A 144,179-nucleotide genomic window follows, 5' to 3' on the forward strand; every position below is an offset into this window, starting at 1 on the left:
CCAAATTTGTCGCCAAGTTGGCGACAAAACTTGGCGACCAAAAGACGGGCGATATATTGCCAAGTGTCCGACAAATTATAACACAACTTGAGTTTACATCGAAATTAACAATGATTTCCCCCGAAAAAGGAGCAAAAGACCCCCTTAGGAACATCAGAATGCAACCAAAAGAGAAGGTGCACAACTAGACCCCACTAGAAGTCTACGTACCAAATTTCAACTTTCTAGGACATACCGTTTTTGAGTTATGCGAGATACATACACACATACACACATACATACGTACATACAGACGTCACGAGAAAATTCGTTGTAATTAACTCGGGGGTCGTCAAAATGGATATTTCGGGTGTCTGTACGTTCCTAGGCATATATCCACGTGTGATCGGGTCGAAAAAAAAAACTCAACATTCATTCGGGGGTGAGAAAAATGGAAATTAAGGCCGATTTTTGAGTGAAAATTTTTTCTCGAATGCAATACTTCCTTTTTTGTAAAAGGAAGTAAAAAACAAGCAAACCATATTCTTACAAATTCACACAAAACAATAAAAACAAATTTACGTGGTAAAACGTTATCCTCTTTCAAAAAAAAAAAAAAAACTTAATTTGAATTCTGAAATTTTGAATTCATATATCATGTGTTTCGCAATCACGAGTTGCGACAGGACCCTACCCTTTAGAGTTATTGTTTCTAGAAACGGCTCGTGCCCCCCCAAACCTGCCCATTCTCCTGGGCGGTCACGTGTGTATAGTTGGATGTGTGCATACCTGATGGTGTATACGCTCGTAGGCGGGTGTGTATATGTGTGAAGGCGTGTGCGAGCGTGCGTATGTGTAGGACATGAAGCCACCGCTCAAGAGAAGTGGGGTTCTGTCGGGGTACAATGCTCAGGACGGGAGGAGTCGCGCCTGCAGAGGACGGCGGGCGGTGGTGCTGCTGAGGTTCCTGGTTCAAGCTGAAAAAGGAACCACAACATCAAGGACGGTCAAGTGAAAACAATAAGCAAATCGTGATTGCTCAAAAAAAGAAAGAAAAAAGCATCGAACAGACGAGAATTTTATGCTAATGCGAAGTTTGTTAATTTGCAACTCCAATAACTATATGGGACGCTGCAGCCACTTATGGCGGATGAAAAAGGTAAAACAAACAGATGCCGTAACTTATAACTTGCTTTGAAGCTTAATGAATGACTAATTTTTTATCGTGTTTGTGGGAAACTTTCTTTTCTATTCCTCTGAAATTACATTGCACCATAAACTGTCTGAAACCTGTAATTTTCCCCAAGAAAACACGTGGAACGGAATGTTTTACCCTTTTCTTTAGTATTATTAATTACCGCAAAGGTAGCGTATTCGAGCTCTGGAGTTGCGAATCCAGAGTTTTCTTGTGTTTACACTTTCATCATTTACTGCATTCATCTCACTTTTCAGAAGGAAATAATGAAAACTAACATTACATGATATATTTTTTAAGGATAAGGAAGAGGAGGAGCCAAAAGATCTTACCTCTCATTCTTTTTGAAGTTTGCGCCCAATCTCTCCACCAATGGAGTGTAATGTAATGTAATAGAACGGCTCCAAGTGTTGAAAATACGCTTTGTTTTAATTCTATGATGTAAAATAAAACATATGAAAGATGTTACACCGAGTAAGAATAATTTTGATTTTTTCTTCAAAACATTTTCTACTTTTGCTGTCATTTAGTTGCTGAGTAATATTTATATCAGATTTGTGTTTTCAATCTGACAAGTTAGTTTGGAATTGCATAGTTCACGATTGTATTCTTTTTATAGTCAATCCTTATTGTTGTTGTTTACTTTATGAAGCAATATTGTTCTCTTATTCCATTTGACAAGTTCTTTCAATTAGCGTAGAGCATATTTGTTGCTTTTTTTACACAGTGGTGGGCCATTTCACATTATTTGAATATAGCAGTTTACATTCCACTAGGTTTGAACATTAAAAAATTTAAATTCTTTTTTCCCCAGTGTAAAAGTCCTACAAACAAACAAACTCAAAATAAAATAACGTGCTGAGGGCCATTCCACGAAAAAGTGGACAATGAGGGTTGAAGTTAAAAGATTGTTTTATTGCTACAAGCGATGTATCAAATTAAAGGGGATATTATGAAGTTTATGAAATTAAAATGGAAATTTTCTATTAAGTTATCTTTCCATCATTCTTTTCAATTAAAGAAACTGTATAATAACAAATTTTGATTTGGGAAAACATGGTATTTTCATTCATTCAGGATAAGCATTTACGATTAGTACACAATTATGAAGATCAAAAGAAAATTAATTATTGAATATTCATGAAAATATTAATGCAGAGTAAAGGTGCGTGTCCAAGATTTCATAAAGGGAAGGGTTTGGGCTTCTAGTACCATATCTTGTCCCTAAACAGATGAGGGGTTCACCATCCATTTGAATTGGTTATCTCCAGATTTTTAATTTTCGCACTTAAACATCCCTTTGCTTCTTACTGCCTCTCACGTCACTTTTATGCACAGTTGCATCAATATTTGCATGGGAAAAAAAAGCTTCCCCCCCTCCCTATCATTGCATTGCACGAAACAATTCCAAAAAGAAAAGTATCCTGTATAACTGATACTATGATTTCAAAGGAAAGTATAAAATTGATATATTTCGCTAGTATATCTTTGTGTTCTAAAATTGTTTTATTTTGTTTCTATGTATAATGCTTGTTTGGAAAAAATTAGGCTTAATACAGGAACTTTTTTGTAACACTAGCTGCTCGCGGCACCTACGGGGCTTGGGCAATCTGTCTCTGGTGGGTTGGTGTTGGTGCACAATTCTGTTGTTCTGACGAAAGTACAGTGCCTATTGGAGCTGTACTTCCTTTGACTTCGCTTAGTGAAAGAAATATAAATGACATTATAACATGTATAACATATTTTATTCTTTGAAAAGAATTGCCTGCGAAAAATTTAGAAGAATATTTGAAAATATAAATTGTAAGAAAGTGCAGGTATGAAATTAAAGTTTTGGTAAAATTAGTTTAGTATAATTTTTGCTAAATATAAAATGTACCTTTTTTTTTTCTCCCTAAGTTTTTATTCTAAACAGGTATAACATGAAATGAATGTACAACACTTAGAACGTTGTTAAAATTGTTGAGAGTTAAGAGAAAAACAAAGTTTCGAGAAAACTTAGGGTAGGGTGGTGCAGTCCAACGAGCCCCACAAAAAGTTGACCAACGTACCCCACGTTTTTAGTCTGAAAAAATGATGTCACAAAATTTTTCTTTGAAAAAAATTAAAAGACTGTAAATCTTCTTTCTGCAATCTTGATGAAACCCATTAAAAAAAGTTTGAGTTTTGTGAAAATTACTCAGCACTACTGTATTAACACTTTCTTGAATAAAATTTGGTCAATATAACTGTACCAACCGATTTTAGTATAGGATTTTGAGGACCATAGATGCTGTTTGTTAGTTATAAATTAAAATAAAATTCATTAATAGTAGGTATTAAAGTAATTCAGACTAGTTTAATGTGCCTATCCCCCCCTGCATCATGTTTAGCTTCATTTTTTGTTAAATGTAAATATATATTCACTAGTGCCAAGTTAATTATCTGTACTGAACACCATTCTTTTAAAAATTGCTCATCCAATTTGTAGACTCTTTGCAATGTCACAGCCGTCACAGTTATGTCATACCTGTCAGATCACGGACGAAATTCCTGTTTGGTAAAAAGTTTTATTCATCATAAATATCCTGTATTAAGTTTCATTTCAATGTCCTTTAATGGAAAAAAAAATGCTATAATCATGAAATATTAAAAGAAACACAAGAATTTCTAGAAGTATGAGAGGAGATGAAAATAATGTCTCAAAAGAGTCATACCCATCTCAAGATTAAAAAAATTTCTTTTAAAGGAACTGAAAAATCAGTTTTGTTTCTGCTCAATTATTCAAGCAAATACTTAGTAAAACATGTTAAAATACTTTGCTTGTTTGTAATGTTAACTGATTTAGTGCTGAAAATGTTTGTTTAACCACTAAAAATACACTGATGTAAGAAATTAAGAGAATTTTCAGATTTGGGCTATTATCTCCAGACGTACTGGACCGATTTTAATGAAATTTGGTATATACATACATTGAAACAATACAAAACAAATAACCATCTAAAATTTAAAATACACAAGCATGATCATACATAACACTCGTTAGAGTCGGATGGTATGAAACATCAATTGTGCAAAATTGAAAAAAAAGGTGGGTTGGGTTAGTAGGGGGTACAGTCCTCGCTAACAGACATGTAGGCTTTGCACTATGACTCCATACCTGAAAGAAGCAGTTCATGGGATCCTTAAGCAATTATTTCCACTCGTTCCACTACGCCGTTCTCAGGCTATGGATGGTCCCTGGAGGTATGTTGTGAGTTGCTATTGCCCTCCCGAGAGTGTTCCAGACCTGTTCTACAGGATTAAATTCTAGAGATCTGCTTGGCCAATCCATCAAGTGAATATCCTCCCCTTTCAGAAATTTGTCAACCAGAAGAGCTGTATGTGGTCTTGTGTTAACATCCCTTAAAACTAACTCGGGGCTAACAGCGCCCCTCAAGAGGGGATCTTAGGGCTCCAAGACCACATCCCTATGTCTCACAACTGTCACAGAGTCTCTCTCAAAGACATGGAGGGGTGTGCGGCCATCCAACGTGTTGTCAGCCCAAACTGTCAAACCACCACCGCCAAAATGGTCGATTTCGCGGATATTGGAAGGCAAATAGCAAGTCCCAATTCAGCTTAAACGATTATTTTTGTCCTTCGTTTACATGGATAGAAGCAGGAACCTGCAACCTACCCTCCAATATCGGCGAAATCGACCATTATGGCGGCGGTGGTTTGAAGGTCTGGGCAGGCATCATGTTGGATGGCCGCAAACCCCTCCATGTCTTTGAGAGAGGCTCTGTGACAGTTGCGAGACATAGGCAGGGACTGGGCTAAGCATTCGCCAATGCGCCAAATGCGATAAAATCGTAAATTCGCCGTAAAAAATTCGAATTTGGCGAATTTATTGGCAAACAGAAAAATTTCTAAAATATACACAGAAGAAGAAAAATCGCACTTCAGATGTCAATCTAGATAAAAAATTTGGTCCGTTCACAAAATTCGGATCCCTAAAAACGGACCCTTCGCAAAATTCCGACCCCTAAAAACAAACCTTTCGTCACAAAACTCCCAGACTAGCAATCACTTAAAGTTGTTTTATCCTCAGACCACTCCGAGCAGAAGGAGGTGCGCGCACGCGCGTTAGCATCGGATCAGAGCGTTACCGTCCATCTGATCAGTGGAAGGATGACGTTTGCCTCTTGCCTCTTTGCGCCACTGTACTTGCGCCTCTCGCTGATTGGATATGGAGTGCGCAGTGTGGCTACCAAGTAGAAATTGCTGGCGGATGCCTTATTGAATGGCGTGTTTGTTTCATTGTGTTCGATGTCTGAAACATCGGAGTAAGATAGGAATGCAGTTCTTACTTTAGTAAAAGCTTTTATTTTCTACTCTCAAATATTTTTAAGAATGATAAATATCACTTTATGTTGTTTTTAGCCATTTTTCCTTTGAAAAATTACATATGATTTGTGGAAAAACTGTACTTAATTTGCATTTTTTTTCCTCACAAAATTCCTAAAAACGGACAAAAATTCCTGGATATACCCCTGTCCTTATCCTCAAAAAAATTGTCAAAAATTAAGTTATACTTCTCTCTGATTAAATTTTTCTGCAGACAAAAATACATTAAAATGAGTAAAAGTAAATCTTTGACTAAGAATTTGAAATTTGGCTAACACTTTAAAAATTTGGCTAATTTACTGGCGAACATTTCGAAATCCTTAGCGCGATCCATGCATGGGGATGTGGTCTTGGAGCCTTAAGATCCCCTCTTGTTAACCCCGAGTTAGTTTTAATGGATATTAACACAAGACCACTTACAGCTCTTCTGGTCGATGAATTTCTGGAAAGGGAGGATATTCACTCAATGGATTGGCCAAGTAGATCTCTAGAATCCAATCCTGAAGAATATCTGGAACGCTCTCAGTAGGGCAATAGCAACTCGCAACACCCCTCTGGGGACCATCCGTAGCCTGAGAACGGCGTTGTGGAACGAGTGGAAATAATTGCTTAAGGATCCCATGAACTACTTTATTTCAGGTATGGAGTCACACTGCGAGGCCTACTTGTCTGTTAGAGAGGACCATACCCCCTACTAACCCCCTTTTTTTTCCCATTTTGCAATTGCTCTTTCATACCATCCGACTCTAACGAGTGTTATTTATGATCATGCTTGTGTATTTTAAATTTTAGATAGTTATTTGTTTTGTATTGTTTCAATGGTGTGTACATACCATATTTCATTAAAATCGGTCCAGTAGTTCTGGAGATAATTGACCAAATCTGAAAATTCTCTTAATTTCTTAAAAAATGTAGCATGTGAAAAATTACAATGTGAAAATATTTTTGGACATGAGCTCAAAGGAGTGAGTTCTATACTATGATTTTATGCTAAAAAGTGGGCAAAAAAAATGTTTTAACAGACTTAGAAAAATGGATTGGTTTTGATGATTTAAAAAATGTTCCATGCTTTTGATTTTAGCATCTCTCTAGCTCTTTAGAAAAGTTAATGGCTAATATAATGCTCCCTTCCCCTTCTAATAAAAATAATGGCAATGAAACTGTCCCAACTTCAAAAAAAAAAAAAAAAAAAAAAGGGAAGGGTTGCACTATTTTCAAAAAGTGGGAACATGTAGAGGGAAAATGACGGTGATATTTAGATTCAGGCAGTCAGAAAACATAATAAAAAGCAGGAATCATGTTAGAAGCATTTTAAAGGGGAGTTTCTGCTGCACAATATAACTTGTGTTAAATCTTACTTAATTTTTCTTTGTTTTTGCTTCAAAACTAAAACTAAAAATAAGTTGAAACTCGATTGCACCTTTTTTTATACACACTAAAACTGCAGTCAAAAATAACTATTATTTTGAGCTGTGTAAGTAAATATATAAAATTAATAGTACTATCTTACTAAAAGTATAGGGTTTTACAAAGAATATAAGTGATCATTAAAACATATGGAAAAATAATATTTCATCCACTCAGAAGCTGGCACTCACCAGCAGTTTGCTTAAATTCCAGAGCAACTCATTAGTCGCTTCGAACTCAACCACAAGGATGTCAGCCGCAGAGTTTGACGAAACGTCTGGATTTCTTTTTAATTTCAATCATTGCCAATAAGCCTAGATATGTTATTTCTTTTTAATGATGCGGGCTGTGAAAGCCTTAAGCAGTTTTTGATCATTAAAACCTTATTGAGTTTTTAATTTTAAAAGATGTTTTCCCTTGTTTACAGCTTTTGTTTGTTATTATCATTGCTTTTATCAGTTCTATTTTTAGAATGCTTGTGTATTTTTTATTTCTCATATTTATAATTAATTATAAATTTAGCAATAGTTAAAAATATCATTGTTTGCAAATCATAATGCCTAATTTTAGATTTTTAGAACATTTAAGAAAATGTAGCTTTTGATAGTGAATTCAATGTTGTATTTAAATCACTTATTTCTTTCAGTGCTGTCTCTAAATATTGTAATTAAAAGATGGAGAGCAAAGATGTTACTTTGATGAACGGCGTTGCAGAGCCAGGGAAAAACACAAATACAGAGGGGAGTCTGAAAGTTCCAAAAGCAGAAGGAAATCCGAAGGCCTCAAAAGCAGAAGGAAATCATAAAGCCTCAAAAGATTCTGATGATAACCTATCCGAAGGCAAGTAAAATTGAATCACTTTTTGCTATACTACTGCACATTTAGTGAATTGAGCTATACAAAATGAGAGTGTTCCCAAAGTTCCTCAAAGCATTTTTAGGCACCCAAAATCTAGGTATTTAGAATAAAAGTTTCTTCAATATATTTAACTCTTTTAATAACAATTTATAATACTACTGCAGTTGTTGCACTAGAATAAGCAAACCAACACTTATAGCACAATAGCAAAAATGTTGTTTTTTGGGTTACATGAAACTCTTCATCACTGCATAAACTGGTGAGTGTCAGAACTGACGTCTCAAACTCGCATCGGGTAAAAATTACTGTTTGGTGTATTTCTGATTTATTTTTTATCTTATGTTAATTTCGATTCTTTAATTTTTGTTTTTATGAGCAATTTATTTTAAATTTCAGATACTGATCCTGATCCTTTGGTTGAGTTCCAGTTGAACAACTTTCTGCATAAATCTCAAATTTCAGGTAATATTTTTCATGAAAGGAAGAATGTAGTATTTTTCAGGGTGAAACATTGTTGGAGACGTAATCTGATTTTTTTTAATGATACGTGCATCATATAATTTATTATTGATCAATCTTCTCTAGTTTCTATTTAGAATGCTCCTTTTTCAGACAAAGTGTAGCATGAATTTTTTTTCTACATAAGTATCAGATGCAGAATATGAATGACGTCAAAAAGTTCCAATCTTTGAAGGGAAGGAGAACTACCTTTTTTGACTTTTCATGTGTTCTGTTCTAATTCTGTATGCATCAGCAATTTTTAATGTTTTGGGGCATAGGTCGATTTTATCTCCAGTATTCATTAACCGTTCGGTACGGCAGTTCGCAGAAGATAGTGTTCCCTCAGGACGGCAACTGTTACACGTGGACTGTGCACTCAGGCCGAGCCAATTTCTCCTGCTAAGCCTAATATGCAATTTCGGAAAGTACGTATACACAATAATGGATAAAATGTATACTTTAAGCAGAAATGAAACTGTTTTTAAAATATAATAAAATATATCAAAATTTCAATCATAACAAAAAATTGGATGAAAATAATTGATATTTAACAATAAATGCAAAATATATTGTTTTTTACAATAACTAAAAGTACCAAAATTAAACAATATATTTTCTACAAAACAGGAAAAATATTTGCGCTTAATATAATGAAATACTTGAAGAATATTGTAACAATTAATATTTTAAAGCCGCATGAAAAATTTCAAAGCACAGATAAATGCGCATTGAGCATTTTACACTCATACATAGTGTTACGTCTTTTATTCTGCTTTGAGCAAATTACACATCTCCGTCTAAGTTCTTTGCCTTCTTTTTCAGCGTATGATTTTCGAAAGTAACTACTGTATGAAGAACTCCAAAAAAAAAAATATATAGTTGTTTCAATGTGACCCAAAAGATCCATAAATGGATCAGTCATAAATTGAGATATTTCCTCCTCGGAAAGATAACGTGTTCACTATGGCTACCAAATGAGCATAAAAGTAAAACCCCTTGCTAGAATATTTCCCCTCCAATCCCATTATAAATGGAATCGAAACTAGAAAGAGCCACTTCAAAATGAGTATATGTTTCCCTTCTCACTTGCGAACACATGTTTATATTTTCTTTCACGAAATCCAATAACTCACAGACACTTGACAGACCCCATTCTGACGTCAGAGAGAGAAATACTAATGCAGGAGAGCAATCATTTGAACGGAACATGAATAAGTAACGTAACACCATCTAATAGTAAACATTTCCTTCCAAATCCAAAATGCAGATAAGCGTCGTTAGGCCCGCTGCGTACTACTTACTGTAACGCACGGATTCGTTTTTCATCTCTGAAGAACCACCTAGCGCTGACGCACAGACGCGGCGTCGTTCATTCCGAACAGGTAAAATTGGTGCCCTGTAGGACTGCTTGTTTGTTTGTTTCTGTCTTATTCAGGTATAGTTGTGCCACATAGAGGTGGAAGATAAACTGGAAGTGGAAATAGACCACAGCATTTTGTAATAGGTAGGATCAGTCAGAATGCGTAAGCACAGCAGTTAAGTTTTTTTATTATAAATATGAATAATGAAATGTTCTATAGAGTATTAAGTGAAGTTTTTTATTTCTGCTTCCACTTCATCCGCTATTTCTCTGATTCGCAACCATACCAAAAGTTCAAATACAACTTTTAATATCTGACTATGCTAAGTATGTGTTCATGTTAGGCCTTGAATTGCTACAGGCTTGTATTATTGATTTCTGTCTTTTGAATTTGATTTTCATACTCCAAAAATTTTAAATAAAGTTCAGCCCTTTAAACTTTCTACCTAGTGTTTTTTAAAGAGTAATGCTACCCTCTAATTAGAAATGGTTAATTTAATTAAGTTCAATTTACTAGAACTGTCTATTCATTCTAATGACAGGGGTCCACACTGAATATTGGTTTATGAAAGGGATTCATTGGTTATAAAGTTTGGGAAGCGCTATGGTAGACTAGACTTGACGCAAGACATTAACACTTACTCACGCCACACTATTGGCGTCAGAGAAACTGAGATGGCAAATGTGGGCAAGGGTCAAATTCTAAGAGTTGCAGCCAGAGTTGGTCATTTTCTCTCTGGCTCCGCAGTGCTAATTATGACATCATTTTTATTTTAAGGAGAGGATGCCATTGATTATTTGAGTAATGAATAACTCCATGTGTGTGTGTTAATTAAATAGTAATATTAATTTTTTTTTAATTTCCTTGGAATAATTCCTACACTAAAGTATTTTAAAACTTGGGCAGATTGAGTAATGAGCAAAATTTTCTGCATTAAAAATTCTTAGGGTCATTTGTCTTATAGATTTCGACATTCGAAATCACTTGGTTAGATGCTCTGCCTGTGGCAAACAGATAAACCATCATGAAGTGGCCAATTTTAGAAGACATCGGCGCTTGGGAGTCATCACATGTTGTGTGAGTAGTGTTTCTTTTTTCTTTTTTTTGAAATTTATTTTAAAAATAATTTACATTAATGAAAAAGGTAACCGACATTTAGTTTTCAAGATAAGTAGTAGTTTCAATCATCTATATTGCCAATACAATGTAAGTTCATATTGTATGAATTAGAAAAGCATTCATCATAAGATAGTAATAAAAAAGGCAAAAATGCATGAAAATAATTAGCATTGCAAATAATATAAAATTTAAAAAAAGCTAAAAATTACAGTCAATTTGCAATAACTCGAATCTAAGGGACCAAGGTTAGGGTGGCCCAAAATTTTTTTTTTTTTTTCAGTTATTGTTCTGGGCACTCTTTAATCTTTTTAGAATGGTGATTAATTAGCTACACCCAAAATTTCAACTCTGTATTCCCATTATAAGTTGATGCCCAAGAAACATGAAAAATATAAAATTTGAAGATTCTTCAATAAAAGGTTCAAATAAAAGTTAAGGCAATTGATTATTTTTTACTTTTTAAAATTATACTTTGATTTAGTAATACCTTTATAAATGTAGACTTTTATGAGTAACACAATATAACTGTAACAGCTAATCATTAACTTTAATTGCAACAACTAATCATTACCTGTAACCTCATATTTGCAATGTTTGTAAACATTAGTTTGTCAACATTTTGTGCATCATTCTTATGACAGTCTGGACCAAAGCTGCAATTCCCACGAGATTGAAAAAACATGCAATTAATAAGCTAGAAAAAATTCATAATCAAAGGTTACAGCTTAAAAAACATTCAAATCGTTCTTCACAAACTCAGCGAGAACAAGAATTTACTGTTCATGTAGATTTTCTCTTTGACATTGCACATTTAAATGCAATGAACATGATTAAAATACTAGAGGATAAAAAAATTCTTGAAGATCAACGCAGTGAAAGAAAAATGATTATTTCAGTGTTTGATAAAGAAATATTTTTGAAGAATGAAAGAGCTTTAAAACAAAAGAAAGAACACTCAGAAAGACAAGAAAGGGCTGCAACAGCTTCAACATCACCAGATTATTTTACAGAGGAAAGTTTTTCTACATCGTCGTCTAGTTGTGACGATGACACAGAAGATAAAGAATACAAGGTTAGTAGCAAAACAGTTAGCACTGCTACACCAAAAACAAAAGTTTTAATCAATACCCAAGTTATAAGTGCCTTAGATCGTGATAAAATTTCTGATTCTGAAGCAATGAGAATTATAGTGCCAATAGCAGCTGCTCTTGAAGAAGACCTTACATCGCTTTCATTTTCTCGTAGTAGTCTGCAAAGAAACAGGAAAAATGTCCGTCAAGAGATTGCTGAAGAACTAACGATAAATTTTAACCCAATATATCTCATCTTTGTTCATTGGGAGGGTAAAATTTTACCTGAAATTAAAGGTGAAGGAACTGTAGATCGTTTAGCTGTTACTGTGACTGGAAATGGTGACGAAAAACTACTTGGAGTACCAAAATTAACATCTGGTACCGGAGAAAATATTGCAATAGCTGTTTACAGCTTATTAGACCAATGGAACATTGTTGACAAAGTTCAAGCTATGAGCTTTGATACAACTTCAACAAACAATGGTCACATTAATGGAGCATGTACTATTTTAGAACAGAAAGTGGGGCAACAACTGATGTGGTTAGCTTGTTGCCATAATATGTTTGAACTAATATTAGCAAAAGTATATACTTTATGTTTAGGGCCATCCAATTCTTCAGAAATTCCTCTATTTAAAAGATTTAAACCTATATGGAATGGAATTGAAAGAGATAAATTTGAAATTTTGGAACTCGCAACCAATAGATATTTTTAGAGTATCGACGCTTAAAATTTATCGGCAGTAAAATTCTGGCCTAGAGATGATTACAAGGAATTGGTAGAACTCACAATGATTGTTCCAGGAAACACACTATCAAAAATACAATGGCGGGCAGCCGGCGCTATTTATCACGCAAGGTGGATGGTTAAACTTATCTATGGTATCAAGATATATCTTTTCCGTAATCAGAAAGATGTTTTTAAGCTTACTAAAAAAGAACAATATTACCTTGAACGTTTTGTAAAGTTTGGTGCCCTTTTGTACACAAAAGCCTGGGTTGAAGCCCCTTTAAGTACAGAAGCTCTTGCAAATGACTTGCAGCTTTGGAAGAATTTGAAAAAATATCAGTCAATTGATTTTAAAATAAGTAAAGCAGCCAGTGAAGTCTTAGAAAGACACTTGTGGTATTTATCAGATGAACTGGTTGGTCTGGCTTGATTTTCAGATAATGTCATTTCTTCTGAGAAAAAACAAATCATAAACAAGTTAGCTATCAAATCTGAAGAATCGAGGAAAGTACGTGCAAGTTCTGATGTTTTCAGCAACAAAAATACAGAAGAAATTACTGTAAAAGATTTTGCAACAGAACACACTGCTGTAATTTTTGAATGATTAGAAATTAATCAATCTTTTCTCAATTTACTACATGAAGAATGAAATGAAAACAAAGAGTATGTCAAAGGAAATAAGCATATAGGTGAGATTAATGTTGTAAATGATACTGCCAAAAGAGGAGTCAAGCTTTTCAAAGATTATAATAAATTCCTTAGATGAGGAAGAAAAGCAGTTTCTTCTGTAAGTAATAGAAAGAAATAGAAGGTATGTTCCATCAACTTCCACGAAAAAGGAACTTTTGAACTCAATTTTGAAATAATTCAAATCATTTTATGATAAAAATATATTTTCAAGTTTGCATGTGCCAGATTGTTACTTGATTTTTACTATTTGTAAGTTCAGTTGATCTAATCATTAAAAAGTAATAGTAAGAAGAATTTTCTTTTTATTTATTTTAAATATTGCACTGTCTTGTGAAGCCACAAATTTCGTAGGTTTTTCTTTAGTTAAGGTCCTTTGGGCACCACCTTCTACTTTAAGTACAGTAACAAAAATTCACTGAAAGTCTATTCTATAAGTCTAACATAATTAGGGGGTGCCCCGGTATTTTTATGACACTTCAATTTTTACCATAGTAACATGGGCCACCCTGACCAAGGAGGAACTTCGACTTATCGGAAGTTCGACTTACCGCTAGTTTCGGTTTCCGACATTTTAATATGAAAAACCATCGAATATTTTAATATGTATAATAATAACAGACAAAATTACAGAACTTAAAAGTTTTTAAGCACATTATGCGCAGTTTAATCAAAAATATTGAAAGAAAAAAATCAAAAGCATGGTTTTGATTTTGATACTGCTGGAACCACTTGAATAGAGCTGATTCTACTTCAGGAAAGGTGCACATCTTCATTTGTTTCAAATTCGGATTCATGGGTTCTACCACTTTTAAAGTTTCTCTTTTTCTTTTAATATCATTGACAGAGTACTTGCTTAGACATTTTTAATAGTAAAAAAAAGCTCACTTTATCTCTCAGGAACTTATCAGCAAATGGTCAAACTAAAGAATGAAGGAGAACACATCTTAACTTAGTCAGCCTTTGAATAAAGGTACAATCCGTTGACTTGACAACTTGGTAGCTTAAAAGCAAATTCATAGTTCAGCAACATGTCAAAGTGTAAACAGTACAGTACAACAAAAGAAAACAAGCTAACTCATTTCCAGGCCTGTAGCTCCTTTATCGCACATTGGCTCAACGGGTGATCTTGCTTTAGAGGTCTAATGTGCAGGAATTTCACCTCAAGGTGAATTAATTTTTTTCGCATAGTCACTTGGTTTCCTTTTTTTTTCATTCTTTCAAAATAAATTCCGAGTCATCTTGGAAAAAATTTCGAGTTAAAGGAAGTTAACTTCAAGATATTGAGAATAATTAGCATGGAATTAAAGACAAAGGGGACGGGACTTGATGAAAACTTCGAGTTATAGTAATATTTGAGTTATCAGACTTTGAGTTATCGCGAATTGATTGTATATAAATAATTAAAATATTTATGTACAAAATCAAAATTTAATAGTAACGACCAATGAACAAAATTGATTTTTTCCCCTCATTCTTAAAGGAAAAAAAAAATCCTCTTTTAAGTCTAGAAATAAAATTTTTTATTTCATGAAAAACGCAAAAAAATAAGAGTTTTGAACATAATTTTCTGTTTCTTCATGAAATAGACAAAAGTAAAGCGATTACGTATTAAAGAGTGAATTAGTGCCAGAACACACTGGAATGTCCCTTCCGCTAATGCTGCTCTAAAAAAATTAGTTCTGTTTTCCAAAAAAACTAGCTACCAGGGTGGCTAGATTAGTCTCCTTCGGTGACTTGTTCAACCTGTCTTCAACAGTGTACTTGGGGGGCTTCCCCTCTTCTTGCTGCCTGATGTTCTTCTTTACCTTTTATCTTACTGAAACCCAGTTTTGTTACTTTTTTTAGATAAATGTTTCTCAAGAAGGAAAGAAATGATGACTTACTGTTATTATTTTTATACTAAAATGCGATTTTTGCGGCATGCAGATTGAAACAAGATCAAATGTAAACATTACATCACTAGATGACATCAATTGGACGACTTGTTCAAAGAAACTGGTTTGAGTTAAAGTGTTCCTTGTTTTTTTTTTCTTAACCATGTGTATTTCTTCAATGTTTTCATGTTTAGCAACAGCTGTAAATTGGTTTGCATAAATGGTACGATTCTTTCCTTCTGCACGTGGGAAGAATACTTTGTAATGTCTCGCGTTTGTGAATTCGTTCTCTCTCTCTCTCTCTCTTTTTTTTTGTATGTGCAGTTCAGTTTGTGTCGTCATGGTTTTGGGTATAGTAGTATGAAGCACTGAAAAAAAAAAAAAAGCTCTGGCCTAAATTCTTTTTGAAATGCGTTGTCGTTTGTCGACATCGTAATGTAAAAATTTTAACTTAGTGGCTCGCTATCTGGGTGATGTGATGGATGTGAAGAATATTTAGTGTAAATTTATTTATTTTCTTTTGAACTGGTGCATTAATTTTTTAAAAACTTACACATGTTTGAAACTAGAAAGGATATTTTTTTTCTTTGGAACTTTTTCTCAAGTGCTCAATTTACAACTATGTAACTCTGCTGTAATTTCTGTCAAGGTATAACCTTCACTCAGTAATACAAAGAACGTCGCCCAGTCTTGCTGCCTGTGGCAATACATTAATTTTCAGAGCAATGCACCTGTAATTTTACCTGAAATTATTTCAAGAGCAACTTATTCCTCCCAACTACTAAGTCACTTAAGTCACATCTGCTTTAAGTAGAGGAAAAAAAATATTGGCAGCTTGCCAGTAGCGGAATATGAGATTGCTCGGCAAACTTTGGAAAAAGAATTGCTGATGGGAAAAAAAATCTGAAATTTTGAAGCGAATGAAATATTTTTGAAAATTGAAATTTTAACTAATATCCCCACTGGTTAAAGTCACAGAAAAAGAAAATCAACCTAAACATGACACCAGAAAAATTAAAAATCTATCAATGCCTATTTTGATCATTAATTGTCTGGTGTTTTCAAAAAGTTCAGTGGGCATACAGGGATTGATCCACACTCGAAGTGTGTGTGTACACTTTGCCGCACTTTCACAAACTTCCGCATCCTAAAAGCAGCCCTTTCATAAAATCCCACATCATAAAAACGGCCCATTTACAAAAATTTGCATCATAAAAGTGCTCTTTTACAAAATTCCTTTATCACAAATTATTACCCAAGTGTCAAATTATTACCACCAGGGTTTCTTAATTTGTTTCACAATCGGAATCCTTTTGAATGTCGACTTTTTTTTTTATGGAATCCCTGTTTTCTCATCAATGACATAGTTTGCATACATATTCTAGTAATGGTTTATTTTCAATAAAAGTATTTTTTTGTTTGAAAAAAATATTTTTCTTCTTGAAAAAAAGTAACTACAAAATTAACACCAATTTCTCTAAACATCTACAATTTGTTTTAAACGTATTTTTTGAAGTTTTAACTTTAATGATATGAGTGGCACCTATTTTTGCTATGACACATCCTTAATATTTGGCTTTATGAATGAAAGTTGCATTCTCAGATCAGTTCAGTTTAAATTTTGTGGTGATAATTAAATTTTGCTGACAGATAAATTGAGAACATAAATTTAGTTACCAATCAAAAAAGTGCACAATCAATTTTGTGCCGATTGAGAACATTTATCTTTTAAATTGCACCAGAATTTCACAGAATGTCATTGGTTTAAGTTTCTGGCTCAATGAACGATCAACTGCCATTTCAATTACTAAGTTGTATTCTAGAGCTGACATAATTGAAGGCCATACATTGAGAATAAATGGCTATCTACTATATCAATTGTAAAAAAAATATCCACTATTGATATTTTTTCAGCCCTTCATTCCAAAATTATGAATTAAACACTTCAGTCGAACCTTTGAACGTTTTTGGAAAAAAAAAAAAGCAAGTATCATGGAACCCTTGAGTGATCTCAGTGGAACTCTAGGGTTCTGGGGAACACAATTTGAGAGATGCCGGTCTACGCTGAAACTTCTGTCGCGTATCTTACTCCCTGTTGCGGAGAAATATGAAGGGGGGGGGGGAGGCAGAGCCACCTGTCTGGCGGTGATTGGTGACTAGAAAACTTTGGGTGTCCTTCCTTACCGTTTCATGGAGAGCGCTAAATGTTTAAACTTTAGGACTCGTTTCACACCAAGGCACAACTATTTCCAAATATTTCTAAATGAATATATATTTTACAGAGTAGAAAAGTGCGCCTAGAAAGTCACATTTCAACCATGATCGAATGTGGCCATAGAACAGTAGAATTTTCTGCCAAAAATGCTCAAAAATCAAGCGAATTGACACTCAGTCATAGATTTCGAGTTCTAAAATATATATCTATACATATAATAAAAAAAGATGTTTGTGTGTGTGTGTGGTGTGTGTGTGTGTGGCGCGCATCCCGGGAAAACGGTAACGCCTAGAAAGATGAAATTTGGTATACAGGTGCAGTTTTTGCTGAAGATGTGCACCTTGGGCTTCGATTTTTGATATTTTGATTAGAAAAAAAGTTATTTAATGTTTTATGTGATTTTTAGCACTTTTTCGTACTTTTTATCTCACAGACCCCAAACCAATCGCACCACACAAATATTTTTTGTACTGTAGGGTAGGAAATTTAATTTTAAATATGATTAATGAAAAAAAATTTGAAAACAGAGCAATTTTTGTATTTTTTACACATTTTTGGAAAAACCTTTAATTTGCAGCTTTTCCTGGGTTTTATTTTTTTCTAATATCATCCTGCGAGAAGTATCAAAGCCTCATTTCTAAAATTTAAGTTGGTAATAGTAAAAACATTTCACCCTCTACAGAAGAAAAAAGTTCTTAAAAATACGCAATAGTTTTTTTTTTACAATTTTTTTTAATGCTGAATACATCATGTCTCCTCACGCATCGGTCGAAAAAAGCGATCTTCAATCTCTTATGCTTGTGACGTCACTACTTGGATTTCGATTCGATATTTACGATGGAATCTTAATCGCAAGCAATGTTAATCTTTTTTTTTTGCTATATAGCTTACTTCTACATTTTATGACGTAATGATCACGTGTTTTTTCCAGCAGCGCTTGCTTTTTTTTCTTTCCTTTTTTTGTTTTATTTAGGAATTGCATTTATTTCTTTTTCCATCCCCCCCCCCCCAAACTGGACCTTTTGCTGTATCTATATTATATTACATTTCATAGTTGTGTGCATTTAATTCAATAAAAACAGCGAGATTTTTTCATCTTTGTCAAACGCTACTTTTTGTACACTACGGGGATTTTTTTTTTTTTTTGTTCTACTTAAATAAAAAAAAAAAAAAAATCAGTTTTTTGAGTGATGTTTGTTTTTATTAGGAAATGACCGGGAGGTTAAAATAAGTAGAGATGGATAAGAAAAATTAGAGATAGATCGTAATGGTAGATAGCCGCCGAAGGCGGCAATCTAGGCGTAAAAATGTGAATGGCACAAAAAAAAAGAGATAGAGATGGATTGATTAATACTGCTGCTTAATTTATTTAACCAGCCGCCGAAGGCGGCAAACTTGAAGTAAAAAGGTAAATGACAAGTTAGCCAAACAGCCGCCGTAGGTGGCTGCTTGCACAGAAAGGCGAATGGCGTAAGAAGGTGAACCAGCTGGTCGCCGCAGGCGGCTAGTGTTAAATAAAATTTTACGGATAAATGTTAAAATGTAGTAAATTTAGCTATTTTTTATGTATTAGCTTCCATTCTTAACGCATATCAAAAATCTGATTGCATCTGCTTTCAAAAAACTGGCTGGTTTTTTTATTATGTGATTTTATCACTTGGAAATTAATAATTCCCTTTTTTTACTTCATATTGTGTAGTTGAAAGGTTGCACACACATCATTTTGTAGCGCTAACTCAAAAGTTTTACTCCATTTATATCCGAGTCGATTCAAGCGAATATCACTTGTATAAATTACGATTATTAACAGGGTTCATACAGGTCATGGAAATCCTGGAAAGTCATGGAAAAAAATAAGCAAATTTCAGACCTGGAAAAGTCATAGAAAATTTAAATTTTCATTCAAAGTCATGGAAATTTATTTCAGATCATGGAAAAATGTCTTGGGCAAAGAGAAAGTAAAAATAGCTAAAAGAGCATTAAAAATCTTGAGTGATTTAAAAGTGTTGCACATAAAAACTATTTAAACTGGAAAATTGAACAATCCCGAAAACAAATCTGAATTTTGAAATCTCATTGCATCCTCTTCTGTAACAGCCAGTCTTTTTTTGCAATGTGATTTTAGTGCTTGGACATTGCTCATTTTAAATTTACCATTATTTTCAACACTGTTGATGTTGTAGATTCTGTAATAGCGAACTTGCACGTTCGTGATTTCTCCCACTCAAAAAACGCAATTCCATTGCATCCGAGTTTGTTTCCATCACTTCAAAAACTTTATTATTAACTTTAGCAAAGTTTATCTTAATTTGTTGAAGGTTTTAGAAAATGAAGATCTGTAGTCAGGCGATAGAATCCGGAAATAGGGGAATTCTAATACTTAAAACAGTAATGCCAAATGTACGGCCCACTTAATTAATCCATGCAACCCACTGCTACTTTCAATGTCAGGAATTAAACACTATGTTCTAGAATTTCTGAACCCATTAATTTATATACACTTGAAAATTTGCAAATGAAGTAAACGAGTACATTTGAATCAGAAGATTTATTCACTGCTGATTTTTTTTTTCTTCATATCTGATGTAGAAACATGAATTTACTAAAGAATGTGGCTTTACTTTGAAGAATCAAACTACTGCCAAATTATGTAGGTGATTAAATGTGCTGTTAACACTTAGGCAACTTTTGAAGCAAATTTATTAAAACTTAGTTCAATCATTCAGTTTATCTCATTCAATCTTTGTCGCATTCATTATCATTCTGCCTGTTGGACATTTAATTATCATTATATTCTATTCACTGTATTTTTACTTTATTTAAATTTATATGATAGAGACCAGAAATATTGTGTGTTTGTTGGTATATTGCATGTAGTTTTGCCTTAGTCCTTGCTTAGAAGCGGTATCTTATCTCTAAGAGTAGTTTAGTCTTTGTATGTGTACACTGATGTTTTTTCAATCACAAGTAAGTGCTTTGATGAGATAGTGGCATTCACATAGAAGTTTTGCAAATGCTTATTTCCAAAACTTGGCAAGTTTGATATTAAATCCTACTATTCTTTTCATGCAAGAAAGTCATGAAAATTTTATTGAAGTCATGAAAAGGTCTTGGAAAAGTCATGGAATTTTTTCATCCAAATAGAGTATGAACCCTGTATTAAGATTTTCACCAGTGTTTATCTTAACTGTATAAAGTTGGTCTAAACAGTTTATTAAGGACATCTAGAATAGCGATAAGATATGGGTGTATTTTTGAAAAAAAAAAAAAAAAAAAAAAAACACCATCAAATTGTAATTTAAATGTTTGCAATAAGCATTTGTTTCCAAAAAAATATGTACTTTTACTGACTTTATTCAGTATTTACAGTGGTAATAAGCCACTTTAAAAGGCTTTAAAAATTAACAAGATGCCTCCATTTCTACTCACATTTTGAGTTTTATTAAAGCTATTTATTTTTGAACTGATAGACAACACGTTAATCAATCTAAGCTGTCAAATGATATTTTATTGTCTGGTAGAGTAAAACTGAGTGGGAGTAAAAACCTCCCGCTTTAATTTGCCAAGTAAATCTCATTTTTCTCCTTCAAAACTCCTCCACAGCTCCTTCCTTTTTATTTCTGAAATAGAGTATGAACCCTAATAGTTTTTGACAGGAGATCCTTTAGTTCTACTTTCTCATAACAGTCCCTGCATTTCTGTGCAACATACCAAATTTTTATGCCTGTTTCTGGATTAACAATGTTATAAAAACTGCCAGTTCTTTCATAGCTTTGAAGAAATCATATTTTTTTCAAAATTTCATCATGTTGAAATGAATTAATGTGCTTATAACAAAAGTTTTGTCTCTCTTTCCATGAATTGCGTGCTTAAGCTGAGCAGAGCCCTTTTACTGGCTTGGTGTAGTCACGATACAGAATCGTAATCAGCCTGTTTATGGTAAATGTGAAAAATAGTAATAATGAATAAGAAAAAAAAAAATAATAATAACATCTATTAAGATTTTTGAATATTGAAAATAGAAGTATGTTACTTGCAGGTTAGTAAAATTTTTAAAACTGCTGATTGTTAGTGAATTATGTTATGTATTGAAATTTCCCACAGCAGCATATGGTCGCCTCAGAGCAACAGTAGGATGTGTGTGTTATTTCTGGGAATAGATGTCTTAGTGTTGCTCTGAGGTGATGATATAAACGTAGCATCACTATCAGTGGCGCTCACAGGTAGAGGGTCCAAGGGGTCCGCCCGTCCCATCGCCCTTGAGGGTTTTTTTTTTATTGACAATAATCCTATTTATGTAATACGTAAAATAATTCCAAGCAAAGATAACAATAATTTCAGATTTAATAAGTGCAAAATGAAATATATTTTCTCTCTTCCTTTCTCTGCAAAATTGAACTGTATATGAACATAATTTGTTCTATATTGATGGTTTAAATATAGCTGTTTTTATTTTTACTTATGAGAAAGTAAATACATCCATTCTTGTGCTTTCTGGTATAATAATTAAGTATTAGCTATTAATAAATTTATTTCATTAACTAATGCTAAGTAATTATTCAATAATTTTTTAAAATTGTTTTTTGTTCCCGATAATTAATAATATCGTAAGAATATGTTTAAATGTGTGTTGGAGTGGATATGAGAATGGTGTCTTTCATATCCACTCCATGGAGCTTGGTGCTGAACTTTCCATCTTGGACCCCCCCCCCCCCCCCCTCCTCCGAAAAATTCCTGCATGCGCCACTGATCACTATTATATATTTATTCTTTTAAGAGTGAAACACTGTACTTTTAAAATGACTGACTCAGTTGCATTCAAAAATATTTTCAGGAATGCCATGAGTTTTATGGAAGTAGTGAATTTTCTCAGGATGAGTCTGGAGTCTATAACTACTGCAGGTGGTGTGGACAAGGAGGCAAGCTGATTGTTTGTGATTTCTGCCCGAATGGCTTTTGCAGCACAATGCATTCGGCGTAACTTTGGACGTGCCGAGGTTTCTATTACAGAACAGGAAGGATGGAAATGTTACTGCTGTGACCCTGAACGCCTCAAGCCCAAGCAAAGATATTTCCGACTCCTCAAGCAATTTGGGAAACGTACAAAGAGCAAGAAGGAGAAGAAAGTGTCTTCTATTTTACCCAGTAATGTTAAAGATACAGAGTCTCCAGCTTGGATGCAGCATGCCTTTCAGCAAATTGACACAACCTGTATCTCCCTCCAAAAGAAGATGAGCAAGCTAAAAGAAATAGAATCCACTAGGTCAAAGAGCTTGTACCATGTTCTGAAAAAAATGGACGATATAATGAGCCAGCATAAGAAAGAATTGAAATCTGTAATGAAGGCAGTGACAGACCACTACTCCAAGTACCTATCAAAACAGAAACAGAAAGCAGAAGGTACACAAAATGGTTTTGACTCTTCCTCAGATGTTGTTGAGATCCCCATTTCTAGGGGAGGCTCAGAAAAGGTCAAGAAATCTGTTTCAGAAAAGAAGGATCTCAAAACAGAACTCTCCTGCAGTTTGGAGGAAGTTAACCAAAATGAACATGATGTGAGTGTTACAATTGATGACCCGGTGGTAATTGATGATAAAGTATCTGATGACACTACGGTATCTAATATCTTGACTAGTACTATAGAAAAGGTCACCAGAATGATAGACAGTAATAATGAGCAGGCTAAAAGGATGATTTTCGAAAGCTCTTCTTCTGAGAATGAGTCAGAACCAGTGAAATCAGTGGGTGCAGCCCGCCCTGGACCAGCCAGTCGTCGGCGTCTGCATTTCTCCCCTTCAGAAAAAAGCATTTTTTCACCTGACATTTCTGATTCTGAGGGGGAGGGTGTAGTGTTCGGTCAACCGAAATCCTCCAAAAACTCTGGTAAAAATCTTTTTAAAAGCCGTGTGGTTCAGGAATTGGACTATGATGATCCAAAATTAATGATGAAAACACAAGTGGTTTTGGAACGTTATGAGGAGCTCGGTTCTTTTGCTTTGGACCACTCGGTTGTTCAAACAACTGGTTCTAAAGCAGAGTCTCTCGTAAAATCAGAAGAAGAAAGAAATTTGGAACGACTGGAGCGAGTGATTGCTAACCTGGAGAAGTTTCCTGAAATAAAGAAGAAGGAGAAGAAAGATGACATGCCAGGTGGAGCAGCAAAAATCTCTAAGTGTAAACCAAAAGGTATGTTTTCCAAGGGAAATTTCTCAAATGGTGGTTTTTATTGAGTGATATGTTGCTTAAAAATAGAAAATGTAATTCAAATCTGCATATTCTTTCAATTCTGCCAACCTGAAATCCACAATTGTTTAAAATGCACTCAGATTTAAACTTTGACATTTATAAGAAATAAAATTTGTACTGCAATACATACAAAGTAGAAAACAAAGGTGGGAAAAACATTATAAATGTTAAATGTATAAAAGAAGGAATTCCTTCTATATTAGCTTTTATTTTAAGGTTTAATATGCATAAGTATAATTGAAATTGAAATGTAATATAATTATTATTCTGCTATATGCTATACTTTGCTATTACTGGCTTCTATGCTAACTTTTTGGAAAACCTCTTATTGATCTATTATTTTAAAGACTCAGTTCACCATTCACATTTTGTAAAATTGTTTTTGCTTAATATGCCTAGAATTATTTTATCTAGTTTTACAGTGGCCCTAAAAGATAAGAATATGAGTCATTGACCAAAACCAGTCTAAATCTCATACAAATTGACAAAAGTATGAACTAAATCATATTTGCAAACCTTGATTTTTGGAATAGTTTCATTAGGTATTATAATATATTTTTTTATTTTCACACGTAAGTAATGTTTTTTTTTTTTTTTTTGAAAGTTATGTTGATAGTTTTGCAATATGAATGTGTTAACAAATCAATCACCTAAAATCAACAAAATCCTAAAAATCTACAAATTTGCTTGATTCCAAGTTGTGTGGAGTTGAGAGAGTTGACTGCACTTACATGGACACTCAATTCATAAAATATTTAGGGAAAACTGGGAGTTAATAACACATATAATGCATTTTATACTCTAAAATGGCTAAATCTTATGTTCTTTAAATCTATTCGTTTTTTTTTTTTAAGATAGTACAAATGTGTCTATTCAGTGAAAAGAACTTGAAATCATCGCTATTTTTTTTTAACAAGAATTAGATTTATTTTGATATAATACATTCTTTCCCAATAGGTCTTGACTCTGGAGTCGAATGGGACTTGCCAAGGGTCTAATCAGACAAATAAATTAAACTATTGTTTATGAAATCAATGACACATTTATTGCTTCACAAAAAGAACTAAATACACAAACCACTATTGGTAAGGTTCACTTGGTTAATTCATAGTGAACTGTATGTTTAAAAAGGTAAATTGATTAAACGTAGGTAGAACACTTTTTATTAAGTAACTAAAACATAATGTGTAACCAAATCTTGATGCACATGCACCGGTTCTTTAGGTAATGACTGCCGAAGCAGAATGTGCAAGCCTTTTAACAACTGCGATGGCGCCACATGTGCATCACTTCTAGAATTGAGATGTAACAACTATTTTGTAATGTGTTTTAAATGGTTTCTCAAAAAGCTAATCCAAAATGTACCTCGCAGTGTGACATGGTCAATAATAGATGGTGTTAACAGTTTTAACATCATTCGCTTCATAAATTCGTTCTTGTCTAGTCCAGTTTGGCAGTTTTTATTCCATTCATTAGGCATGCGTATTTCTAAGGCTCTTGCTCATTGATTTGTCAATTTTCTATATTCAACAGCTGTTAACCCATGATGCATTTTAGAGGCAATAATCAAATGAAGCAGTGAGAAGCAAAGGGATGTAAGTGCCAAATTTTAAAATTTCGAGATAACCTGTATTCATGATAGAATAACCTCTCCTGTGTTTTGGGAACAAGAGATAGTAGTTTTGATTGGTGCTGATGCACAGCATGATTTAAAAAAAATCAATGGAGCCTACCTGGTCCAGGTTTGTACAGGTCATGTAAATCCTGGAAAGTCATGGAAAAAAAAATAACAGAATTTCAGACCTGGAAAAGTCATGGAAAATTGAAATTTTCATTGACAGTCATGGAAATTTATTTCAAGTCATAGAAAAATGTCCTGGACAAAGAGAAAGGAACAGTAACTAAAGGAGCATTAGAAATCTTGAGTGATTAAACAGTATAGCACATAAAAGCTATTAAAAGTGGAAAATTGAACGATTCAAAAATCAAATCTGAATTTTGAAATCTCATTGCATTCACTTCTGTCGCAGCCGCTTGCCATTTTTTGCGATGTGATTTTATTGCCTGGACTTATTTTGAATTTTCTTATATTTTCAACACTTTTTATGTTTCATATTCTGTAGTAGCAAAATTTCACGTTCTTAGTTTTGCCACGCCCACTCAAAAAAAGCAATTCAATTGCATGCGAGTTCGATTCCATCACTCGTAAAAACTTTATTATTAAATTTATCAGAGATTATCTTAATTTGTTGAATGTTTTAGAAAATAAAGATCTTAAGTCAGGCGATAGAATACAGAAAAAGAGGAATTCTAATGCTCTAAAACAGTAGTGCCCAACATACGGCACGCAAAACTAATCCATGCGACCCACTGCTACGTTCAATGTTGGGAAATAAAAGTGTTCTGAAATTTCTGTACCTATTAATTAATATGCATTTGAAAATATGCAAATTTGTAAGCAAAACAAATATACTTTTGAATCAGAACATTGATTCATTACTGAATGGTATTTTCAAAAAAGATCTGATTTGGAAACATAAAGAACTAAACTATGTGGCTTTATTTTAAAGAACCAAAATACTGTCAAGTTACGTGGATGATTAAAGGCACTGTTGACACTAAAATGTAACTTTTGAAGCAAATTTATTGAAACTTAGTGATGACTCGTTCAACCTTTGCCCCATTCAATATCATTCTGCCTGTTTTTGAAAAAATATCAGACATTTAAGCATCATCATATTTGCTTCACTGCATTTTTACTTTACTTAAATTTATATGATGAAGACAAATAAGAATAGTTTAGTTTTTTAAATGTGCACTTATATTTTTCCCATAACGAGTAAGTGCTTCAATGAGGCTGTGGCATTCATATAGACGTTTTGCTAATGCTCATTTCTAAATATTACCAAGTTTGAGATTAAATAGTGCTATTCTCTTCGTGTAACGAGGTCATGAAAATTTTCATTGAAGTCATGAAAAAGTCTTGGAGAAGTCATGGAATTTTTTCATCCAAATAGAGTATGAACCCTGCTGGTCTGATTCAAATTGTTTTTCTTAAAACTTTTAAAAAGTCCACTTACATCTCTTTGCTTCTCACTGCCGCATATGTTTTTTACTGTATTATAGTGAAATCCCGTTACAACGAAATTTAAGGGACCGCATATATTGTCCGTTGTAACTGGAATTTTATTTTAGTGGAATTCAAGCACTTAAATCAGGACTTGAAATTTGTTTTGGGGCAAAATATAGGACAGTAAAATCCCTCTAATGCGGACTAGACAATTTTTTTTTTGTCCACAATAGAGGGATGTTTGCAGGACGGGTTTAATAATGTTATTGCCTTGGAACCGGGGAATTAAAAATTGTCCCCATAAGAAGGGTGTCCGTCAGGAGGGGTTTTACTGTACTAGTATCCCTGGTAGGTACTGCTTTACAACTGAATTTAGGAAAAAAATCAATGAAAGCGTACCTAGGATCAGAACTTCAAATGCGTTTTTCTCAAAACTAAAAAGTCCACTTACATCCCTCTTTGCTTCTCAATGCCTTAAATATTCTTTCAAAGATGCTTTATGTACAGATGTAAATACCTGATTTAAAAAGCATCTAGGGTTCAAAAGAGTTTTCCTTTCATCAGTAGTTTTCTTAACAATAGCTAAGTGTCTAAACTATGTCATCTTTTTTTGCCATGTTTTTCAGCAACAAATCTTATGGGAAAATTGTCCTTCAGCATTTTTTATTGCTTCTTTCATTACTTCATCAGACATCACTTTCCTATCAGTTTTCTTTTCTTTTACTCAAGGCTAGAGATGTAAAATTTCCGGAAATTTTGAAATGGTGGAAAAAAACAGATTTTTTACCGGTTTTTTTCGGGGAAAATTGGAAGAAATGGAAAATTTGATTTTTTTATGAATAAAATTAGGGTTTCTTAATAGCTCTGTGTTTCTTGGAACATATAAAGGGTTAAGCATTAAGAAATATATGCTATCCACAACTCTGCTATACAGAAATACACAAAAAGGTAAGATTAATTAGAACAAAAAAAAAAAAAACTTTTTGTTTTATAACTGAGAGCTTTCATGATCAAACACCAGAAATAAGTCAAGTCGTCATTCAGCCAATAATATTGGGTAATGTGTGTCTAATCATAACGATTACATTTTCTATTTTAGATTGCCTTTGAAACTTGAAGTATTAATTGAAATTTTCGACTTTCAAACATGATTTTTTTTTAAAGAAAAATAATAAAATGTAACATTACTGTCTGAAAATGAAAGCTATTGAGTTTTGATTTTTTCTAATCCAGTCTCAGGCCAAATCAAAACTAAATTGGTGTTTCTTAAGCTGAACCAAAACTTAAACTACAGTTTCAGGTTATTCATACGGCTGTGCTAAGCTCAGTAGTAAAAGTAGTCATACCAGCACTTTTGAACAAATTTGAGTTATTATAACCAAGTTGTTCTCTGATTCATATTTTACTTAATAAATAAGATGTTTTAGGATCATTTGATCAAGAACTATTGTTTTGAAATTTTTTTTTAAAAAAAAAGACATCTGAATCAAATATATGGAAGAGCCAAACTTTAAAATACAACATCTCAGCTTGAGCACAGCTGCAAAATCCCCTTTTTTGCTTAGCACGGCAGTATACAAGGTGCGGCAAAAAAATTATCGGACAAAAATTGTATCATCAAATGGAAGAAAGGTAATTTCATTTTAATGAGTACCTAATTAATTTTTGTTTCTAACTTTATTAGGAAATGATATACAATATATTACCTAGTTTATGTATTATTTTTCAGTTTTCTTACAATTTTAAGCAAACTACCTGCTATTTTAAGTTGTTTAACCAAGTAGAACGACAGTTCGTTTGCTTGTTGTTCCTCGACAAACAGTATTCGAAACGGCATGCCGTTTTAAGTGGCTTGGAAATGATAGTCAGGAATGTGTACAAAAACAAACAGTGAACATTTCAGTTAATATCGTCAGGTCATCCAAAAGTGAGTTCAATGAAATCCTTGGATTTCCACGAGAGAAGTTGTTCGTAAGATGGAAATTCGTGACCGATAAGTGGGACTAAGGGAAAAACAGCTCAAACAGAAATTTTACGAGTTCAAAAAAGTTCAGGCATTTGTATGACTCCAAAGATGCCAGAAACATTTGAGACGGGCCGCATGTCCACGCTGGAAAAGATACCCTTTCACTGATTTACCGTTCAACCGGCTCACATCCCCCAGAACCATAGGATTTGGTCTGTAGACACTCCAAGCACCTAAGAAAGTGTTAGATATTCCCAAAATCCGAAGTCAGGCTTAGTCTGAGATGGAATCAGCACAAGCGACAAAAAATCTCTAGTTTTTTGTGAATGAGGGCCGTAAAATGAATCAAAAAGTGAACCAGAAGGACATTTTAGAAGTTATCGTACTTCTGTGGGCCTAAGAGCACTTCAGCATTGTAGAGACTGGACATTTTCCTTTAACTCCACACTGATTCATATGGCCTAAAAGACAAGAGTGGTGCAAGGCGCATTGTTTTTGACATGATATCTCTAGAGTGAACGCTCTACTCGCTCAACCTCAATCCCATTTATTACACTGTATGGCCTATTTTGGAGTCAAAGGTCTACCCTAAACACACATCAAATTGAACTCTCTAAACCAACTGCTTTATAGGGAATAGGATTGTTTAAAGGACTTGCTGCCCTTGAATGAAAATTTCAATAAGCAGTTGCATCTCTGTATTACTGCAAAAGGCTGCTAGTTTGAAACCTATTAAATTTATTGATTGCTAAAGGTCTTCTCATACTATTATTTTTTGTGTTTTGTTAATTTATTTGTTTTTAATAGAGTTTCATGGAAATTGCTTGCCCGTTTTTTTTTTTTTTGCCGCACCCTGTACATTTGGTTCGCACAGTCAGCAGAAACATAGTTTGAGATTAAAGTTATGCTTGTTTGTTTTATGAAGAAGGAAAATAAATTCTTCACTAAGGTTATTTGTTTAAGCTTTTTTGTAAAAGGTATTATTAAACATTTTTTGATCTATATGCAAATTATATTGTCATACAACAACTTGCCAACTTGCATTAATGTTAGACAGTATTTTAACATAAAACGGGGGGGGGGGGGGAATTATATCAGAATTTAAGCATGAGAAATTTCTAATCACGTTTTGCTGAAAATTTCAATTAAAACCCTGAAAAGTTGAAAAAATTTATTTATTTATTTATTTTTTTCAAAACGTTTTTTTTCCCGTTTTTTTCGGAAATTTTCCGGTTTTTTTCCAACTGTTTTCATCTCTACTCCAGGCATTTAAAAAAATGTCCATGTAAATAAGTTAATCATAATACCAAATTATGAAAAGCATTAATAAAATCATTTCACATCAGTGATGCCAAAAACTCAGTTTTTTGTCTCTAATTTAGTCACTGATATGGGTAAAATCTGCCTTTCATCCATTCAGTGAGTCGTTAAAATGAGTATCAAACATGCTTTGGGAACTAAACACTGTAGGTTCTGCATTGAGCTGACCACCTAACTGGACTGCCTTTGCACTCCAGAACCATTGGTCATGAAAACTGAGGTGGGCACTTGGCCCCCATGGGCTGTTGCTGAGGGGGAGAGGGGGGGGGGCACTTCGTTTAGTTTTTGATATGTTTAAAAAAGGAATACAAATTCAACATAACCTTCAAGTTACACAATGCAAGCCACAAAACATATAAGTTAAATTAATTTTTAGATTGAATATTTCCTCTTATTTTAGCTGGGGATCTAATGGTAACATGTCCCATTAGCCGCCATGCCACTTTGCCCAAGTATTAGGCCACATTTTGATTAACTATTTAAAAATAGCACAAAAAGAGAATTGTAACAAAAGGACATATAATGAAGCTCCAAGATAGCTGGTGCCAATGTCGTGGAAATATAGATTAAAGTTGACAGATAAAACTATTTAAAACAAATGATGAAAACATTATCTTAATGCTTGAACAAGGTTTTTCCTTTGCTGTCCAAACAGCTAATGAAAACGAAACCACTCGTATATAGACATTTGCGTGTTCTAGTACCATGTAGTAACAAATTTTCAAACTATAAACTGAATTATTTCTTGATAAAATTCACTTGTCTCATTAATCTCCAGTCTCCCTCATCTAATTAATTGTTATAAAAAAAGCGTATTTAAAGTGTTTCAAATATTTTCTTTCGCATTTAAAATAGTAAGCTATTTTTAACTGTGTGATATTATTTTTTTTCTTAGTGACAAAGAAAGAAAGTAAAGGAGATTCTTCTAGCTCCATCTGTTTGTCCTCTGATGAAGCTGAGCTTGAGAATCCTGAAAAAGTAAAGATTTTCCCCTGTTGCTCTTAATTCTTTCCACTTGAATTTCTTTTTTCTCTCTTCTAATTACTTACTTGGGTGGCTGGATAATGTTGAGAAGGACCTAGAAATTTTGGGAGTGAACAGGTGGAGAAACCTGGCAATGTGTCGTACCGCCTGGAGGAAGCAGACGGAGAAAGCCTTGGCCTGCAACAGGCTGTTGTGCTGATGAAGAAGAAGAATTACTTACTTGAACTAAGACATTGAACTTTCATTCATTATATCGCTTGCGGATCAATGTCAAAACTCATCAGCAACAAGAAATACAGTTGTGGAGCCCCATCACATGAGTTAGAATCAGGGTTTGCGATATATATATCACAATATATATCCGATATTTATTTTGAAAATATCGTGATATTTTTGATGCCAATTATTTGTTTAAAAGAAACGAAGTGCGATTATACACTGCCGCATATTTGTGCATCTTTTTTTCCCCAACGTCAAAGTATTGAATCAAAACTTATTAACCACAGGATAAACTTCCTAAGGTTGCTTCTGTGTCTGTAAAGTTGTTTATTTTATGTAGCTCGAATTTTGCATGCATGTGCCCCATGCTACGTAAAATAAACAACCCTACAGATAACAGGGGTCTGACCAGAGGATATTTGAGTTCATTAACGGACCCTTCACAAAAATCCGATCAATCAAAACGGACCTTTCACAAAATTCTCATAAACAAGAACGGAACTTTCACAAATTGTTTATTGAAAGAGCAAATCTGAAAGCAAAATAAGGCATATTTCCCTGTATAAAACCGATAATTTTTGGAACCTTTTTTAAAGTCAAATTAGAGGAATCAGCTTATACAAAATCTGCTAGTTTTGTAAAGAAAAAAAAATCGGCACTCTTGTCATGCTCCTGCAAGTGATAAATAATTGCTACTACCTAATAAATATAATGCTTGTTGTTTGTTTCTCGGAAAGAAATTAGCAGCTGAAAATAAGTTTGGTTTTAAATAATTTTATTTGTTTGTTTTATCACAGCTAATTAGTAGCGGTGTTGTTGTTGGAAACTTTTCTGAAAAGGTGTTTGTAAGCACTTTTCTCTTCCCCCCGCCCCCCACTCATGATTATATAAACAATAATAATATATATCAGCAAAATGAACTTAGAACTGCAAAGGGATAGTAAGGGAGGGGAAAAAATATGATCGTTTAAAATTACCGCTGGGGGCCCTGGCTAAGGGCTAAGTGGCCACTTAGTGTCTGGCATTAAACCTTTATAATGACTTGTTTAGAAAAGATTCATCATTTTACCAGCTTGCCAATATTTGCGCTTTTAGAATGTGGTTTGATTTTTCGATACTAACGAGGATGATTAACTTTAAATAAACTCTTTTACTTACCTTTTTTTACTTTAGATGTCTACATTTTGAAAAATGCAACATCCAATGTGAGAATCATATTTTGTCCTTTTTTCAAGCTAACTTCGCTTTATTAGGATTTAAATAAATGGAAAGTCTCTTTATTTTTGTTAGAACACTCATTTCAAGTTTTTAAAGCAAAATTCCATTTTCTTTTATGGGTCAAAAATTAAAATGCTTGAATCGATGGTTTAATTTTTTTTCTTTTTGCTTCAACTGTGTCCACAGATAGTAATGATACGTTTAGGACTCTAAAATGCAATTTTAAGATAATTTTATCAAAAATATTTCTTTTACAAACCGTTTTTATACTTTTGATGCCTTCACTTTGAGAATTACGATCTCTTTGCGTCCGCTATGTTAATCTGCATTTTCGCATTTTGATGTTAAGTACGCTTTGTTAAGAGGTAAGCAAATAAAATCTCTTTTCATTTTTGTTAAAATCACGGAATTTATAAGTTTTAAAAGAAATTCTGTGTTTTTTAATAGTGTCTTGGGTCAAAAAGTTAAATGCTGAACCCCCTTGTCTGAGTTTTATTTCTTTTGTTACAATTATTTTAAATACTGTACAGAAATATTTCTAGCATAATTTTAACATAATGTAGAATGGTAGATAAATATTGATACTTGAGAGAACGATGCCCCCCCCCCCTCCTCAAATGCTAGAAAAACACCCCAGAATGCTATTCTCAACATAGAAGAGGAAAACACTCACACTAAGTTTAAATGATGCAGTTTGTGCCACTTCTAAATTCTAAAATTTCATTTAATTTTTTTTTTTGCAGAATTATGACTTTTCATAAAATTAATTCATTTTTCACAAAATTATTTAATTGTTCACAAAAAACGGACCCTGTGAAAAATCCTGGACAAAGAGGTAGCCGTATAATTGCCTTAGCTCCCTTGCCTTTACTCCATTAGCGCCCATATAGGGGGGCAAGTGGGGATTCAGCTCCCCCCCCCCTAAAAATTAGAACTTTCTTGCTTTTAGTACGTTTTCCTTTGCAATTATGTAAAAACATTTCTTCTCCAGCCATTAATGAGTAAGTTATTAAAAAATGTCAAATTTTAATAACTAATTTGTACTGAAATCGGTTTCCATAGGTAAAATATCCTGCTAAACCATGGGGAAAATGTCTGAGCCCCCCTTAAAATTTTTCATATGGGCACCCATGCTTTACTCATTGTCTTGAATTAATTGTCGCAAAGTAATTAAAGCATACTGTAATCATGATTTCAAGAAAAAAATCTTTGTTTTTAAATTAATACTGATAAAAGCTTAAAAGTTATTACTTTGAATTTTTAATTAAATTGCTAAAATTGAATGTTAAATGAAAGTCAACTTTGTTTTTTACCATCCTATGATTCGGTGTTGCCTCAGATTATACAAAGACTTTTTTTTCAGACTTTAAAACTCTTTTATTTTAAAACCAAAGTATATACATTTATTTTGAAATTATTTGATTGCTTTTTGCATTTCAATGTTGTTTGTTATTTAAGTAATCTAAGAATTTTTCTGACAAATAATAAAATCATTTAAAATTGAGTTACCTTGTGTACATAAGTAAATACTTTTATCATTTTTTAATAGTTAAAACGCTGTATTCATTCATTAAAACCTAAGTTCTTGATTAGAGAATGCTCTAGCTACTATTAGAATAATAGCTCAATATGACTGGTTGTTAAAAGGTTTCAATTTGTTTTACATAAATATTATTATTTACGTAATTATTATTTACGTCTTATATATTACGTCTTATTATTTACGTAAGTAAAACTGCATTACTTTTATACTTTCACTATTACTTGTTATTCTTAATAATTATACTACTTGAAAATTTAGTTCAAAATTATTTCCGTATGGACTTCTTAGTTTATCACGATTAGATATTTCTTTATGAGAGGTTGCAATCATTTCTTAGAATTCTTATGTACACTGGTTAATGGAAGTAAAGTAATTGTTTTAGATTTCCTATATTTTCCTGTAGATAATTTAATATACCTTTTTTACTAAAGAAGGAGCATTTATTCAAAATTTAATTAACAGCTAAAAACGCTTTAAACACTGCATTTCATTGATATGCAATGGTTTTCAAGTGGAGCAAAGAAAGAAACCATTATCATTGGTAACATAAATGAAGGAAAAGTCAGGAAAATGTTTTTCACAGTTCCTGTTGCCACCCTGCAGTGCTTTTGCTTCTCAGTGGTACAACGCACCTACAGCTGGGGTGACTTTATGCCGTGCTTCTTATATGAAACACGGTCATCTCTAATATTGATACACATCAACATAACAGCATAAATATTATGTTTGTGTCATGCTTCAATCAAATGTGTTGACACTCATGGTGGCTCTAAGGATCCATTTTTTAGCAGGACAATGCTCTGTCACACACTGCAGGTTGTCGGAGACTTCCCCTTCCACATTATCACTTTTTCTGGCCTGCTGCCCTGATTTGTCACAAATTGAGCATATCTGTAATGACTTGAGAGGGAAAATTGGACGGCCTACGAGTTTAATTGACTTAGTTGCACGTTCACGTAGCGAGATGACATCTTACAAGACCAGTGGCGGATACAAAGAGGAAGGAAAGTCGTGAGCCCCCCCCCCCTCCAAACCATCTACAACAGTATCTGTCCACATTGTGTTCAACCACTTTATGCATAAAAGTCTCTTTTCAATTCATTAATTATTTTTGAAAGAATATATTCGAACTATTTTGGTTCATTCCTTATGAAATTAATTTGCAACGTTTATCCCCAATTAGGTGCCTTATTCATGGGCAATTTGGTGCTTTTTATCGACCCACAAGCAGTTTCAGAAATTTTTTGTTCCTAAAACCATGGTTCATTCATGCAGAGGTCATTCTCCAGCATGACCCCCACCCCCCAAAAGAATAATAATTTTCTGTATCCGCTCTTGTACAAGACTGCTAAGCCTCAGTGCTTGACTGTATCAGCTCATACATTCATGCTCAAGGTAGCTTAACACAGTACTTAAACTTCCATTCATTTGGGATTTTTCCAGTTATAAATAATCCTTTTGCTTTCATTTTGTAATCTCTTTCTAATATCAATATTGCCATCAAGTCTTTTTTTTTTTTTTTTTTTTTTCTCATTTCGACTACTTCTTGGTGTTACATTTTGTATGTCCAGTAGGAAAATTAAAAAGAATTTGACGGACATGTTGTGATGCATGTGGTAAATGCTGTATTTTGGATAAAATGTTGAATGTATACAACTATTTTTTTTTTGTTAATTTTGGATATAAAAGGAAGCCATTAGAAAAATGCTGCTTATATGTATTGAGATAAATTGTTAGTAAAAATTTTGTTTCCTGTTTTACAGAAAATTGTAAATTCAAAGCCTGTGAATCCCAATTCTTTGGCACGTAGTGAGTTGATGGAATCTGATGTCAGCAGTACTAGTTCTGGTGAGTTCTTACATAGTTGTTAACGGTGGTCAGAAAGAGAACATTTGTTTCCAACAAACTGCAACTACTTTGCTGCAAATGTAGTTAACTACAACTATTTTATTTAAATGTAGCAACTACAAATTGCTATTGAAATGTAGTCACTACTTTGGTAGGTTTTAAAAAATAATTAAATAAAAAGTATACACATACACCGCTTGAGGATTGAATTTAAAAAAAAATATTTAGATTTATAAATTAGCTCATTTGAAAATGGAACATTACTAAGCATTATCTTTTTTTCCCCTGCCTTTATGAGTAAATTTGTCATTCTAAAACATTAAATATTTCTTTTAGGAATATTCGCTGCTAAAAAGGATCCACAAGTTAAAGGATGAAACAATTCAACTTCCAAATATTTATTATTTTCTTAAGTATTAAAAGATCTTTAATTTCCTCCAAGTAGTGTACATCAGAGTTACAGATCTAAATATGTTCCTCTGAATTACAATTGCATGCACTTATTTTATTAACTTGGATCTTGAGTTAGCACTCACATTTGAGGATATGATTAATAATTAGCTATCGCTTGTAATTGCTAGATTGAGTATTAGTCATTATACTAGTCATAAACTTGAATTTTCAATTCAGAAATTTAATTTTGAGCTTCAAGAATGGGGACCAGACCTGGACACCACCCCTTTTCCTATGCCACTGATAAAATGAATTTTATTCAGACAATTATATTAAGATTTATTTGTGAGTCAAAAACAAGTTTTCTGAATTGTTTTTCAAGAGCAAAATATGTATGTTTTACTTTTTTAAAAAAAAACTTTAAGCCTGATTGTTAAACATGCATCACTTGACACAAAATTTATTTTTGAGGTAGAACAAGCACCACAGCTAGTCAGTACTATATGTAAAAAATACTATTAACTATGACCATTAAATTTAAAAACCTTTGTTTCAAGCGAACAAAAATGTTTAGTTATTTATAACCCGCATGAATATTTTAAACACAATCAACAGAATAAATATGCTTAACACCTAATTTTATTTGCTTATCAGGGACAAGCTTGAAGCATTTTTGACAAATGAGCTGTAATGGTAAAAAATGTTACAGTTAAGCATTTTTTAAATTGCAAGGTCACTCAAGGTTCTGCCTAACTTGCGTGCCAATTTTTTATGCAAATTACTCACTTAAAAAATCAGTAAAAATAAGAGTTGAGTGAAATATCCGCATAAGTATTATCCGCATAAACAGCAGAGGTGAGGTTGTACCGTTTTATTTTGCATCCATGAGGATAGAATTCATCCATTGAATTATCTAAAAGATATATGGTCCTAATAAGCACCTGGGCAATGCTGGGTAGTAAGATAGTAAATTCATGAAATTTTTTTCTGCACTTTTTTAGAATTGGATGTTGAAACAGTGTCTAAAAAGAAGAAGGCGAAGAAAGAAAATAAATCGAATTCATCAAGTGATGATTTCAAACCTAGCAAGAAGAAAAAAAAGAAGTATGACAAGCTATTGTCAGCTCGTATAAAAATATTGGATGATAGCGACGAAGCAAGAGAGAAGATGAGTCGAGGGTAATTACTTTTCCTTCCAATTTTTTCATTTGAGAATAAAGTGCAGCTCTCCCAACATACAGGGTGCAGCAAAAAAACTCGGACTAGAAATTTTTCATGTAACTTTATTGAAAATGAAACAAACTATCACAACACAACAAACAATAATAAGAGTATCTTCAGCAATAAATAAATTTAACTGACTTCAAAGGGTCCGCCTTTTGTAACAATGCATAGACACCACCTGTTATTGAAAATTTCAGCCATATTCGTGAGTCTTTTACCTTCAATGTATCCTTTTCACACCGAAGAAATTGCTTTAAAGCCTACAAACTTGTGTGGTTTAGGGTAGACCTGTTGGATATAATTTGAGGTTAATGGCCTACAGCTAAGCTGAAAATTAGGCAACTCATTTCCAACTAAAAATTTGAGGTAGTGGTCTGCCCGAAGAAAATAAAACATGAATCATTCTTTACACTGAAAAACATTTATTTAACATATATTGAGAAAATGATTACAACACAATGATTTGTTCTCCGAAGAAAAATTAAAAAAAGAGATCTTACAATAAGTCCATACATGGATCAAAAGTCCTGTCGATGTTCCATGGTGACACCTCACCGGTAGATGGACGGCATAGCAATTTCCACCAGAATTGCAGGCTGGTCAGTTCGTACCACGTGAGCAACAGTTCACCACATCAGGAGAAAAAAAACATATCGAAGATGGACACGATCCTCTTTCACCGGAGAACAAACAACCCACATCAGGGAAAATTATAACTTTTCACTTTGATAGACGTTATCACAACACGCGCTTTCCAGACTGGAGACATCAACAGTGCATTATTCAGGAAAGAGCAGACCTCACCTGAGAGGCCAGTAGCGAAAAATTTATGATGACATTGACAAACACATTCACAGCACACCAACAACACAAGACGAGGAGACGAGTAAAAGAAAAGTAGCGGTGCCAAGCGATCGAGCTACGGCCGGTCTGCGTATTTATAGCCAGATTCGGCCTTTCTCGAAACAATGTGACGTTACATTATTTGCATATTGCCAGAACAACACAACCCGGTAAACACACAGCTTGCAGGCTGCACAACTCTTATTTAATTTGGCATTCAGCACCAAACACCTCAACATGGTTTCCTCATGTGATCGACATGTGCTTTGTCGGAAGTTTACCGACGTCTGCCGAATGGCGGCAACCAATCATAGCGTGCCACATGTTTTTCCGAACACTTCCGATTCAAACTCGGACATTTGAGTGTCGGTGGCAGGTGGATGGGATTTCCCGCGCAAGGTTTTCTCCTGGAATGGCAAAAGGTAAGTCACAAAATATTTTTTTTTAAACAATATTGGTGAAATCCTTCAAGAACCAAAAATAAAGGCATTTAGCCCAACAAGACCCAAGACTCTAAAATAGACTATACTCTGCCATCCATGGGATTGAGGTGTAGCGAGTAAAGTGTCTACTCTACAGATGATATTATGCCAGGAGAATGCTCCTTGCACCTCTCTTATTATTTTGGCCATGTGAGCTGGTGCAGAGTCTTGTTTAAGTGTCCAGTCTACAAATTAAAGAAGTGCTTATTAGTCCATGGAGGTACAACAGCTTCTAAAATGTCCTGCTGGTACACTTTTTGATTCATTCTCATTTTTGATTCGCCCTTGCCCTCAAAACCCAGAGATTTTTTGAAGCTCGGGCAAATTGTGCCACAGACCAATTTAGTGATGTTCAACGTTCACTAAGGTGCTTGGAGTATCTACAGAACAAATCCTACCATTCTAGGATTTATGAGCTTGGTCAATGGTAAAGCGCTGCTCATCAGTGAAAGGACTCTCTCCCAGCTCTGACTTGCGACCCATCTCAAAGGTTTTTGGCAGCTTTGGAGCCGACAAAGTTTGTTTTCTTCAGTGAAAGGCGAAATTTTTTGGAAGTTGCAAAGTTTTTGCCCAAGCTCTGTTTTTGCCATAAGATGCCCTGATCTATCACACATTTTCATTTAAAGTGCGATTTACCTCATGTAATTCCGAGATTTTCATTGAACTCGCTTTTTGATGACCCTGGATTAACATAAGCATTGGCTGTACATTTTTGTACATCTACTGGAAGTCAACTGTCATTTCCAAGCTCTTTGAAATGGCTGATTGCATCAGACACAGCTTGCCAAGGCACATCAAGCAAGCAAACTGTTGTTCTCCTTGCTAAAACAACTTGAAAATAGCAGATCTTTTGCTTGACATTGTGAAAAAGCCAAATACAATACATAAATTAGGATATACATTATAAATTATATTATCCAATTAAAGTGAGAAACAAAAAGAGAAAATACACTCATTGAAAATATATTAGTTTAATTCTATACGATGATGCAAACTTTTTCCGAGTTTTTTTGCTTCACCCTGTGGTGAAAAGCGTAAGCATGCTGAAATTCACAAGTGAATTAATTGTTGCATCTTACTTAGTGGTATTATAATTAAGGCATTAGTGGTTCTTGTTTACCATTAAAAATTTGGAACTGTTTAACATGGTATCAAGGGTTGATCGAGACCCAAATTGGGTTTGCTTTTTGTGCTTGTCACAAAATTCTAAATTGTAAATGTGGCCACTTCTAAAAGTTTTGTGTCAAATTATTCCTTTCAATGTGCTTTCTAACAACTTGCCTGAAAATTTAACACAAATGAAAATATATAAAAAAAAAAAACCCTTCTAAATCATTTCCTGTGAAAACCTTTGAGCCAAAGGGTTTACCGATTAAAGTTGTGATAGCTGAAAATGCTTTTTATGAGATGAAAAGATTTTTGTTGCAAAAAAAAAAAAAAAAAATTAAAGTGGGAAACATCCCAAAACAGTTTTTTTTGCAAAAGTGTAAACCTCACTTTTTCCCCCACAAAATGCTAACCTGAAAATAGAAAATAAAATCCTGGATTGACCCTTGGGTACCCATCAGTCAGGGGAAAACCTAAAAAACCTGTAATTGTTATGGAATTTAAAAAAAAAAATCATTGAAAAGTCTAGAAAATCATTGAATTTTACAAAAACCTTTAAAATTGTAAAACGAAAGGCTTGGAAAACATCTTTTGAATCATAAACTGCTGCAGTAAGTAAGTTATTTTGTTCTTGTCTCTCTGTGGTTAAACCAGGCAAAATATAAGTATTTGCTTGTAAAGCAAGTATCGCTTTACATGCAATTGCCCAAAGAACAAAGGGAATTGCCCCAAGCAACATGCCCAAACAATTGCAGGATCAGCGGAAAGAAGCATTAAAGAATAAGTGTGACTGTTCTGATTTTAAAATGCTTAAGTTTTTTTTTTTTTGCTTATACTTAAAAAAATATATATATAATTTAACTAAAAAGCCACAAACTCAAAAATCAAGTGGAAAATTTCATGCAAATTTTTTTCTGGAATGTTTGGGAAAAGTCAGGGTGGTTAACTAAAATTTAAACTTTCAGAATATAGCTGATAATCTGATGTAAGTTATCATTTTTTAAGGAAAAAATCTGTCAAAAGGAAAGCTATTCAATCAGACAGTGATGGTGAGACAGAGTCAAAGAAAAAAACACATTCAAGCTCAGACCACACTACCACGACAGACTCTGAAGAAGATCGTGATAAGCGCAAACGAAAGAAAAAACTGAAGAGAATTAAAAAAATGGACTCCTCATCTGGCAATGAGGGAAGTGCTGGTGAAGGAAAGGTGATATATACTATCATTTTTAATCTTTTAGTCATGTAATTTTTTAGTATTTTTGCTGAATTCAGCTGTTTTTTCATGTTTGTTCCATGAAGAGTTATTTCTAAAAGTTATAGTTTTGCCTAAAGCTCAGACTATTTTAAATCAAATCAGAAAGCAGTTTCTAATTTTTTTCTCCATTTACTCTGAATATGAACACTAGTTAATTGCGACGTTTTAAAAAATGATATATTTCATAAAGCCATGATCAGGAAAGAAAGAGAAAAACAAAAAAATAAATAAAATAAATAGACTTGTTCATTATTGTAATATTAAATAAAACATACTGTTAAAATTTTCCAGTTTGTTAAACAGAATGCATTCTGTGACCTATTCAATCCAAATATAATATGACTCTAGTAATAAATAAAAAAGTGTTAAACATAGGGTTATTTTATTAGAAGACTAAGGATGAACAAGCTTTGCTTTTCATACTTAATCCACTCTCTAAAAGAAGGAAATAGAATTCATAAGTTGACAAAACGACACTACATGTTAAGGGTCATATCATTTGTCTCCGATTTAATGTTAGTTCATGCATGTGCTTAGTTTTTGAATTCAATCTATTTTGTTCATCTAACTCATATTTATTACCAGGAGGACACCCCTGGCAAAGGCCGTAAAAACATCAAAAAGATCATTTCACAGAAAAAACTTACAGAAGAGACCCAGGAAGCCCAGCTGGCAGAGAAGGAGAGAAAGAAACGAATAGCAGAAAAGCAGAAATTGGTAGGAAATTACTTTACCATTTTCTTTCAAACTTATGCCTCTGGTACATTTTTTTTTAAAAACCTTATCAATTGATTTTCTTTTTCTCTATATTGGCACATAGCTCAGTTGTGTTTTCACCATTTTATTCATGATTAACTATATTTCATTATTTATTAAGTTTTTATCAAGTTTATGTCAATTGAGGCAGTGAAAAGTAGGGATGTAAGTGGCAAAATTAAAAATTTGGAGATAACCAGTACAAATGGTAGGTGAACCTCTCCTCTGTCTTAGGGCAAGAGATAGTGCTAGTAGCGCTGGTAGGTGCTGCTTTACAGCATGATTTAGAAAAAAAAATCAATGAAAGCCTACCTAGGACGCATTTCATTCAAAACTTGAAAATGTCCACTTATATCCCTTTACTTCGCACTGCCTCAATTGTCTGTTGCATTTCCTAAAATTCTGTTTATTTACTGTGCTGTTGAATATTTTTCTCATCTCTTACTTAATAAGCTTCTGTCTCTGAGAATCACTGATTTCAACATGCATTCACACAATAACTTAATATTGTGCTATCAGAATGACACTTGTTGAAATCTGGCTTTTTTATAGTACAATAAAATAGAGGACTTAGCAGAGGATGGTAAAGAGATCATCACTCGTAAGCTGGTCTTGGAAGTGGATCCTGTCTCAAAAGAAGAACTAGTGGAGATCAGCCCAGATCTCATTGACAAATTGAAGGTGCACCAAGTTAATGGTGAGTGTGTTTCCATGTTTTGTGAAGTCTAAATTGTCTTATGGGGTTCATTATTACAAGAAATGGGGTACTATTTAATGATAATAATTGCTTCCTTGACCATGGAGTTAGAGTTCATGGTGGCCACCACATAAATAGCCAATTCTGGATATCTCAACTTCACAAATCTCAATTTTAAACTGATGCAAAGACTTCGGATGGAAAATAATGAAAATAACGTCAATAATGCTTAAAAATTAAGTTTCAAGGTAAAAAAAGAAAAAAAAAAACTTGAAAAACTCTAGTATATAGGTGTGAGTTCTCTGGCCTTTCAATCGAGAACACACAAACCACCTCTTTGTTGTAAATTAGATTCTAGTCCTGAATAATCAAACAGGTATGATTCATTCATTTTTCACATTCATGCATATGCAGCATATGGCATGATTGAAAATTCCTTTTTTGGGAAAGTGTTCAAATTGGTGGCAGTCCATGTCCGATTCTTGATCAAAAGTTGACCACAGCCTCTTTACATGACTGACTTTTTTGACTGAAATTTTCCAATCATCTTTAATAGTCTCTCATACTTCGCATTTAAAATTGAAATATAGTTCTCTAGTACAAGACATAATTCTACCCATATGTTTCTCTGAATGAAGTTGAGAAGGATGGAGCATTGCTCAGGATCTACTGCTGTCACCTTCTCTGGCCAGTAAAAAAGGTTTTAAAATGTTCAAGTTTTCTTTATGCTTTGATAAATGGCTCTGAGAAGGGTTCCCAAACTTTTCTGATTTGCGGCATTCTTTGAAGAACTATAATTTTTTCATTGCACCCTTACTTTGCTGCACCCCTCACTGTTCCCCATGGCACTCTAGGGTGTCGCAGCACCCTCTTTAAGAACCCCTGCGTTATGAGACTTTTAAAAAATTACAAAAGGGCCAAGATGTTTCTTTTTTTAAAATTATTTCATTAACGTTACACCCACTGTTTTTTCTTATCTGTTAAGTATTGAAGTCCTTATGAGTTCTGTGATTATTATTATTATTATTAATATTGTTTGCTTTTGGAATATAGGAGGATATAGATAAGAGGAGTGTATCAGGAAGGGTATATGCTATTCGCATTTCTAAAAATAACTTTGCTAGCTTTTGAATAAAAGACTCTAAATAATCATGAGTACATACTAACTCTTGAAAGAAAATATATGTATTTTGTTCATTAAAAAAGTATTTAAACATTTTTTAATGTTTGTTTTAATATTTGTGTTTTGTTTAAATCACATTATTTCATTTCTTTATATTTTCCAGAACCAACCTAACTAAAAATTCATTTTGATGAGTTAATGTTAAATTATTTGCTCAAACTTGAAATTGTGTTTTCTTATGACTCTTAAAATGTAAAACATATTTAATTTTGCTCTGTTAAGAATTTATCTGAAAACAGATTTTTTTCATTCAAAATGCATTCTTCTCTCCTAAAAAGATTCAAGTCCTCCTTTAGAGCAGGTCTGTATTATTGCCCCCTTGTCTGCCTAAAATAATATTTTAATGACTAAAATATTTCCCTCCTTCTCAATTCAAGTCCTAAATGAGTTTGTTCTTTGAGCAAGAGAGTGCTAAAACCTTTATCTTCATACAGGGGTAGAAGTAATTTTATATATCCTATATTTCATATATTTTCAAAAAAGTTATTAAGTCCTATATTTTTTGTTTTTTGAGCAAGAGATTGCTAAAAGCTTTATCTTCATACAGGGGTAGAACTAGTTTTATATATTTCATATATTTTCAAAAAAGTTATTAAGTCCTATATTTTCTATATTTTTAGCAACTGTCCTATATTTCCTATATTTTTAGCAACTGTCCTATATTTCCTATATTCCCTTAGTTTGTTGTATATATTTTTAGAAAATGACCTTAGAAAAATCTTAAGATCACTTGATTCATACATTCTTTCAAAACTTGACAAAAAATGATTCAAGACTGCTTAAAAATGAGATACTTGTGTATAAAAAAAACAGATTTTTTTTGGAATCTCTGGCGGCACCTGTCTGTTTTAATTTTGTTTTAGGTGTCGAGTACTTTTGACAATGTTTAAAGTTGTTTTAAGAGAAAGTTTCAATGATCCATATTTTATAACAAGCTCTCCTAATTATTGATGAAGTACTTTGTGAATGAATCGGCACTAACACCAAAATGTGGGAAATATTCATCCGATATAAATGTATGAAAAAAATGGCCTATTTGAATTGCTTAAATGTAGGTAACTATGCAAAAAAAAAAAAAAAAAAGGATCAATGAACTCTCCCTGGATTCAAAATTTGAATTTCTTGTAAAAATTAGTTTCACATTATTGTAACTCTATATTTCTAGCAGAATTTATTTTTGAAAAGTAGGCTTTTCAGAAATTAAAAAAAAAGTTGCATCCTCTTATTAGAAAAGAATCTTCAAGGAAGGAAAGGAAGAAATCAAAGCTACATCACCATCTGAAAAATATACTGGCCATACTTTGCCATAAGTATTAACAAAAAGTCATTTTTTTTAAAAACTGTATGCAGTATGATTAATTGAAGTCATTGATAATAATTAGTGCAAGAATAACAAGATAATATAAACTATGTCTTGTTTATTTTTTCATAAAACATGTCCTATATTTTTTTTGTGGAAAATGTCCGATAGGTTACAAGTTAACCACTTCTACCCCTGTTCCTGCTCACTTTTTTTTTTTTACATAGACTAGATTATTTCATAATTTTTAATTTGGAAAATATTGCAAAAGTTTTCATTTGTTTTCAATTTTGATGTAGGCCTTGATATTCAAACAGTTGCGCTATTTTTATCATGGCAATTTGTTTTACTGTGATCTTACCAGTACATGTCTAATGATGTCTTTCTCAGGAGTAAAATTCATGTGGGAGAGTACTATTGAATCTCTAAAGGACCTGGAGGAAGGCAAGCCTGGATCTGGATGCATCTTGGCTCACTGTATGGGCTTAGGGAAGACCCTGCAAGTAATAACTTTCCTACATACCTGTATGACCAACGACCGTGTCAGCAAAAAGATCAAAACAGCCATGGTGGTATGTCCATACAATACCATCCTGAACTGGGCCAACGAGTTTGAAATGTGGCTGGAAAACACAGAGGGAAACATTCAGGTAAAACACTTGCATGCTCGAATTTGTCTCTTTAAACCATGATTCCTGATTTTGTCAAATATTAACTGTATACAGAAGCAATACAGTGTTAGCTAACTAATCATGTTTTTTTTTGTTTGTTTGTTTGTTCATTCAAAAAAAAAAAAAGTGTGTAAATTATAATGAAATATTCATAAATGCATGTAGGGAAATTTTATTCCCTGTGCAATGCATAGTCCAAAAAAAAAACTAAGCAAATTTTTCTTTTGTTTTTTGGCTGTTAAATTTGTGTGCAACAATGCACATGTCAATGCCCTGCGTAGAAACATCGTCAGGTCTGCATACAAAAATTTGTTAAGATGTTAAATTTTTTTTTGTTATGCCATGTGTTTATGCAAATATATCATTGCTTGTAGGTTATTTTGTCAAGATCAATCTTGAAAACAAGTGAAAATTTTGTTTTAATGTGTATGCTGTTTCCTTTATACAGATAAAATGATTTTGAGGTCATCACAATATGAACTTGAAATATTCATGTGGTGAATTTTTCTGTTATTGATGTTTTTGGTGATTTTTGTGGTGTCATGTATTTTCGATGTAAGTCATATAGTCCCGTGTTTTTTATGTATGTCATATGGTTATGTATTTGTGGGTACTTTCTGGCAACCTTGATTCTGTGTCATCGACTATCTCACTGGGTTTTTTTTTTCATATGGCATTTAAATGTTGACTTACCCTTTTCAGTAAATTTTTGTCTTTTATGATATATTAATGGCTTGGATTTGTTGTTGCAGCTTTTAAAATTTTTTTTTCATGGACAATTCGTTTTTTTTCTTCTTTTTTTTCCTCTTTCACCGGGTATAATGTGATATAGTAATCAGATATATTTTCATCGATTCGCATTTTTATTCCCTGTGCTCGCATTTTCGGATTTTCTATAATTTAATGGCGTCTTTTCAGAGTTTTTGGCGACCATGTTTTGCCTTCTTCTTCCCGAGATGTGTTGTTCTCCCACCTTTTTCGCTCATTGGCTGTAGGCATGGTCAGGATTCAGTGATGTCATTTTCCCGCATTCCCATTCGCTGCACTAAGCAACCGCGTGGGGTTTTCGCTGGGATGTTTCTGAAAATGTTGTGGGTAGTCGAGTGCTAGCGGTGAGATGTGAGGGAGCTGTTTTTTGTGGAGCGTGGACGCTAGACCTGTGAAGGTCGTCGTACGAAATGACGATGTGTAATCACACAGGAGCTATGGAGCCCTGTTTAATGCGACAAATGATGGGTTAGTTCCTAATTCAACCCATTACTTAGCCAAGATGTTACACAAAAAATGAAAGATGGTCGCGTCCACGTTGAAGTAGCTCCGATCTTGCACTGACGAAAATCAATCATGTTTTTTACATTTTGACCCTTGTTTAAGATTAAAAAGGCAGGTGATGTATCTGTATCTAGTGAGACCATAATATACGAAGTCTGATCAAAAAGTTGCAGGACTTTTGAAATTGCGCGGGAACAGAGAGTGCTAGAGACTTCCGGTTGGCAGCATTGTTTAGAGTAAGGCTTCCCGAGCACAGCTGTTGTTTCATGATATTGATAACCTTCTCCAAACGGAAGTTACAGCTGTTTTACTGAAGCCACTTCTTTGTTTCTAGCTTTTTCGTAATGGACAGGAAAGTAGAGCAGCTCGTTTGCGTCAAATTTTGCGTGAAATTGGGCAAATCGTTCGTGGAAACTTTCCAAATGCTTCAGGACGCTTTTGGTGATGAAGTGATGAGTCGTTTACAGTGTCATGAGTGGTTCAAACGGTTCAAGGTAGGCAGAATTTCAACGACAGATGACCCTTGTTCAGGAAGGCCTTCAACATCAACTGACGATGCTCAAGTGGCCAAAGTGAATGCCCTAGTGCATTCCAATCGATGTTTAACAATTCGAGAGATGGCAGAGGAGTGCCACATCTCATTTGGGTCATGTCAGGAGATCCTGACCAAAAAATTGGAGATGAGAAGGGTTGCAGCCAAATTTGTTCCACGTCTGATGACAGAGGATCAAAAAGCGCACCACCTGGAGGTTTGTCAGGAGCTCTTGCAAATGGCCAGTTCTGACGAAAACTTCTTGAAAACCATCATCACAGGTGACGAAAGTTGGGTTTATGGCTACGACGTGGAAACGAAGGTGCAGTCGTCCCAGTGGAAGTCAAAAGGCTCACCAAGACCCATAAAAGCTCGTCAGGTGAGATCGAATGTCAAAGTGATGATCACTGTTTTCTTTGATTCGAAAGGTGTGATCCATCATGAATTCTTCGCACAAGTTGAAACAGTCAGCAGATTCCGCTACCTTGACACCCTGAGAACTTTGCGTCAAAAAATTAGGCAGAAGAGGCCTGAATTGTGGGCGACAGGCAAGTGGTTTCTCCACCATGACAACGCGCCCTGTCACACCACCCTCATCCGCGATTTTTTGGCCAAAAACAACATGACAACCCTTCCCCAGCCCCCCTATTCTGGCCCCCTGCGACTTCTAGCTGTTCCCCAAGCTGAAGTACCCGATGAAAGGACAGCGATTTCGGACGATAGATGAGATTAAAGAAAAAACGCGGGAGCAGCTCAACAGCATCCCCGAAGAAGAGTTTTCCAGGTGCATGGGACAGTGGAAACACCGGTGGGAGAAGTGTATTTCCTCCAGAGGGGAGTACTTTGAAGGTGATAAGTTAGAATAATTGTTAAAAAAATTTAATAAAGAATTATTGAGAAAGTCCTGGAACTTTTTGATCAGATCTCGTAAGCAATATGTGCGGTCGAGATGGAATTTAGTTCTGACTCTCGCAGCGCCATTTTCTTTGTGAGTAAAGGAGATTCTCACGTTCATCGCCATGGTATAGTCGCCAGCTTCATGTTGGTTTTACATCATCTCCCTCGCTGATGTCACTAAGATGAATTCTTTGGCTGCAACAACAAGCAACACGTTTTTTTTGTTTCCCCATATGCGATGTACATCCCTCTGCTGTGACAACCTGAATCCTTTCAATAGACTGGACTTAGAACTTAACCTACCTTGTTTTTTTTACATTTTTATCTTTTTTAATCCATTCCAAGTTTTGATTACTCCACGGGAGCTCCCTAAGATCTTGGTGTTCGTCGTGTAAATGATGGTGGTCGGAATAAATCATTATGTGTGACATGCAAAAATTGTGGTTGTTTTTTTTTTATTACTACACTGCGGTAAGTCAAACTTTTTCTCTTTGAGTTCTACGTAGGCACCAAACATTGAGGTGTTCTGGAGTTTTGCGGAAACACTTTAAATACGATCGGTCTAAAATTTTTTCCTCACTTTTGGTTTTTTTTTTGTTTAAGTTGGTGGTTCCTAGTCTAACAATTTGAAATTTAACCACTTTTCCACCACACTCTCAGTTTCACTGGACTGCTTTTGCATTTCTAATTAAAAGTGAGGCATTGATACTTTGAGGCAAACATTAGTTTCAACCTCAAGTAGTGTTTAAAAAATAAATTTAACTTAATCCCCTACAGATTTTTTTTTTTTTTTGGCTTGCCTAATTTGGCAATGATCAGTGTGAAGTTCACAATACAATACTATTAGAGGAACAATAGATGAGAAGTGTGGTTTGGACCGGAGTATTCAGGTGAAAAAGGGGTAAGTTTGCAGAAAATGGTGTTGCCTATGGAAAATTTGGGAAAGGACATAACTGCGACAAATGCTATGAAAAGTTGAAAATTTCAGAAATTTTTGGTTCACTATAGCTGATTCTAGAGCATTTAGGGTTCGTTACAAGCATTTCAAAATACATTAAAAACATAGTTCTTCTGTTTTGACCAATTAAAAGGTTCGCTACAACTGGGGGATCATTATGTCCCGGGTTTGCTATAGCGGGGTTTGACTGTATCACCAAGTTTGTGTCATTTTGGCAACTTACTTTTGGCACTAAATTTGGCTAGAAAATCGCCAAATGTTGCCTAGCTTGGCAAAATTTGGCTATATTTTAAACATAAACATGTACATATAACATCAGTGCTTGAATGAATTTCCCCGTAACTTTTAGAATGTAGTGGAATATTTCTTGATTGGAAAATGCTAGAATGTTCATTCAACACTACATATAGGATGTCGTTTCAATTGGGGTCCATCTCGATTTTCACTCGGCAGTGAATGTGCTTAATTGCTGCCGGTTAGAGCTGTGATTTTTATCTCAGTGTGTTATCCGGTTAGGATGTAAATACAATTTCATCCTTGTGTTTACAGTGGTTATTTTACTTGCATAATTGCTGTGAATAATTTAGCGATTATCAAGATCTTCATTGTACACATTTGTAAATAAATTTCCTGTGTGTTTGCAAGAAATGTGTCATCCTTTAACGAATATCTTCAAGTGTGCCGTACTCGTAAGTTTTGGCACCCAACAAGGGAATCTTGAGGACTTTCTTTGAAATAATAAGTGACTCTGGAGGTTACCAAATAACAGTTGGAATATTATTTAGATTTAACGTTGAGTTTATGGTGATAACTTGAGCAATGGAAGAACAGTTGAACAAACTTCTTGAAGCAAGCCACTCTGCAAAAAGTTATTTGACTGCAAGTTTTACAGCTAATCAATAGCAAATGAAAAGTGATTTAGCGGCTAATCTAGAGCAATTAAAAAGTGCTTTTACAGAGTTGAAGAATAATTTGACTGAAATTTTTACTGAAAGCCAAGAAATACTTACAAGGTTTGATAGCCTACCAAGAACAAACGAAAAGTGACCTTTTTTCAATGAAAACCTCTTATAGAAAATAAAATTTTGAACATGGAAAATCAAGTTAATATAATAGATGGGGAATTACATGAAACATCTGATGTTGTCGAAGACCTATTTATTAAAGTAGAATATAAGTTGGAAGAGTTAACATGGAAAATTTAGTTTATTTAAGCAAGAGCTTGAAGCAAGATTAAGTATTTGCTTGGCATAAAGCCAAACAAAAGGGACAGTATGTGCTTCAAATTTAAGAAAATAAATAAAACAAGAAGGGCAGCTCATTTTTTCAAAAGGGTGGTTATTTTTTACCAGAAAGGAATACAGTGGCACAGTGGTTTTGAGACAAGTGCAGCAAGTATAGATTTATGATTTTTTGGGGAAAGGCAAACAGGCCGGACCCCCATGGAAAAACACCTAGGCTGCTAAATTTATAGTCTGCTTGTTGTATTACTACAAATCATCATTTTTGATGTTAAAAATGCTTTGCTTTGCTCTAAATCTTGGAGTTAAACGTAGAGCTTAGAGCACTAAAAATGCTGCATCATTTTGCGATGTCCTTGTGTTTTAAAAAAACTGAAAATTGATATTTTATGTTACAAAAATTCTTCCGACTTTTCACAGGATGTCATTTGTGAGATTGGTCACAATAATTTTTCCTTCATTTGTAGGTGCATCAGTTTGCTGCTGCAAAAGACAACTGGACAAGATTGGACATCTTAAAATGGTGGAAGCGTGAAGGAGGTGTCCTTATCATCAGCTATGACATAATGAGGCGACTTGTGGCTGGTCCTGTTACCAAGAAGGGCAAGTCCAAACAAAAGAATCAAAAACAGTTTCACCAACTTCTCATTGACCCTGGTAAGTCTGTACGTGTGGTACATAAAATCATAAACATGTGGAAAAGATAAAAACTTTGCAAAATGAGTAAACTTTATTGTTTATGGTCATCTGGACATGATACTGTCCCATTTCAAACAAGCATGAAATTATAATAGATTTCTGACTTTGATATTTATTCCTAACTTGTGAAAACATTATTTTGAAAAAATTAATGCAAGAAATGTTTTTTAACAAAACACAATTTCTTTTTTTAACAGGTGTGTTACACATTTTTTAACCAAATTAGTGATAGTTAAATTTAAAGTGAGAGTATAAGTTAATGCTAAAGAGCTATTCTGCTGTGTGCAGGTAAATGGCAGTATCTGCCGAAATGAGTTTTCGAGATATTTGAAGAAACGCGTTTCAGATTCAGTACTAACTATAGGGAAAGGTTGGAATAAGACATCTTTTTTGCGCCTTTTTTTCAGCGTAAATCAAATAAACCAGCTTTTACAATAAAGATAACGTACAATAGATGACAAAAATGCAAAAAAAAAAAAAAGAAAAATTTGCAATTATTGCCCTTTACCTGCACACAACAGTATTGATTCTTGCAATATGTTAAGCCAAAACAAACCCATTGCAATGAGTGCCTTAAAATAGATTCCTTTAACTCTAACTGTGGGACACAACACTGTGTAGAAGTTATTTTAAATGTTGTATGAATTTCCAAAGCTTCAAAATTTCCAGAAATTTTACATTTTTAACATTTCTATGAGTAACATTTCCATTCTCATCCCTTATACCTTCCAAAAATGTTTGTATGTTTCAGGACCTGATATTGTGGTGTGTGATGAAGGTCACATCCTGAAGAATGTATCATCTGCCATATCGAGGGCCATGGCTCCAATGAAAACCCAAAGGCGTATTGTCTTGACAGGCACACCTCTGCAGAATAACTTGCAAGAATGTGAGTTTTGTTTTAAACTCCCCGTTGTTGACTTGTTAGGTTTGACTGTGTAAGGATTAGAGACGTACCGAGTATCAATTATGTTTTAAGTAGAACCATCGGCACACACGTGATGAATTTTGAACACTCTGGAATACTAGTATAGACCTCCATGTCCATTGATAGTTTTTAAAACAAAATTCTAGTGGAAATTTAATTAATTATTACTTAAAATTTTTTATTTATGTCAAAAAAGTTTACAAAAAAGCTATTTTTAAAATTAAAAGTAAACAAATAAATGAAAGGTATGACTTTTCAGGTTGGAATTAAAACAAATTATATCAATCTATTATAGTGCTAGTCCGCCAAACATAAATAATTTTTAAAAGTAAATAAAACATCATTAAAAGTACAAATGTGCAGGAACACTGCTGACACGTGTTTCTGCATTACAAGGAACTCTTTTTCAGTGCATAAAATGAAAGCTAATAAATGTAAAGGCATCCAAAAAAAAAAAAAAGACTTTTGTCGGATGTTTTTTTAATCCAAGAGCTCACATTTTGTGCATTTTAAAAGGTATTCCTTGTAAGCCAAAACACATGCCTGCTGTGTTTCTGCACATTTATTCTTTTAACATTGTTTTATTTGTTTTTATTTTTTAAACGAAGGTATTTTTATCTTTCTTATAAATAATTTTTGTTTGAAGCAAAAATCTGTTTAAAAATATAAAAATTTTTTGTCCCATTTTTAATAAGTTTAGTTAACTTTGTGGACATTGAAATAAAGATTTGCTCCATTGAATCATAACAAACTTCATTATTCTCAAAATTAAAATTGGACTTGTAAATTTGAATTGTAAATGACTGCAGCAAATCTGTCTTGAATAATATTCAATTTTTTACAACTACTCAGTATTGGCCGAGTACCAAGTACTTGGCAAATTGGCCGAGTACCGAGTAGTTTCCCAGTACTCGGTATGTCTTTAGTAAGGATTGGTAAGAACTTAAATTTTAAGTTGATAGTGAGAGGTTTTAAATAGATAGTGAGAGTAGAGACTATGTTGATATATCATCCATCAGAACACTTGTATTAGTGTTACAAATGTAATTACAAAATGTTGAAAACCAGCTACAGGCTCTGGTTCTAGTCAACTGGCTGGTTCTAGTCAATTTATCAACCCCTAATGAAGATCAAGAGCCCTTTTGAAGCTATTTACCCCAATAGCTGCTTCTGGTATACTATTCCTAATATCTACAACCCTGTTTAGACAGTAATTTTTCTTGATTTCTAGATTATCTATGGATTTGAAAAGCTTAAAAGAATGACCTCTGTTTTTGCCATCTGTGCAGAAATTTAGCTCATTAATGTCCTCCATTCAACTTAAATAACTTGATCGTATCCCCTCTTACCCTTCTTTGCCCAAGACTATACTTATTAAGCATTCTAAGCCAAGACTCATAATCTAAATTTGAAAACCCAGTTACTAATCTTATAGCACTACTTTGAACTCTTTCAAAGAAATTGACATCTATCTTTAGATAAGGAGACCAAAACTAAACAGCATATTCTAATTAAGGTCTTACTTAAGGTTTTTTTTGAAAATAACGAGAAGTTTTTAAAATAAAGATATCTTTTAAGAAGTCTTTCTCTATTTTGAGTATTGTTACAGTGGCAAATTTTGGTGGAGATATAGGTATTGACCAATAAATTGATGTGTTTTGTGAGTTGTTCAACCCTAACAAATGAAGTAAAAAAAAAAAAAAAAAATGTGGTTTATCCACAACAAATAGAAAACAATTATTCCCTGAAAATTAGGTTTTCCAGTGCAAAAAAAAAAGTAAAAAAAAAGAGGTATGTTGGGATCAGTTTGCTGATAAAAGTAATTATTAGGGACTAAAAGAGAGAGAAAAAGGACTTTTATTGATTTTGAGATCTGACTGAAAGCCCTGCACTTATGTTTGTCTAAATTGGCAGAGCACAAAATGCCTCACCTACAGCTTTACTTGGGTACTCCTAATAGAGAGAGAGAGAGAGAGTCACACTTAGATTTATTTACTACCATATAAAATTTGTGCAGGAAAATAAAAACATTTTTTTCATATCCATAATAAATCCATTTTATCCTTTCTTGAAAGTAAGATATTAACATTTTTTTTCCCAGACCATTGTATGTTGTCCTTTGTTAAGCCTCACCTCCTGGGAACGGCTAAAGAATTCCGGAACCGCTTTGTGCACCCCATCCAAAATGGCCAGTATGAAAACTCCACTCAATATGATGTAAAACTCATGAAGAAGCGCACACATATTTTGCACAAACTCCTGGATGGTTGTGTCCAGGTATAGTAGCACTTTTTGTAAAATTCCTTATTTTCCAGAAATATATAAAATTACCATGAAACATGGTAATTTATACTTAATTCTGTAAATGTGAGGTGTGCCATTTTATAAATGCTTAGTATTTATAGTGTTAACAAACCTGAGAAATCAAGGAATAGTCCAAGAACTCAAAAGAAGTGAGAGAAACTTACTCAAAGTTAGGACAGTAAATTTTCATCATTTAAAATGTGGTAAACATCATAAATTACAATAATTTTCACTACATTTGTGGCAAGAACCTTAAATGCAGAAAATTTTGAAATCTGAAAAGGTCACAACCCCAAACATTCTGAATTTGAGGTTTCATACTGTATGTTGCTTTTTCTCGCCTTTTTTTTTAATGCCAAGTCAGAAAATATTTTCTTTAGATAAGTACTGCATTTTATTTATTTTGGTGTTGACCTCGTATAGCTGTGGTAGTGGATCCGGAACTCCCAATCCAAGTGATCAGCTCATAGATTTTTGACATGGGAAAAATTGTCGGCTTCCATATTACATGATCATGAGTCATGTTGAGGATCCATTGAATGCCTATTTGACTTAGGCACTCTGATTAGTTGAACTTACTGACACCTAAATTAATCCGGAGAATTGAAAATCTGGAAAAATCAAGTGATATGCAAAACCAATTCTTTAACAAATAGGCCTACCTTTTATTACAATAAAACATGTTTGTAACAAAATTACATGGATATATTTACAATAATTTTTAAATAGTAGAATAATTTTTTTACATCATTTCTTAACAAAGAATCTGTCCATTGTTTTTTGCCTTTAATGCATGTAGCCTTTGAATAAAGTATGGTCACACGCAAATGCCTCATCTTTATTAGCAAATAAAATAAAAACCAGGAATATGATATACTAATAGTCACATTCTTTTGCTATCACAGTTTAAAATTAGCATCTATGTGAATATAACTTTTTTGGGAAGTCTACAAGTTTAAACTGGGTTATGCGGAGGTTCAGATCAACAACGGACAGATAAACATAGTTCTACTGCTATTGAATGACATTTCCAGTGCTCATTGTGTAATATTTACATTAAAATGTACCTTTCTTAATCTTGTATTAATCCTTTTCCTGTATAAAATTATTTTTCTTTTTTGTTCTCTTTTAGAGGTGTGATTATTCCTCATTGACCAAGTTCCTCCCCCCAAAACATGAATTTGTTATCAGTGTTAAGTTGTCAGAGGTACAGATCAAGATGTATCGTCATTACTTGGACCATGTCTCAAATGTGTCAAATTCAAATACCAAGGGTGCAACACTCTTCCAGGACCTGTCTTATCTGCGATGCATATGGACGCATCCTCACATCTGTCGTAGTAATTTCCAACGAGCTGAGCACCGCCGAGTAAGTTCACCTTTTTCTGAGTTTCAACCTATATTTTCTGTATCTTCTAAAAGGGAGGGAAAGAAGGTTAACAGCTATATTCTTCTCTTCTTCTTTAAAAGCATAACAGCCCCACCCTGGTCTTGGCTGCCTCAACAATACTCCTTCCAGCACCTTCTGTCAACAGCAACGCTTTACTAATTTTAAACTTCCAGAATTTTTAAGTCTTTTTCAATGTCATTAAACCAATCAGTTGATAGTTTTTATGTTTGACCTCCAGTTTTTTTTAATGTCACAATCTTAGTGAGATTGTCTTCTGATCCCCAAAGCAGAATACTTTGATGTTCTGCTATGCAAAATCAAGTAACCAAAATTGTTCTGTAAGATTAATTCAAACATTATGAATTTACCTTTAAAATGTTATAAAATACATTTACAAATTCTGCAAAATATATATTTTCCTGATTGTGTGCTTCAGGAATTGTGTGTTTCAGTGTGCACAAAACCCACTTTTTTGAACAGTAAAATATAAAGATATTTTGAAATGCCAAAAAAAAGGGGGGGGGGGCAGCAAGCAATAACATGATGTTATACAGCAAGTTGATTCTATGGTGTCTCTTATTAATGTGGTATACTTTTTGAAACAACAAGAAACCCTTGCCTATTTTGTAACTAAGAGTAATTCTTACTTATTCATAATCAGTAAACATTTTTTTAAAGAACTAGTAAGGAAACTGCAAATCTTTTAATTAAATGATTGAAAATTGAAGATTGTAAGAACTTTTAAAAGGAAAAAAAAAAGACAAGTTAAGAAAAAAGAAAGATAATGTATGTGTAATGGTGAAATTAACTGATTTTACTAATTTTTTTTCTCAAGGATGTACTGCAGTTAAACTGAAATATTAAATGGAGTATCATCCGTAGCTTATGTTTCTTGATTACTTTTTTTATTCAAATGAATCTTTTCAAAAGGCACCTATTTATCAATTAAAATTACTTAAAAGTAAAATTAAATTAAAAGCTGTACAAATGATTTAAATTCATTAACTTGTGCTAACTTTTTTTTTTTCAGGGAAAAAAAATATGTCTCTCTTAATGTTTTGCAAATTTTTAAAATATTTTTTTAAATGTATTTTTTTTTTTACCCAAACACGGAAAAGCTTTTAAAATTTCTACCTTGTGTAAAAGAAAAACAAAGAATAATTTATTTTTTATATGCTGATGATATTTAATAAATGCCTTGATTTGATTAAAGTAATCTTGAATCAATATCTCTTGTGGATGCAAAAAGATTGCATTTTTAATAGAGGTTCTGTTAGTAAAATGCCAGAAAGAACAAACTGTTTAATTAAACTAAAAATATTTTTTCAATGAAAAAAATATTACCGTGGCAATGTTTGTTTAATATTCAAAAGAAAATTTCGCTTCAAAATTTGGAAAATACTATCAGCACTTTTCGTCCCACCCTACTGCGCATTACCCATTAATTGTCTGTAAAAAATCTGTTAATGAGCTGCGATTTATATGCTGCCACAGATTTGTGCATTTTTTTCCTCAATGTCAGAGTATTGAAACTTAACTTACAAACCAGTATTCACTTCCAAAGACTGCTTCTGTCTCTGTAGGGTTGTTGTTTATTTTAAGTAGCTTGAATTTTCTTTGCCGCTTCAAGCAATGCAAAATAAACAACTCTACAGGCAAAGAACAAGCCTTTGTAACTGCCTTAGCAGTCCTTACGTTTACTCATTGAAATGATTAGCTTAATGTATATTTGTGTAATCACCAGTTCAAGGAGAAATCTTGATTTTTTTGGATGCATTTTGATAAAAGGGTAAAAATTTTTACTTTACATTTCTAGTTTAATTGCTAAAATTGAATGTTAAACCAAAATCGGCTTTGTTTTTTGCCATCATATTATTTTGCTGCTGCCTCAAGAATAAACAAAAGGGTTTTTTTTCTTTTGTTTCTTCAGTCTTTACAAATTCTTTTTATTTTAAAACCAAGTTATCTTATATGATTAGAAACTGAGCGTATATATCTATGTATGTTTATATCTATGTATATATATGTATGTCCCAGTTACTTCTCCCGAATAACAGTGAACTGTCCATGAAACCAGGTATCGATGGATTCGTATTTTTTCTGTCTTTATGTTTGGCTATTTAACATAATCCTCCGATAATAATTAGGGTAGATATGAATTAAAAACTACAGTACAACCTCAATATTTCAAATCTCTCAGGACGGAAAAAAAAATTTGAGTTATCGAGTTTTCGAGTTATTAAGGTTTTTAAAAAAATTACAGTAGTAACTCTCACAATTACGCACATGTACGCTATATGCATTTATATATGTACTAGGGGACCTCTTCGAATTACGATCAATAAAGTAGTCTTCAATATTTTATGAAATTTTGAAATGAACAACATTTTCCACTTGATTTTTCACACAAAATTTAAATGTTCTAATTTTATCTCAAACAGTAACCCCACATTCAAAAAGTTCTCAGCAGCCATTTTGTAGGAGTTAAAAAAGCAGAATGATGAAAATGAGGAATGCATTTTCCGTTTTCGCTTGAAAACTGACGGACGAAAAATCGACCCTCTTTCTTCAAAGTGAACAATATGTTCAAGAGAAATGCACAAAGATTCTAAACTCTGGGGAAACACAGCACACCCCTCATACCAACACTCTCTTATTATCTTGCCCCAAACCCCTATTCACAAAATTTTCAAGAAAAGGGATGAAAAACATGAAGCAATTGTCCCTGGAACTGGTTTTACTACAAAAATTGTCAAAGAAAAACGACAATTGAAACTTCTGTGCAAAAATTTCAACATATCAAGGGTTTTGAAAAATAAATTTCGAGATAACTATGGAAAATACATGAGGTTTTTTTTTATAGCAAATGCTGGGGAAATATTTTTTTCGAGACATCAAGGGTTTCGAGATAAGGAGGTTCGTGATATCAAGGTTTAACTGTATATATATAAGTGTCAGTATATATATATATATATATTATAACACTTAGATTTTGACCCAAAATTCCTATTTTTCGAAGGCTTTCCTCCATTCTAATTATTATTCAGTGCTTCATCTCAACTGTCTGTAACAATGCTTTTATTAAAATTTGTAGGGGGTAAAAAAAATCATTGAGAAGAAAGATCTGTTGCTGTTTTTTCCCTTGAATATGAACAAATAAAATTCTGGCTTTTGTTTTAGAGACTTTTCCTGTAATCAGGGGATTTAAAATGTTTACTTTTTGGTTATTTTTCCTCAATCTGCCTCAAAATATTATTATTTTTTTTGAGCAATCATGATTGCTTATTGCTTTCATTTGACTGTTTTTGGCGTGCTATCATTTTTCCCACCGGCGCGGCGCCACCCTCTGCCAGCACCACCCGTCGCGTCCGCCGGCCTCACGATGCTGCTCCTCTAGCAAAAACCGTCTCCAGGTTGCGTCCTTATCCTACACACACACGCATACATACACGCACCAACACACACGCACACACAAACACATATACACACACGCATGCATACAGACACCTACACATACACACAAATACACACAACTGCTCACACATTCATGCCTGCACACAGACACAAACACATATGCTTACACACAACTGCTCACACATTCATGCCTGCACACAGACACAAACACATATGCTTACACACACATACACATACCCCGCCCCCACGCACTCCAACACTCATACACACAACTACCCACGCACTCATTACTGCACACAGACACAAACACACATGCCTGCACACATACACATACCCCCCCCCACACACACACACACACTCGTGATTGCGAAAAACATAATTTGAATTCAGGATGACAAAATTCAAATTAATTTTTTTTTTTTTTTGTATTGTTTAAGCCTGATTATTGAATACACATCACTTGACATAACTTTCATTTTCGATGTAGACCGTGGGAAGTCGGGCGACGCAGCTAGTATACATATACTAGCAACATATATAAATAAATTTTGAAATTAATTATTATTATTTTATTTAAAAAAAATTTTTTTTTGCGTATCACAGTTAGCCATTGACCCCACAACATAGACAGCAACATTTAATATAGTGCCGGACAAGAGCGACTTGGATCACAGAATGGCAAAATGTCTTGTTCTGAGATGAATCCCGCTTCTGTTTATCCAGTGATAGTTGCCGCATACGTGTGTGGCATCGATGTGGAGACAGATTTAATCCGGCAGTAACTGTGGAACGTCCCACCGCACGACAACGTGGCATAATGGTTTGGGGCGGAGTTGCTTACAATTCCATATCACCTCTAGTTCATACTCAGGGCACTATGACGGCTCAAGGATACTTGGATAATGTGGTGCGACCGGTGGCAATCCCTTACTTCAAGAGCTACCTAATGCAATTTTTCAACAGGATAACGCCCGACCACACAGTGCTCGCATCTACCAACATGCATATTTTTTTTTTAATTTTTTGCGTATCACAGTTGTTTGTAACAAACATAATCTAAGACTTTTTAAATTTTTTTTTGCATATCACAGTTGTTTGTAACAAGCATAATCTAAGACTTTTTTAATTTTGAATAGTTATATAGTTATATTTTGAATAGTTGTTTAGTATATTTTTTACTTTATTTATTCATTAAAATATAGGTTTTTGATTAGAGAACAATTCTATATGAATGGATGTCAAAAAATTTCAATTTTTTTACATAAATATTGATTATTTTTTACGAAAGTATAATTACATTACTTCTATACTTACACTATTACTTGTTATTCTTGTAGCAATAATTCAAAATTATTTCAATATAAACTTTTTAGTTTTATTATGATTTGACATATGTCTTTAAGAGTGGTTTCAATAATTAGAATTCTTATGCTAAGTGGTCGCTGGAAAAAAATATTTGTTTTAAATTTCATTTACTATTTCCTTGTAGATAATTTAATATACTACTATTTTTATTTTATAGTTGATGTGCTTTTTTTTTAAAGTTTTACTATTGTAATAAAAAAGCATCACCTTTTTTAATTAACAGCTTAAAATGTTTTAAATACTGCATTTTATATAAACAGTCAATAGTTTTCAAGTAGAACAGAGAGAGGAAACCATTATCATAGGTACAGTAAAACCTGTAAAGTTGACCACCCTTGTAAGTTGACCACCTGTCTAAGTTGACCGCTATTTTCAGGCACAGAATTAGATCTTATCATATAATTCAACCTCTATAAGTTGATCACTAAAGTAATGCACCACAAGTGGTCAACTTACACAGGTTTCACTGTAACGTAAATTGGGGAACTTTGGTGAACTTAATCAATCAAAAGTCAGGGAAATTTTTTTTACAGTTCCTGTCGCCACCCTCTGGTTCTTTATGTTCAAATATATCATGATTAAAAGCCAATGTTTAAGGTTCTGGGAGTGAAGTAAAAATATGTGCATAAAAGTGTCACATGCAAATGGATTAGGCTTTATCTTGTGTGGAGTGTAACCACACCTTTGTAAGTAATTAAACTTTTGTAGATGTTGAATGACTGGAAAGATGAGGCTGAAGAAGAAGATGAATCTTTCATCAATGACAGTTCTGAAGAGGAAGTAAAGAGCACCTCCGAATCAGGGTCTGATGAAAAGTGAGTCTTGATTGCAGTAGTTACATTTACTTTACTAATATGCTTATTTTCTCTTCAAAAACCTAGTTCACACTGTCTGATGCAATAATTATATTTGTCTTGGAACCAAAAAGTTAATTAGTTCCTTACATAAGAGAGAACCTAAATATTAGGATGTCCATTTTCTTGTTAAATGTAGAAAAAGTAAAAAAACAGTGCAATGATTGTTTTATGAAAAATTTAGATTTGATACTTCAAATTGGGTTAAGTTTAGAACAATTTTCTTTTTTTTTTTGAAAAGAGGTGTCGATGCTTATAGTTTTAGGAAAGTTATAAAACTGAGGAATAAAATTCAAAGAAAAAAGAATGAATCTAGATGTCTGCAAAATGCAGTAGTTAGAAAATATTTTCAAATTTCACTTGAATATTTAAAAATATAATTGTGATAAAACAAGTACTTTAATTGTTTATGTTCAAAAATTCGTACAAATATACAAAGTATGTTCCAAAAGTTACAAATAATTCTTTTTTTTTCTGGAGCATTTCAGTTTGGGAAAGTACAGTCGAACCTCCATATATCAAAGAAGAAAATTTCTGGAAAAAAATGTTTGATGTATAGAAATTTCGATGTATAGAAGCGATCTTAGCTTATGATTCATTGTTCCTAATTAACATTAAAATCAATGTTAATTTTCATGTCTTAAACTCAATTTCTAGTTTATATGAGAATCAGATTAAATGAAAGTTAATGTTAAAAAATGAATTAATGTGAAACATTTACTGAGCACTACATAGCTTCTAAGAAAACTACTGTCTTGCAGCTTCATATTTTTGAGTGAATGTTTTCAGTAAGTTTCAATACTTTCATTATGACTTTCCCATTTTTTATAATAGTAGACCCTCTGCTTGCGGAAATACTACATTTACCAGAACTGACATTTTTGAGCCTTCAAATTTGTTCATTCTTCGGTAATTCAACTTTATCTGCAACATTGAATAATTTTCATTTTAACAATGTTATGGAGAGAAAAGTAAAGAATAAAAAAGAATGTATAATAAAACACAATTTAATTTGAAAATTATTTTACTGAAGCTAAAACGTCTGGGAATGATAATCAAAGACAAAAGGGATAGCTTGAAACCGATTTTTCTGCGTTGTTTTTTGAAATCAAGAATTAAAATAAACTTGAGGGAATTTTAGAGCTCCAGATCCAAACAGCGACCTATCTGTACACCCCTCTCAACACCAAATTCCTTATGAGTTTTGTAGCAACCTTTACTGAGCTTCATTTTCACCCTAACCTTCATTTTTCGTCGGGCAAACGATCTGAATTGGAAAAAAAAAAATCTCTGAATGTCTTTGAAGATTTTTTGATATATAGAAACACTTTTTCTATGTAATGGACATGAAAATTTGCTGGAAGTTTGATACATAGAAATTTTTTATTTATGGAGGTTCAACTGTAGTACTTAGGTTCTTTAGTAACTTTTGCAGCAGTTCTGTCTGGAAGAATAAATAAATAAAAAAATAAAAAAAAATCAGACAGGTAGTGTTCTAGGAATTGCTGTTTTGAAATGTTTTGAGTTTTTTTTTTAATATCAAAGAATTTTTTTCTTTTTTCTCCCCCAGAGAGTCTAGTGGTGATGAAGTTGTTAAAAAATACAAGACAAGGAGTCGACGAGACAAAGGTTTGTAAACTGCTTGATCCAAAACGTTATAAATCAATAAAATTTTACTGTCATTCAGTGCTCATCCATTGTTGTTCACAAGATGAGAAATGGAAGTTAATATTTGCAGCTATTTTTTTTATAGTGTAATGGTTATGACAGAATCAGCAATGAAAAAATAATGTGTATGTTGTAACTATTTCAGTTATTGTGTTTCATCATTATCAAGTAGATGACCTGAAATATTTTATTATATTCAATTTATTTGATGCTTATTGCAGGTACTAAAAGGTTCTCCAGTGAAATCCCAGTGTGATGAAATAAAATTTCACTCCTAGTTTACTTGCCATTACACTTGAATTCCATTACAAAGAAATTTTCGATAGCACAATTTTATTAAGAGAGTGACGAGTCACAATCAGTTGTCAAGAGAGTCAATTATCTCCTTATGCAGGGGTGGAAAATCTGCGCCAATTTTTAAATTCTGATACAACCTGATACAAAACGACCAAATTCTCAATTTTTACGCCAAAAATGCGATTTAGTTATCCAAAAACATTCACTACAAGGAAAAAAAAAAGCTTTTGCATTCGTTTTTTATCATATAAATCTAAAAAGAAGCATACAAGTAAAAAAGAGGGTAAAAAATTGCTTATATTTGCCGAAAACTGCGTACAGTGCTTTAAGTTTCAATCCTTTTGCATCTTGTAAATTTTTCAGCAATTCTGAAAAGTGGAAGTTATTTTCACCTGTGTTACTTCAGATTGGCTTATTTTATTTTTTATTTTATAATTTTTTCATGTTTGGAGTAAAATTAAGATATAGGAAAATGTGGGCTAAAGTAAAATAGTGGGTCAAAGTGAATGAGGAAATATTTAGTCTGCTTTTAGTGCTACCTATCTAATAATATTTTAACTATGTGGTAACAAATGTAGTCTACATGAAATACACCGTCAGCTCAGTCAATTCCAGCCGAGGACTGCAGTTTCGTGCTTATGAGCACTCATCAGCCTGTCATGGGAAAATGACTGAGCTAGAAGTTGAAAAACCTCTTGAGGAACCCAAGAGTGCCAAACAAACTGGTAGCTAATACAGAATTAGCACTTACCAGACGAGTGACCAAAGCAATGGTTCGGTTCAACTCAGTGAGCTCCCTTTTTTTATGTTGATAAATAATTTCTTCAGTAGTTGCTAATCGTACGTTTACTAAAAGTAGTTTTTGCACTTTTTTTTAAGCTAAAATATTGCTACCAGATTGGGTTTTAAAAATTATTTATGTACTTTTTTGCTGCAAATGTTTTGTATTTGTTTCAAACTGTGTAGTGAGTGTACAAAATTAAAGATTTTGTTAAAAGTCGTGAATTCACTTGTTCTTTCCGATGTGAAATAGTGTTTTTACTGATACAAAACTGTTCGTTCTGATACAAAATTTGCATGTTTGCTGATACAAAAATGAAATTTTGATTTTCCACCCCTGCCTTATGCTTTACCATAGTACTGGATGTGTCACCCTTTCAGATTTCATGATTTTCACTGTGAATGTTATAGGCAGTAAGTATGAAATTAAGGGAGACTATGATTAAATTTTTTCAACAGATATAGCATAAAAGTACATGACTCAAAGTTTTTGTGGTATGAAGTCACCAACCACAACAGGAGCTGTTATTTAAAGTTAGAGCTGTTAGATGAAGTGGTTCTTAACTTCATTCTGCAACAAGACTATGTATCATGCTTCAGTGAGAATTAATTCCGTTGCTCAGTTGGTTATTACTGGGGTAAATGATGAGCTGTTTCTCTTTTAGCCCTTTAAAAAAAATGTTGATTACCTAATTATAGTTTTTTTAAATTTTTGTGTATAATGGGTAAAGGAGTGGTTGGAATGATGCATACAAACTAATCAGATTTCTTATTCACTGAGATCAATGAGTTCCAAGACCTAGAAATTTTTCACAATATCCCATGTTTCATGAATTTTTATTTTCATTTAGTTTTATTTTAAATATATGATTGATTTTGAAAAAGTGCTGTTTATGGAAATTATGGCTTTTTTCTTTTCTTTCTTTCTTTCTTTGGTGGAAAAATTGATGGACTAGTATATATTCAAGTATGTGATTACTTTTTTCTGAATTTTAAATGTTTGGAAAAAATAAAAGATGTTTCCCTTCTGACTTCAATTGATGTTTCAATTTGGGAAATTTGATATGTAATAGATTTTTATGTTGTCTCAAAACACATGTTTTTAAGAATCTTGCTTGTGGGATAAATCAAACTCGTGTAATATCATTTTCTCTTTATAGATGACGAAATCGGTGAAGCTCCAGAGGAAGAAGTGGAGGAAGCAAAACAGTGGTTTGATTCCTATATTACTCCTGAAGATCGCTTCAAACTGAATTTGAGTGGCAAAATGATCCTGCTCATAGAGATTCTAAAAGAGTGTGAAGTCATTGGAGACAAAGTGTACGTTTCAATCTACTTTTCTCCATTCTTTGTTCCAGAAATACAATTGTTTTCGGCTGTCTTTCTGAAATACTGTAAAATGTTTTAAAGATAACCACCCATGAATGGGTGTTGCTTAAAAGTGACTTTTTGGAGTGGCTATGTCCAGGCTATCCTCTCCCTTAAATGTCACCTCAAATAACTTAAAAATTGTTTTCCAGCATTTTGGTTGGGTTATGTCTCCATACTTTTTCTTCCCAAAAATAGCCTAAAATTGACTTTAACTTTGAAAAAGATTTCAGGAGGGAAATCCAAACTCTTGCATCCTCTTTTCCCTATCATTGCCAAACAAGGCCTAAAGTCCCAAAATTTGACAAAATAAAGTCTCAAATCATGGTCAAAAAATTCTCAGCAACAAAACTTGGGATCCTTAATTCTGAGCCCTTAACCCCCCCCCCCCCCCCTGTCCCAGATCCTTAACACTGAGTTTGTCTAAAATTGTAAATTATTAATGAAGATCCGTTTTTAAAAAGGTTTTAGAGCAGATCCACAAATCCTCTAATGTCACCAAAGATAGCCTACCAAAAAAGTAAGTGAAACTAGCCTGAATAAATCACCTGGATCTGATGGCAATCATCGTCAAATGTTAGATCATCTTAGTAAATTTGGAAGGCAAAGTTTTCTGGATATTATTAATTATTCCTGAAATAAGGGACATCTTCCTAGGGACTGGAGGAGAGCCACAGTCATACCTATTAAGAAACCTGGCAAAACCGACAGCTCCCCGGAGAGCTACCAACCTATAGTCCTAACCAGTATTGCATGCAAAATCATGGAGAAAATGGTTATGAGAAGACTCGCTTTTCACCTACATTCGCACGTAATCATACAATCGCGGTCTTCCTGGACTTGTCAAAAGCATTTGACAGAGTCTGGAATAATTTACTAATTATAAAACTATATAAAAAATTTGGAATTGGTGGTAAAGCTCTTCCTTGGGTATACGATTTTGTGAGAAATAGATTTATCAAAGTGAAGTATAACAATTCCCTTTCCAGGAGTTAAAGGATCTCTCAAGGGGTACCTCAAGGGTCAGTACTGAACCCAACTATGTTCTCACTTTACTTATCAGGCATTGAAAGAGTTATTAAGGAAAAATGTGAAGTTGGTGCTTCTTTCGCGGACGACATTGTCCTCTGGAAGTCCGATTCTGACTTGAAGAGCTTGGAAAGTGTCATCAACTGGGTCTTAGAAGACATTCGGAATTTCTCTAATGATCACAAACTATGTTTTAATCCAACTAAATCTTTGGTAATATTCTTTACTACTAACAGATTTATAATTACCATCCCAATATCTTATTGAATGGTCAATTACTGAATGTGGATAAACATCCAAAATATTTGGGATTTGTGTTGGAACCTGAAATACTGGGAAACAGTCATATTGATCATATAGTACTTAAGACTAGAAGGAGACTGAGCATCTTGAGGTACATCTTTGGGCGCAATTGGGGGGTCTGATGCTGGAACAATCAGAAACACGTATATCTCACTAATCAGACCAATCTTAGAATATGGCATCCCAATTTATTGCTCTGCCTCTGCTACAAATCTACAGAAACTCGAAAAAGTCCAGCTCAGCGCTGCCCGGATTATTACTGGGCTGTGAAACACTTGTCCTAGTGATATTGTCTTTTACAAGGCAAACCTTCAGCCGCTAAGTCTTACGAGACGAGCATGTCTAACAAAATATTACAACAAGCTCAGAGCTCTTGGTACACAAAATCGTACCTCTATTTACTTCGAAAATTGGCGTAATAATTAAAGGCTCAGAAGGAACAGTCCCTTCAGCCAAATAGCTTCTCTTAATCTGGTCGATAATACTGTGGAATCACATCATTTGACACAATGTCTAGACCCAGTGGATGATCTTGACGGCGTCTTTTTCCATCCTGACTTACCAGTTCAAGTGAATAAACAAACAGATCTTCCAACCTATTTAAGACAAGTAGCTCTAGAGAGAATTGGAGAAATTCCAATTGACGCTATTCGAGTCTACACGTATGGCAGTAGAGACGATAATAACCACTCTGGTAGTCGAATTTACATCAAATCGCAAAACCTTGACTTGAGGATTCGGAGAAGAAACCCTAATTACTGCTCTGTATTCCGTAGTGAGCTAATAGCCATTTATGAAGCCCTAGACTCTCTGGAGCTACTTCACCACGGAACCGAAATTTGAATTTTATCTGATGGCAGAAGTGCAATACAGCACCTGACCAGATGGCAAAGTGTGAGAGATAGTGAAGGAGTTTCAATACTCAACAAACTAAAACAACTTTCCGTCTCTCATCAAATTCATATGCAGTGGATCCCTTCCCATGTGGAAATAGAGGGTAATGAGATCGTGGATACCTTGGCGAAAGCTGGTGCTGCTGAGGTCTCAGAGCCAGCGGCATCACTAACCTTTCAGGAGATCCACTCAGATTAAATACAAGGATAATATCACTTGGATTGTCCAGCCAGAACACCATTGGTACAGATGTTCACAACCTGGTGGCTTCCTTGCCCCTGGGTTTGACAGACAGGAACAAACAACTCTTGCCCATTTTCGTAGTGGACATCTTAAAACTTTAAAATTTTCGGAGGGGTCGAAGATCTTTCAGACTTGTTCCAAGTGTTCTGTTGAGCAGACTTCGCCTGACCATATACTGTCGTGCCTGGGGCTCTCCAGGAGGGATTTGACTGAAGACCCAGTGACGGTGCTGGATTTCTTGAGGTTAAACAAACTCATGGACCTGGTCTAGCAACTGCTGACCATGGGAGCATGCAGCAACAACAAGAAGATAGCCTACAATCGCGCTTTTTAGAATTCAATGTCAAATAATATTTCTGGAGAGAGCCTTTGAACCTTCCTCATTCCCTAAACATCCTAAGAGACAGCCTAAAGTTAGTTTTAAAGCCTCAATTTCAAAATATCCAGGGGGAACCCTTGACCTCCTAACATCAGCAAAGTTTTCCTAAAATGAAATTCAATATTGGGTCATTCCATGTCAAGTGTGGGAAATTTTTTCCCTCACCCTTTTGTATTTCTTTGAAATTTGGCTCATCGGTTGTACCCTTTGAGGTAATCAAAAGTCCAAATTTTTAGATTTTTATCTCTATTATTTTTTTATTTATGACACTTTGATTTTTCGAAAAAACCCTCTTTTTTTCATGGATGCTTGAACATAAAATGGACGATAACTCAGCACCAAATATAGATAGAAAGATTTGGTAAAAAACATTTTAAAGTACATTAGTTGCTGTTTAATAGGATATGCAACATGACTATTTTCAGAAAAATTTTAGTTTTTTAAAAAATAAAATTTAATTTTTAAATTTAAATTTCTCAGAAAAGGTATAATGAATTTTTTTAAAAAAATTCTCAAAAGTTTGTGTGTATTTTATCTTCATTTGTGCAAATTTTCAAGTTGGGATCTCAATGGGATCATATTTTTATGAATTTTTAAATAAAATTTGACTTATGAAATAATGACATTTTTCAGATTCTAACTAGTTAAATATGGGGTTCTCTTACTGGGAATGGTCTAGTAAGTAATAATTGGTCATAACTATACTTGAAATGAGCTGACATGAATTTGTAGATTATTACCCCCCCCCCCCCCCCCCCCCCCCCCCCCCCCCCCCCGCCTTCCGCCACACAATCACTTGTTTTTTTTTTCTAAACTTTTCATATTTTAGAAATAAATAAATAAATAAATAACCAAAATAAATAGTAAACTTAGTAAAAATTGGTAAATGTTCTTCTTTAAAATAAGAAAAAAAAACCCTCCCCCCCCGGACCAACACTTTTATTATTTTTTTCAAAACTATTTTCAAAATGTAAAAAATAAATAAATGAATAAAATAAAACAAAATAAATAGAAAACATATTAAAAGCTAATAAATGTTCTTCTTTAAAGCAAGACGAAGTACATTACCCCCCCCCCCTCCCCACTCATCCACACATACGATTAACACTATACAAGTATCACGCCTCACCTGATGTTTTTTTTTTTTCAGACCAAGTGTTTCTTTTTCAATCCGAACTTCACAAAGTGTACTTGATTAATTCACTATCTGATAAGGAAAGTTATGATTCATTTCATCCCTTACCCCTGCCCCAACTTTCAATATTGGAGGGAGGAAAGAAATAGTTTGCCACAAGACCATAGCAAAATAGGAGTGTTCCCCCCGTGTTGTTTCATTCTTTTCACACTAAACTAAAAATAAATCTAAGTATCAGATCATATGTCTGTCACATAAAACTAAATGTCTTTCTACAACAATTGGAGTGCAGCTGTTTTTTTCTTTTCTTTAATGCTAGCTTTCTTTTAATTTCAGTCGTAAAAGAGAGCAATGCAGCGAGATCTATTTATACATAAATTAAAAGCAGTTATAGATCAAACAAATTTTGCTGATTTGAGCATAACCTTCCATGTTGTTAAGTTTCATTCCAGATTGCCTCCCCCCTCCTCCTCCCCCTCCCCCCTACCGTCCCAGTTTCTGAAAGAAAAAAAGCTGTAAATGAGTGGTTCTATTTGTCTGTTAAAGTTTTTATGACTTTTAGTTTTTATGACCCCCCCCCCATTTATAAGCTTTAGTCACTACTGATATTTAGCAGCGTGCGTCCCAGTTTATTATGGTTATAACTCTTACGTGCCAGCTTTTTTTTTTTTTTTTTTGATTACTGTTTTGAAAAAAAAAGATAAAAAGTGGTTGTGTGGCGGGGGGAGGGGGGGGGGTTACTAATCCACAAATTCATGTCAGCTCATTTCAAGCATAGTCATGATCAATTACTACTTACTAGACCATCCCCAGTAAGAGAACCCCATATTTAACTAGTTAGAACCTGAAAAATGTCATTATTTCATATGTCAAATTTTATTTAAAAATTCATAAAAATATGATCCCATTGAGATCCCAACTTGAAAATTTGCACAAATAAAGATAAAATACACACAAATTTTTGAGAATTTTTTAAAAAAATTTCATTATACCTTTTCTAAGAAATTTAAATTTAAAATTTAAATTTCATTTTTTTAAAATTCAAATATTTTTGAAATTAGTCAGGTTGAATATCCTATTAAACAGCAACTAATGTACTTTAAAAGGCTTTTTACCAAATCTTTTTATCTATATTTGGTGCTGAGTTATCGTCCATTTTATGTTCAAGCATCCATTAAAAAAAGAGGGTTTTTCGAAAAATCAAAGTGTCATAAATAAAAAAATAATAGAGATAAAAATCTAAAAATTTCAACTTTTGATTAACTCAAAGGGTGCAACCGATGAGCCAAATTTCAAAGAAATACAAAAGGGTGAGGGAAAAAACTTTGGATCACTTGATATGGAATGACCCTATTGGGGAAAATGATAGAGTTAAGGAAATTCAATTTAAAAAAAGGTATTCTATTTTTAAAAAAAGAGGCTTGTTCACCACTGAAGAGCACACCGCTTTTTTCCCCCAGATAATATTTGTTGCAATTTTCTTTATTCAATGTTTTCTTTTAGTTTAAACATAAAAGGTTGCTGCATGTTTTACAAATTTATACTGATTTTGTATTCAGATACATAGATAGAGAGAGAAAAAGACAAAAACACAATTTTGGTCTTTTAAAGTTTATATAGTCGTCACATAATTAAAGCTTAATGAATACAAAATTTAGGGGGGGGGGGAGAATCAGCATAAATCTGAGGGTGAGGGAGGTTTGCCTTTACTTTTACATATCAGAGTTCTTTACAAAATTTCTAACCGCTCCCTGGAAAAAAATCCTGCATGCTCATCTGAGAATGAGTGTTCTAACATAGCAATGCCTCTCAATTAGGACCATAGAACATTTGTCATAGGTAATCATAGACAGTGACATAGCTGGAGAAATGTTTCCGGCAGGGATATGGTTGAGCTTTGAAAGGGGGTATATGTTTAGGTTTATTCGTTTTATATGGTGCAAAAAAAAAAAAAAAAAAAAAAATCATAAATTTCTTTTGTGGGGGGGGGGGGCAAGGAAGGGTTAGATTTTCACTAAATTCTCCCTCTCTCTGGATATGTCACAGATCTGAAATGCACAAAATGTGTTTATGAAACTAGCTTTATATTTCATTTAAATGAATGAGGATCCCTTACCTATTTTCAGAATTGTGTTTTCGACATCTTTGCTAACGCTGGATATGATTGAAGACATCCTCAGTGGCGATGATGCAGCCGAAGAAATGGACCAGGAGAACCTCTCAGGCTCTTGGATCAAAGGGAGGGACTATTTTCGTATGGATGGATCCACCTCGGCAGACTTTCGAAAATCATACATTGATATGTTCAACAATCCAGAAAATGAAAGGTGTTTATTTGTTCTCAACACAAGCAGCTATTTTGAACACTTTTATGCTTTCAGTGAGCTGATCTTATGATATTGTTTTTGCTCTGTTAAACAAAGGGGCACCAATGCAACACATTTGCTATAAATTATCATACTTTTTTCTTTTCTTTTTTAAAAATACTGGGTTTTATTATTCATTAGTTTCTGTTAATCAATTGTTTTAACAAAGAAAAAACTAAGGCATTTGATTAAAGAATAATTGCATTAAAACTGCTAGCTATTCATTGAGGTATATTTCGGGATCTGATGCATTGGCATAATATTTTGGTCAATAGGTTTCTCTTTTTCCCGTTCTTTCTTTCCATGTCTTTATGTTTGTGAGAGTAAAATGAAGGTAAGAGTAGTAAGTGTTGTGAGAGTAAACAGCTCGCCTGCCTGGCTTTCAACAAAATGCGCACTTCTCAAAGCAGGCTCAAATGGAATAGGTAAACTTACAACATTCTTAATTTAAGCATGATGATATTTCAAAAATGCTGCGTTTGCCCGCAAAAGATCTCTTAACTTAAAAAAAATTCGAATTTTTCAATTTGTAAAGTTGGCTACTTTGCCTAATGCCAAGTTGCTGAATGCTATGTATTTTCCATAGAAACCATGGAGAATTCAAAAAATGTAAGCCAACTATAAATTAGGAAAAAGGCCAGATTTTCTATTAAAATAAAATAATAATTATTGCAACATCAGTTTTAAACACTTCGGGTGATTATTTAAAAAAAAAAAACTTTGACAAGGGGGAAAACCAGCGATTATTGACATTGTGGTTGTCTGCAACACTGTAGATAAGCAGATAAACTGAGGGCAGAAAGCTTAAAATCCAGTTCTAAGTGTTCTAATGGGACTTTCTCTTCCCATGACATATGTTTGAGTTTGTTTATGCTAACCAGGCGCTGATTTGGCAGATGCATGTGCTGCATTTACTGACTATCTGGATTACTATCTTGTTTTAAATGTTTAATGAGTATTTTAGTTAAATCCTATTTTCAACTGGGGGTTTGATTTTTGTTTTGCACTGATTAATTTTTTTTTAATTAAATTCATTTTTGAGCAGAAGGAGAATTATGCTACATTAGAATTGTATAATGCATATTTTAACAACTTTTTTCTTTATATGGGAGAGGGTTTGCTATGATTCTAGGGTGAGTGATGTTTTTTTTTTTTTTAATTTATTTTTTTATTTTATTATTATTATTATTTTTTATGTTGTAGGTGCATGTTTTATTTTGGTTTTTTCTTTGAGGTTGAACCACTTTGTGGTCTTAGCAGTGATATTATATTTTATCTAATTGTAACGCCTATTTTAATTAAATATTTCTTTTTCTTCAAGTCTTGTTTCGTCGAATATCAAATAATTGGTGCAACTGCATTTGTCCAATATTAAGAACTTCTGACAAGCACAGAAAACTACAGAAGATAGTTAAGACAACCCCTGAAAGCTTTAATATGAGAGTGGCATAGGGTCATAAAGATGTTGAACAGCATCAACCAGTCTAACACCACTGAGAAGGGTGTAAAAACCAATAAAGCAAGGCTCTGATTTATCTCAAGATTAATTTCTATCACACCTTCTGCCTTCTTTCTAAAATTATACAAACATAGCAGTTTGTATCTTATATTTTGAAATACTCCAACATTTAACATGTTTTAGTTAACATGTTATCAGTTTTTTAGCAAAAAAATATTATTTCCCTTTCACAAAGTAGTTTCAGGCTGTAAATATTATTTAAACTTTAAAATGATATAAAATATTCTATATTTTTAAATTTCTTTAAACTCACTGGTTATGCATTTAATGAATTAAGAAATTATATTAAACATTTAAAAATATTGCATATTTTGCTAGGTCTTTAAATTTTTTTATAGGTTCGTAAACAGTTCTTAGAAAGTCCTTTTTTTTTGTTCCCCTAAAAGTAAACATCATGTACCTCTAATGTGAGATAAACATATTTTTTTCCCCTTTTAGGGCTCGTTTATTCCTAATCTCCACAAAGGCTGGAGGTTTAGGCACCAACCTGGTGGGTGCTAACCGTGTGATCCTCCTGGATGCATCTTGGAACCCTTCAGACGACATGCAAGCAATCTTTCGTGTGTTCAGATTTGGTCAGAAGAAGCCTGTCTATATTTACAGGTTGCTGGCACAGGTAAATTAGCTTCAGAAAAACATTTAGCATCCAGTAGCACAGCCAAAAATTACCTTCTGTTGGGTAATGCAGTAATAGTGTTCAAATATTTTTGTAACTTTTTTATATATACAGTCGAACCTCGTTAAAACCGCCAACCTTAGTGACGGGCCAAAAGTTGGCGAAACTCGAGGGTGGCGGTTTAACGAGGTTTCCCCCTATCCTTCATAAATGCATGGTATTAAGAAAATATAGTTAAAAATATGTATTTTCCTTCCCAACTGATCTTTGAATCATAACAGAAAATGGATACTAAGAAAATAAATAAACCAAACACAAATATTTAAAAGATAAACTTACCGGCATGAACCAGTTTAATGTTTAAAAAAATAACTATCTAAAGTGCTTTGTTTTTTTTTTGTTGGGTACATAGCTCATCCACATTTTTTTCAAGACGGAGTACATTGTTGATCATTTCTCTGTCAGTTTTTTCATTTTGTTCGAAGTAGAGTCTAAGTTTTTTGACGTAATCCTGTGCTTCTTTCCCGGTGATTTTTGGTTCTGATTCCTCTTCGTCACAATCCGATTCGCTGTGATCTGATACTTCGGGAGCTTTAAAAAAATTAACTATTTCTTCATCTGTCAACACTTCAAATATTGGCTCGTCATGGTCAATGTTTAAAAATTCATCCGCATTCATTTCAAGGCTAAGCACCTCATTCGCTTCTTGAAATGTTTCATTAAAAGCTGTAATTGCAGGGTCTTGAAAAATCTGTTGGTCAACATTTGCATCAGCTCTTATCAATCCGGTATGTTTCCAACAGTTTTTGATTGTGTCCTCACTTACACAGTCCCAGGCTTTTTTTGCAAAGTATATTGCATCTTTCAACGTAACATCTCATTTACGATTTTCATTTATATCCTCCACGGTTTTCTTTACCAAAAACCGTCTGTAATGGGCCTTAAACGATTTGATAATTCCTGCATCCATTGGTTGCAGAATTCCTGTGGTGTTCGGTGGCAAAAATTCTATTCTCACATTAGACAGTTTTTTTTAATTTGTGGCATGGTGCATTGTCAAGAATTAACAGCACGTTTCTTTTTTGCATTTTCATCGCGTTGTTAAACACATTCACCCAGTCAGTAAATTCAACTTCATTCATCCACGCCTTTTTATTGAAACGATACTTCACATAGAGTTCCGGACGAAAATTTTTAAAGCAGTGAGGCTTTTTCGCTTTACCGATGACTTCTAAAAGTCGTTTGTCACTACCATCAGCATTTGTGCAGTGCACAGTTGTTATCCTGGTTTTCTTCTTCTTCACACCTTTTTCGGCTTTATTTGAAATCGTTTTGGAGGGCATCATCGCAAAGAACAATCCAGATTCGTCCATATTGTAAACATCTTTCAAGTTGTACTCTGCAATAATTTCAGCTAGCTTTGTTTTCCCAGCATTAAGTTTTGCGACATCAACTGTAGCAGTCTCACCGTGACGAGTGTGCAAACACAGGCCATTCCTTTTTTTAAATCGGTCGAGCCAACCGTTACTGTACGAAAAGTTTTCAACGTTCAGTTCTTTGCCAAAAATTTTTGCTTGTTCCTTTATAACTTCATCAGTCACAGCACCGTGATTTTCGTTCACTTGGGTTATCCACATGAGTAGAGCATTTTCCACATTTTCGTGCTTCCCAGTTTTTATCTTCTTGACTGTATGTAATGATTTCTCTAATCCTAACCACTTTTGTTTCTCCTGCAGAATATCTCCAACGGTTCTTCGACTAACTTTTTTTTCCAGAATATCGGAGAAATGATTGGCAATAGATTGCTGGCTTGCGGCTTGATTTTTTTCCTTATACTCACAAATTAGAATTTTTTCGTGCACGCTTAAGATAGTTTTCGACATTTTTACACTGCGAAATGAGAGAGCAGGACGTTATAGAACGCTGATACCTAAACAAGAAACAACAGTCGTTTGCAAAACCTGCATAAGATGTCAAAGGTTTAGCCTCACCCCCTCCCTCCCCCAAGCCCCAAACCAGATCCAAGAAGGGGTGGAGAACAGCTGAGTAAAGGCGAAATGTTAAAATGAAGAGTAGAAACGTGGAAGAGCTGATAAGCTCAGGTTAAGAATTCTTAGAGACGTTGAAAACAATGCTCCTTGGGGAACTGAGCTTCGCAGGGGACGGATTAATGGTTAACTGGCCAGAAAGTAAAGGTGGAGAAGAATGTTGACAGAGAGCGAAAGAAAGCTGGACAATTACCTGGTGACTAATCTAGGGAAATTTGTAAAGGGCAACATATTGTGGGCAACAAGAAGAGGCAGGTGCAAGTGATGGCACATGCATGATTTCTGTGTACGTAGTCACGCTCTAGTAAATGGTTTATCTCCTACTTTGAACTGTCTGACATTCTTTGAATAGAGGGCATTGAAAAGTATCCATTGTATAGTCTATCTTCTCTAGTCCTGCTTTCAATATGGCGGTTTAAACAGTTATTTTAACATGCTGAGTATATAGTTTCCGTGGGAAAACAATGGCGGTTGGCGGACAGTGAGGTGGCGGTTTAATGAGGGAATTTGTACTACATTCCAATACGGAATGGGTTTTTTTCAGTCTTTCTTGGCGAACTAAGAGGGTGGCGGTTTTTCGGGGGGCGGTTTAACGAGGTTCGACTGTATGTAAGTCTTTTTTTCTAATGGCTTTAAACCCAAATTATTGATGATGATGTTGTGTCTATGATAATGTGCATTTATATGGCTCCGAAGCTGTCGTAGACAGCCTTTGAAACTTCGACAGCCTTATCTGTATAGAGTAGGTCCACTGGGTCTTCTAAGCTGATGTTAAAAAGTTTGGCCTGGATTGCTGGACAGCTGAAAATGTGTTGACGAGACAGAGGGATGTCATCTGGGCAATGAGGACAAAAGTTGGTGTAATTACGCTGTCCGTCCGCAGAAATCCGCATCCCTTTTACATGATTTGTCCTAAGTCTGGTTATAATAGTTGATATGGCTCTGTCACAGTTCAAATTATTCAACTGTAATTCTAAATAACTAACCTCAACCTTGATGTATATAGTTATTAAAGGTGGGTGGGTATCCATTATTTTCAACTTGACAAAAATGAAAAAATAATTTGCATTCATTTCTTTTAGGGAACCATGGAAGAGAAAATTTATGATCGTCAGATCACGAAACTTTCATTGTCTTTTCGAGTGGTGGATGAGCAGCAGATTGATCGTCATTTCAGCGCCGCAGACCTGGCTGAGCTTTACAGTTTTAATCCAGAGATGACCTCTAACAGGCCCACACCCTTGGTACCCAAGGTGAGGATGTTCTAATCTAGTGATGAGTTTTCTAACATTTAGGGCCTGCTGTAGAAGAGGGAATAGTGCCATCAGATTCCTGAATACCTCTCAGTGGTGCAAAACTTTTGTCCGTGGGTCAAAAATCTGTATTTTGCAATTGTGGCAGATGGTAGGGATGAAACGTCATAAATTACTTTCGCTCTAATATATTAAATACATGGTCAGAGGATTAATTTGAGCGTTGCTTAAAAATGGGTGAATTTCTGAGCGTGTTTGCGTTTCATGGCTCAACATGTGGCAATTTTGCTGAATGAATGTAAACCAAATGGAATACATGTACTCTAAATGAAACAAACTGGTCCAGTAGAATGCTAGGATGAACTGCCAATGACTTGTTAGCAAAGAGTTTTAATGTATAATCTATATTTTCACCAAACCTGCATTCAAGATCTATTTTAAGTATTCAACTGTTCTTACAACTTGGACCCGTAATACCTCCATCTATATTCATTAAACATTTTTACTTATAATAAAGATAATATTGTAGGTTATTTTTTTGAAGCATATTTTTATTGATCAGTTGGGTCAATCTCAAATTGCATACAAACAGAATGCGCAATCAGAAAATGGATGGTAAATCTGACTCAAAAAAGAAATATATATAAAAAATAGAGAAAGTATGAATTGTAAATCTCTTACCAATCTCTTATATGTCAGTGCCATTCTTATAACTTATGAGCTTCAACTATTTTTTTGTTTTTTATTGTAATTTTATGAACTATACCATATAGTTTTCAGGTGGTGAATGAGGCTATTTACCTTGGCTATATATATTTATATATTTTTTAAAGAGTTGTAGGATTGTCAAATCCAGGAGAAAGGCCTTTTTTTTATTTCTATGAGTGTAAGGTACAAAAATTAACTAAGTTTTATAGTTTTTTAATGTTAAAATGTAAATACTGAAGCAAAGTAACTGCATATTAAAGCAAGGCCTATGACAATCTAAATTTTTCTGATGGGAAATGTCACTCTGATGTGCATCTAATTGCTTAGATCTGTTTTCTTTTCCCATAATTATTTCTGAAGTGTCATGCAGTTCTATCCAAATGCAATGTCATTAGTCTTTCCTTAATCTTTCTATACAATGTCCTTATATCTTTCATTGTAAATAGGATCGTCTTTTGGCGGAGTTACTGATTAAGAAGAAAGAGTGGATTGTGACTTATCATGAGCACGATTCTCTGCTCCAGAATGAGACTGAAGAGGATCTCACTGAAGAGGAAAGGCAAGCTGCATGGAATGAATATGAGAATGAGCGTGAGGGCAAAATGGCTGACGAGGACAACTTCCTGTCATCATTGAGTATGCTTTTTAAGCCACATTCAATGCTTATCTTGAATTACTTGCTGTTTAACAAAAATTAAAACTTTTCAACTTGGATAGCATGTTTTAACTGCCCTGAGACAATTCTCGACCCTGGGTGAATTCTTTTAACAAGAAGTTCCGTCTAGAACTATACGAGCCTACTTTCCCGTATACCCATACTACATTCTAGTACCTGATCAATATTCTCAAAAATAGCTAAAATCACAAATTGTTTCAAAAATATTTTTTAATATTTTAAGCTAATTTCTAAGAATAAAATATTCCTCACTCATCTAAAAAAAATTAGATGCGAATAAAATAGCAGCACCTTTTAAACAAAGCAGCTAATACACTTTTTTCCCATTAAAATAAATTCTTTAACAGCTTTCAAAACGAAATAATAATAATTAAAATTAATAAGCGCATTAAAATAAATACATCACATAAAAAAAAATCGTTTCTTTTTCCCCTGTTGCCAAAAATAATTTTTAAATGAATTGATGCACTTGCCAAAATAAATAAAAACAATAAAATGTCAACTGAAAGAAATACTTTTCATTGTCAAAAAAAAAAAAAAAAATCGTCTGTGCATATCTTTATGTAGTAACATAAATGATTTCGAGTTTATTCGCCGAAAACTGAATACCTAAATTAAAACTTTAGCTTGAAAATAAAAACAAATCATATCAACAATAATTATTTTACAGTTAAAACCATAGCTGCGGATTCGGAGTTGGAGTCAATCTCATTTTGGGATAAAGGTGTCAGAGACGAATATCCAAGAATCAGAGTCTGTCATTTGTCCTCCGTGTATAAATTTTTGCCAAAGCTACAAAGTCAGAGTCGGAGTCCGATTAATTGTGGAGGAGTCGGATTCGGAGTCAGGTGCCCCTAAATTGTTGGGGTCTAGAGTTTGGCGTCAAGAGCTATTTCTAACAAAATTTGTTCGAAATAAATCCGCCTTCAAGTACGGAATCTACATTGACTTTCAGTTTCCCCGTAGGCGCTAATGTTAAGGGATTTGAACTGTTCAAAATTGAACGGAAAATTCTTCAAATCAAAAAAATATTTTATTTACAAATTTTTCATCAAAAGCTTTTTCCTAGAATGTTTGAATCAAATTCGCCTCACAGTTCTTAATTGCCTTGAATTTCCCCGCAGGCGCTAGTGTTAAGCTTTTTTGAACTGTTCAAAATTGAACAAAAAAAAGTTCAAATCAAAAAGTGAAGTATCGGAAAGAGGTGTCCTCGCCGAGATCTTTCGAACAAAAAAAAAAAGTTTGTTTGAATCGGACTATTCATTCAAAAGTTATTGGGGGGGGGGGGGGGGACAGACAGACAGACAGACCGGCAGACATTTTTCCCCATCTCAATACCCTACTTTGCAATTTTTAATTTATCCATATTTATTTAATTATTTAATTATTTTATTTATTTTTGACTTTTTTTTTGTTTTTCTCGATATTTTTAGATGCATTAGAATTCTTTCATGCTTTTTTCTTCTTTTTCTGACTTTTACTGAGAAAGTAGGCTAAAAAGTGTTCCTGGGTGAACCCACAGAGCCGATTTATCTTCCTTTTTGACTAAATAAAAACAGAATGCATAATATTTTTTTATTGATACTATTTCTACACATTAAAATGTAGAGCTGTGGTGAATTATCACTTGTACATCAGCCTACGACAAGAACAGAAAAAGGCAGATAATTGAGAAGCACATGCAAGTTAAAACGTCTATTGAATAATTTAAAACACATAAGTTCTGAAGTGAGCTTGAAAAAGATTTGCTAATGAAAATTGGTTGATGTTATTAATGGTTTGGTGACTACTATAACTAATGATAAAGAGAAAACAAAAATTGTGACGTATCTAATAGCAATAATTTTTTTTTTTCAAAATTATAAATTTTTATTTTTGGCAAAGAATTTAAAAACGTTTCATCAAGTTCATACAAATAATGAAATTGAGTCTCAGTAGTTGAATAAAATTGCAAATATTCCCAAATAGCATCGAATCTTCTAACGCTTTCATATGATTTTAAGATATTCTTGATTCATCTTCTTCATTTACATTTTCATCACAATGTCCCCCCCCCCCCCCCCCCCGATGGCCTTTCTCTCCTCAACACAACAAGACAGAGGTTTAACTTCGTTTTCAGACTTGAATTTCTTACAATTTTAGAGCCAGGTCCCTCAATCCTTCCTCTGACGTCACCAAAGAAATTGTATTTTGAGTGCTCATTATTTCTGGTGTCTAATATTTCTTTCAAAGCGAATACTTGCACAAAATGTTTTTCTGAATATTCACTTAAACGTTGTATAAATTAACTCTATTTCTATTTCTGTCTCTATCTCTCTCTCTCTCTTGAATTAAAACTTAATACAGAGTTAAAGGAAGAGGGGCAGTATCAAGTTTTTTTCCACACCTCGTAAAAATTGAAGATCCCATACTGATTTAAAGTAATATTTTGTTGTAATAACATGTGTTCTCGAAAGCAACAAATTTGTACTTTCATTGGTTAACAACTTTTAAAATCTTCCATATGTAACTATTCGAGGGGGGAATGCATGAATAATACTAATTGAATGAAGAGTGAAATGTATGTAGGGGCATAAGCAGTGGCGGTGATTCAGGGAGGAGGGGGCAACTGGATCTCCCCCCTCCATCTCTTTTTATGGTTGATTTATTCATCGTATTTTCCAGTTTAGGAACCAAAACAGTTTATGAAACATTATTCATCACAAGCAGTAACTTGTATAAGTAAAAATAACAACAACGTGCATGGAGTACAAATAAAGTAATAAAATAGTTAAAAAAAGTATTTGTACTTTATGCACGTTGTTGTCGTTTTTACTCATTCCATAGTACAAAGTTTTTTCGACTGCTTTTTTACAGTAACTTGTAGTTTATGTGTATATCATGTAGATATTAGGAAATCAATTGTTTTTCTTACTCAAGTTATACTTGTTTTTTGAAATTATTACCCAGTGTTTGTGATATTTTAAAATACTTTGGAGTAAATAATGCAAATTTAATTTATGTCTAAGTGTTTCTTCAGGGAAAGTTATTGTGTTCCTAACTCATCAAACTCTTAAGAAAAACATGAGTGAATTACTCTCAAAACCAGCCCTAACAAAATTTTATATTCCCCCCCCCCCTCCTCTCTCTCTCTCTTCTTCATTTTTTTTTTGCTGAGGCTGAAAGTCCTATCTTCTCTTTTTTTTTTGCCCCCCCCCTTTTATGCCCCAATTGCCGCCTCTGAGCATAAGGGTAAGCAATTTGGATGGGATCATATAAAAGTCATTTGTGACCGGCCCCAAAGCTTCTGTGCATGCCCCCTGGATGCATTGCAGCATCACAATGTAAAGTTGCTGATGCATCAGGATGTCAAAATTCCTCCATAGGCCAGTCCTAAAACACACACACAAAGTCATCCAAAAATGTCTGGCCAAATTTTGAAATGGGTTTGCACATAATACAATACAATACAGAAGCATCTGCAGTACAATTCATGTTGGGACATACTATGTGACAATTATAGAGGATACTGTGTTGTCCAAACACGGGGATAATGTGGGAAGATACCCCCACTGGTCCTTTACAACATGCTGCACTTTAATACAAACTTATTTCAGCCTGCATGGAAGAACACGCTTTAGTGCAAACACCAACCTCATCCTAAATACCTCCTGGAGCCCTACACAGCAATGGTCTCTGACAACTGGGGTTTTCCTACTTTCTTAGTGATCATGACACAGCGCTTTCTGCCACCTTCACATGGCTTATCTGAACCTATTATACTGCAAATACTTTTATATTCATCCTCTCTCACTCCTTTCAAAATTTTCCCTGACATTTTCCGATCACCCTGTATTTTTATCTGTATATTCATACACACACACTTACTCGCACACACACACACACACATATATATATATATGTATACATGTTTATATATATAATCCATACGTAACTAGATATCATGCTTTTATATGTCCTGTTTTTTTCCCCCTACATTTTCAAAGAAAAATAAAAGGGGAAAATAGTTAGGGTCAAAAAATTGTTTAGTCTTGAGCTTAAAAATGAGGAAAATATTTTGTTCTGTATTTTGATGTTTTGAATTCCCCTCACTTTATGCTACTAACAGAAATAAAATTTTGTGACATAAGAGAATAATAAAGTTTTTTTTTAACCACTCTCTCTCTCTCTTTCAGACTGCAAGGAGCCCAATGCAGAAGAGGCGGACTATGTTGGGAACCTTTTGCCAAATGTGCAGACCATCTTCCAGGCCATCAGTCAGCGTATTATACAACAGGTGGGCACCTTTTCCTCTGGAGTCCATCCAGGAATAGTTTCCAGATGAAGCATTTGGTGCAGGGCCAGATTAAGGTGTGGGCACTTGGGGCAATTTGCACCAAAACTTGGAGAACACCAAATCTGCTGCTTTAATTAAAAATTTGAGTTATCTTTTTTTCACTGTAGTTTAAGTATCAACTGTGAAAATAAAAGTATCCTCAAACTTTTAAATGAAGAGGAGGAGGGGGGGTGTAAAACGTTTGTGCCCAGTGTCCTCAAAAACGTCCAATTTTTATTCTTTCACACAAAACGAGTTCACTTTTGTGATTTTTCTAAAGGATTCGATTTTGCCGTTATGGTTTTTGTTACTTGTCGCTTTTATTTAGGCTTAATATCAATAACACTTTGGACTGTATTCATATTAGATTATTTTTAAAAAATGAGTAGTAATTTGCGACTGTCGGAAAAATTTCGCAAATGTAGGAATTCTTGAACTTTTGTCAGTCAGCCATTTGCTGTAATTATAGTCATAAGAACATATATTAATGGTCAATCGTCTTTATTTCACAGTCAGACCCTGTAAAATTATAGCAGAAAGTGTAAGTATTTACTCCTTTAGCATCTGCTTAAAAAAGTTAAACTAAAATCAGGAAAACGTTCACATTTTCGAGTGTTTTTTTCCCCAAGATATGTTTGCAAAACAATTCCTGTAAAAAAAAAATCAATAAAAAAAATTGAAAATTCAATATTTAATTGCAGAGTATTTTCATAAATTCGGCTCCTCATATAAGTCAGCTCCCTAACTTTCAACCTCCATTTTTTTTTTTTTTGTACTAAATTTCTCAAGTGTGATAGTGTGAAATATGTGAGTATAAACAGTAAATATTATCTGTCTATATTTTGTGATGCATAAAATTTTTTTCCTTTTCTTGAATTTTTTTTTTTTTTCTGATGAAATCATGCTTTCTCAAATGTTAATAACTCATACCTCATTTGGGGACTTCCAATGAAATCGATATTACTTTTCAAGTTCCTTTGAATGATCGCCATTTGACGTCAAATTTTTCAAGTTGCACCTTTCATTGCTTAACAGAATGAAAGTTGCTGTAAAATTTTACCCAGCTATCCATTAATAACGGGAAAAAAAAAGGATTTTTTTCAAGAATTTAGTGGGTTTTAGTAAGGGGTTGATGGTTTAGGTAAAATTCTTTTAGGTTGTTGATGCATGAAAAAGTTTGGGAAACCCACACATAAAATATGTGTAAAATGCTTAAAATATCTTAAGTTTTTGAAAAACTTAAGTCAATTTCTTCGCAAAAAAGTTTAGGAACTCTGTAGTTGAACTAAATGATAATTTTTTCCAAGCAGACATTTGATGTGTTTGTTATTTCATTTCATCATAAAATCAATATATATATATATATATATATATATATATATATATATATATATATATATATATATATATATATATATATATATATATATATATATTTAAAAAAAAGAAACCACACCCACACAATTATAATGTTTTGAAACTAAGTTACTAATTTCATAAATTGGTAGCTCTGTAGTGAAATTGTGGAGAACTATTTTCTCCTGAACATTACTTATTTGACTGCCGTTTGACCTCATCTTTTCACATTTGTAAGAATAATTCACAAACTACTACTCACAATATTTCAGCGATTTCATCAGTTACAAATTATCCCAAAATATTTAATAAAGTATTTTTTACCTCTTTCTTCATTTCTTTTAATAACAATAATTACTTTGAAGTTTTATCATGATTTTTATTACATGTTTATGTAATTGTGTTTTGTATTTATTAATATTTTCATATTTTTTTTAAATTCATAATATTGTCATTTTTATCTTGGAGTATATTGTTTTCGTGTAAAATTACACCAAATACAACGGTGTAAAATTACTGTAATTAACAATGCAAAATGAACTTTTTGTGTGTATACCTTGTATTTTTAAAAAATATTTTAATAAAATGCCTCATTGACCCCTTTGCTCAGATAGATTTATCTGAGCATTTAAAACTGATAAACCATGCAATTTTTAGGTGTGGTGTTCTCTGAGGGTGTTATCTATTGTAATTGAGAATGAAATTGTACTTTGTAGCAATGATTCAATACAAATCATGCTAAAACATATTTTGTACGCATGTTTTCAAGTAACACACTCATTTGATCTTATTTTTAATAGCATTCAGCCCCCCTCGCAAAGCACACCCTTTTGATGCTGGTGATGCAATCATTGGAGGGAGTTAGGTCTGAACTGCAAACCAGGCAGGTCAGGTATCTCAGGATGAAGCAAGAAGTAAGTAGGTTGTTTCAAAATTAAGTACAGTTAAAATTGATTGAGTCCTCCCCATAGACATAGGTCTTTTTCAAACAGGGACAAGACCTCCCTTTGCCTCCACCAATTTAAAGTAAAATAAAATATTCTTCAAAAAGAAAAAAATAAATAAAATCAACACCAGGACCCTTTAATGTATATTTTATAGAAAATCAACAATAAGTGTGTGTGTGTACATCCACACAAATAAAAAACCTACATTCAACTTCACTCCTTCAGTTCTATATCTGAATTCCTACTTTTTACAATGAGTAAAAAAAAAAAAAAATGCAGCATATCTCAAGATTTTAAAGAAAGAAAAATGTTTTGACGCTACAAGTTCCGAAGACAGGGCGTTTTTAGTCAAGGGAGTAAACTTTTGAATCGAAAAAGGGATTCCTTGTAACAACAAAACACGTATATGTGCCTTCAGTTTTTTTTTTTAATTTTGTGCCTCATTAATATTGTATACCCTTTAGATTTTTTAGCACAAAAAAAACTGTATGTATTTCAACTCAATGGTCGGAGTTGTTCTAAGAATCCTAAAATTTCAAATTTTTCATCAAATTTCGATTTTTGTCTTAAAATTCCTGAAAATTTCATTATTTTATTCCATACTTGCACAGAAAAAGAAAATTCAACCTAAAACTAAAACGATTCTTGGTGCCTATATTTTATGGTAAAATAAATTAGGTAGACTCTAAGAAATTTTCTCTGAAAAAGAAAAACCTATACCAACTGCTGCTTTTTTTTTTTTTTTTTTGAGAAGGGGGGGGGGGAAGGAACAGTTACCCAAAATATATGCTCAATGTAAAGCTGTTGATAATATCTGCCTCCAGCTCGGTTATTCACTATTCCTGACTGAGGAGTTCTTTTAAGAACAGAACTGCAGTCTTGTCCCAGGATGATGAAAAACATGAATTAACTTTATGTTTATAAAAAAAAGCAGGATGTGATGCTATTTTGGCTATCATTAATTATGTTTCTCCGTAGTTCTTTATTAAACCATATCTGTGGTATGTAGGGGAGACCTTGGGGTGTAATGTAATGTAGTTCTGTATGGGGCATTAATGCATCCATGATCACTCATGTCGCTTTCACAGGGGTGCCCCCTTAAGAGCAAGGGTGCATCCCCTAAATATCGCAAAAAAACCCTCAAAACGCACATCCCTAAAAATTTCAATGCCGCAGTCCGTGCCATGACCCCCCTAGGTGAGCACCCCTGACTTACATAACAGCATCTTCCATAACTAAAGAATTAGACCATTTGCCGTTGTTAAAGAATGGCTCAAAATTTTCATGTGAAGGTTTTTGGTTGTGTGTCATCCATGTCAGTACCCTCGTTGGTTTCGTCCTCCTTTGTCACTTTTAAAAAGCTCTTCTTTCAGTGAGCTCTGAAATGTGTCTGTTTAATAACTTTACCTCCAGATAAAGTTCTGAAACCAATTGCAAAAAATATTTCCATTGACCCAAGCTCCCTTATTATAATGCCAAAATGTAGTTTATTACGCAATATCTGCGATATCAGAAGTTTGAATTTTAAAAGAGGGGAAATTTTATCTGTTTGCTGTGCCACACCTGCGTTAAATAAAATATCATTTGCTTAAAATTTAGTTAAGGTGTCAAATCTTAAGCCATATAAAATAAACCCTTGTAAAATGAAGGTCTACTGTATTGATTGTTTTATTTATTTATTTATTATTATTATTAGTATTATTATTTTATTTATTTATTTATTTATTTATTTTTTTATTTTTTTGAACCTAATTCTTACATAGAATTACAATTAAATAAAACGAAATGCTGGATGAGACAGAGTTTGTAAGACTGATATTTAACAAGTAAAGCACTTGGATAAATAGCATTCTGTTTGGGATTCTTTTATTATAATATTCCTCTGAAAAACATTTAATGAAAAAACATAAACCTGATATTCTAGATATCAAAATATGTTATTAACCTTAAAAAAAAAAAATATTGTTACATGTTTTTAGTACACTTCTTTCCAGGTTATTTCCTTTTATGAAACCTTTAAAGTGAATGATGAAACCTCTGATTCCTGGGAAAATCGGTTGTTAATGGAGGTTGCTTTAAACTAGTGAATAATATCAATTAGCGTGTGTTTTAACTGCTGTGTAAAAGCAAGAATTTAATTCATTATAACAAAACTTTAAGTATATTTTTAAAATTATTTTCTCAAAAAATCACAGTTGCTCATTTATTTCCTATTTTGAGACTTTCTAAGCTGCTACATCACCCACAGTTTTTTATTTTTTTATTTTTTATAGTCTATTCCAGAAGTGTAGGAAAATGCTACATGCTTTAACAAAGCTAGGAAAGGGAAGTGCAATCAGAAGATTTTTTGAAGAAAAGTGCCAGTATGATACTGTATGGGCTCCGGAAGGAAATTGTAAAAATAAAATGCCAAACGAGTGAAGTTCCTTGCACTGCTCTTATGATTGTATCCAGATTTAACTGAGGAGTCTTAAAATTTTTTTTTCTTTTCTTACCTTTTTTTTTAATAGGAAGAAAATGCAGTGCCGATTAATGTAGAGTAATTTAGCGCTATACTTATGGGGTCATGTCTATTCCATGAAATTTTGGTTGTTTGAAGAGTTGGTCGATCAGAGAGATATCAATGCATTGTGAGTTTAAACTTGCATCAAAAGTACCAAAACAAAATTAAAATTTTCGAGCTGTAAAAAATATCTGCTTTTTTTCATTGATGTTGAATATCGTCTTAAACATTTCAAATTTTTGTGTTAGTATTTCTTTTATGCTTGTGGTTTCTCTAAATATAAATGTGAAGGCCATGTAAAATGTTAGATTTAGTTTTTTTTTCTTTTTGCTTCAAACTTTTAAAGTCTGAACTCTGCTTCTTATTTTGACCATTTTTGGCTATTGCAAAAATAGAGGTCATGCAGATTAGTTAAATGCAGACATGCTGTACATTTTAAGTACATTCTCAAAACATTAAACCTTTTGTGTTTTCTTTTCTTTTCCAGTTCTTTGCCAAGGGCTCTGTTCCCAATTTTATCAACAAGTATTTGGATGAGCTGACAAGCCTCATGAAGAACTTGGGAACGTTTGTCTTAACGATACGGCAGGTGAGTTTCAAGTTCAATGATTAATTTTACTTTATATCAACATTATGGTTTTCAGTTTATACTATTTTTTGTCAGTTATTTTGCCTGCCTTAATCGACCACTCACAAACAATGGTGTTCCCATAGGGTATACTCCATATACGCCGCATACTCTCAAACAATTTTTAGATCGATAGCTTATACCCTCAAGCTTCAAAAATTTTCATATTATGACATATGTATATGATCGCATACACATTTTGTGCGTAATGGATTACTGGGAGTATACCCTCAGAAAAATTGATAAGAACATAATTGCTCACAAAAGTTCCATTGGTCACATGCATCCTAGGAGTCACAGGTTTAGTATTCAGTGATGATTGTTCTGGTCATGCACCGGAATTTTTGTTTGTGTTTTAAAGCCAAAAATCTGGCCTCAGTGGTTGTGTTTTATCTCCTTACCATTTATTATTATTATTTTACCAATTTTTACTTGCTTCACATTGTTGGTGATTATTTTAGTATTAATGATACTTATCGTGTAGACCTTTTAAAATACAATTCTAAAATTATTTTACTTTAAATTATTCTTTTATTTGTTGTTAGTTATGCTTCCTATGCCTTCGTTTAGAAAAATGCAATCTCTTTGCATCCAAAGTGGACATCGGATTATTTTTCATTTTTAATGCTTTTTACACTTTGTTCAGAGATAAATAAGAAACACTTCTTTTTTATTTTCATTAAAATCATTAAGTGAAAACTTTCAAATGAAATTCCATGCTCTTTAAGATTTTCCAAAGAAAAAAAAAATCAATTCTCTTATATGTTCTTTTGTATAAAACATACAATATCCTGTAATTGTTTTGAGCAGTACATGTATTATTATTATTTTTTTTGAGCAATCACAAATTACTTATTTTCCTAACTTGACTGTAGTTGATGTTCCTTTGATTTTTCAGATTACCATGAGAACGTGAATAAGTCTATCTTGTTATTTTGCATATTAATTATAGACTTTTTTTTAAGGCTTCAATCAAGCAGATTTTACATTAAAAACTTTTTTTAATATAAAACTCCATTTTTAATGAATTATATATTTTTTATTTGATTGTTACATGACATTAGTCATTTATAAATATCCTCTTTTCCCTCAGCAAATCCAACAAGCTCAGAAGCCACCTCCTGTCCACAATCCAAACCCTACTGCTCCTAATGTGAGACATTACATGAATTCGCAACAAGAACATATCCGAATGGTAAATCTGCAACGCCTACAGGTATTACCAGTTTGTTATTTTTCTGTCTGCTCTCTCTCTCTCTTTTTCAAGTATTTTACAACAGCCCTTTTTTCTGTCCCCAGAATCATACTTGAAAATTCTTCTGGTTGGAATTTGACCTTTCTTTTGATTATTTACAAAAAAAAAAAAAAAAAAATCTTTTGAAAATAACTATGATAGATCAAAATTAGACCTTTTAAATACATAGTTTAGTTAATTTTGATCTGCATTCAAAAAATGTTGTCAATACATGATTCAGGGTTAGGTTTTTGCCGGCAAACATGAATTATTGCCAGGCGAAAAGTGAAGAAAAACCAAGCAGAAAGAGAACAAATAAGAAGAATGAAGTTATTACGTCTTGTAAACTTTTCTCTTTATGTTTCACGCTAAGCTTTTCAGTTAAAACAAAACTGCTTGAATGACTTCAATTCTGCAATCAAGATTGCTTATTACTTTCACTTTGCTTGGAGTTATTCTCTAATTACTCAAATCTATTATTGTCTTTGGGATTGGTTTATGTGACCCACGTGAATCCATTGCTGTGTGGCCAAAGCATAGTTGAAAATTGCTTTGCTGTTTTTGTGGAGATTCTCCACAATCTCCACAAAAACTGAAGCTTCACAATTCAGCAAACTTATTTGCTCTTCATTTCTCAGTCAAGTTTGTTAAATGAGCATTTTCATACAATCATGAAACTACGACAACACTTCCCTTTAGTCCTGATCTGAGTATCAGCCCTGATGCTGATCCTAATGATCTCCTTATTAGAACTGATCAGCTGATGTTAGAATTTTCGTTGACTCTCCAATCTGCAGTCTCTTGTAATATCATTATAATTTTACTAATATTCAATGTATATTCATCAAGAAGTTGCATTCATATTCTTTTTCACTATATGAAAGGTGTTGGAACACATTCTCTGCTTAATCAAGATTCCACTGTAATATGGGAAGGTGTTTCACTGAAGATCTGCGATGGGACTTGTATAGAACAATGAGATGCTTCCAAGATAAGTTTAAAAGTCCTTTTTGGACATGGGCTCATAGTAGTGAAGCTGATATACTCTGGTTTTGCACAGAATTTGTGTATTTTGATTGTTTTTGTATATTTTTAAATTATTTTAGGGAGAATGCTCACGTGAGTCTCCCAACTTAATACAAATGTTCATGTTTTTGAACTTTGCAACCTACCTAGTACATTAGAAGTATGTTAATGGTTTATCGCCCTTTCTCTCCAAATAAAAATAATGGTTAGGAAACTCAAAAACAGGAAAAAAAAGGTGTTGGGTGGTTGGAGAAAACGGTGGATTATTTGTATTCAGGAGGACACTTGGCATAAGAATCAACGAAAACTGTGTCAGAAGCATATTTGCCTTGCAGTGTTATTTCCCTCAGAACGAGCATGTGGAAAACAATTTTTCTTCATTCAGTAGGTTATCAGTCAATTCCAGCCAAGGACTGCGAATAAGCACGAAACTGCAGTCCTCGGCTGGAATTGACTGAGCTGGCGGTGTATTTCATGTATTTCTGCCTTAGCCCTCGCTATTGGGCTTACTGAATATACCTGCCTTGCCTTCAATATTCGAGCTGAACCGAACCATTGCTTCGGTCACTCGTCTGGTCAGTGCTAATTCTGTATTAGCTACCAGTTTGTTTGGCACTCTTGGCTTCTTTAAGAGGTTTTCCACCTCCAGCTGAGTCACTCCTATGCCAGGCTGTTGAGTGCTAATAAGCACGAAACTGCAGTCCTCGGCTGGAATTGACTGAGCTGGCGGTGTATTTCAATTGTTCTTCATGTTTATTTGAAACTCTTAATTTTGAAGTTACTTCAATGCTAAGAATATTTGGGTACAGTTAAATTGTGTTTTTTTTTTTTTTTTTTTTGATAAATAAAATCAATGCTAGATCTTTTTGACTGCCCCCTTCCCCTTTCAAATAAAAGTTCAGTCTTGTGATTTTTTAAGAGTGGTACTCGTGAAAATGTTTCTCCCACTAAAAGAAAACCCTCGAAATCGTTAATAAATTGGATATTAATGTAAATTTTGCTTGAACATTATTTTGGTGATTGAAATAACATTATCTTTCTCAGAAATTAAGATTGTTGCCCAACTACAGAATATTTTGCCAAGTTTATGCAAAAAAAAAAAAAAAAAAATGCTTGCTCATTAAGATACCAAAAAAAAACTTAGCACTTTCAGATCTAACCTATTTGGTCCGCATGTCTCGCTCCAGACTAAGGGTTTTTGGCGTTTTGCATGATTAAAAAAAAAAAAAAAAACTTGGAAGATGGATATTTTAATAGTTTTTATTTTATTACATTCTTCAAGTTGTTTTCTTTCATAATGAAGGAAGTATTTGAATGAAATAAGAATTGATTTTTAGTAAGAAATTATAGAAAAAAGCAAGTTTGAAACTAAAAAAAAAGTTTCACATAGAAAAACATTTTTAACCATAAAAGTTTACATAAGCTTAATTAAAAATTTACCTAGATCTTGAACAAATATCTGGAAATGGATTTAATTTGTTAATAAACATTTGAATAAAACAAAGTATATATATATATGTGTGTGTGTGTGTGTTCCCTATACAAATTCACAGTTTACGTCGGATCTCGACCAAATTTGGAAGGGAAGTACGTGGGCACCCGAGAAGGAAGGGGGGTGGGGGGGGGGGGGGTTCAAACGCCAAAAAAGAACCAAACCGTTCAAATTTTAATTTTAGGGCCCGAAAATGGCATTAAATGGCTCTTTCTACCTGAAATAATTATCCAATCAGTTTGATTTTGGCGCCATTCAAAAGCTCGCGAAAAACACCCATATTAGCCCCTTAATTTCCTTTAAATTGCGGAAAAAAAGGCTGTAAAATCACCATGAAAAAATTAAAAAAGCAGTATTAAGCCTAATGGAATAGATATTTTATGTGAAAAATTTATCGTTTGAGCGATCTCATTTTAAATTAGTGTAAACAATTCAGAAGGTTGCCACTTTTTTTTTTCTCGACTGTGACTAAATAAAATTTTGTTTTTGTTTTCAGATAAAAAATTTTCCTTTTGATTATTAATTGACGATTTATCTTCTTTCTTTTTTCTTTTGAATTTTAGGTGTTGCGTTTAATTTATTTGGGAATTTTTTATTTGCCGTTTTCTTTCTTTAAGAATGATTATTTTGACGGGAAATTCACATTATTTTTTTTCTCTAATTGAAGCCCGATTGTTGAACATGCGTCACTTGACATACCTTTTATATTCGAGGTAGACTGTGCAAAGCCGAACAACACAGCTAGTTATTTAATAAAATTAGCTTTTGTATGGTACATTTCAAAGCACAAATTTGAATTTAAACCCCAATTCTATTATGTTTCCTGTAGTTACTTCTGCTTGGTGCTGCCATCTCTATATTTTTTTTTAAAAGTAAAACATTTGTAGATAATATCTAAAAAGACTAGAAACATACGAGAGATGTTTTTAAAGTAATGTCCCCATTTTGAAATAAAGAAAGAACGAGTACAGATAGAGCTGAGAAATTTATTGTACAAAAATCTACCACCCTTACGCTATACTTCGACATTGCTGCCGTGATTTTCCAAGCATTTGTCATAGCGTGGTACAGATTTTTGTATACCTATTCGTAGACAATCGCCTGTGTAGTCAATCATGGGGTAATATGCTCTCTGAGCTCATTATTGCTGTTGTGCCATAGACCACTTAGGAAATATTTTAGATGCAAAAACAAATGAAAGTTACTGCGAGCGAGGTGGGGGCAGACCAGAGGATATTCAAAAACGTCCCAGCCAAAGCCCTGTAAGAGTCATCATGGTTCACTACACAGGCGGCATTTTTGTACGAATAGGTATACAGAAGTCTGTACCGCGCTATGACAAATGCTTGGAAAATCACGGGAGCAATGTCGAAAAATAGCGTAAGGGTGGTAGATTTTTGTGCAATAAATTTCATTGTTCTATCTGTTCTCTTTCTTTTTTTATTCCGAAACGGACCTTACTTTTAAAACACGCCTTGTATATTACTCGTACTGTTATAACTAAGAGTGCTAAAATTTGACCCTGAGAGGCTCTCAGTGAACCTTACCAAAAATAGCAACCCAAGTGACGCTCGGGCTTAGACCTCAAAGTGTTAATAAAATTCTGTATTTTCTATGCTTATTTTTTCAGGCACAGTTAAGGGGCCAGATGCGAGGTACCACAGCTCATGGGCAGCCGATGTACTTCGACCCCCGTTCTTTCCCCATGTACATGCGAATGCGGATGCCCCAAGTGAATATCCGGCCCCGCCCACCTGCACCCCAGTCCACCTCTGCAGAGCCTATAGTGACAGAAGAGGAAGAAGTCAGATCCGAAAAAGATACACCTGCACCCACCAACCAATCAAGTGTGACTATTGAAGAAATCACATAGTAAGGTGGGTCACATGTGTCCCACCTTACAACTGAGAGAATGTTTTACTTTTTGGGCAATTTTCAAATTGTTCACAGGTGGCATAAAGCTTTTCAAAAGCAATACCAACATGTGGTTTTTGGTTTTGCGTGGGACAGAATCTGTTTTGGCTGAACTAAAAGAAATGAAAATTTACTTCTCAAGTTTGACTTTTGAGTGTTCTAGAACGACATTAGCCATTGCCCACATCAAAATTGCATTTTCTGAATATAGAATGACTGATTATGAATAACCTTGTTGAACATGCAGGGTAAAAAGGGAAGAAAGAATGAAAGTATACATCAAGTGGAACCTTGGGGTCAAAGAGAAAGAAAAGTCTTCTCAATCTGTAAGTTTTGAACTTGTAACTCATGCCATTCAGCATTTTTAATTGTACCCTGTCAGCAAAACCATTTGTGCTATTTATTAATTTATTACTGATGCATCTTACAAAACTACTTTTAACCCAAGAGGCATCAATATGTTGAATTGGGGTGTTTAAAACACCAAGTTCGTAGGTGCTTCCTTGGGTGATCCTTTTTATAGGACTGATTTGTGTTGCCATTCCATTTTATCTGTGCAGGCCTGACACTAAAGAGAAAACTAATTATTAAAGATATCATCTGAAATAAAATTATATAAAGCAAAGTGATTTTTGGAAGACAAAATGTAAATAAAATTTTACCATGAGCCATAAATAGTGTATATTTTTTAGTTATATTTTAGTAAACTTCAACTAAAAAAAGTTGCTGAGAATTATATCAACTTAATGTGTTTTTTTACGCTTTTTCCCATGGGGGGGGGGGACAGTGCATTATTTGACATAGAGACTGTGCAACACTATTATCGCATAGTGAAAACAATCTCACTTAGAAGGTGCAAAATATACTAGGCGACATTTGGAATGTTAATAAAACTGACTTGTGATTTATGAATGCATTGGTCGATATATAAACTATATAATTGGGGGGGGGGGGGCAAAAGAATAGAGTTAGCCTCTGGCTGTGTGCAGTGGCATAGTTAGGGTGGGGTGGATGGGGAGGCCCTCCTCGGGCAGCAATTTGACACATTTCATGAGGAAAAAGTTTCCATGCATTCTTCTGATAAGGAAATCACACTTTCAATCTATTAATGAAGGCAAAAAAGAAGTTTACGAACTAGTGTAAGTGTTTTAGAATGACTATGATAGTAAAATTACTCTAATACAAAATATGTGTTTCTCTTGTGGACAAATCAGCTCTATTGTTTGTCCTTCTCTTCGTTTGGAGGCAGCAGTAAAAAGTCATGGAACAAAGGTTTATTGTTTTTATTTGCCCCTGGAAAATTTCCTTGAAGGGCCCCTGACCCTTAATCAGGCCCGTCATTTCAAACTTTTTCATTGAGGAGGGTAGGTATACTCAACGTACTTTAAATAGGAAAAAAAGCATCAAAATATAAACAAAAATGCATAATTACAATATGTTTTTTAAATCCAGGGGGTGATTGCCCAAATGAGTCTTGCCCTTAACGTTATCAGAGAAAGCTTAAAACTGCCTTTAATTTTGGAAAAAAATCAGGAGGAAATTCCAACCCTTTTTTCATTTGCTTTGCTAAAAATTACCTAAAAATTGCAATTTTGGACTAGAATTTTGAAATGTTCGATGGGATTTGAATTCTCTTTTTTTTTTCTGAAAGAAAAACATGGAAATAGATGCATTTTCTTTCATCTGAAATTAAGTTTTTAGTTTTATTTTAAGTTCTTTTTCTTCTTTTAATGTATTAGATTTTTCTTAACTAAAGGGCGACAAATTGAGGAACCGCCCTGGATAGCAAAAAACTGTATACTACTGGTAGATGACAAGGCACTTGTGAATGCAACATGTAGGGGCACATGTTAACAGTTCCCATATTCTCTCTATAATATTAATATTAGTGTATGGTTATTATAATTGTTAAAAAAAGATGCAAAGATTTATGCTTATTACTTTAATGCAATCAGTTTGTAAGTTTATTGTTACTTTTTATTGCATTATTATTAAATACTAAAAAAGTGACTGTCAAGGTATAACGGGTGAAAATTGCTTCTCTTCTTCTATGTATGAACAAAGCCATTGTCTGTTTGGTGATATTTTGATAGTTGAAATTTTAATTTACCGGATGAAGTTCAACCTTGTCACAAAAAAGCCTTTAAACATTACCAAAACACATTATCAAATTATCATGCCGTTGCCGGAGTTTCATTGTTAAAACAAGCACGTTACTCAATCATCGGCTATTATATATATGAGGGTTTGTTTATTTTACTATTTTTTATTTTTAAATTCATTTTGTTACTAAATAGTTGGCCAACAATTTAGTGTTATGTAATATTTACAAGGAAAAAAAGTAAGAAAATGTTTTTATTAGCTGAAAGCTGAAGTTTAAAATTTTAAAATTAATCATCTTATTCTTTATCCTCCCCCCACCCTCTCACCATTTTTTCCCAGAACTGATACAAAGTGAAATAATGTACTAAAACATGAATTGGGCCAAGGAAATTGCATATTTTCCACGAATTTATAGAAATAAAGCTGTATAATTTATAACATGTTTTTCATGCACTGAAGAAATTTCAAGACTACATGTGTGCAGGGCTCCCAAATGGTCCGCTTTTCCCGCCAAAGTCCGTTTTTTAGGGTTAAGTCCGCTTTAGACCGCTTTTTAACATTTTGGTCCGATTAGTCCGCTTTTATATTGTTTTTACTTAAAAATCAGATTTCAAAAGTTTTCCATTGTGTTAAAAGATACTGTACACCCAAACACGCGGCCGCGGCGCCTTAACCTGACTTTCCCGTATTATTTCGCTTCAGATTGACTTCTTTACTCCTCTTTCAACCGCTGCAGCATGGAAATCCATAAAAAAGAGGTTTTGGGGAGGCGTTATGACGTCGAATCGCAGAGCAGGGTGCTACCGATATTTCTCGGAATTTCAGCCTCACGTTTGCAGTAACGAATGAACTTTCCGATCTCGATAACTCGAAACTCGAATATTCTTTTATCTCAAAGTTTTCATTGGATCCCAAGCTCTTGAGACTGTTCTGGAAACTTCCCATAACTCGGTACCTTTTAGCCGATCCCTTGGGACTTAGAGTTGTCGCGCGTTGACTGTAATAGTAACGCTGCTATGAACCACCCCTTTTGTAAATAAATTTGGAAGTAATCTCGTGGCGCATGCGCCATTTTTTTTTACGAGCGCATATGTTCGTAAATTTTACACCCTTGAAAAACCTTGAAAAGTTCCTGCAAAAAAAAAAAAAAAAAAAATATTTTCCAAGTGCTTGAAAGCCTTGAAAAAGTATGAAAAGTTTCTTTATTGCTTGAATTCTTTCAAATACCATTACAAGCAATCTAAAGCATACTTTAGATTGCTTGTGATTCTTTTAAAAATATTTCATCAGTGCAATTTTCTGAACATAGGTTCGATATGCAGTATCGCGAAAAATTGCTTTCGTGTTTGAGGTTTCAATCCTTTTGTAAATGTTTTGAGGTTTTTTACAATCGGAAGTTATTTTGACATGTGCTACCTTAGATTAGCTTATTTTTCGTTTAATTTCAATAATTAACGAAGGAATTAGTTTGGAAACCATGACAACATTGAACTTACTCGGACTTTGCGGAAAACTGCTGCTCGCGTTTGAAATTTCAATCCTTTTGCATCTTGTAAATATTTTAATGTTTATGACAATATGAAGTTATTTTGACATATACTAACTTAGATTAACTTATTTTTCGTTTAATTTCAATAATTAACGAAGTAATTATTTTGGAAATCATGGCAACATAGAACTTACTCGGACTTCGCGGAAAATGAGTTTTAGTGTTTGAAATTTCAATCTTTTTGCATCATGAAAATATTAAAATATTTTGCCCAATCGAATGTTATTTTCCCAAATACTACCTTAGATTAGCATGTTTTATGTTTAATTTAGTAGAAAATAAATAAATTTATTTTATGGGAAATATGCCGAAATTGAACTTTGTTCGTGAAAATTTGCTTATCTGAGCTTTTAATCGTTTTGCATCTAATAAGTATTTTTATATTTTTGGCAATTTGAAGTTGTTTCGACATGCTGCATTAGATTAACTCGTTTTAATTTTTATTTAAATAACTAAAAAATTAACAGTTTTTCTAAATTCAAATTTCTAGTTTTGCAACCTTAACTTGCAAACTTAATTTTAATTATTATTAGCTTATTTTCGGTTATTACTGTTTTTTATAGGGGGGGGGGGATATTAAATGTAAACAATTGAGTGCATAACATTTTAACTTAGTGTTTGTATTCAAAACAAAGTTGAATTATAAAATTTTATAAAGGTGAATTTTTGCACATTTTTTTTCATTGTCATGATGGGTGGGGGGGATTAAGTCCCCTAAAGAGGGAAATTAGTCCCCCCCCCCCCATAAAAGTTCAAAGCACTCATGGTCTTGCAATCATGAAGTTTTTTTTTTCTTTTTTTAATCTTAAGTTTTATGATTCTTGAAAATATACTTTGAATATGAAAATTGCAAACCTAAGCCTCATGTGATCTGCTTCTCTTTGTGATTAAGCATTTCAGACATTTTTAGGAAAACTTTCAATACATTAAATCTTTTATCAAAGTGTCTCTTGTAAAAAAAGCAGTTTGTTTTCCTATACTTTTCATATTACTTTCTTTTATTTATATGTTAGCACTAAATGAAATCTGCATGTAATATTTATAGTGCAAATTTGGGGTAATACCTTGAAAAATATTTTTTTACTCTTGAAAAGTGCTTAAATTTTTTTCTCCCTAAAGGGTATGAGAACCCTGTGATAAGAGATTAAATTTAAAATTAAAATATAAAATAATTTATTATAAACTCGGTTGTAGCTTTGTTGAAAACCAAAACAATATTTTTTAGGTTTCAGTGTGAGTTATGAGGAAGTGCCAATTTCTCAGCAAATAGATGAAACTGATGAAGATGTGAACAAAATTAGAGTCTGGGGAAAACAACAAGAGAATAAAGTTTTTTTTGTTTGGTGTATGATAACGCTATATTAAGAAGCATTAAAAGACAGAAAAGCATAAAAATAATTTTAAACTAAATAAAGATGAAGTGCATCTTCACCTATCCTTCAGTGAGACTACCAGCATCCCTAGTTCAAGTCAAAATGTATCATTATGCCTATTTAGTTCTGAAGAGGCTGCCTTAAGTGCTGAACTAGTGCCCAATTTTATGCACTCTATCAATGGGTAAAAATATCAGTTTCACAGGTGATAAAAGAAATGTATCTCTCATTATTATAGTTAATTAGCGAATTATCTTCACGAATTTAGCAGCTCGCAACTAATTTGCCTTTTGGTGCTTCTGTGGGTTTAACTATGAGTGGTCCTCCCAAGGTTCTCTTTTTGATCCTAACTGGTCCTCTTTAGTCCCCTTTTTGATTGAAAATGGTCCTCTTTTACACTTTTCTGAAGCTAAAATGTGTTGGGAGCCCTGTATGTGCAATTTTCATTGCAATTAGTGATTGCAATACCGGTATTTTGAGCAATTTTGTAATACCGGTATTTGATGAGGTGAAATACCTTTATTTTCAGTATTAGCTGAAAGTAAGAAATAGTTTCAATTAAAGAATTTTCAAGTTAACTTATTAAGTATCTACTTATATGTATGTTTCTATTTTCATAATACAGAACCAAAATCTATCTATTGATGTAAAATTTTGGCTTCAAAAGCCTGAACTAATAAAATATCATTAAACAAAAGTAGCGGAAAGATGGCAAAATGATATTTTTATTACTAGATAGTGAGATGAATTAACATTTTCATGTGCTTTTGTGTACCATGTTTTTATTTTTTCCGTTTCCCTAATCACTCGCTTTCGTTTTTGTGAAAATTAATTTCGAGTCTAATTATGAATACATTTGTCCTAGAAACAATTTATTCCAACCACCAATCGCAGTAATAATTTATGATTTTTTTAATTATTTGTCTCAACTATACTAGTTTTCGACAAAAACTTTTTTCTTCTTTTAATAACAAATGGTAATTTATTGACACCGGTATTGGCTTGTTCTCCTGTCTCGCTATTGTCTCGCTATTTTGCTTTATAGTTGGTAAGATAGTGTTTAGAAATTATATAGTAACTTGAAAATTTGTATAGAGGTAAGGCATAATCAACATGAACATATTTTCAGATATATTACATAATTATAATTGTAAATAATTTTGAAAAAAAAAAAGCAAAAACGAATAAGAGACACCAACAAGATCAGATTTAGTCAAGTTTATCGTAAATTTCAAACCAAAGGGCTAATAAAAAGCACAAAACACAAACCTCTCCTGCTCAAGAGAAGATGGTGTTAATATTGAAAAAGTATCGTTTCTCGGAAATAAATTACAACCAGCTATTAATTAGAAAAAAATAATACTATACACAATACAAAAGAAACATGCACACAAAATTATTTATCCAAAAATAACATGCAAGAGGCCAAATAATTTATAGATGAAGGACATCTGGACAATAAAATGAGGTGAATCGCTAACAGCTAACAGTACCACTGACTTGTGTGAATTCAGAAAGATTATTTTCAACTGTATGAAAGTTGAACGCTAGAATAAGTTCCTGGCGTAGAGATAATCTAATGGATGCATTATGGTTTGTTACTTCCATTAGTTTTTATTATGACATTTGTTCCTTCATTTTATTTTTGTTCTCACTACATTTTGCATAAATATACAATTTTTATACAAAACTATGAAATGTGGCAACAAAATAATATCAGGGTTCATACGCTCCTTCAAAACTCTTTCTTTTTGAGATCAAGAGTACATAATCATCTTCTATGACAGTAATTTAAAATACTTCGATCAACAACTTAACTTCGTCACAAGGGGGAAGGTAGAAAAGCAATTTTAATGTACTAATTTGATATATATATATATATATCTTAATATATAAAAATCTTCTGTGCAGACGTTTGTCACCATAAGGCTTTTAAACGGCTGGACCGATTTTGTTCAAATTTTTTGTGCATAATTAAGTTGAGACAAGCATGGTTTTGAAGCGCGATGGATGGAATCGGAAACGTTTTTGTTAATTAATTAATTAATTTAGGCATTGGACGGTTATATCTCCTAAATGATTAATATTTATTTTTACCTATTGTTGAGCGAGAACTGAAATAAATATTTAACCCATTGCCAAAGGGCAATAAGAAAGCCAGCTCTGCTTTTTGTAATGAAATTTCCTACAGTGATATGTCAATTGTGAATAGAAAAAACGTGAGATAGAAAGTGAAGCCTTCATTTCTTAAAAGCAAGATTTTAGGTCCCGAGATATATTTTAAAGTAAAGTACTGGTAAAGTAAAGTTCATGCAAAACGTGTGTTCTGTGGTCATAGTTGAACCATGTAACCGGATCAGTGCTTTAGGTTTTCCTAACCCCAAATGATCAGAAAGTACTGTCCCCAGCAACATTTGTTTCTCGGCTCAAATCCAGCTGAGTTTTGGCACCAATGTCAAGACTACTTTAATAATAAACTGATTAGTTTGATAATCCTTAAAGGAAAATATGATGGAATTTAAAGACGAAACAAATTTTATTTTCGTCCAGATAAATTGCAACAGGGTAGTTCTGTACACAAAAGATCAGTGCAGTGGAAGATCTTTATCTTTGATGGAAAGAAGACATTAGGCAATATATGAAGATTTAAAAGTTTGCATTCCAAAGATCGGCTGCTAATCGGTCGGAGTCGGCTTCGTTCACTGATCGGCTGGATTACAGTAACGTGGTGACTTGGCGACTTTGGCTATAAACAATAGAGTTGCATGATCATTTGTTTGCATTTTAAAGCTACTGTTAATGTAATTTATTGTGTTTTTTGTTTATTTGGCGAAATATTTCAAATTGCAAAGAACTGCTTTTCGTTTTTAAAGCGTTTTAGTCATTTTAGTTGAAGAATGTGCTTATTTTACATCGGGAGGTTGGAGGTATGAGTGATTTCCGCTTATTAGAGAACTGTTTTTACCATTATCATTTTTTTAAACGATATCCTTTCGATTGTTTTATTCTTTTTCATGTGGGGGATGTTACAGCGGGATTTCCCGTTTGTTCTAGATGGGTTGTCAGTTTTTTACACTTAATGTCTGAGGAAGCTTTTTATCCTTTGAGTATGACTAAAGGAACAAACCATCAAGTACGGGAGAAAAAATAGTTAATAAAAGAACTGCTCAGTGGGCATTAGATAAAACAAGTTGTAATAAATATACACATTCTGACACCAAGCAGCTTAAAACATTTTCTTTTTACTTATTTTTTTCAACAAAACGGTTCAAACACTTGATAGTTTTTTAACTTTTCAAATTACAAAGTTTGAACAGAACAACGTCTGTCGGGTCCTCTAGTATATATATACAGTCGAGTCTCGACTTACGCGAGGGATGCGTTCCAAGACTCCTCGCGTAAGTCGAAATTTCGCGTTGTGGAAAAATGTATGCATAAACATTTTTTAGAAACATACCAAATTTTTTAGACATTTGTAAGCACCCCTTAAACTGCTTTAAAGCATTTCTCAACTGTACATTACAGTTTCTTACATAAAAAACTCAACTTTTACGGTATTTAAAAATAAAAAAGCTGTTTTATTCTTTATAAAATAGTTAAAATGCACAAAAAGAATGATTGATAAAATAAAGCAACACGGTACGTACAGCATGTAGTAATAATAAAATGCTGCACTATAATAGTACTGTACAGTAGATACAGTTATAATATTTATGAGTTAAAAAATGAAGATTTATGCTGCATAATCAAATCGTCATTTTTTATTAAATACATTTTAAAATACGGTTGCTTCACCTTTTCTTTCATAATGTTTCCATTTATGGCAACAAGCCTCTCCTCCCAATCTCTTTAATCCACAATGAAAGAGCAGCTTCCATTTTCATATACTTGACTCAGACTCTGCAAGCTTTAACATTGAAACTAAGTTCTGAACTTATATGGATATCATTTTGTTTTGACTTTTAACTGTACGTATGGAAGATTCACTCATACTTATTGCGTTGCTACCGTCAACGTTTGGTAGTTGTCCAAGTATATCGATAATCTTAATCTTCTCTTTATTGTCAGAAACTTTATTTTTTCCCCCCATCTTCATAAACTTTAGATGAAACAGCTCACTAGGGTGCCATTATATTTCATCAACATGTTTATAATGTAAAAAAAGAAAGCTGCTGAGCGGTTTTTTTATGCACTAACAACATGATGCCTAGACTAGTTTGATGTGGGAACTTTCAGTGTGATGCTAATGAGATGTAATAACATTCACAAAATATATATTTAATTGTTAAAAAGGAAGCCGCTACTTCCTTCTAAAGAAATTCATGTTGTGGACGAGGAATTCGTTCGCTTCAACTCTAAAATTCGTTACTCGTAGAAAATTCGCGTTATAGCCATTTCGCGTAAGTTGAATCGCATTGTAGCGGGAGTCGACTGTATATATATATATTTTTTTCCTGCATAAAGATGTGATTTACAAATTGGTTATAGAAATCATACAGTGGAACGTGACAATATTATTAGAAGACAAAGACATTTCATCAGTGTATTAAACAGTGATGTTCCCATCAATTTGTCTGAGGGTATACTCCCAGTACCCAGTCATCCATTATGCACAATATGTGTGTACGATCCTAAGGCGTTCAAAAGGCGTTGGTTTGTTAAGTGTAAAGAAATATAAAGGAATGAAGTTACTTGTGGGAAAATGTGGTTAGCATAAATATATTTTTGCTTTAGGAAAATTTAGGTATGCAATGATGAAATTTGAATTTTAAATGAAAATTTTTGAAGCTTGAGAGTATACGCTATAATTCTAAAAAATGTTTGAGAGCATACGGTGTATGTGGAGTATGCTCTATGGGAACACCACTGGTAGTAAATCATGCTTAAATGATGCTTGGCATTTTTTTCAAGTTTTATGATTATTGCTTTTCCCTCCACCACACTCTCAGCAGCAAAAGTCAGTTTGTCTAATTGATATTTAAATATTAAAAAATACATAAGTAGATGTGCTATATTAAGTGGTTGTATTAAAAAAGCAATTGTTTAGTAAATCACAGTTTTGACATTGTAAAAAGAGTCACCCAGAAGTGATGCCATACCTTGAAGGAGAAACGGGCTCATGAAATTGTGACATGGTGAAGAGAGAGGGTGCCAAAAAGGGACATCACACAGTTATCTTCTTTACTAATAATAAAGCTGAAAGTCTCTCTGTCCGGAGGATGTCTGGATGTCTGTGACGCGCATAGCGCCTTGACCGTTCGGCCGATTTTCAGGAAATTTGGCCCAAAGTTAGTATGTAGCATGGGGGTGTGCACCTCGAAGCGATTTTTCGAAAATTCAATTTTGTTCTTTTTCTATTCCAATTTTAAGCCCATTTTTCACAGAAATTTAATAAAATGAGAAAGAATTTGTTCTGAAAATTACCTTTCTTTTCTTTACTTCTTTATCTTCTTTTCTTTTCTTCTTTACTAATAATAAAGCTGAAAGTCTCTCTGTCCGGAGGATGTCTGTAGGATGTCTGTGACGCGCATAGCGCTTAGACCGTTCGGCCGATTTTCAGGAAATTTGGCACAAAGTTAGTATGTAGCATGAAGGTGTGCACCTCGAAGCGATTTTTCAAAAATTCGATTTTGTTCTTTTTCTATTCCAATTTTAAGCCCATTTTTCACAGAAATTTAATAAAATGGGAAAGAATCTTTATCTTCTTTACTAATAATAAAGCTGAAAGTCTCTCTGTCCGGAGGATGTCTGTAGGATGTCTGTGACGCGCATAGCGCCTAAACCGTTCGGCAGATTTTCATGAAATTTGGCACAAAGTTAGTATGTAGCATGGGGGTGTGCACCTCGAAACGATTTTTCGAAAATTCGATGTGGTTCTTTTTCTATTACAATTTTAAGAAAAAAATATCATAAGATGGACGAGTAAATTACCAAATTATCATAACGTGGAACCGTAACATGGGCACAAGCCAATTGGCGAGATACGAAATTATCATAACGTGAAACCGTAAGATGGGTACAAGCCAACTGGCGAGAAAATTCACCATACATTATTTGTAAATATACAGGCGAACCAAAAGACCTTTTGATTTTTCTATTACGAGCAAAGCCGTGCGGGTATCACTAGTTACTAATAATCAAGCTGAAAGTCTGTCTGTCCGGAGGATGTCTGGATGTCTGTGACGCGCATAGCGCCTAAACCGTTCGGCCGATTTTCATGAAATTTGGCACAAAGTTAGTATGTAGCATGGGGGTGTGCACCTCGAAGCGATTTTTCGAAAATTTGATTTGGTTCTTTTTCTATTCCAATTTTAAGACAAAAAATATCATACGATGGACGAGTAAATTACGATAGTTATAACAATATATTATGAAAAATATGATGCGACAAGGGAAGGAGTAATGTAAAGTGTGACGAAGAGGGAAGGGGATAGAATCTGTTGAAATCTTTTTAAGACCGCAAATCAGAAAAAATTCCTTGTGTGGGTCCTTGAATCTCTCCTCCCCATTACATCATGAAAGATCGTCTTAAGCTGCATTTTAAGAGCTATAATTTTGGGAGCAAGCCCCGGATCCCCCTCATTACAGAGATATTAATATTATATACGATTAGGTTCATATTGCCAGTACTTAGATCCTAGATCTAGTAATGACTTCTTTAATCAAAAGGTGAAACTCATTCTTTCTATATACTTAAGATATGGTTGAAATGACCAAGGTGCCACCAATTCTATATAACCCCTACATTTTTGATCTCAAGAAGGCCTTATATGTAAATAACTGCCCAGAGCAACAGTGAGACACCTAAACCCAGGAATAAGGCTATGTGTATCCTTCCGTTGCTTTGATGGAACGATAAAAATTACACGTTTGTTAAAGAAAACAGGAAAGTTATTGGGAAAGATTTAGTCTCAATTATGTTAAACTTGTGTTGCCTAGTAAAAAATCCTTAAAAAATGCTCTCGGGAGGGGGTGTAACACCACAAATTATTAACCCAGGCAACACCCATACTAGTGATGCTCCTGCTTAATGCCTTTTGCCCATATTAAGGGCATTATTATTTATTTATATTTTGAGGTGGCAATCAGGTGAAGATTTTACACGTAATTTTTAATCACCGTTTTATTTTACACGTATGCGCCTACATGTAGATGTGTGTGTGTGGGGGAGGGGGCTCTCTAGTTTGCCTTTAATGTCAATCCACTGTGGCACTAGGTAGGCTTTAGTTTTAATAACCTTCCTGCTGTTTTCTTAACAAAATGGTGCAAAATATTAGGAAAGATAATGTTGAAAAATGTATAAATAGGATAAAGCCTATGTGTTTTCTGATGACAAGAACCCATTTTTTAAAATGATGTAGGGTAAAAGTGGGAGAAACACCTTACTTTTTGTAGAAATTAGGTAAAAAATTCAAAATGCTATACAAATCAAACCTGTATGTTTTATTTTAAAGTTGCACTATTATTAAGTAATAAAATTACCATTAACGAGTTTTATAATTGAATAAAAAAGAAATAAAAATAAAAATTGTAAGTTGACATCAGGCCATCTCTCCCATAACGTGTGGGAGAAACGCCATGTAGTGTGGGACAGATGTCATATATGTTATAATTCCTTGTTTTTGAAATTCTTGCGGATTATTTCTCTACCACAATTATTACAACGCAGTGCGTACATTGTACATGATTCCTGCAGCTATTTCTGGCGTAAGAAACATTAATCCAGTCAGGTTTTTTTTTTTTTGTTAAATAATAATTTTCTCTCCGCGCCCACATGCAACTTGTTTTCGCTTCACTGTCGAGCTAGGTAGTTTTGAGATTGGATAAGACTTCTGAAGCATCTTTGTTTACTAATGGATGTTTATCTGGAAGTTGATGGCTTTTGTGAAGACTGAGCTGGAGTGCCAGCACTTTCAAGAGGAATTTCAGGATTAGCTACTTCAATTAAACCAGTTCTAGAAAAGAAGTGATGTGGAATAGCATTAGGATTAAGTAGAAATATTCCACAAGCTTTAAAACCTGATGTTGCATGTCCTATGGCATTCCATTAGGTTTTTGAGCTTCATGTTTCGATGTTTCTCCTTTTTTTACTTTTTCAATATCCAGAGTTAAGTTATCTTCATTCCACTGTCCCCTGATTACCGTATGTTTCCTCGCGTATTTTCTTTGCTTTCTATAAACAAAAAAATAATGAACAGAACACCTCTTCATTTACACCTCTGAAAAGTTTGGCATCTCTTCTCATTATGTGGGAGAGATGCCACCTAGATATAAATTATGTAAGTATTAACATATATTGCAAAATGTAGTTAAAATAAGTTAATAACAAGCTAAATCAAACATTAAAACCAGTTTTTACATTACGTTATCTTTGTTTTACATTTAACACTTATTGAAACCGCAACGACTCAAAACTTTCATCAAAAAATGCTCGTACTAAAATAATCTTTTCGTCTTACACACGTTACACTCGAGCACAGTCAAACAAGAACCGACACGTTCTGAAGAAAGTGTCTATGAGTAAATAAAAACAGTGAGAAATACAGCCAGTTTTTTCTTAATCATTGATTTTCTGAAGGTATGGCGTCTCTCCCACTTTTACCATATCACATTACTTAAAAAGTATTAAGTAACTTATTTACGCACATACATTAGCGCATGGTGCCGTGCAGAAAAGGATGAATTTATAGCATTTTGTTCTGTTTGTACATTATCTTTCCAATCTTGATAATCAAGAGTTTTTACAGGTGTTGTCTTATGCTGATGTGGCGAGACATAAGAGGTTGACCTGTAGCTTGAAAAATCAAGCTGTATTTTAAATTCCATGTTCTACGTCTTCTACTGAAAACAAATTGATTATGATGAAGCAATCCAAAGCTTTTGTTCCAAATTCACTCCAATGTAAAATTTCGTAAGAGAAAGTTTTCTTAGTTTTAGTTGCCGTAAAAAAACAATTATTCCTTTGCATCTTTAAATGCAATTTACAGGGATGATTTTAAAAATTCTGATATCGAAAAGTATCAAATTATCTGACAAAAGTTTACTTAATAAATTTTGGACTTGCACCCTACTTTTAATCTCTTCTTATAAAGGATATTTTTTCAACCACAACAAGGCAAGTAAAGAAGCAATTGGACATACATTTGTCCTACTGGTATGTAGTATATATTTTTGCTTCATACTCCTCACTGTGTTCAAGAATAAAAGATTGAATGCGCTTTCTATTGTAATTTTCAAGATTGAATTTGAAGCGATTTATCATCTTTTACAAAAATCAAGTTTTTAAATTGTATTTAAGTTTTAAAAATTGATATTTGTTGTCCTAAAAATGTCCTAAAACTTAATCAAAATTGTGTTCTAAAATTTTTGAAACCACTACTCCGACCCCTGGTTATTTTCTACGTGGGACTTTTTTTCATGCGCTCCCTATCCACCGTATAAAAAATATTTTCTAACTGTGTTACGAAAACTACTTTTTATAGCTACTCGTGAAGTTTCAAAAGATTTTTTTGAATATGATTTTTTTTATGTAGTTCGTATCCATCGCACAAAAACAGGTTTGGGTATTATAATATGTGCGTGCATAACGATGGCTCTGTACGTACTGTCCTTTTTTGGCTATACACAATAGAGAGCCATATCCTTGCAAGAGCAATCAAGTTTTCTTATTTCTCGTCGGGGTGGAGAAGTGACGCTTTTTGCTTATGGGCAGGGCCGATCCTAGGGTGTCGGCCGCCCGTGTGCAAAGACCTAATGTGCCGCCCCTCAAGAGTAATTTGCATATTTTGACTAATCTTTAACGTCTATATAAATCTTTCTTTCAATTTCTATGCCAAGTTCGAATTTAAAAAAAAGGGGGGGGGACAGAAGAATTATCTTATAAAAAGGAAGAAATTTTTTATAGTAAGAAACTCCTTAGGTACAATTTATATCTTTGAAGAAAGTAATCGATACCAAAATTTTCTAGTCCTAAAAACGCATTTTATAGTCTTTCTTCGGCGACATCAGAGAAGGGACGGAGGAAGGGGAAGCGTGGGGGGAGGTGTCGGGGTTCAGGGGAGGAGGATTGCTCCAAGAAAATTATCGAAATTGGCGTATGAAAAATCTTTTTAGTTAATCTTTACTTGTGTTTGGTTGCAGGGACAAAAGAGTCGGGTATATTCAAGGTGCATGGAGAAATTTTCGAAATTGACGTCAAATATCGCAATTTTAGGAACTTTTTCGAGACTTCAGGTGAAAGTAATGTTGCAGTTCTTTCCTAAAATTCTTTCAAAATTGAAATCAATTTGAAGCTATTTTTTAAGACCGTAGCTTAGGAAGGATCGGCGTTCTTCCCGAAAAATCTCCGAAACTGAAATTTTAAACCCGCAATTTTGGGTTACCTTTGTTGACGTTGCTAGAGGGAGGAAGATTCAATCGTCTCCCATCGAAAGATTTCGAAATATAAGTTTAAAACGCAAATTTAGGCCGTCTTTGGTGATGGTAGGGAATCTGGCGGCTATCCTCCGGTAATTTCTCGGCACTATTTTTTCAAAAACCCGTTTTTGGCTAGATTTGAAAACAATAGGGGAAACGTGAAAATATTCCGAACCAAAATATTTTTCGGAACTGAAATCCATTATAGGCTATTTTTGGGAAGGAAGGATTTTGGAACTCTTAAGTGGATATTTCTAAAATCGCAATTTTATATTATCTTTGGTGACGTTAACAAAACTAGGAAGCTTCTACGGATCTTTCGGATATTTTTCAACATTAATATATGAAAAATATAACTATAGACTTTTGTCCACCTCACCTCGACGATTGATGGATATGCTCTAGCGCCGTGAAAAGTTACATAAGCCTGGCAGTTCTCCTCCGAAATTCTTTAGAAATATAAGTTCCAAAATCGTATTGTAAGCATTATTTGATAACAATGGGACTAAGAGCGGGCGGGGGTTCAGTGTGCCCTCACGAAGTTTTTGAAACTGAAGTCAATTTCAGGCTAGTTTAGGCAAGAAGCTATGGCTCCACGGAACCGTCTAAAAACGAAATTTTCAGGTATAGTGATTGCGTTGGAGAAAAGGTGGATCCGGGGTCTTTCACCAAAAGTTCGTGAAACTGATGTTTGAAAAATGCAATTTTAGTTTGTTTTTCAATACGTTAAGTGAGAGGTGGTGAAATTAGGGACTTCTCTAAAGACGCATATTGAGACTGTCTTTGGAAGTAATGGATTTCGGGGTCCTCCACTGCAAAAATTTCGAAAAATGTCAAAGCAATTTTATATGACGTTTGATGATAGGAAGGGCTGTCGTCTGAAAACACGTTTTGGATTTTGGAGCCAACATTTTTTTAGGCTATGTTTGATTAAGTTAAGGTGGAAGAGGTGAATCAGAGACTTCATTGGGTCCTTAAGATCGATGGTTCAACCAGCGAAATTTTCCGAAAGTAAAAGCCTAGAAACGCAATTTTAAGTCTTTAGTTTCGTCAAGGAGGTCATGGTATCCTTTTGGATCTTCGTTTTGGAGCTACATTTAAATTTGCTTCCCGGGGCAAGGGCCCTGTCCTCCTACCTGATCTGAAACCGGTCAGTTCATACAAGATTTTAATCAGAAAAATTGTCGTAAAGGGGGAAAAGTACAACATTTTAGTTCGTCACTCATTTATGTTACTCTCAAGGGAGTCGTAATTTTTCACTTTCTCCCCACGCTTTCACGATTGTTAAACACAGAGTTTGTTACATAGTTTGTTGCTTGAAATGCTTGCGAGAGTATCTAATCAGTATAGCTTTTTTTCAATAAATAAAATATGTCTTCATTGTTTAGGTCTATAAAAGCTTGGGGGGGGGGGGGGGGGTAAACATTCGTGGCCGCCCTCGGTGCTCCTTTTAGACGGCACCATTTCATGCATTAGAAGGGGGCCTTTCCCCTCCCCTGCATTCATACCTGATTACCGGTTCTGTCACAAACTTTGCAACCAAATGAAGCATGTGTGTTAAGAGTAGATATTAATGGACAATAAACCAACACAATATTCCCTAACATTCTTAAACTATGTATGCTATGCTGTCGGGAAATCGACACATACTTTGACAATTGAACATTTATAAATTAGCATATTTATTCTACTTATTATAAGTTATCTTGTGAGAAATTCTTGAGGAATTTTGCTTGATTAAAAGAACTATATGATGCGGCCTGCGGCCGCCCCTTGCTTTGGCCGCCCTTGTGCGGCGCACACTCTGCACACCTGCTAGGATCGGCCCTGCTGATGGGATCATGTGCGCACTTCGGACCAGTGGTGTACCAGAAGTTGCCAAATGGTCAAATCCAGATTTCCCCAATTCCCTTCCAACTTTTCCCCAAAAAGCGATGTTTTCTACCAAAATTCCCCAAATGCTAAAATTATTTTTCCACTAATATTTTTATAAAATGAATCGACTTCCTCTAATATTTTTGTCTTTTGAAAAAAATTTTTGTTCCCCAAATAGCCAAATTTTCTCATAAAATTCCCCAACTTTTTTTTTCTTCACATTTCGCTTTTTTTTTTTTTTTTTTTTTTGTCTTCTTTATCTTTATCTTTCTTTATCTTTACTAATAATAAAGCTGAAAATTTCTCTGTCCGGATCTCTAACGCGCATATAGCGCCAAGACCGTTCGGCTGATTTTCATGAAATTTGGCAAAGAATTAGTTTGTAATATGGGGGTGTGCACCTTAAAGCGATTTTTTGAAAATTTGATTTTGTTCTTTTTCTATTCCAATTTTAAGAACATTTTCCCATGCAAAATTATCATAAGATGGACGAGTAAATTACCAAGTTATCATAACGTGGAACCGTAACGTGGGCAAGCCAATTGGCGAGAAATTCAACATGCATTATTTGTAAATATACAGGGGGACCAAAAGACCTTTTAATTTTTCTACTACGGGCAAAGCCGTGCGAGTGCCACTAGTCATAAATACAAGCGCCTGACCGAGAGATAAGAAATAACCAAATATTTTTTTTCTACTCGCATTTACTACTCTGCTTCTGTATGTATATTTAAACTATGATTTTTGTATATATTTATCTCTTCATCACACTTATTTTTACCTGTTTCACGTATCAACTAGTTACTCATCTATAGCATATTATTACATTCCATAGCATATTATTCCACATAATGCGAAATGCGAATTCCATAAAGTTGAACAAAGCTAACCCAACTCTGTTTGATACAAACAATGTTCCCACTACTTCTTGACGCGAATTTAAATGCGAAAAAGAAATCTTTTTTCCCCGAGGTTCTTTTTCCCCAGGTTTTCCCTAAGGAAAAAATGTATCCCCAAAGAATTCCCCTCAAAATCTATTTCCCCAGAGAGCACCAGATTTCCCCAAAATGGGGAAATTTCCCCCAATCTGGCAACACTGACCGGAACCATTCACTCCACCAAGGAGGAAGGCAATTGAACTGATCACACTACCCAACACGAAAAATAGCTATTGGCAAAGTATTTTGTCTTGCTTGACACGAAAGTCACCAGAAACAGTTGAGATTAGCTGAAGTTTTCAAGATACAGAGCCAACTGGGGTAGTGAATTCTCACTAATGCTTTTTTTTCCTGGCAAATAAAAGCATTCCTCAAAGTTTCCGAAAATTTCCCCCTTCTTTTGAAAATTTTACTTGAGTGCTCTATCATTCCTGGTTTAGAGTAAGTAAGTTTTTAATATATTGTGTTTTTACGAGATGGTAAACTACTAAATAATCCAATAAATGTAAAACAACTGTAAAAATAAATTTAAATTTCATTAATAAATAAACTTAAGATGGTTGAAATTGGGTAACATAGCATAATAACAACATCCATCAATTTATTATTTTGCCCTCTGTTTATGCTCATGTCCCTGTATTACCTTAGCACTTTCTTGCTAAGCCTCATCGGCAAAAGCCATTCGCTTCTTTCAATGACGTACACGGGTAGTTAATCCGCTCAATATGATTTTCTATACTCTGAACCCCGCTGAAGACTGTCTATAGTCAAGGTTGCGAAAATTATTTTGCGTCAACTACAGACGCTGGATTAGAAGAAATAGGAGGTGTTGGGCATAATTACCTGATCAATAGCCAGCAACTTTTGAAAGTTTTAATTTTAAGGTTCTTTTCAAAAGCAATACAGATTTTTTCCCAACATTAAGCAATCTTTGGAAAGGAAGAATTCAAGAATCCTCCCCTGAAAGGTAAAACGTAATTTCAGATTATCTTTGGGGACGCTTAGAGGTAAGGAGCGGTTAGGGATCTCCCTCCGAAATTTTTCAGAACTGAAATCTTAAAGGCACAATTTCAGACTGTTTGGTAGGACCCTCCTCCACATATGTTTTGAATTTGATTTCCAAAAAACTTCTGAGTAAATGTGTTTTGAGGTCATCATTTTTTCATTATTACTCCAACCGAACTCCTAAACTTATTTCAACTTTCTTGCAGCGGAGTGAAAGGAAGTGAGGGGAACGTAATTTGCTGAGCAATAATCTGCATATGTTAAATGATTTTGATTTAAAGCTTTCTTTTTGAAAGAATTGAGATTTTCCCCCCAACATATTTGCTTTTCTTTTTGTTAAAATAACTTCACTTTCCCAAGATACGTTCTTTTCTTGATTAAGGAGTACGGATCCCCTGACCTTTTTGGAACAGCATTACTTGGTGCCCTCTAACGCAGGGATCCCAAACTTTGACAATTTGCGGCATTCATTGAAGAATTAGAATTTTCTCATGATATCCTGGTCTAGTTTATATACATAATATTGTTACCACGGACACTTCGTGGCATCCCTCACCTCTTCCTGCTCCACCCCGTACGGAAATCCCTCTTTCTGATCTAACGTATTATAATTATTATTAGTATCACCATCATTATTTATTTATTCATTTTTTATTTTTTTGTAGCTAAAAGTTTGGAAATTATTGTGAGCAAACAAAAACCAAATGATAACCATTTTTATTTAATTTTTTTTTGCTCCACATCTTGGGTGGGGGGAGGGTGCACAGCCCATTCTTTATATATGCCCGTACTACTGCTAAAATCATAATATTTCTTTTTGACCGTAGTTGGGTAAAAAAATAACATAATAAAAAATTAACATTTCGTACGCGAAACAAATGATGGTTAAATCATCAAATAAATTTATTTGAAACCCGCGCTATATAAAAAAAAATGAAAGGAATGAAATCGGTTAAAACCATGGTTTACAATATAAAATCGACACCTGGCTATTGTTGAAGTCTGTTAAAATCTAGCCTGTGTTATCTGGACTAAAATAACGAATCAATCCACGCCTTTTTCATCAAAATCGGATGAATAGTTAGGCTTTACCGTGGAACATACGTAAATACAAACATACATCAACTGCTAAAATTATAACCCTTCCATTTGTCTTCACCATAGTCGGGTAAAAAGTTTTTATTTTATTTTTAAACAAGGAGAGAATTTTTTAAACACAGACAATTAAAAATCTGTGTGATCCGGTCAAGTTATTCCAAGGATTGGCGGTTGAGAATTCGCCTTCAGGGATTCTGTACATATGTTTTTTCCTTCGTGACCTTCTCAGATAGGAGAAAACCAGTTATGGGGTTTTTTTCCCCTTAACTATGAATGCTAAGCCATGTTTGTGCGTATTTCTTTTCCTTCAAGACTTTTTAAAATAAAAGAAAGTTAGTTCTATACAGTAGACTTTCTTTTTGCACAGAGGTTACATTCCACGAAAATGCCGTGTAAAGTCTTAATAGTATTGCTAAAATAAGGGTTAGGTTCCTTAGATGAAAAAAAAAAACCTTAATTCTAGTCAGTAGATAAATATGCATAATACGTTTAAAGTGTACTTATTCCGATTCACATGCACAACGTGTATAAAGAAAACATGAATAAGCGTAGTGTTTATGAAAAGGAGCTGTTTATGATATTGTTTCGGTAGTCATTATTTATTTTTCTCTGTAGTTCTTTGTGGACATTAACGCTTCCGTAATCACTCGCGTCATTTCCATGACGGGATCTTCCTTCGCTAAAAAATTGGAAATATCATTTGTCATTGCCAAGGAATGACTCAAAATTTTCAGTGAGAAAGCTTTTGATTGTGAGCCACCAATGTCAGCATCCTCATTGGTTTCGTTCTCCTTTGTCACTTCTAAGAGTTCTTCTTCCAGTGAGCTCTGAATTGTGTGATTTTAATAGCTTTACTTATGGAAAGAGCTCTGGGAACCTATCGCAAAAAATGTCCCTAGTGGCTCAAGCTCGCTTTATTATTATCACTTCAAACTGCAGTTTATTACATTTTACTTACAATCTTAGTGGTTTGGATTTTAAAAGATTGGAAAATTTTGTCTGTTTGCTATGCCGCATCCACGTAAAATGAAATAAAGGTGTCAAATCTTTAACCGCGTATAATCCAGGGTTCCTACGGGTCATGGAAATCCTGGAAAGTCATGGAAAAAAAAATAGCAAATTTCAGACCTGGAAAAGTCATGGAAAATTGAAATTTTCATTCAAAGTCATGGAAATTTATTTAGAGTCATGGAAAAATGTCCTGGGCAAAGATAAATCAGCAGTTGCTTAAAGAACATTCGACATTTTGAGTGATTTAACAATATTGCACATAAAAGCTATTAAAACTGGACAATTAAACGATCCCAAAAATTAATCTAAATTTTGAAATGTCATTGCATCCACTTCTGTAGCAGCCACACTTCATACTTTTTGCAATGCGATTTTACTGCTTGTACATCACTCATTTGAAGTTACATTATTTTCAACATTTTTACTTCCTTTTACAAAAAAGGAAGTATTGTATTCGCGAAAAAATTTTCACTCAAAAATCGCCCTTAATTTCCATTTTGCTCACCCCCAAATGAATGTTGAGTTTTTTTTTCGATTCGACCACATGCGGAAAAGTGCCTAAGAATGTATAGACACGCGAAATATCCATTTTGACCATCACCGAGGTAATTACAACGACTTTTCTCGTGACGTCTGTATGTATGTGCGTATGTGTGTATGTGCGTATGTGCGTATGTATCTCGCATAACTCAAAAATGGTATGTCCTAGAAAGTTGAAATTTGGTACATAGACTCGTAGTGGGGTCTAGTTGTGCACCTCCCCTTTTGGTTGCTTTCGGATGTTCCTAAGGGGGTCTTTTGCACCTTTTTGGGGGGAAATCATTGTTAATATCAATGCAAACTTAAGTGGTGTTACAATTTGGCGGACACTTGGCGATATATTGCCAGTCTTTTGGTCGCCAAGTTTTGTCGCCAACTTGGCGGAAAATTTGGCGATTTTTTTTTATCTGGTTTTAATTTGGCCATCGTTTTTAATATTTAGAGATTAAACTATTGAATCACATTAAAATTGCCAATAATGGGAAAATGACATTAAAATGGAGTAAAAGGAAGTCATGTGAGGCACACATCAGCTCGTTTATATTTTATATTCTGTAGTAGCGAACTTGCACGTTCTTGATTTTTGCCACACGCACGCAAAAAACGCAATTCAATTGCATCCATGTTCGTTTCCATAACTTGTATAAAATTTATTTTTAAATTTATCTTAATTTGTTGAAGATTAAAAAAAATAAAAGACATAAGTCAGGTGATAGAATACATAAATAGGGGAATTCTAATACCCTAAAACAGTAGTGCCCAACATATGGCTCGCAAAACTGATCCATGCGACCCACCGCTATGTTCAATGTCAAGAATCAAACACTATATGTTCCAGAATTTCTGAACCTATTAATTTTTATGCATTTAAAAATGTGCAAATAAATAAACAAGTAGATTTGAATCGGAAGATATATTCAGTACTGAATGTGTTTTTTAAATAGATATCTGGTTTAGAAACATGAATTTAGTAAAGAATGTTTCTTTACTTTGAAGAGCCAAAGTACTGTCAAGTTATTCGGATGATTAAATGCACTGTTACACTAAAGCCTTTTAAAGCAAATTTATTGAAATTTAGCAATAACTCATTCAACCTTTGTCCCATTCATTATCATTCTGCCTGTTTATAAACAAAAATACATATTAAAACCTACACATTTAAGCATCGTTATATTTGATTCACTGTATTTTTACTTTACTTAAATTTATATGAAGAAGATATATACGATGTTTAGTTTTTTAGGAGCACACTGATTGGTTTTCAATTATTAAATGCTTGGATGAGATAGTGGCATTAACGTGGAAGTTTTGCTAATGCTCATTTTCAAAAAATGGCAAGTTTCGTATTAAATAGTACTATTCTCTTCATGTAACAAGGTCATTAAAAATTTTATGAAATCATGAAAAAGTCTTGGAAAAGTCATGGAATTTTTTCATCCAAATAGAGTATGAACCCTGATAATCAAATCCGCGACAATTTTTCATTACTTCCAAATTCTTTGATTTATTCATTAACATTCCTTTTCAAAATTTGTGTGAAAGAAAATAATCTACTTAATTCAATCAAAATGCCAATTAGAATAATTCCATGCTTCAAACATTTAATTTCTGCAGAAGTTTATTTTGTGTCTGGTTACAAAATAATGTATTTCAATAATGTTGTAAAAGTTCTCTAATTTCTTTTAAAACAAAAGAAACACGTAGAAGTGGTGGAACCTAAGATTATCTTGCAATAAAATGTTACTCAAAGGGTAAAAAAAAAATGATATGCCCACCCCCCACCCCTCCCCCTGCTTAAAAAAAATGAATGTGCTATTTTTGGGATACTTCGTAGTAGATGCCATCCAGTGAAAACATTTTTTTCGGATTTATTTCAAAGTTTAAACTTAATGCTAAAACTTTTGGTTTTGTCTTCGAAGTTCCAATCATCTTAATCTCCGACTTTTCAATTTCTCTTTACGCCAAAATATTATTATTTTCCAATTAATTTAATCATATTAGTTGTAAGTATGAATTAAAATACCAAACTAAAAATATAATACCGAAACGCGTTACTGGAATGGTATTAAAAATTTCTCAAAACAGGATTAAACATACTTGTTTCATCATTAAGAGAGGTGCTCCTTTGTGTCCCCTCAGTAGGCAAACTTTGCAAGACTGTTGGTTTAAAAAATTAAAAAAAAAAAAAAAAAACTCCATAAATGCAATTATTTAATTTCACTACTCAGTCTTAAAAAATGGATGGATTATCAAAAGAAATAATGCATGATAACTAACCAACTTAGGTATCTGTAACTAGTAGCGCGAGCCTTGGGTTTTATATCCCTATGCTTGCGAATAAAAAACACTCGAGTAAAATTTGTGTGTGTGTGTGGGGGGGGGGTAAGGGGTTAAAAAAAAGTTTCCTTCTTCCATAAATGCCTGGCTAGACGGCGGGAAGTTTACTCTCTCCATAGTTCTTAATACATTTTGACGTTTGCTTCTTCTATCTGAAAATTCACCTCTCTTTCCTCTTCTGATAACTCATTTTGAATCGATATATTTTTCTACTGTCGGCTACTCTCTAATCCTTTCAGTTATCACTTGTGGGGAAAAAATAATCTTCTTCCTATTTTCAACCTTTTCTGACCTATAAATTGAGGCAGCTAGAACCAAATGGATGCAAGTGGACGTTTCAAAGTTTCGTGTAAAACGGGTTTATAGTTTAAATCCTAGAAAGGCTTTCGTTAGTTTTCTTCTTCTTTCTAATGGGAAAGCGTTAGAGGCACGATCTTTATTATTATTATTTAATGCGCCATCCCTTAGTACATATTCAACAACGTTAAATTTAACAAATTATAGGATGATATATGTGAAAATTAACAAACCACCCGCATGGGTAAACATTGAATTTTGGTGGATACAGTGATGGCAAAAAAAAAAAATCTTTACATTTGGTTGGCAATTAAAAATGTTTCATGCAAACTTCTTTTTATGATTTTACTTAGCATGCTCCCTAGTTATTTAGTCGAATACCGAATATTTGTCCAGATTGTGGCCGAAAATTAGGTATTCGGAAAATTCACAAGGGAGCAGGCAAAGTAAAATCACGACAAGAAAAAGTTATGTAAAATTTTTAATTTCCAACCAAATGTAATTTTTTTTTTACCAGCACTATACAAACTAAAGTCGGACCTCCATATATCGAAGTAGCAAATTACCGGAAAAAAAATTCGATATATAGAAATTTCGATATATAGAAACGATCATATTTTATCATAAAAATCTCCTAAAACATTAAAATTGAAGCTAATTTTCGTGCATGAAACCCAATTTCTAATTTATACGAGCATCGGATTAAACGAAAGTTACTAACTGAAAAATTAACAGAAATTACATTTTTGTGCCTTCATACATCTTTATTCTTCGGCATTTCAACTTGATTCGCAACATGAGGGCATTTTTGTTTTGACAATGTAATCGAGAGAAAAGTAAAAAATCAATCTACTTAACTTGAATTATTTTTACTGAAGCTAAAAAGACTAGGAATGATAATCAACAGATAAAAAGGATAACTTGAAACTGATTTTACAGTGTTACTGGTTACAACTTAGATTTGAAATAAACTTGAGGGAATTTAAGAACCCCAGAACGGAACAACGACCTATCTACACACCCCTCAAGCCCAGATTTCTTATGAGTTTCTTAGCAACCTTTAGTAAACATAATTTTTTCCCTAACCTTCATTTTTCATGAGACAAACAGTCTAAAGTGAAAAAAAAAATCTACGAATGTCTCGAAATTTTTTTCGATATATAGAGATTTTTTCGATATGTGTAAACAATTTTTCTATGTAATGAACATTGAAATTAGCTGGGATTTCGATACATAGAAAATTTCGATATGTGGAAGTTTGATATATGGAGGCTCGACTATGTGGAATTTATTTTTACAAATTTGTGAATGTATCTCATATACCCACGGAGATATAAACATTTCTTTCTAAAATGCATGTTTTATTTTAAGGTTTTCGGCTCATAGCAAGCAGAGTTTTCCGTCAATTGTTACTAAACTTTCAGAATATTTGACAGCATACAAGAGACGCATAATAATAAAATTTGAAGTTAAAATATGGAAAATTTGGTGAAATATAAACGTTTAAAGCAATTGAGTTTTCATTGCGTATGCGCGAAAGATATCAATTTATGACCTTCATAATCCAAAGCCCAGATAGATTCTACACCTCGTGATCAAATTCCAGCTCGATATCTTAAAAATTCAAAACGTTATCAGCGATCTAATGAGCCGAAATTCAATAACTCTTTAATAGGCCACGACACGTGAGGGATCGTTCGCAAATAATCTGTTTTTATCACGATTCACACTGAATGATGGCAGGCAAGTGTTACTAGTTTGCGAACGACCCCTTACGGTTCGTCGCTTATCCAAGAATTATTGAAATTCGGCTCATTTGATCGCTGATAACTTTTTGAATTTATTAAGATATCGAGCTAGAATTTTATCAGGAGGAGTAGAATCTATCTGAACTTTGGATTATGAAGGTTATAAATTGATATCTTTCGCGCATGCGCAATGAAAACTCAACTGCTTTAAACTTCCATATTTCAACAAATTTTCAATATTTTAATTTCAAATTTTATTAATATGTTTCTCTTGTATGCTGTCAAATATTCTGAAAGTTTAGTAACGGCTGACGGAAAACTCTGCGTGCTATGAGCCGAAGACCTTAAAATAAAATTTGCATTTTTGAAAGAAACGCTTATATCTCCGTGGGTATAAGAGATACTTTCACAAAAATATAAAAATGAATTCTGCATAGTTTTTGCAGTGCTGGCAAAAAAAAAAAAAAAAAAAAAAAAAAAAAAATCTTTACATTTGGTTCGTAATAAAAAAAAAATTACATAACTTTTTCTTGTCGTGATTTTACTTGACATGCTCCCTTGTGAATTGGCCGAATACCAAATATTCGGCCGCAATCTGGACAAATAATCGGTATTAGACCAAATAACTAGGGAGCATGCCAAATAGAAACAGGACAAGAAGTTTGCATGTTAAGTTTTTAATTGCCAACTAAATGTAAAGATTTTTTTTGCCGGCACCGTACAGAAGAAAAGTTTTTTTTCAATAAGATATATATATATATATATATATATATATATATATATATATATAATTATTTACAAAAATGTGGTGTGAAAACTAAGTAAATAAATAAAATAAAATAATAAGAGAATTAGAAAGAGGCAGACATCACACTGGTGCGCCACGACAGGGAACCCGGTGTGCCGCGGTATTTTCGTAGTTATACACTGTTCGACATTGAAAATGCAACACCAAGAAGGAGTGTTCAGAATTTTATGCAAATTTTAGAGTAGACGTACATCACTGAGTTATGTAAATGATGTGAAATACGCAGCTCTCTGACGCACGTGAAGTAAGATATAAGGGAAGGAACTTGCAGAATGGGCAATATTCGTGTCGTTATTTCTGACTGGAGAATTATCGAAGAAATTTTGTTTTTGTCTTGGAGGATACGTGTAACACGAGAGGATGCCTGGCCGACGTCAACGAAGGCACTTCCAGCAGATAGACAATTTTACGAGGGGTATGGTGATCGGACTGAGAAGGGGAGGTTGGTCCGTACGTCAAATCGCAGCTGATACCCACATGGATGCTAACACGATGCATAGGCTGTGCCGAAGATGGTTGGAACAACGAAATGTGGCAAGATTGAGGGGTACAGGAGCAGCCAGGGTGACGTCAGAACGCGTGAATCGACTCATCCACCGACAAGCTGTAGCAGACCCACAAGTCACTTGGTCCTCGATTCTGCAGCAGGTGCAAGATACCCTGAATGTTCCCGTGTCAACTAGAACCATTACCCGTCGTTTGGTCGCACGTGTTCTGCAATCAAGGTGTCCGCTAAGAAGTCTGCCATTGACCCCACAACATAGACAGCAACGTTTAGTATGGTACCGGACTAGAGCAGCGTGGATGGCGAAATGTCGTGTTCTCAGATGAATCCCGCTTCTGCTTATCCAGTAATAGTCGCTGCATACGTGTGTGGCGTCGACGTGGAGACAGATCTAATCCGGCAGTAACTGTGGAACGTCCCACCACACGACAACGTGACATAATGGTTTGGGGCGCAATTGCGTACAATTCCATATCACCTCTAGTTTGTATTCAGGGCACTATGACGACCCAACGATACTTGGATAATGTGCTGCGGCCGGTGGCAATCCCTTACCTTCAAGGGCTACCTAATGCAATTTTTCAGCAGGATAACGCCCGACCACACAGTGCTCGCATCGGCCAACATGCTCCCCAAGGCACACAGATGCTTCCCTGGCCACCATACTTCCCTAACCTGTCACCAATCGAACATATATGGGATGTAATTGGACGCCATTTGCAGACTCTGTCCCTGCCTCGTTCAGAAGACGAAATGTGGCAAATGGTTGAAACGGAATGGAGAGCCATCCCTCTGGACACCATCCACACCCTTATTGACTCTATGCCTAGACGTGTTTCTTCGTGTACCGCTGTCCGCGGTGGTCCTACATCCTACTGAGCCGACGCCGTTCTCGCTCTGTATTCTGCCTATCATTTTAAAAATAAGATCATTTATTATTCCCTGCTGTCTCTGTCTTTTTTCCAAATTTCATCACTTTCTGATCACTTCTTCTTGGTGTTGCATTTTCAATGTCGTGCAGTGTATAAAAAGAAAGAGCCTTGACCTATTTTATTTTAACGTTACGACCGAATAGCGTTTGTATCGTTCTTTAACTTCCCAATTCACCCTGTCGATCATGTGCAATAAGACATACCCACAAGGGGAGAGGCGGGATTTGCTGCCCCACCTCTTTTAAACTTCCTGTGATCCTATTATTTTCTTATTTTGAAAACGAATTTTAATTCCCGGGAAATCAACTAATTATATAGAATTTTTTCTAAATCTTTCGCAAACGGAAGTATTGTCCCCTCCCAAAGGAATTTTAGCTCCAGCTTTAGCTTTTGTTTTCCTCTTTTCCAGTTCCGATACTAATTTCCTTTTATCGTAGTTTCTCAAAGCTCGGTTCTGAGATTTCGTAAAATAGAAATTAAAACCATACACTGTTTCCTCCATCGTGAAGCTCTCATGACAGAACTTACCAGATGAGCTGAAGTCAGCTTTGGCTGAAGTCGTGAACAAAATCGAGGCCGCGTAATTCTCGCCTTTTCTCCGTACTTTGTGAAGAAATGGGGGCAGATCACCACTCCCAACTTCTTCATACAGAGATTCGCTGGCTTTCATGTGGTGAGATACTATCAAGAATTTTTGAATTGAGGGACGAGGTACCTTTTGATTTTAAAATACGAAATGCAGTACGCCAGTTTGTTGCAAGATGAATATTGGCTGGCAAAACTAGCGTACATGGCTGACATTTTCTAAAACCTTAACGAATTGAATTGGAAGATGCAAGGACAAGGAGATAATTTGGGTTACATGTATGGACGGAGGGCAAAACGGGTTCAAATCAAAAATTCAGCTGTGGAGAGAAGTAATAGTTCGTGGCTCATGGGACATGTTCTAACGGACCGTCAACATGGTATGTGAGGAAAACGGCATGGAAGAAAAGTTGCTGAATGTGGTGGCAGAACATTTAGTCATACTTCAGGACACGTTTAAGCACTATTTCGAGAATTGTAACATGAAACACTATGGCTGAATTCGCGATCCATTCTCTTCATCTGTGGATGCATCAGTTAAAGACCTTTCTTTGAGGCACGAGAATAATTTATGGACCTCAAGAGTGACCGTACTCTAAAACTTTGCGAACTCAGCCTCTCAGCCCTCGCACTTATAAAAAAACAGTAAGAGATCATCTCTAAAGAGCCTGGATCAAGAACTTCGTGCAGCTCTTTCCAGCATAGAGCCTAGCATCAAACGTCTTTGCAAAAATTAGTGACAAACGGAAGTTGTGAGCTTGGTTTTTTTTCTTGCTTGATTTTTTCTTGAAACATTATTTGATAAATCGTTTAATTGCAGTGTGCACTTTTATGACATGTTTGACAGAAATGCTTTAAAACATATGAAGCATAATTTTCTGTAGATGGCTATAGTTTTGTTGTTCATTATCAACCTCAATACATTCGAAATATTTCTGCTTTCCAAATAAATTTAAATACACTACGTTTGTTATAATTGTTTTATTCATATGAAAAAGCCGCCCCCCCCCCCCCCGTCTTTTTACCAGTGAATGATAAAAACATTTCTATATTACCATTGCGAAATTAAGTTCAGTGTGCCCCGTTGATCTAGAAATTACTTAAATGTGCCGCAAAGTAAAAAAGGTTGAGAAGCACTGCATTGTACAAGCTTGCTTTTTTGGTTTCCGCTGAAAAAAAGATGAGAATAAAACGTCATACTTCAACATTTAGTATTGAATCCAACAAACATTTCTTTCACTATCTCGAAATCTCCTTCTACAGATACTGCCATTTACCTGCCCTCGGCAGAATAGTACATTCAATAGAAAGGGACATTCGAGTCTTTGAAAATTGCCAAATTTCAATTGTGTGACCTGCACAAGTACATGTATTTAGTCGCCTTTTAAGAAAACAAAAGCTGGCGTTCTTTCGTGCAGAGTCCCAATTTCATCTTCGGTGTCATCGAACCTCACCACACCGTGTGTGTTCAGCGTGGTTAAAATCCCGAATCCAGCGGATCGTTACACGTCCGGGGATCGAATGGCGACAGATAAAAAGCCGATCACTCAAATGATCCACTCATTTTAAATAAAACTCGCTGCCGCTCGAAATGAAATCTCCTCAATCGTTTAAGCGGCGAGCTGTCAATCCCGCTAAACATTCCCGTCTCGCCCTAAGTGCTTTCGCCGGCAAGAAGAAGAGATTAAGCCCCCCCCCCCCTCCCACGTTCAAAAAGCGATTTGAGCGAGAATATGTTAATTCGCCGATACCTCCTAAAAAGCGGTCCTGGAATTAAGGGAGTATCGAGCACCTTCAAAAATCTTCATTTGCATTTTAATGCAAATATTAGCCGGCTTTTTTACGCTCCCTCCTTAGCTATTCATATTATTCTTCGGCGGAACATTCTTCTGCGTTCCCTCGCCTAATTCTTAACTCGTGTTGTGTCTCTACGCCGAGTGTGAGTGTATATATTTATATATGTATATATATATATATATATATATATATATATATATATATATATATATATATGTCTGTGGGTTGCGTGCACAAGGCGATGCGGGATAGCGAGGCACGCAGGGCCTCCACTAAATGAATATTTTCGGAGCTCACTCTGCGAAATCTCGTCCTTTTTGTTTTCCCCCGGTTGCGGAACACGAGCTGGTGCTGCTCCGCTGTTGTTTTTTCGACGCCGGGAAAGGGGGATGCTCTGAAAATCTCCGGACGGAATCTCCGTACCTGCTACTCTCATAGAGGTCTTGAGAACCCCATGACGGGTCGACCTCTGGCTCTGCGTAGGCAGGATAGCATATTTATTCCACAGATTCCCGAAGTTCAATCTCTTCTTTTTTGGGGCGGGGGGGGGGGATCTAAAGTGTCCTTTCGAAAATTTTATAAGTACCAAAATACCCTTCACGAGAAAAACAAGTTTTTAAGTGCAGGCATATAATAAACTTTACCAGCAAGGCTGTGGAGTAGGGGGGAAAACGGTCTACTTCGGCTCCAATTCCATAAATTTTAGAGCATTTGACTCCGACTCCGATTTCTTTACACAAAAATCAGTTCAACTCCGACTCCTCAAGCACTGACAGATCTTTGGAGGAAAATGACCGACTCCAACCCTTGGAATTTTCAACCTTCGACTCCTTTTGCACAAAGTCAGTCGATCTCCGACTCCGCAACCTTGGTTGTTGACGCTCCTTTCCATACAAAATCTCCTTAAATGCCTAAGTCTATTTATAATATCAGTACGATGTACCTATTTTTATGCTGGACTAATACTTTCTCAAAGTATCCCTCATTTTGCAAAAAAAAAAAAAAAATCTCGAAATTTCAAAAAGAAAGATTCTGAATAAAATTCATTTTTTCTTACACTCTCTTTCGAAAACACTCTGGTCTGAATAAATACCGCGAAGACTGAGTTAAACCTATCATTGGTTTTTAGTTGAATAGCAACTCGTATTTGACCTATTGTTTACAGTATACACGAGCTACGAGATATCTTCGTGGCACTACTCACACTATACATTATCAACACAATTGTTCGAATGCTCAACTCAGCAACGATAAATATACCACTTTTCTCTGATGCTTTAATAACCTGTTGCTAGCTCTTCAATCGGGTGTCGCAGGAGATCTCTGTTCAAACTGCCATGCTAGATGCAATGGTAGTGTACCACTCGGTAGAGCTGGATTGATCCTCCAACCTTTCTATCAAAGTACATTTATCATCAGCACTGAAAGAAACGAGATAATTCGTCGCGGAAGATCTTCCAACCCATAGGCGACTGATGCACCGAAAACGTTGGGGGTCAAAGTAGCTTCGAGCTGGGGAGGGTAGGCACGGGTACCCATCCCCCAAGGGCGATAGCGCTCCCCCCCCCCCTTCCCTTCAAATGCTACGCAGCACCCTCCAGAATGTTTTATTATTGATTAAATAACCTTCTCTAAAAAATTTTGGTACACAGCCTCAAAAATGAAAAAGATACCCACTATAGATTTCCGCCTTCCAATTTAAAGTTCCATTAAAATATTTATAGAGCAATAACACGAAAAAAATAATAAAAACACTCACTCATTAAGTCAATTCTTTGTCTAAATTCATGAATCGATCAACGCTATCGTTATTCGATAGATCGGTAATTTTGAACTTAGAAAAGACAAAGGGCAAGGCCCCTTTAGTTTTGGATTTGAGTGGGCAGTTGCCTTCCTCCCCCTCCGTTCTAGCCGCCTATGTTCTAAACAGACACTCTCCATAGCTGGGGCAAACCTAACCTGGCAGCATACGTAATGATGTGGTTAGGATCTGCGTAACCTTCACAATGAAGCCAGGACAGCTTTGCCCACCAACTAAAGTTTGCCCGAGATGGACATCATTCCAGACGACGGTGACGATGTCTTTATTGAGAGGACGGTGACAACTGTCTCAGTACTCATCGAGATCTCAAGCCGGATGTCCTCAAAGGATGATAAGTTTGAATACTACGGATCCATTCCAACCGACGAGTGGCATAGATTGGTGTAGGTGTTGATGCTCTCCTGAATTCTCAAACCTTTAAGACATTTGTTTCCCGGGTGCAACCTGAGACCAGTCATGTTCCCATCAGTTTTTCTGAGGATATACTCCCAGTAATCCATTGCGTACAATATTTCTATGCGATCATATGCATAATATGTCATAATATGAAAATGTTTCAAGCTTGAGGGTATACGCTATATGTCTAAAAAATGTTTGAGAGTATACGACGTGTATGGGAACACTACTGCCTGCGAGTTTAGCTCAGGGTTCTTTAGCTCATCCCGTAGGGAGGAGGGAGAAAAAATTCTTCCACTTCAAAAATTCTTGAAAAAAGACCTTCTGAAATATTCAAATGTACCGTTCTAAGTATTTAATTTTATCCTTAAATGCCTGACTGCAAATGGGGTTGTTTCCATCATTGAAAATTACTGCTTTTAGTTGATAGAATGAGCATATATATATAAAAAAAAAAAAAACATGAGCGAGGAAATACCTTTATTTTCAAAACGTTAAATTTTTAATTACTTTTTAAAATTGCCGCTTTTTCAAACAAGGCGTGGTATTTATGACGTCACAAGTGATGAATTTTGGCGCGTACTCCACTGGCACACTGAATGCTGACGCTTGCTGTCTACCGCGTTTCCAGCGAATGATAATTCAGAAGCGAATTAAATACTGCGCTATACGTTTGCTACCAACCATATCGTGCCAGTACATGTGAGTAAAGATGATAATTAAATATTGCACTCTGCGCTAATGGCAGCAGTGACTGGCATTTCATCACTTGTGATGTCATTTGCAGAAGCGTAAAAATGAAATTGTATCTGCTCACCGATTAGAATAATTTTTTTCCAAACATTAAACTTTGTCAAAGATTCTTTGTTTTTAAACTTGTTCTTCCAGAAAAAAATGCTTTTAAAATTTCGGAAACGACCCCATTGTAGATGGCTTAAAAAAAAAAAAAAAAGGATTAACTATCCTGTGGGCGATGTCCGATGCTTTGAAAATTTGAAGTTTCAAGTGTTTCATTTCGCTGTGTCCAAACATGAAACAATCCTTTTAAGCATAAGCTTTTAAAGATACGGCAGCGTATTGCTAGCAGAACATACTTTAATGTCATTTAAATCGTCTTCTATTTCCTAGGAAACAAGGCTGGTGGGAGAAAATATCCACGGAAATACCACACATGAGTGTACTGCCGTAAGCAGGAAAAGAGCGGTAACTGAAAATTTTTCATTTTTAATTTTTTTAGCATTTTTGTCATGTATTGTACGTTAGCTTTATTGTACAAGCTTGCTTATTTCATGATCCACGACAGTGTATACTTTAAAAGAAGTTCGTAAATGATTAGGAATATATTAATGCAAACGAAACGTGCTGTGATTAAAAAAAGTCGACAGTAAATATCTTCTAATTGGATGCGTACTAAAAATGAACAGCAAAGAAGTCAAGCATGCGATTTTGGCTCGAAAAGCTAAGTTGTCCCATTACATGCAGTTTGCAAGCATAACAAAAAAAAAAAAAAAAAAAATTGAATTTTGACGTTTTGAATTCAAATTATGTTTTTCGCAATCACGAGTTTGTGTGTGTATGTATGTGTGTGTGTGCAGGCATGTGTGTATGTATGTGTGTGTAAGCGTGTGTGTTTTTGTCTGTGTGCAGGCATGAGTGTGTTGGTATGTGTGTGTTAGTGTGGGTATGTACGTGTGTGTTTGTGCGGGTATGTGTGTGCATATGAGTGTGCATGTATGTGTCTGTTTGTTTAGGTATGTGTGTGCATATGAGTGTGTATGTATGTGTGTAGGCGTGTGTGTATGTATGTATGTATGTATATGCGTCTGTGTTTGTATGCCTGTGGTGTGTTTGTGTGGGTATGTGTGTGTACATTTTCATGAAAGTGGGTTAGGCTTTGAAATTTAGCCCACCTTTAGACCCTTCCCTCCACTTTAGAATAGAAAGTAGGACATCGCCGCTGGTTTTCAAAACTCAATCCTACTGACGTCATAAATGCTGACAAAACTAGTTTGTCAGTGAAATTCTTCTATTTTTGCTATTTGTTTTCGTTGACAAAAACGCAATTACGGTTTTTTGGTACCCATCTTCTCTAAAAATGACAACTATTTATATATCACATGGCTCTTGTTGAAAAAGGGTCATAAAACCATCGGCACTAGAGGCCAAACTAATTGCAAGTTTTAGAAATGTAACTTTTTTTTTTATGCATTGGGCAAAAAAAAACTTTTTTTTTTTTTTTTAATGTGATGGATACTTTTTAATGTCAGTATTTTGTTAAATTCGTGCAGATATAAGATAAAACAATTTTATTGAACCAAAAGTAAGTTTAAATTTTAACACCCGACGCAAAAAGAGGAAGACTGCAAGTTTACCGACTATATCAGCGGGGTCGACGAGAGGTCATGTTAGCTTAGTCGGAAACTAGGGATAAGGCCCCTAAGGGGAGAGTGCAAGTTGTATTTTTTTAAAACGTTTTATGGAAGGAAGGGAGGGGAGACTGTCAACCACACTGATAAGGGTTCTTAGCTTCAGTGGCCCTGTGTAACATTGTCTGTTTGTGGTAGTGCAAATCCTAAATGGACCAACCGATTTTATTTATTTTATTTTTTTTTTTTTAGTATGACTTGATAGAGCTTGTTCTTATTGCCATTCATTTAAGAAAAGTTTTTTTTTTTAATTTGTCATATAAAATTAGTTACTATATAAAAATTTATAATACAAAAAAAAAAAAAAACTGTTAAAATGATAAGAAATTTAGGTGAAATCAAAAATGAAATAAAGAAACTATTTTAAGTTATTCTGACCAGAAAGATAATAAATTTGTGCAATTTAACCGAAAATCATTTAATGGTGTTTTTGAGTCTCCTCTTGTTTTGATCACAGCAGCCCACATTAAGTATGGATTCCATAAGATTTTTCAACACTTCTTTCGGCATTTCATGGGGCCAAACTTTACTTACTGTTACCTTAAGCTTCTCCACGAAATTTGTGCTTAAAAGTTTAACTGAAAAAACTTTTTTTTTTTGCGATTTCTATTGAAGAAATGTTAGATTTCACAATTTGCCGATGCTTTTGACTAGTGGTATATTTTACTTACTTTTACAAAAAAGAAAGTATTGTATTCGCGAAAAAATTTTCACTCAAAAATCGACCTTAATTTCCGTTTTACTCACCCCCGAATGAATGATGAGGATTTTTTCGACTCGACCACACGTGGTGCCTAAGAACGTATAGACAAGTGAAATATCCATTTTGACGATTCCCGAGTTAATTACAACGAGTTTTGTGACGTCTGGATGTGCGGATGTGCGTATGTGCGTATGCATGTCACATAACTCAAAACGGTATGTCCTAGAAAGTTGAAATTTGGTACGTAGACTCCTAGTGGAGTGTAGTTGTGCACCTTCCCTTTTGGTTGCATTCGGGTGTTTCTAAAGGAGTTTTTTACCCCTTTTTGGGGGAAATCATTGTTAATTTCGATGCAAACTCAAGTGGTGTTATAATTTGGTGGACAATTGGCAATCTATCGCCAGTCTTTTGGTCGCCAAGTTTTGTCGCCAACCTGGCGACAAATTTGGCGTTTTTTTTTTTTTTTAAATCTGATTTTAATTTGGCCACTGTTTCTGATATTTAGAGAGTAAACTATTGAATCACATTAAAATTGCCAGTACTGGGGAAATGACATTAAATTGGGGTAAAGGAAGTCATGTGATGCACATATCAGCTCGGTCTTTTTTTTTCTTTTTTTTGAAAGTCAGACGACATTAACCAAGAAACACATGCACTACATGAAAGGAATAAATATTTTTGGGCTGCATAGTTACGGTAAGAAAAACTTATAAATCCATAAATTTGCACCAAATTATTTGGACTTTACATATAGAATCCCAAACTTTTCTGCATTAGAAAAGGAACTCCTTGAAACTCTAAAACAAGCGTTTGCAATTCGTTGCAAATTTGAATTTATGACGATGTTTTGCTTACTATTACATGTATTGCACTATCTTTCTCATCTGAAAAAATATTCATTTAATTAATTGTGTCTTTACGAAAAGTTATTAATAGTTCTGCTCCCCTAATTGGAATAGTCTGAGTGTTCATTCCACGGAGCTGTCGAAGACGGCGAAGTTTTCAACTTACTTCCTTAAAGACTTAAAAATCTTGTCAAGAAAGAGCAATTTTTGTTGTTTATTGACCGAGTGGACAGGGGAAGCCATAATTATATTGACAGGATTTTTCCGCACGAGGAGAATTACCAACATCAGCAATTAAAGTAACTTCTCTAAAGTATACACTTCCCGTTCAGTCCTCTGTCGAGAGGAATATGATCAAGAAATATCGTCTCGTATAGGTTAGATAAAAATCCAATTGATTGTTCATCATAAATTTGCATCTTCGATTTTTAACAACTGATTCGGTACTTGCGGATTCTTCACATAATTCTTTTTAACGTAAACAAGTTCTTTTTTTCTCGATTATTTAATAAAGAAAAAAATGCTTTTGTAGGAAATAATCTTTTAGGAAGTATGCTAGAGTTCGAATCACATTTTTATATCTCTTATAGACTGGACAAAAAGTATGTAGTTTGCAAATTCAAAATCTAGTAGGTGGATTGGTTGAATTAGATCTTGTGAATACTATTGTATAGATTGAAGGTAGATCGCTGTAATAGTACCTTCTGAACAAAGCCCATTTGCATCATTGAGTATAGTACAAGTACAATATAGTATGGAAGAAATTAACAACTTCAACCCGGCATTCAAAAGTAGTTTCGAAACAGTAACTTTGTAACTTTGGAATCAGTGTTTTATATATTGAGCTGTTTATACGAGGGTTGGAACTTTAGTACTGGCAACTATTTGCTTACATACAATACAAACAGAATACGTGCCACCAAGATTTACAGTACTTCAATAAAGTCACCTCCGTTTCCATCAATGTGGAAGTCGTAAGACACCTGTAGCTGCTAATAGTTCGAATGGAGCAGTCTACTGCCTCAAGAATCTCTATAATAGTTCTGGGATCCTTCATCTATGGATTTAAGTTAACTTCATAAGGACATAAGTCCTCGTGACTGGCTTAATTTCTAAGATGTAGAAGATAAGAAACCCAGAACTGTTCTAGAGATTCTTGCGATAGTCGACCGCTCAATTCGAACTGTCATCAGAACATTTGCTACTAAAGGTGTCCTCCTAACTTTTTCCCATTTAAAAAATTTTTTCATCCCGGAGATAATAATTTGGGCAGTAGAGGGTTAATATAGTCAAAATTCTTCGCAATAGTAACGCCCCCCCCCCCAAAAAAAAAAAAATATGCTGTTGTTGTTATCGTGTGCCAGCTCACTTTTCCAACAAAATCGTAACTTGGTGTGAAGTCCGACTTCCACAGTACACACATGCCATAAGGACCCGTTTATAGGGTAGGCAACCATTAACAGCACCAACGAAAGAACAAGGACAGGAGAGAGAAAGTACATCCCTGCCCTAGCCGGGATTCGTACTTGAGACCTCCAAATAGCAGTCAAACTACTCTGACCACTAGACAAGGCGAATAGCACAATATAATGCTTCTTCAGTTCATCAATTTCAAATCAACTTCAATACACTGATAATGTAAAACAAATAGTGACTATACTTTTTAATCATGTTCATTTGTATCTAGGTAATTATCTTGACTGAATCTTAAGTTCAGTCAACATAATTACTTGACTGACCTGCCATGCGATTTTCAAGCCGTTTACCTTCATTTTTTGAAGAAATCGAGTATTATAAAGATTGGAAATATAAAACGGATTTTCAGTTAGAAATGAAAAGAGCAGATAAAAATTAATTTTATAATTACTCGTAGCTTTTTTGGGGGTAAGCTTGCTCAAATAGGATGCCCCATCGGGCCTAGGATAGCTGTCTCGTTTTCACAAGCCTTATGGCGTTTAGAAAGAGTAAACAAGCATGTGAGCAGAGACCCTTTTGTTCTCCCTTTAATATGAGAGCACTTTGCTTTCGTGTTTTGCGTTCATTCTTACCGAAGAGGAAAAACGAAACTCAGTTGTGAGACTACCGAAATGGAGAAAAAACGGACGAATTATCTCAGAAGATTTAAAGATGGGGGGAAAACTGGAAGAGAGGAAATTCCCCGGAGTAATAATCCTTCTCCTCGCAATGTATGGATGCTCCCATTATGAACTTGAAACCAGTCAAAATCGAGCAGGGGGGAGGAAAAATCTTAAACTGTTGGCGGTAGGTTTGGTTAAGTCCCGGCTAAAAAGAGGGCGGGGCCACTCGCCGGCGATTATGAGTGCCTGACGGGAGAAGAAGATAAGCTGTAAGTGGGGAGGGAAGTAAAAAAAATAAGAATCATCTTCCACAAGGTGCGAAGTACGGTAGAGTCTTGTTGGCTTATTTTTACGGGAGCTTTCGAGCGGTAAACAAGATTAAGACGCCACTAGACGGCTTTCTCGAGTTCTTTGGGAAAAGTGGAGTTGAGCTGTTCGTCGTCCGCAACGGGAATCGAGGGTGCACGGCCACCGCAGCAAAGGTAAGTAAGGACGATGTGGCTATGGTATCGGGACCCGATTGTGAGCGAACGACTCCCACTTTAGAATTAGGGACTCTTTCCACTGCCATTTCAGAAATTAATTTTGTAAAATTACTTGCATTTGAATGTCATATTTGTTTAAACTCAGCAGTGACTGCAGGGGGCCCACCTGGGGAGGGGGTCATGGCGGAGACTGCGCCAATCAAATTTTCAAGGGAGAGGTGTTTAAAGGAGTATTTTTTCTTTTTTTAGGGTGGCTCTCAATTTTGGGGGGTTTCCGCGATAATTGGGGGGAGCGCCCTTGCTCTTGCGGGGGTGGGCACCCCTGGTGATTAAAACTTATCAAAAAACTCTACAGAATGACCTGAAAAAATAACTTCATTAAAACCTGCCATTTCTAAGTACGTGGTCATTTCAGTGAAAATGCATGACATAGTAGAAATAAGTTTAACTACAAATAATTGTAAAATGTCCGAATTTCTGTAAAATATTGAAATTTTGGACACTTTGCTGGATCATTTCTTTTCTAAATGAGAAAATTCCAAAAAAAAAAAACTAAATTGTGCAGTTTGAACTCAACAACGATAACAAATATGGTTCCTCTTGAAACTTAATGAAACATCCAAACTCAGCGCGATAAACAAACTATTTTCAGTAGCAATAAGTCATATTTTACACTGTGTCTGTGTTAGCACGGTTCTTGACCTCGGAAGGGCTCATTTACGATTGGGATGAAAGAGGAGAAATTCTCAGTTCAGCACAATGTCGTCACAACCATTAGCATACCACAAACTGGCTTTCCACTCCTATTTTAGCAAATGAAACCGTTTAAACATGAACGGACCGCAAGTCAGCTTATCAGAGCCACACTATAATAATGCAGTTTTTTGGGTTATTTATTTTTAATTTTATTGGTGAACCTAAAAAAAAAGGCAAAACAGTGCACTTAGACCATTCGGAATCACATAGCAGTGCAGGGTCAGAAATACTTTCATCATACAGTAGAAAGCGAACAATGGAAGTTCGGAAGAACAAAACTTTTCCTCTTTTAGCGCTGAATGCATAAAATCAACTATTTTTAATATATCATAGTCTTTTTCTAATACTCTGAAAACCTTAAGAAACAAATCTTTTCCGTGTAATAAAATAAACTGGATTTGGGAGGGGGGGGGGGGTCTTTTTAACGTCGGAAGTTCAAGAAGTTGCATTAAAAAAGAGGGTTTTTGCACCGCCAAAGCGTGTGTATGCAAAATATTTACAGTTTTTTATTTAATGACATTAATTTTATCTAAAAATGACTATTTCAGTGTATACCCTAGTGTAAGAGAAAACTTTTGTAAACTCCTGTAGTCCTCCATGGTCCATTGCATTAAGAATACGTTTCTGACCCTGCATTGCTACATGATTACAAATCCTCTAGGTGTTTTGTGTATCCTCTTACAGTTTGTTCCACGTTTTCTGACTTACCGTAAACGTGGGCTACTTTGGCACTGATTGTGGAAAAGTTCTCATTTTTTTCTCAGTAATTTTGTAACTATTCATGTTTTTATGCTGTGGAAACCTTTTTTACGCGTCTAGAATTCTCTTAATTTAAATTTTGAATATTGATCACTTTGTTCAAAGTATTATTACTAGTTTTAATTGTTTTTTATTTGGACCAATGTTACCCTGACGTTTGGTTTGCTTTGGCCCAAAGTTGTTTTCCCCATTTAAATCCATTGTAGAACTAACTATAACCAAAGAAAGACGCGTTTTCATAGAGAAAACTATTTTTTTTGAAAGAACAAATATATTTTGCAAGAAGTTTGAGTCACACATATTCGTTTTAAGGAAAATTAAAGTTTTTAAAAATGTGTGTGTCTACCTTGAAACTGTTTCAGAAATTACCGACGAAGAACAGTCCGCTTTTCATCAGTTTTGGAGGTTTAATAATTTCATTAAGATAACAGCAATCGTAGAGCAAGGAATCTTAAATTTTTGGTCACTTCCAAAACTTTTTGGTCCGTTTCATGCTCTCAACATTAGCTCCTTCTTCTCTCGCATAAACAGTTATCCCTGGAAACCTTGAGCTCATTCTATTCTACAATAACAAAATTCCATAAACTGCCCAACAAATTTAACAAAATTACAAGAAATTGATGCAGCTAGGTCAACGTTTTCTAAACCTTCAGCAACTTTTAGTTCATCTTCATTTTCCATAATAAAAGCCATGCAACTAAGCCTTGAGGAGTTGAGTCGGTAATCGCTTTCTCAATCCGTTGCTGTGAATTCCTGGTTTTTCTTGTGTGTTTCCTGTTAAGAGTTCTAATTTTAGCTTTTTTTTTTTCTTTTCCAAGTCTCTCTGGCGGTTTTTTTACTTCAAGTTTTTATGCTGGGTCGTAATTTTAAATGAGGAGATATGTTGTAATTATGAAATTTTTAAATGAAAACCTTAACTGAAATAAGAAGTACAACTATGCTACTACATAAAGTATTTAAAAGTGTTAATTAATAGGTATTGAAAAAAACTCTTTGCTGATATAGAACTGCTTCTTCACGTAAAAGTCTGAGAGGTTATAAAAACACAAATTAGCGCAACGGAAACAAAACCAGTAGTGTTGCTCCTTTTGGAGAGCTATCGAACTGCTTGGCATACATCACTGAGTCCTTCTGACTGCTCTTCAACGGGCTCTGTCAAAATATGTTTGAAAATTGCTTCCTGAAGGTTTACAGAGAACTTTGTATCTTTTTCTTAATTTGGGCCAAAGAAGGACCCTGTGGCCAAAGTAGCCCGCGTTTACGGTACCTTGGAATGTCGTCATCTTGTTCGTTGAAGTTAAAATTTGGTGGAGGGTTTTTTTTTTTGCAAAAAGCGTCTTTGCTTACATATATTCCTGAGCGACTTTTCTTGCTCTTGCTATATCCACATGACTTAATTCAGGGCTTTTTGTTACACATTGGTTTTACTGAGAAAGCTTGAAAGATTTGGAAATCAGTCCGAAATTGCCGCTGAAGTCAAGGCATGGAAGAGAGAAAAGCCTGTAAATTCGGGGCACACATGCAATACAATCTCAATTTAGGTGTATAAAGCAAAAGAAAACAAACAGGACTGCTATTAATATTTACTTGTATATTTGTTGAAACAACAACATTTAATGGCGAAAAATGTAACAGTAAATTGCACGTGCGTAAAATCTTCAGTAGCAACCAAAAAGGGGAGAAGCGGGGGGAGGTGTTTATCAAAGAATTCTGGAATTTTTACCAGAAAATTGAGTTTGTTTTTCTTCTGAAGAATATTTCAGTGATATCCCTTCTATTACAACACATTTGAATGATTATGGCTTGAACTCTTTTCATCGTCACTAAACAATCTTATCTCCTTATCTTTACCAATGTCCTACCTTTTAGCATGGAGATTTTGGTTCTCCAAATAGCACAAGGGAGGTGGTAGCTTCACTTCCATGTCCCAGGCCGTAGGTCGAGCTCCTCCCGTCTGGGTAAAGGACAGTCAGACCACATGAGTCACTTGCTACCTCAACCATTACCATCAACTGTAACTTCTAATTATTAATCTAACGTAAACACGGAACTATTTATGATTCTTATTGAGGGGCAGAGATCATCTAAATACGGTCTTCTCACTAAGTTCGCAATCGGAGAAACAGAGTCTTTACAAAAACCGTTTTTTCACGGCTAAAAAATAGCACAAACTTTCGCATTTATTAGAATTAAAAGTTGTACCCTTAAGTTCCTATTCTTAGTACTTTGTATGATACTTCTTTATTTCTATCCTCAATGTATTAGAATTTCCATTTGTTTTATGTTAGTTCGTATACCTCCCTCTCCCCTCATTTTTTAATTTTCAGAAAACATAAAATTGGATCATGTACTTTCATGTTCTTTTATCATTTACTTTCTATGTTCTTAATTTCCCGCTGAATACTGGGTACAGGGAGACAGGGAGAATAGTGAGACAACAGCAATTTATTTTCTGTTTGGATATTTCCAGTCTAGTAAAGCTTCTGAAAAGTGAAGGCAATTATGAACAATATTATAGAAAAAATGTTGCTGACAGGTATTATGTGAGAAAAAAAGTTAGTTCATTATAATTTGAACCCATCGAAGTAAAATGTCTTCATTGTTTGTTTCACTGTTTCTAAACTGTTAGATAAACTTTACACACTTGTGTTATTAATCTTACATTAACTTATTAACCAACGTTCATTTTACCAGTTGAATGATGGTCTTAATTTTCTTTGTTTGAAAACGGCAGCTATTGAGTTTATATTTTGCAATGAGGGACCAGTGAGACACCATTAATTCGTGTTTCACTGCTCTCTTGGCACTTTTGTATTAAAAGTGGAGAATATGGTGTGTCGAAAAAGCACTTTTCTCTCTCATTTCGACGATGACTAGCACGAAAAAGGTTCCACTGCTAAAACTAAATGCACATAAATTTTTTTTAAATTTTTTGGACAATTTCTTGATTTGCCGAAATTGCGTTGAAGTTTCGACCAGATGCTGCTTTTTGATGTTTTTTAAAAAATTAGTTAGGAAAAGAATTTTTTTTATTTTCGATGATGGGTAGCGCGGAAAGAATGCCTTTGGTGACACTAAATTCCCATAAAAAATTGAGGTGTATGGCATAGTTCTTTCCTTTGCGCAAATGAGTAGAAGTTTCAAACTACTGGACCTAAGGACTTTCTGGAACAAACAAAGCCAAGCTGATGAGATGTGAAAACGTACTTCTGCTATCATGCGCAAAAAAAAAAAAAAAAAAAAAAAAAAAAAAAAAAAAAAAAAAAAAAAAAAAGTGGAAATATGAAAGTTTGATCATAGAACACGTACTTAATAGTTTCAACTGTTTCGACTCGTCTACGATCTGTTCGATATGGTTCTTAACTAATGTAAGCGAACATCGAATCACGACATATCTTTCGTCAAAAGAAACTGAAATAAACATGGCATCCGAACCAGTTTTAGAATCTACAATCTGCTTTACAAAGCCTATGCCATCTGTGAAGTGAACCAAAATACTACTAAAATGGCACGGAAGCTGTAAATGGCCATGAAAGAAGAGCTGCGTTCAATGTAGCAAAGCTGTAATAGAATTAAAACCCCTGAAATTCTAAAATTCAACTCGAAAAAGGCATTTAAAAACCAAAAACAATGTAGATAAATTTTCAGTTTGGAAATGCCGGCAGAAATGTTTTGTACATCCTTCTTTAGGTATTTGTTGAGCTTTGTGCAGTTTAACCTTAATTTTGAACGCAGTTGCACAAGGTTTTCTAATAGCATGTTTCAAATTTCAAAGTTTATAAGCAATAAGTATATGGTTTATAATACACCAAGTATTTGAAAATGCATCATATGTGACAAACTGTATAAATATTTCAGAAAAATTCTGCGAAAACAGTACTTTATCATTTTGATAAAATTTATCAAAAGCGTTTAAAAAAAAAGGCAGGAAATTGCTCGAGTTTCAACGCATCTCTGGCAAAGGACAGAACACACGTCATTGTTTAAATGAGAATTTAGCACTTTTTCCGAACACCATCATCGAATGTAGAAAAAAATATTTTAAAATAATATTGCTAAAGCTAGAAACATAGAAAGAAAAATAGCATTTGGTCGAAACTTCAACCTAATTGCGGCAGATCAAGAAATTGTCCCCAAACTTTTTATGTGCACTTTGCTCTTGCAATGGCACCTTTTCCGCACTACCCATCATCGAAATTAGAAAAAAAGTTTTTCGGTCCACTTTAGTGGAGAAGTTATACATTGTATTCAATTTAATTACAACTAGCCTGTTTGTGCAAATAATAATAAAATAAATTTGAAAGCCCTGCATCAACAAAATAAGAATGCTAGAATGAAATTAAGTTAGTTTATATGCATTATTATTGCATAAACACCAAGTTAGACACTAATATGGTTATTTTACTTTAGTTTCGGAAAATGCAACTTTCAGATTATGACTTTTAAACTTTTAAGTGACAATACATAAATGACGATTTTTTGTAGCAAAACCAAAAATCAAGAACTCCCTTCCTCTTGGATAATTTCTTGCAGTATTGGTCATTGAATTTTAGTCTAAATATTCACAGGTATTCTTTTGAGGTAAAGACCTTAATTTTTGCCTTTGACGCAGCGGAATAAAAAAGGGTTCAAAATATTTTTTGATTGACGTGAACATTTTTTCTACCTCCCCTCAAAACATTAATCGTTTTTACAACATTTTCCATTTTTTGTTTTTGGTATTTCATTAAGTGTAGCTTATAGCTGTTTCAAGCGCCAAAAAAATATGACATCATGTTAAAAGCCCTTCACTAGCCCTTGGAATCGGAAATAAGAAAACCATCTTTAGAGTTTTGTAGCTGCTTCGTATGGGATCGAAAGAAAGTTGAAATTTACCTGCCATCGAGTAGATGAATTATTAATTGAAAGCCCTCATTTGCATGGAAAACATCCTAAGAATTTCATTAAACTTCCAAAAGGGTGCATGTCTGCATACGAAATCAGAACCACCGACTTTCTTGAAAGAAAAGAATACTTTTCTTCTTGGGTAGCTTTACATCCCTTGATGGACGGAAGTATCTCGCAGAGTATTTTCCAGGGAACTCTGTCCTGTGCCATCCAGTTAAATATCTTCATATTTGTTAGGTCATTCAATTACATTCCACAATTATCTGCTTTTGTTCTTTCTTTGTGTCTGCTACCTGAAGGGTTCCGAGAAAAATATTTTTCTGCCCTTATCCTGATATTCGATAACTTCAGAAGGTATTGTCACGTAATAAATCTTATTGATCGGGGTGTAAAGTTTACCTCTGCAGGAAAATAATTAATCAGCTAATTATTTTTAATGTGCAATATATAAAAAATGAACGAATGAAGATGAATAAAAAAAAAGTTATTGAAATGTGTCGTTCATGAACGAACGGGTCTAGAAAACCACATTAAAATGAAAGGTGCAGTGCGACCTCCTAAAAAACGCACGGCCATTCTTTGAACATTGAATGGTTTGAAACAGTGTTTCTCAACCTTTTTTGACTCGCGGACCGGCTATTACTCCCCCCCCTTTCCCCACCTTTCTTTAAAAAAAAAAAAATGCGGACTGGTGAGGCTCTTTGTTTTTTTCTTTGCGAAAAAAGAAAAAAACATTTAAGAAAAACATTTTGGCAACAGCTGAGGGTTTTTCCTTTTTACAAAATAATAATACTAATAATGATAATAAATGAATTAATCTATCAATAAAACTTCACTTGGTGTTAAAGAACTGTTACAAAAAATATTTAAATGTTAGATATAGGGTAATTAATTATTTTACAAATATGCATAACTAATAAACATTGCTAAAAAAGCATAGGAAACCACAAGAGTTAATCACAAAATTTTCGTTAAAGATGTATAGGATATTATTATTATGGCGTTTTATTTTGTCACTGAGGAAATATTTTAATGTGGACGAGCAAAAGTCTCTGTGGACCGGTCAAATTTTTCTGCGAACCGGCGCTATTTCACCGCACCATCAGCTGAGAATCGCTGGTTTGGAGCGTTGTACTGATGCAGTAATAGAATTAAAGTCACTCTTCTTTCGTTCGTCCATTTTAACGGCGAACGGTTTAGAAAATTGCACTGGAAGTACATTTGTTTTAGTTCGTTCGTCCATTTTGACGCTTATTAGTATTTGAGTGCAAATCAAGTGCAAATCAAAGTTACTTCAAGACTACAGTAACGCCCTTTTTGCATCCCAAAAAAGGCTTAACAAACGACATAGAAAAGGTTGTTAGTAAATGTAGTCACTCAAATCTTTGTTTTTGAGTGTTTTTGCTCTGATGAAAGAGCGCAGCAGTTGCCTTAACTATTTGCTGTAGTATTTTGACGATTTATATTTTACTTGCGTTGGTTATTCATTTTCAGTTACCATAATTAAGGCTATCGCTGAAAAATATTCTCAAACACATATTTTAAGGTTACAAGGAACTCTATAAAAAATGCACCGCGAAAAAAAAAACATTTCGAGTGAAGTTCATAACTTGATGCATTTATGAAAGGATTCCTTGTGATTCAAAAACAAGTGTATGGAATAGTTTTTACTTTCTTTTGTCCCTAATTTATTGGAGAAAGTATTGGATTCATGAACATTTTTGAATTTCGACGGATTTGCATGTTTTGAGGAAGGATTGTTGAGTTTACGTTGTTGTTGGTGTCGTATCAAAGTTTTTAATCACTATGATGATGTCGGGTACCTTTGCTTCGAAAGGTTGAACTTCTTTTTTCAACGTGTAAGATAACACAAGAAAGATTTACAACACAAAGAGCAAATAACATCCAGGGCTCCGGTTGAAATTGAACCTACAACCTCCGGCTTTCAAAGCGAAGCTTCTACCTCAGTGTCACTGAATTCATTTTGACTATTTCTGGAAAATGTCAGTCTATATGGCTGTATGTGCTCAAGCGCAAAAACAACGGCATGCAATCGAACGAAAATTGGTATACATTAGGAAACTTTTATCTGCTGTCATCATCTATTTATTAACAAATAAAATTCTCCTAATTAACTTAAACAAGGCTCTTAAAATGATTTTCAATTTATGATCTCGATTCTACTTTTATGAACTGCAAAACTTATTACAATAAAACCTGTAAAGTCGACTACCCTTGTAAGTTGACCACCTGTGTAATTTGACCGCTTTTTACATGAACAGAATTAGTCCTATACCATCTAAATCAACCTCTATAAATTGATTACCTGTTTAAGTTGACCACTAAAGTAGTGCACCGCAAGGGGTCAGCTTACACAGGTTTCACTGTAAATAGTAGTAGCACTTATACGTAAGCACCAAGCGTTCATAAAAATGATCGCTTGAAATTTCGTGATGGCCATAGCATACAAGTTTTTAATTTGTGCTATGTTTAGGTTCGCTTATTGAATCTTATTATGCTTCAGCATTTTACGAGAGTTTCGATTTCCTTCCTCGTTCTGAGACTATCCACCGATTTGAACTCTATCATTTCATTATAAACCAATATCTCTGGGTGCTGTATCAAGAGTTTTTGGCTTCTAGCAGGGATCAAAAGGCCTGTGGTGTATTCAGGGCACCATTCAACCGGTAAAACATCACAGAAGTATTCACAGCTTTTCATGTACTGTATATTCAATGGGTGTCAAATCTGCAAAGATCCACAGGTTCTCCTAAGTTAAATTTTTTTCTTTATTTCAAAAACCTACAAATTATTCATTTCATTTTGCATCAACCACGATCAAAACAACTCCTTAAAGTAAATTCTACATAAATTATAATAATTGGTCCTTACTAAAATACAAGTTTTCTGTTGCTTAGTGTTCAAAGCTCATCAAGTTTTTTGCATTGTAGATGAAGATCCTAACCCAGTTGATTCACTAAAAAATTCCAACCCCCTTCATCCATTTTAATATAATTAACCCCTTTAATCCATTGTAGAAAATTCTATCCCCTTGATTCATTGCGAAGGAATATTCTAACCATCTTGATACTTGTGTAAGAAGATTCTAATTCCTTGATCTACTGTGTAAGATCCTTACCCCGAAACACTTGCATTCAATATTTTAAAATTTCTGTCTTAATAACTTTCATTTTTAATTATTCATGGTATTTTGATCAAAGACCAAAATTTTCATTTTTAAACCCATAACGTTAATGGCTGAATGACTCACACGTAAAGAAGTATTTCTTTTTTATTGATAAAAGTGGAAAATACGTTTACTTCTCTATCGGCCATTCCCACTTTAATCCAAAATGGAAAAAAAAAAATCATCTCAGACTGCAGATTGTTTTTTCTTTTCTGATAATGCGATTAATAGCAGAAATGCCCAAAGAGTAGTTTTTTTTAAAGTTAGTATCTAACTTTTTTTTTTCTCATGTAACGATCGTTATTAATGTCCATTTAAGTCTTATAATTTTACTGAATTTTGCTTTTGTTTTCCTTTTAGAGTTTAAAAGTTTCACTTTTCATATACTTGTATCAACCTAAATTTTAAGCATTGAATATTTAATATTTACTGCTAAATGTTTAAAACGGATTATTGCAAAAATATAAACATTTTACAAAAAAAAATCAAAAATCCGAATTTGTATTATGAAATTGCTTGCTATCAATCATTTACAAGTTATGGATGATCAGGCGTCAAAAATGAATAAATAAATAAATAAAAATAAAAATAAATAATAATAATAATAATAATAATAAAATAAAAGAAATAAATAAAATAATAATACTAATAGAAATAACAATTGAAATG

General features: G+C 34.1%; 1 protein-coding gene across 1 annotated transcript; it reads left to right on the forward strand.

The window, feature by feature from the left end:
• Positions 1–8,201: 8,201 nt before the first annotated feature.
• LOC129220824 (transcriptional regulator ATRX homolog) lies at positions 8,202–94,208 on the forward strand. The gene is made up of 26 exons (XM_054855254.1): positions 8,202–8,269; positions 10,634–10,746; positions 22,205–23,556; positions 30,868–30,950; positions 35,700–35,784; positions 37,179–37,356; positions 40,839–41,043; positions 41,677–41,808; positions 42,400–42,544; positions 45,418–45,677; positions 51,066–51,255; positions 52,049–52,186; positions 54,327–54,502; positions 55,662–55,898; positions 61,407–61,513; positions 63,123–63,181; positions 65,458–65,617; positions 71,775–71,975; positions 73,972–74,149; positions 77,280–77,450; positions 78,605–78,794; positions 83,010–83,110; positions 85,306–85,419; positions 88,443–88,544; positions 89,677–89,799; positions 93,966–94,208. Exons 3-26 carry the CDS (start codon positions 22,320–22,322, stop codon positions 94,206–94,208), a joined length of 4,815 nt encoding a protein of 1,604 aa, XP_054711229.1. The 5' UTR covers positions 8,202–8,269; positions 10,634–10,746; positions 22,205–22,319.
• The last annotated feature ends 49,971 nt before the right edge of the window (positions 94,209–144,179 follow it).

This window comes from Uloborus diversus, chromosome 4 (assembly GCF_026930045.1).
Source record: "Uloborus diversus isolate 005 chromosome 4, Udiv.v.3.1, whole genome shotgun sequence".
Lineage (NCBI taxonomy): Eukaryota > Metazoa > Arthropoda > Arachnida > Araneae > Uloboridae > Uloborus > Uloborus diversus.

Coding starts and splice junctions, on each gene's coding strand:
- LOC129220824 (XM_054855254.1), top strand. CDS start 22,320: ATGGCTTTTGCAGCACAATGCATTCGGCGTAACTTTGGACGTGCCGAG. Junction 37,357..40,838: donor AGAGAGAAGATGAGTCGAGG/GTAATTACTTTT, acceptor TCATTTTTTAAG/GAAAAAATCTGTCAAAAGGA. Junction 65,618..71,774: donor GAAGTCATTGGAGACAAAGT/GTACGTTTCAAT, acceptor ACCTATTTTCAG/AATTGTGTTTTCGACATCTT.